The following is a 110,321-nucleotide window of genomic DNA, read 5'->3' as shown; positions in this document are numbered from 1 at the left end:
ACTAAACAGCAGATTGGTTGGGGGGTCTAATTTCAGCATTGGATGAACACAACCGCTCTATAAGCTGTTTTCGTGGTTAAGATTTTAAGATTTGCACCAGATTTTGAAGTGACCGGGTTGTGGCCGCAGCCGCATCATGAGGAAGTGTTTTCTGGAGTTGAGCGAGCAGAATGTTTGCATGTCGCACACAAGCAAATTCAAGAGAGAAGACACAACATGCACGTGAATTAAATATGAGTCTGAAATGAATTTGATGCCGAAACTGAGGCCTAAACCGGCTGATGATTGTTTATCCCTGAATTGGTAGAAGTGATACCAAGAGGACAAAACTGGCCACTGAGATGCCATGTTCACATAAGAGAAGAAGAAATTCCGTGAAGCAAAACATAACCTTTCACATCCTCTGGGAACTTTATTCTGCTTTCACTTTTGATTTTAGTTCTTGTTCCTGCTTGCCCTGTGGTTGTGTGGGGTTGTGAGCTTGTGTGTGGCATGGAATGTGTATGAGAGATGGATGACATGACTGCTCAACAACTCGACTGACGACATTCACCCCTCACCACTGACACAAAGAGAAACCTGGGGAGCAACAACACCACTGTCAGGACTCAGTAGTGAGCAGCATTGCACTTGCAGTACCTCCATTTGTCCACAAAGTGACACAATTGCCTTGCATTGCACGTGCATGTAGATCAGAATGAAACCACAAAGACCAACATCTCTTTATCTTAAATTCCAGTAAAAGTCAGTTTAAATGTGCAAATAGAGAAGTGAGGTTTGTCAGCAGCTAAATGAACATGTGAAAACTTCCTTTAATGAGAAATAAATTAAAATAAAGCAAATACTATAAGACGTTAAGATGGAGAGTAAGAGATATTTCCGCACTAAGTATTTAACGATTCTCGAATTTGAAAAACAACTTAATTTAAAATGAGGGCTATGAAATGTTTGACCCTCGAGTTGAATATTCTTTCATTTCGACATTGAGTTCAGTTTTTTTTCCCTCTTTTGCAGATTCTTAGTCACTTCCCGTTTTATTTTGTACTCATCGGTGTTTCTCAGTTCAGAACACGTCACTTCCTGCCACTGTCTGTTTTCCTGTACCTGTTTCCTCTCTGTCTTGTTAGTCCATGAATTTGATATTTTATAGTTTGCTGCGTTGACAGGATGAAACACTTCAGTATTTTCCAGAACTCCCTGTGTAGTGAGTGGGGGCTAGTGGTGGATTTTCAGGAGCAGTCTCCCCCCCCCCCCCCCGACTCAGATCGACCTCTTCTGTTAAATGGGCCTTTATAAATAGAGCAGTTATTTTTCCGTCGCTCTATCCAACTTGTCTGCGCATCAGACTGGAGACACCGAACAAACCCTTTAGATAATCCAGCATCCAATCACCGTCCGTGCTCAACCCAAACAGCCAATCAGAGCGCTGCAGATGACTTCATCATCATCATCATCATCATCATCTCAGAGAGCTCTAAATAACCGCAGCCAATCAAACACTAGACTGTGTGAAAGTGAAGGGTTCTCACTCTCTGATCAGCAGGGCTGTGATGAGCAGGGTGGACGTCCTGCTGAAGGGCCCTTGAGCCTCATGCTGAAGCTGCGCAGGCTCTCCTCCACATGACACGACCTCCGACCTGCGGGTGGAAGGGAACCAGCAGTTCTCCCTACATGGAATTAGAAGACAGCTGCACTACATGTCATGAACCCTGCCTCCTCCATGTTAGCGGATGGATCATGGTCGGAACTAAAAAGTCAAATCACACATTGATGTGAACTCGGAATAAGATGAAACTCAAAATAATAAAACCACACGGCACGTATTAAATGTATTATTTAGCCAAATCGTTTACAGGATTGAAAAAGCCAATCGAAGTTTTTCTTGGACACATTACTCACACAGTGGCCGTTCAGCATTCACATCACACCTCGAGCGGGGGGGTTTAACTGCAGATACAGCCCAAGGGCCAGAGGAACAGTCCATTAGCGGGCTGACATGTTCAGGATGGGTTAAGTGCCTTAGAATCAATTTATTATAGCAGAGGCAGTGCTGTTAGGGGGTCTAAGGGTGTTTGAGGGTCTTTAACAAACAGCAGGTAGCCGTCATGCGCTATAGCATCTTAATTAGAAATGTTTTTTTTACAGGACTCAACAATGAAGAGCTCAGAATATCCTGTGGTGTTACAGACTCGATGAGATGAGGTGATTGGTATCAATGGAGAGAATGATTTCTGTCTTTTCCCCTTGAAGAGGCTCTAATACTCCCTCATTGCTTTCTTCTGGTTCACAATATAGAAAATCAATTGGACACAGACAAATAAGACACATCGATGGAAAGGTCACGTCTCAGAGATGAAGTTTGAGATGCAGTTTAAAGCCCTCGTCTGTGTCAGCTGGAGAATCAACGAGAGCGAGGAACATCTCTCTGCTCTGTGTTCAGATGAGTTCATCGTTGGGGGATTGGGTTTCCAATTTCAGAGGAATGACAAGTGTGTCCAAAAATCCGGTGCGCTGGATTTGTGCTATTTTTAGAGGCGGAGTGTCCCGGGGCATTCCAGATCTGAGTGATCGTTGCCGGGTATCTCTGGGGAACGTGGTCCTTCAGAGGTGCTGGATTTGTGTGATGGTTCTGGAGACGTGACGGCGGATGGTCCCAGATCAGGTGCTGCAGATTTGAGCAGGTTTTATTTCGGGAGGCTCTGCTGCATTAGTTTGATACCGTTCTGTCTTTTTTCCAGAAGTACGATGCACATGCCAGGAATGTGTTCCGGTGGATTACTGTGACAACAGAAGCCTGCTGTGATTACTTCAGGCTATTGTGGTACATCAGCCATTTTAGCTCCAACACAAAGTGTCCTGGATTGGAAACGTCCAGACGGAGCCAACTGTGCTTGTTGGATTTGTGGCGATTCATATTTAGTAGGTCGGGTGCCTTTTATTTTAGCAACACAGATGAGGTGTGCTGGCCTTGTGGATTAAAAAACATGTGAAGTGTTCATTAGCCAAACTGGTAGAGTTAGATTTGGGTTATTTTCTATTGGGAGCAGTGGGAGATGACGAAGCAAATCTAAAGAAAGAAGAAAGAAATTTCCTCTTACTTTTGTTTTATGGATAAAACATGATGAAAAAATTGAGCGTTATAGAATAATTTACCGTTGTTGCAATGAAAATGTCTATAAGAGCAAAATAATATGTTTTTTTAGGATGTAAAACTATGTGTTTTTATTAAAAATAGGCTGGTTGCTTGAGTTATTATGGTTCCATAAAGACCCTTGAAAGTGTGACCTGACAGAACCCATCCTCTCCTGTTGACAACTGACGTGCTCCTGCTGTCAGTCACATCCCTCATGTCACAACCCATCACGTCCCTGCTGTTGTGTGTGTCGGTGTTGTGTGTGTGTGTCGCTGTTGTAACCTCCAGAACTCAACCGAGACATAAGCTGCTCTGACAACCGGAAGGACGAGACGCACAAATACGCACCTCATGGCGCCAAATGGTTAAATAATTGGATTCCCCGTATGTCTCAGCTGCCGACATTAACAGAATGAATGAGTCATTAAAATCAGATCATCAGATTAAGGTGTGTGTTGTGGTGTGTGTTTCAGTCGTGGTGCTCTTGTAATCACATTAGGTTCAGGGCATTAGTGTGCACACTGGTGCCACCATCGCTGTGACAGAAACATCTGGGGGAGTTGTGTGTGACCCAGCTGAGTGATGGATTCATGACCAGATAAATGAAGAGTGCTGTGGCCGACTAAGAATATATTCATCAGGATATAAAAGCTGTTTTTTTAATTACTTCTACGTCTTTTTAATTCATCTGCAACTCAGTGTTACTCTTAATCTGTTTGGACCTGATTCAAGTTACAGTCAAGTTACATAGAGCAGGACCAGACCTTCAGGGAGAGGAATAGAAATGTCAGAGGAAACATTCCCTCTATTCCCAGTCAGTGAACCATCAAACTAATGTTGAAGCTGCTGTTATTCTATTGTAAAAAAGTTGTGTACAATCTGCTGGGAGCTGTAAACTCACCCAGATGATGTTTCCTCCGAGGCTGACTGGTCGAGGCCTCTCATCCTGCGGCCTGCTGCCTCAGACTCACCCGGGTCAGGATGTCCAGCTGCCTGGACCAATCAGAGACATCTTGACCAGGAGGAACTTGAGGAACTGGAATGATTTCACCGAGGAGAACAGTGTTAAAGAGCAAGGAGCTTCATACAATAAACATGTACAGCACTGCCCCGAGGAAACATTGACCAAACTCCCTTTCTAAATGGGATTTTCCTAAATCTGATCTTAATTCAATCCAATTCACAACCATGTTAATGCCATTAGAGTGGAATTCAAAGGGAGAATTGTTGTGTCGGGTTTGGTGCTGTGCTTCAAACACTCGCATCAGATAAACCCTGCACTTAGATGGAGGCCACTGGGGAAAAGTCAGCTGTAGGCTTCTCCACATAGCTGGCTATATCTGGAGAACAGAGAGGGAGGACGAGAACGAGGGAGCGAGAGGGAGAGAATGTGAGTGAAGCTGCCAACAGAGGCAGTAAGTCCTCCAGAGTCAACACAGCTGAAGGGGCGAACCCTCCCTCCATCCTTCTTCACCCCTAAAATGTCCTCTATCTCTCTATGTATCTATGTATCTATCTATCTATCTATCTATCTATCTATCTATCTATCTGTCTATCTGTATATCTATCTATCCATATATCTTATCTTATCCATCCATCCATAATCAGTGAATATGCCACATCACAGCTCTGTGTAGGATAAAGAGAGATGAGTGTGGGGGGGGGGGGCTTTAGCCTTTGAAGGAAGACGTTTCCTCAACTTCTCCCTCTTGAGTAACAAACATTCAGAGCTAAACATATGTGGGTTAGTTTATAATACACTGCAGTTATTGGACATTCATAATGTGCAGTTTTCCTGAAACTCCTTTCCTGACATTTGCAGCAAGACTAGAGCTCAAATTCTTCTGGCATAGCTCAGACACACAATATTTTATTCATATACGTCCTTTAAATAAGACATAGTGTATGTGCCGCTCCATATATACATATACACTTTTTGTGTATTTTGAGTACTATAAGGTCAGGGCCAAATGGTTCCTGGCCAATAGCAGAATATCTTGAGGTGCCAAATCATGGCAATTGTTGTGTTCATCATTAGATAAGCAGCACAAGCAGCTCTTTAGTTTCTCTTCAACACTTTGCTCCATACGTTTCTTACCCCTGATCCACTACCCCCAGCATTCATGGGAGTTAATCATATTCTACATGTTCGAGGATGTGAGCACCATCGCTCTGTGGGAGACAAAACAAAACAAAGCCCAGTTGTGCGTGTTCCCTTTGGATGTATCTTCTTCTGACAAACAGGAAATAAGAACATGTATATCCTGATTGTTGTGGTGCTGGGACGTCAAAGGGTGGGCGGCCCCCTAACTGGTCCCAGGAGACTGTGGTTTGTATGAATCAATCTAAAAGAAAAACTCTAAAAATAGGCACAATAGGAAGAACATTCATTCCTATTGTACTGTGTGTTTTCTCTGGCCTGCTGTGGTTTTCTGTATCCTCCAGTCTGTGTCTTCCTCTCGTTCTGGTCTGAGGTCAGCGCTGCCTGGCATCTCACCATGTAAGGCTGCAGAGCTGAACGGCTGCTGGGTGGGGGAGGAGATAAAAAAAGAGAACAACTTTCTTGGTGGAATTTTTTTTCTGCTCATTATTTTTCAGTTTGAAATTAAAGTGTCTGAATCGTTGAGACACTTTCAGTCCAGCAGACACACACGTACTTCTCACTACTTCAGGGAGATTTCACACGACAGCACGGGGTATAATCACACACTTGAATTCTTTTCAACCTTACATGGTTAAGTTCCAGACAAAGCAATGCTCTTAGTTTCACGACTGTTCCCAGCTGGAGGGCCGTGACCGGTGCAGCTACAGTCTGATGTGATGTCTGCTCCTCGAAAACCCCAATTTCCTCAAAGGTCGGCGCAGTCCAGACCTGGTCAATGGCTTTTAAATTGCATGTCAGAGGTCACCAGAGTTCAAACTCTTCTCTCTTCTTCAGTGAAACATGGTGTGAGTCTGCGTTTCAGTCTGTATTAAATGATGAGCAAGCATTTACTCCATATATGGTCACTTATTATTGTTACCGCAATATTATACAATACAATTAAAACATGAACCTATATTTATTTTCACGGTGATCCATCAATCCGATCCTACCAGCTTTATCCACTATGATTCTCTGTCTAATAACATTCTGGTTGTTTTTAAAAGTGTTTTCATCTCTGTCACACTTCTTATGTTAATGAAACAGTGGCTCCATCTGTTTTCTTTCCCAAATAGTTTCCTCCTACTTGAGAAAAAGCAGCTCTCCCTGAGGGAGGCTCATCTTATCCTTTTGGAAAACACAGTGAATGCAGGTGATTGTTTAATATGAAAGTGTCCAGGCACTCAGAGGCTCGAGCAGCGAGCAGCAATAACAACAAGGTCTCCTCAGCTCAGTGACTAGCAGCCTGTTTACATGCAGATTCTCCTTATACGGCAGATGAAATGTTTTCTGGGCCAAAGAGGGGGGGGAAGTGTTATTTTTACTTTTTTCAGAATTTTTTGTGAGACCCACATCTCTTTTGATTCCTCCCAAGTGAACGCAGCTGCACAGCCCGAAGCCACATTCTGTCATTTACCCCCCCAAAATGAGTTTAAATCTATATTCTGGTGTTTTTATAACAAATCTACAAAAAGCTAACCCAATAAAAAAGACCCAATAAATGATCCTGTATCGTTTTGGTCTTGTTCAGAAGGCAGAAAGTCAGTTGCAAGACGATATAAGACAATTCTATTTTACAAGGTTATTTAGGAAAGTACTTTGTCATTGCTGCTTTGACAATATCTGGATCTCAAGGAATCAATCCTCAGGCCCTTCACCGCCGGCCTGGTCGCCGCCAAATATTTATATTTAGAGGTGGCATCAGCTGTTGGTAGGCACCACGCTGGTGCCAGGTGTCTGATCAGCCTGCCAGGATAATGAAGACAATAGAGTGGTGCAGCCGGGATGTTTGATTCCTCGCCAGACTGCAAAGCTCGCCGTTGATGTACCGACTCTTCCCACTTCACACGTCATCGATGTATTAAACAACGGACGAGGAATTCCAACATGGTGACCCATCCGTTCTACTGATGGTGCTCACCCACAGCAGCAGAGGATGGGGAGAGAAGAGTTGTGTTGTTGTGTGTCTGCATCCCTCTGTGAACACTTGTATCTTCTTTAAGTCAAACAACAATTCACTTTTTTTCACCCTTTGCACTTCAGTAACAAGCTGGTTTTCAAAGTGATAATGCTTAAACCTTGAAATGCAAGTATCAGGCTTCTGCTAAATCAAACATCTTATGGTAAACACAAAAAAAACTTAAAACTACATTACATTAAAAATGTCTTGTCAAGTCCAGCTGCAGCTCTGTGGCCCCCGAAGGAGGCGACCTGCGTGGGCCACGTCGAGCCACAGCTCCTGTTCCCATACTGACTTTCTTATGATTTGTGTTATTGGAGATATGCTAGAATATATTCTACATGGTTTAAGGACAGATGCAGTAAAACTCACACACATGATTTCAAGTGCTGTTCAAGACCTTTTATCAGCTGTGGAAACTTGGATGAACAATTTAATACCATTTACTACTTGTTAAAGGCTGGTACGACCTCGGTTTCTCTCTCTCTCTCTCTCTCTCTCTCTCTCTCCCCCCCCCTCTCTCTCTCTCTTTCTCCCTCTCTCTCTTTCTCTCCCTCTCTCTCTCATCATGTTTACAGCCTCGGAGTGTGTTGCATATCTGACATTTCTCTCTCAAACTCCAACCGGCTCTGTTCTCATCTGGAAGGTAAGAAGCAGCATCCTGCACTCCTTCAATTTCCTCTGTAGACATTCGATGGAGGGGGTGTGTGTGGGGGGGTTGATAATCCTAACAGATGATGTCTACATGCTAAAAATGCTTTGAATCAATCATTAGACTAGTAAACAAGTTATTGAAATATGTTAGTATGATCGTGACGCTTTGTTCTAATGAAGCCCACAAAGATCAGTGAGCCAGTTACAGAACTTTGGGTTAAATGGTCCCAGTAAGTGACTCTGCAGATGTTCCACAGTTACAGGGGGACATCTGTTATCTTACGGTGAGGGTAAGAGGAGGCCATGTTTAAGTAAAGATAAAGTGGAGCACTGTATAAATCTCCTTATAAAAAAGTCACTGTTCACATACAGTAAACACAGCTCTGAAGAGAGGGGGGTGGGGGGGGGATGGAAACAGGACTGAATCTCCCAGAGGGATAAACACTCATCTGAACTTTTTCCATTCCCATCCGAGGCACATGATTATATTTTAGAGGAGCCGAGGAGCCGAATCAACTCCATCTAAGCACTGATTTCATAGTTTAAGGTTACTGGAGGATATGCGAGTAAAAGATAACGGCCTTTGGTTTAAGATCTGTCTGTTGTCTTCTTGCATCAAACTGGCTGGATGTGTCATCGGAGGCTTCATACTGGTTTAGATGTTTCAGGGTTTTCAGTGGAAGGAGAGACACGTTGCCCAGTGAGTTAGAAAATGATTAAATACAAACACAAATTCTGAATTCGATGTATTGGAATACGCATACTCTGGATTGGCCGATCTGCAAAGTCCAGGTATAAGGTATAAACATGTACTCAGTATATTTGTGTTGATGGATATAGATGTTTTCTTTAGTTCATACTGGCACCTAAAAGATTGCACCAGTGGGCGAGTGATACTGGTCGTGCCCCAGTTAGAATAATAGGTCAACATCAGCAAACCCATGGATCTGTCTGACCTACATTTGACCACACATCCGTCACACGGTTATATACTGAAGCTTCGCTGTGAAGAAATTACTTTGAATTTTAATCAAATAACAACAACAGAAATATGAAAAGTGGTCTTAGTGTCTAGGAGATCAGAGCAACAAGTGTGTGTGTGTTTGTGTGTGTGTGTGTGTGTGTGTCTCTGTGTGTGTTTGTGTGTCTCCGTGTGTATGTGTTTGTGCCGCCTCATTTGCTACTCAAGACAACAGCTTACTGTGCTGACACACACTGATAAAACTCACACCCATGGAATGACTGGCATCTATAGCTCACACACACACACACACACACACACACACACACACACAAACACACATGTTTGTTCAAATGGAAACATTTCAGTCTTTACTTGTCAGATGAAACATGAAGTAACTTTCATATCCAGCGACACACCACGTCACTCCCGCTCTGTTGGTCACACTGAAGGTATTTAGCTGTTGGCAACAAGGGCCGACAACAGCTGATTGTGTTTATACAAGTACAACGTGGTCCTTTGAACAGAACCCAGGAGTTCACTCTGCTCCTACAGTCGTAAACATCTAAAAATAAAACCTGATTTACAGGCAAAGCTTAAGGCTTCACAGATATGGACGCCGAAGTTCAGTTTAACTCACTTGAATAAAAAAAGAAATTACAGACATAGACAAAAAAGGCCAAACAGTAACAATGAAATCATTTGAATTATATATATCTATATTCAGTGTCTCTATGATTCTTCTCCAAGCCAGGGGAGATAAAGTGCAGCAGTGAATCCTGCTCACTGTGTTCAAGGTGAACCATCTTTTACAAAAGCTTATTCAGGAACACATGTCTGGAATTGTTTTGAATGAGATGAAGGTTTTTCACTTGCCTTGTCTTTTTCTCCAGATTCCCGTCCTTTAGGTGAGAACCACCAGGCTTCAGAAATATTCTGGAGAGGAGGACTGTGATAGAAGAAAACAGCTGTTGATTAAACATGCTTAATTTCTCCTTAATGGATCAATAATTGTCATAATTACCCTGAAGGCAATTTACTTATTGTCTTGTGAGTGTTTATTTACAAGCGACGCCTTCATTATAGGCCTCGAGCTTTGAAAAGCATCAGGAGGGATATGTGCAGCAGAGACGGGATTCTTTAAACTACCTTGTTAATCTTCCAGATTGAATCAAGGCCTCTATGGGGGACTGGGGATCAATGCTGGGACGCTGGGAGGGTTGACATTCGCGTTCACACTTACTGTAAAACTTCAGCTTAATTAATCTTTTTGAATCATCGAGTTAATGTGCCAACAAGGACAATTCAAAGCTGAGTCTCAAGCAGCCCGTGTTTCATCTGAGGCTTCAGCCATCCGTCCAGAGAGATCCCATCACAAGAGGTCAGGGTTAAGTTCCTCTGTTCACACCTGACAGTCAAACGCATTCTGAACGTGTCTCCTCTGACCACTTGTGATCGGATCTCACCTCCCCTCCCTCCATACCCAACTAGCATGACATGATTTGTGCAGATGAGCGTGAGGATAACTGGAGAGGCCCGAGCACATGTCCGACATTAACCCTGAGGTGTCAAGGATTCAGGGGCCAAGAGCCGGACAGGGGCCTCACACAACACCAGGGATTAGGGAGATTACTTCTTTGGCATCCAGTATGAGCTGCTGAGAGGTGAGAGAGGAAAGTGCCTTAGAGCTCAAGAGCTGCAGATTCTCTAATGGCTGCAAGAAAATCTCTGCACAGCACTAGATAGTAGAATCCATTAATTTAGGGACTAGCAAAGAGTAAAGTTAGTAAGAGAACACTTCAAACACAAGGCTCAGTGTTTATATGCTGTTCTCTTTTGTATCCTGGGCTGTAATGAACAACTGACCCAGCAGGAGGCGCTAAAGCAGGACTTTTAATCTTGCCCTAAACAGACTAGTGCTGATCTACAGGGGCTGAGAAATGCTCTGTTTGTGGGAGTGAACATGTTAATGTCATCACAGCGACTTTGATCCCAGGACAGTCCCGATGAAAAGTCAGCATTTTTGCAGACTAATTATTAAAGTATGCTAGTATTGGAGTACATTACAAATACTTTGTAGAAACAAGTTGTCTTTCACATTGTTGTCATTACATTTGTGTTGCCGGCCGCTCCCACTAGATTGTGTTTCCACACTTCAGCAGGCCTCAGCCGACACCTCCGTGCAGCTCTCTAATCATCGCAGCGTGTACAGCGAAGCAGGAAAGGTCACAAAGGTCCCCCCCCCCCATGTGGGAGGGAGCTGGTGGGCAGAGACAAAGTGACACTGATTGTTTTAACTGTCAATGTTCTTCTTCCTCTCTCCTTATCAACAGCAGGGAGACAAGAAGAGAAGAGAAGAGAAGAGAAGCTCTCACCTCCTGACCTCACCAGCCCGTCCAGCCTCAGTAACCCTCCTCTCAGCGGGAACAGGCCCGGCAGCCTGACCCAATTCTCCCCTCTCTTCATCCAAGCCAGTCAAAATCTAACCAGCCCCCCCCCCCCCTATCACCATGGAGCGCGTGCAGCACATGACCAAGTCGGCCATCCGCCGAGCGTCTATGATCGAGGTGACCCCGCAGGTCAAGAGGAACCTGCAGGAGCTGTTCGTCAACTTCACCCTGATCCTCATCTGTCTGCTCCTCATCTACATCATCGTCCTGCTGAGCAGCTGAGAGACGGAGCCCCAGAGAGAGAGAGAGAGAGAGAGGGTTGACAAGGCTCTGGGTTCGGCTGATGCTCGGGTCACACTCATACACACACATCCGGTTTCTACCAAAAGCATTAATGTCCTCCCCCATTGTATCAGCCCAACTCTGTCTGAGCAGGGCCATAGAGATTATACGCCTCCAATTGAAAACAACAAGAGAAGACAGCCTGGACAATGTCTCCAGTAATAATATGTGTGTATGATGCTGAAATATCAATACAGCACTTTTGTCTAACGTCCACTTCCAATGATCCCTTGTTGCTTCCTCCTGTTCGACAGTAGAAAGACATGGAGGCAGAGATATTAACTTTCTCTGTTGTTAACAACGTTGATGATGCATGAACTATGATTCCCAGGATGCATTTCAGTGAAGACAAACATGACATCACACAGCAGAGGTCACACTGTTAAGAAAACATATTATTATATAACTTATTATACAACTCGCAGCTTGTTTTTAGATAGCATCAGTACCATGGGTGTCGTGGAAGTCGGAGCCATCTGCACAGCCGAACCAAAAAAACATGAAGCCTGACTTCTCAGAAACAAAGTTGACAGAGTCGGAACTTGTGGCCTTGTCATGAACCTATTGAATCATCCCGAGGCAGAGTTGTCTGTTGGAAAAAGACGATATCATTAAAAGAGAATTCGGAACTGGGACACAAATTATTATGAAATGCATCCCCTTTAATTAAAAGCTTTATAGAAGGCAGAGGGAAAGGGAACTGCTACTTGACCCATCTGTTGAATGTACATTGAGTAATTTATATTTTAAAAAAAAGATGATTCATTTTGAAGTTCTCCAGTAAATTGAGGAGAGTCATGCTTATTTAGAAATGTCAGCTTATATTACACTGAGAAATCACATTTGAGTTAAAGACTGAGTGCACCTTACCTACATGTATTTCTGATTCCAGGTCTGTTTATCCACGATGAAAACCTCACTCTGCATGGTGTGATGTCACTCAACGTTTCCTATTTATACCCTCACAGCTCGGTTTCTGCTATTGAAACTATTGCTGAGTGACAGTTTGGGGTTTGTAACAGCACGAGTGCCCTGATTGGTGCAATGAAGATGTAGAAAGTGTTCTGTGAAATCAGATTCCTGAATGTGAAGTGCTTTATGAAATCCATATGGGTCATTTTGATCTGTTTATGTGTGTTTGGAAGATTGTACCACCGGATTGTTAAATGACAAACTAGTGAATAAACTGCATGAAGACAAATGAAAAGGTTTGTCCCCTTTATTTACTGTAGATCCATGCAACACATGGCTATTTGCAAACTCACCTGTTAGTTTAGATGTGAGGAAATTCAAATAAATGAATATGCTCCAGAACTTACGTAGCAGGTCAAATGTCTTTCACTCTTCAACAATTCAACATTTAAATCCACTATCAGTCGATTAAATTATAAATTTTACTGATATTATCGCCATTTAGCCGGAGTTGTTTACTTTAGCTTCACTAATGTACTGTTTTGTATTCTTCAAATTCTTTATTAGTCACGACAGAGATTACAAGAACACAAACATGGAAAAAGTTGGGGTAAAATAAGCAAAGATTTCATCTTAATGTTGGGGTGATAAAATATGATTCTGAAAATATTTTATTTGTTTTCTTTTTTGTAGGATTTCGAATTATTGTTACAACTAATTATCTGGATGCAAACATGTAATTATATAAACTACTCATTCCCAAAGTGTGGTCCGCAGCCCCCTGGTGGGCTATACAGCAGGTGTCATTGTTTTAGCTGACCGTCACATTGACACCTGAACGCACCATTAGCGGGGGAGTCACAGGTGAGGGAGAACTTTGAGATGAGGTGGGTCGAGCAAGATGGAGCAGAGGGAAGCTGCTAATGGCGGAGGGGAATCAGGAAGTGAGAACCTGTCTCTGGCCCAGAGGACAACCCCCAAACCTGTGTGTTCAACTCTCGGTGAGACAGACTCTCTCTCTCTCTCTCTCTCTCTCTCTCTCTCTCACACACACACACTTAAGAAGTGCAACAGTAGGCTTTATCTCACAATCATAATTTTACTGTTTCCATAACATACAACAGAAATGATACAAATGTAAATAAATATTGTCATTGTTATAATTCTCATATATTGAATTAAAAAATGGCAAGACAGACCTCATTGGATGATAAGTCACAAGGGGGACATCCAGTCACTGTCAACTCAGTTCAAGACACAAACTGCAAAACAACTTTCCATCTTTCCATTTCAGTTTCACACAGAAACAAGCATTTTTTCCTTTCCCGCAATTTTCGTTAAAAACCGAGTTGAGAGTGCGATGAACTGATCCCTGGTCTGTATATCGTCACATAGAAAAAAAATCATCTCAACAGACATTTAATAAGTTGCAGTTCCTGTGGTTCACTGATGGTCATCGGATGTCAGTGCTGTGTAAAAAAATAAATCAAAACACTCCAGAAGCTTCTTCTGTCACATGTCGAGAAACAAGAGTTCTTATGGATGTCACATTTATCTTAAAAAGGTCATGACAATGAGGAGATGATGGACAGATCAACAAAACAGAGGGGAAAACAACATGAAACACAAAGAAACAAGAAGACGGGAACACTTATGTTGGAAAGCAAAAACAAACATAAACAGATAAACAAATAAATATATTTTATTTTTTGCTCTTTGTAACAAGGAAGCGAAACTAAACCTGAAGGACCACTCCAGTGTTTTAGACATGTGTACTGATCCATTCACCTCAGCTGAGGTACGAACAATCTCACGCAGAAACCAATCAATCAAAGGTTGAACATCTACGACTCCCTGACGCCTTCGCTGATGAGGACTCATGGGAAATGACTGAAAACTCGTGAGTCAATAAAATACAGTTGAAAAGCAGATATTGAAAATAATAAATCACCTATTTTAAACCACAAGAACAGTGGAAGTATGAAAAGGCCGAAATAACCACATTCAAAACACACACTAACTTTGGCATCACGCGGATTTCCTCATGCAGAAAAACATTGGAATGGTCCTTTAACTATCACAGTTAAAAAAAAGGGCGGTCACCCAGAATGTGCTTCTTACTCTCAGCTGGGGAGACAGTGCCCCCCTCGTGTGGGAGGCTCCAATGTCAAGTGCATTGAAACCTGTTTTTAGAAGGCAAGTGTGTGAAATCATCAGCACGGGGGAAATAAACTCAGGGCAGTAAAATCAGATGTGATCATAGGAAAATTGTAAAAAGAAATAGATTGAAATAAAGACGTCTGCGTTGGTGCAGCTCAAAATGTCAATTAAATAAATCTAATGGTCACAGTGTGCATGGAGGAGTGAACCAACTGCGGCTCAGTGTGGGGGTCGATCTCCGGAGAGGATCCTGCTCCCTCGTCTCCTTCCCGGGCTCCTCACATTTCAGGTCAGTATTTACAAAACAAACCATTTCATTTCAATGTAGCTTCAACGTCATGGTGCTGCATTCAAGTCAGCCGGACATTAGGACGCCCAAGTGCAGAGTGTTCCGATAGGATTTTTTCTGATATACATATGTATATACTGTAGAAGCTGTAATCAAGATATCGAGGTGCCTGTGTTTCCGAAATTACGTTTCGATGTTAGCGTGTTTCCCGCAGGAAGCAGAGGTCACGTCTACAGCTGGTTTCAGGAAGTGTTTTACGCTTCAGGTAAAATGTTCATCCTCACGCACGAGAGGGATTCGAGGGGAAAAGCATAAATTTAGATGCAAAGATTAACACAAAATATAAAGTGTTTAGAAAAACATGGACAAACTGGAGTCCAATGCAATTCAACACGAGTCCATAAGAAAGTGGTCATTTTGGTTCAGATCCAGGAATTTTTCTCTCACTTTCTTTACCGATATGGAACTGCACATATAGTAGCTGTGTGTATAATCCAGTCTGATCCATGAGCGCAAGTAAGTAAAGAACAAACACTTCCTGAACCTCAGTTGCTTCTGTTATGGAAGACGAGCATGATTGATGTTGTATAAGGTGACTGAACGGGTGAGAGGAGGTAGAACTCCCGAAACCTCAAAGACGTCTCGTCTGGTCACGTTTTGAAAAAGGTAATAAAAACAAGCGCCTCTTCTCGGGGCTGGTGACGACCATGCAGTCTGGAAACTGTACAGGTTACCGGACGGACTCCACGGACCCTCGGGTCATGAGAACTAATCTACACAAGAACTATGTAAACGTTTGAGTCCAGTTAAAAAACAGACGGTACACCAAAGAGAGATGGAGATTCAAGTGAGTGACAGCAGCATTATGATAGTGTTCCTGTTTTCACATGCTCTAAGGTCTGCCCCACAGGCAGAGACAGGCAGCAGGAAGACTTCTGTCCCCGACTTGTAATGAAATGATTGATTAAACCCTCCTTGGCTTTAAAAAGGTTGCTTGTCACTGACAGAACTGTTCCTGCGCATGTCCCCGCTCCACTGGCATCACAAGCAGACCGTAGAAAAACAGTGGCTTGTTAGATTATAAATACTATAATAATAAAAATTACGAGGGGCGCTTGATTCGGTTCATCTCGATGTTTCTCCTCTTGAGAGACTTGGAATGGTAAATCAAGCGCCCCTCAGCGAGCTCAACAGATCTGGAAATGACTTTCAACATTTACCATATGTACACAGTCAAAGCTCCGGGACAGGAAGCTAAAGTTGGTTGTTTGTGTTGTTGTTATTGTTGTTGCTGGTGTCGCTATCGTGGTGTACTACAACTAAACGTACCGCGGACGGGAAGACCAACCAGAAATCAGCAGCTCGCTCCATGAAAGACTAAAGGCAATTATCAAGGCAACAAATCTGCGTTTGTTAAATAGTAGGAATAAGGAAATACTGCAGAAACGAATTAACACGAAACTTGGACGGCTATTATAAGGGGTATATCTTGTTTGTTTTGCAGAATTCCAGATGCTATAATATAACAAATGTTGAGACAATTAACTTTAAACTACTATTTTTAGATTCCCTCTTCCCAATATCCACTTTACCCTGGATCTCCAGTGCTGCAGCTGCATGCTTCAAAAAAGAATATCGTTCAACTTTCAAAACCTGCAGTTACATTGCTGTCCAGCTTTAGCTCTCTGTCCCATTACTTTGCTTTGTTGAGTATTTTTTGACAGGCTTGGAGTTTTTTTTGCCGGTCAGAAAGTGAAGTACTGAGGCTCCTCTTCTTTTGCATCACATTCTTTGCTCTCCCCTGCCTGTGTCGGCCTCGGGTCCGGGGGCGTCGCAGCGTTGGCCTCAGGAAGGCTGAGGGAGGGAAGAGAAATGTGGAAAAACAAAATGTTAGAATGAGGAGGAGGGAGAGACAAACAGAGATTCACAAGGAGGCAGCAGGTAAATACAAAGTGTGTTTGAACAGAAAATAGAAGTGGCATTCCCTGGCATGCACCCGTGCCGCAGTGTGTCCAGGGAGGTCCGGGGAGTGGAGCTCAGTCCAGGAGTCCATGCAAGAAGTGGAAGTTTTACATTTATATCACACTGGTGAAGGAGGAGCTCCACCTGAGCACCAGCCACCTCAGAAACACGAGCAAACTTCTATCCCTTCTGTTTTATTCCCAGCATGGAGTCACAGGTTGTTATTCAGGTTGCACTGTGGGTTGGGACCCGTCAACCACATGGTGCATAAACACACAGAGTTCCAAGACATGGAGGGGACGTGAACTTCACACAGAGCCCAGCAGAGGGTTGTGAAGCCCAAGGAACCATGATGTGGACAGAGCAGAGTAGAATAGGATAGTAAGGCGTACAAGTAATAAGACGTGATGCAGTGACCTTTACCTTTGACCTGCGACCACCAAATTTGATTCAGCTCATCTGGGAGTTCAACTTGACTGTTGTATCAAATTTGAATAAAATGCATAAAGGAGTTCTCAATATATCGTGTTCACGAGAATGGGACACCGGAAAAACATGACGCTTCCTGCCACTAGGTGTCGCCGGTGGCATAAAAATCAGGATAAATAAAAACCTGAGGGCATAAGGTTTACCCTCTCTCAATTTAAACTGAAATGGCTTAAAGAGAAACACACCAAATCAGCCGTTCTTAACAAAAAAATGTAAACTAAGTCTGGTCCAGCTGCTTCGCCCTCCGGCGTCAGACCTCCCAGTGTTTTCTGGGTTGTGTTATCAGTGTGTGCAGCGAACTGCTCCGCCCTCCTCCATCACCTCCCTGCGTCCACAGCTCTTTGCTGGCAGAACAAAAGCACAACGGTGTTATCTGGCAAGTTTCACATCCGCAAGTCGCTGCAACTCTTGCCAAGCCAGGATTCAGGGGATGACGACAGGAAGCAGACAGAGATGATTTGCAGTATATTTCAAATGAGATTCTGTCTGCGATAGGAAATAAGACGTTAAGGCATAATGCATCAAAAAGGGATAATACATTCTTTTTTTTCTGCTGACTAATGGAGGAAAACTGCAGCCTTCTGTGAAAGGAACTGATCAATGCGGTGCTTAGTATCGACTGAGGCCTAAATTAAAACTCCATGAGGAACATTAAGGCCTTTAAATCCCAAACGGCACAAAGAATTTAGTTTTGTCTCACACTTCATCACTGGGAGAGATAAAAAACACGGCTAGATTTGAAAGAGACGGATAAAGTGCTGGAATGAGCCACATCTATTCTTTTATTTTTGGTGCCATGCAATTTCATTTTGTGTATTCGATATAATGACGACTCTAAAAACCAAACCTTGTTGCTTGGGTGGCAATCTTTACACAACAGCCAATCAGTTTGCATGAGAAAATGATGCAGCATGTGGTCCAGAGTCTCCTCTAGTTCCATTTACTTCAGGATCATAGCAGATTTACAACCTCACGACATTTATCTGTGACTGTTTATCTCTGTAATGGACGGTCGGCCCAGTGAGAAGCTGCTAACCACAGCTACTTTTAAATGTAGATGATGCAGGAGTGGGAAAAAATACATAAATGTGTGTAACATCAGAGGTGGGTTATACATATCAATCTCCGTTAGGGTTTGGGGGGAGAGGGGTGAGGAGAGAGGGGAGGCAAACTACAGGGTGAAGGGAGAGGCAGTGGAGGCAGCAAGCATCCAGTAAGTCACTCCCTGGGTGTGTGACGGTGAGCTGAGGGCAGCAGTGGATTTAAATCACGTTGGTTCTCACCTCCTAAGGCTTTGCTGCCCGGGGGGTTCCAGAGGATGAGGAGGAGCGAGATGACGTGGAGGATGAGGATAGGGAGGAGGAAGAGGAGGAAGAGGAGGGAGAGGAGGATGATGCTGAGGAAGAGGAGGAAGAGAGTTGAACAGTGGCGGGGCTTTCCTAAATCGGGGCAGGGACCGCCGGAGGGGGGAGAGCGGAGGCGCAACCCCTCCTCCTGGTCCCGCCTCCTCCACCTCCTCGTCCTGTCCTTCACGAGGCGCGGTGGGAGGGCTGGCGAGGCGGTGATCTGATTGGCTGCCTGTTTTTAACTATAGACACACATAGAGAGGCAGGGTTGGGGGGGGGCACTCGGTATCACAGGGATACTATTTCCATTCAGAATAAGATGTGCTGTGGCCTTTGAGGTGCAGACAGTTAGAAGTGATGGAAACTATAACAAAAAATAGCGAGGCGGCGATGATGACAACTCTAGTCCAGAGAAATGTGTGGAGGCAGAAATAGGCCTAGATGACTCGTCATTATCCCCCGAGAGGATCTATTGTTGTCACACAATCCCACACACTGGAGCTCTGAGGTGTGAGTGAGGGACGGGTGTGTTATCTAAGACCAATAACCCACGGTGAGAACCACAGGAGGAGGAGTGAGGCTGAAATCAAGTGTTTCTGGTTTCTGAGCCCCTCCAGGGATCAACAGCTGGTCAGAGATCTGTCCTTCATTGAAAAACCTGAGGTGAGATGGAGCTTGATGTTCAGCTCCTCAGGAGGAACATGGGGATTTTGTGCTTTGATGGCTCGTTGTGCTCAAACAACAGGATAAGTTAAAGTTAAGAACCATTAAAAACAAAACAAGAAGAAATTTAAAACTACCAGAGAACACAAGGTGAATCAAGCTCTCTTCTTACAGTGTGAGTCAGATACAGTGGGTCAATGACAAATACTTTACTGGCAGCTGTATACAGAGGTGGATAACAGAGTCCTAATGAGGATGTGTTTGCTTTCTTCAGTCATGAGGGAGAAGCAGGTTATCTATGAATGATGGGCAGCGATGAGTCATCTGTGCTTCTCCTCCAACACAAACTGGGTGTGTGGGTCTGAGAGAGTGCGTGTTAGATGTGTGTATATGTGGCTTTCAGAGCAGGCGGTGGAGAGAGTATTCACAACAGAACACCCACTGACACTGAGCTGAGTCGTATCTGTGACACTCAGAAAACACAGTGGGAGTCACAGTCGCCCACTTTTCATTTGGGATCCATTGGAGCCGCTCGCTGTGAGAGGGAAACGAGAGGCCTCACCTTGATCAGCGGGTTGATGACCCCGACGTTGGCACTGGAGTTGAACACCTTGTTGAAGCCCGTCTCTCTGTTGACCAGCTCCAACTGGTAGAACTTCTTATCATCCTGTAACAAGACGTCAGAAACAGGAACAAGAGTTGTGACCTCTGCCAAAGTGTCGGTAAAATGTATGAAGAAGAAAGAACACCATGTGAGATAAGTTGGATTTTAGTTTTTGTTTTACCAGGGGACTCACCACCAGCTTTTTCACCAGAGCTTCTCTCTCTGTGACCATCTCTCTGAGCTCTGCTATGACGTGCAGGTCCTCTGGGCGACTCTCTCTGTTCCTCATCTTGTCCTCCGTCCCCTCCAACCTGGACACGCACACATAGGGACAGCAGCAAAGATAGAGTGAGACTCAGATGTGAGAATGTGTAACGTTGCAGCCCAAGAGACTTTCTCACACGTGTCCTTGACTCACAGTATTTGCAGAGCGGTGATCTTGTCTTTCAGCACCTCCTGGGCCTTGTTGAAGTCGGCCAGCATGATCTGTGTTTCTCTGTGATGCAGGATGTTCATCTCCCCCAGCTCCCTCTCGTGTCTCTTTGCAAAGTCTTGTTCGTGGGCCCTGCGGAGCGGACGGACAAAACTCGTGAATAGTGTCCCAATAAACAGCTCGACTGTGGCGTCCTGCCAGACCTTCAGAATATAACGGAATATGTTTTTCTACCATTTCTTCGTCTTCCTGACACACACCCAATCTTGTATGTGCCTTTAGGGGCTTTACACACACATCATGGACATTACTCTCTGATACATTTAGTTTCCTGGTAGGGAGCCGTGAGATTGACGCCCCGTTTTACTAAATTAAAGACGACGACAACAAGCTGCGAGCAAATCTCAGCTCAGAGCGGAGAGTAGCGGGGATGTGTGCGTCCTCTTCGAAAACCAAATGGTGTCCATGACTAATGGTTTAATGCAAAACTCTTAATTTAATCAGAGTGGAAGGAAGTAGTGAAGAGTCTGTTGCATTCACATCCTGCACAGAGGCCATGACCCGAAGGATGCAGCCCCTGAATTGGGTCCCAGTCATGTGTGTTTTCCTTACAGTGACAGTCTAATGAATGATACAGCTGAGTTGCATTGTGGGTAGGGCAGGATCTGTGTTCCTGGGGCTTAACACATACTAGGGATTAGAGGTCAAAATATTTCTGATGCTATTTTGAGACAGTAAACTGCAGTATCCCCCCTTTGTGAAGTACAACTACACAACTATAGGCAGAGGTTGAATTAAATGTGTCTGTGATGATCAATGATTTTCAAAGGATGAACACTTCCCCAGATGCAGCTTTGAATCGTCAGATGTTCAGATGGTTATTCCCACATGATGTGAGTCATGTGAGGATTAGGTTTCTGCAAACTGGGTCACTTACTGCTGAGTCACAGTTTAGTTCTGCTACATCGATAATAGTAACCACATGAATGGGAATGTCTCCCACACGATGAATATTTATTGAGCGTGACTCACCTGATCTGATGGTTGGCCTCGCTGCGGACCCTCAGGACCTCCTTGCCCTTCAGCTCCAGCTCCCTGGTCAGGGTGTCGATGGTCTCGTTCAGGGAGTGGATCTCGTGGTCCAGGTCGGTGATGCGGTTGCTTCGGCAGCACACCTCGGACTGGAGGTCGGACATGCGGACCAGGAGCTCTTGTTCCTGGAGAAAAAAGACATGGAGAGAAAACGACTGAGAAAACAATCAGTCGCACGTGACAAAGGTATAGCAGAGGAGAACGAAGAGACGATGAGAGTTACCTGCTGGTGGCTGTGCTCCATGGCCTTCTCCAGCTCCCGCTTGGCCACGCTGTTTTCTTTGAGGTGGATCTGCTTGAGGTGCTCGATGGCCGTAGCGTGGAGGTGGTTCAGCTCTGCTCGGAGAGACGCTGCCAGGCGGAGACAAAGGGTGTAACATTGAGGGACACAGTGTCTCCACATATAGAGACGTGCTCACTGAGAGAAGACGTGATGGTCGATCATTAAAGATCTACTACATCATACCTTTTCCAACAGAAGGGGGGCTTTTATTATCCCTTCTAAACTTCTTGAATTAGAGATTTCATTTCAAGGTTGGCTTAACATCGGAGGCAACTGTAGAACTTGTCATATATTTTCATACACACATACATAAAGCTGAGTTCCCTTATCTTATATCACAAAGCTGATATGTCATTTCTTCCTCTGTAATACTTCAAGTTATTAAACACAGGAGTCGTTAATTTCTACTTCCAATGAGATGAGCTTATTGTTTATTATATGTCTTTTAATGCAACCTGCTGATTTGATCTAATTTTTTATGGATGCTCGTGTTTTCCTCCATTATTTTAACAGTCGAGACATTAAGCACCACCAAAGGAATAAAGGTGAGGGTCAGAAGAACCATCGTGGTTTCAGGATACATCAAATTCTAATGTTTCCAGGTTAATATGCTTATCTGAACTGAGGTAGCTTCAGTTGTAAAACAATAGTGTGTTTGTGTGGATGCAGCCTCAAGGAGAGAAGTTGTTATTATGTTTTGAATGTGCGTCATCGTCTACCCAGCTTGGCTTTCCCCTCGTCCTCCAGTTCGAATCGCAGCGTCTGCAGCTCCTGGTCGGACTGCTGTCTCAGGATGTCAAACGTCCTCCTGTGGGCCTCCTTCAGAGCGTGCACCTCCTCCCTCTGCTCCTGCTTCAGACGCTCCTCCAGCGCCTGGAGGAGAAGAAGAGGAGATTAAAGAGGAGGAATAACACCTGACATCAAATATCTGCTTTTCCCATTTGCAGAAGGACAGTGTCCACTCTGAAACCTGATTGGTGGAGCCTGCGAGGACGCTCTGACACATAATCATTTCAGCACTGCAGGAAAATTAAACCCCGAAGACAAAACAATGCGCCAACATTAAACACTGCAGCTGTGTCCCAATTCCATACTAATTCCAAGCAGTTTTTGAGCATGTGAGGAGGGAGAAAATTAAGAATACTTAAAACAGTCAATGCCGAGTTAATCTGCCTGCTCATTGAGTGCACTGCTGATGGGACTGCTTTGCATAAAGAAAGAGGAGGTGCAGACCCTTTTAAAAGACTGCTCCTCTAAGATCCTGGCAAGACTTTAGAATAAGAATTAAGTTTATTCAGTAGCTGAGCGGCACTGAGTTCCTGCAGTAGTTTACATACAGGTGAATAATATGACCTTTGACCTCAATCAGCAGGAGCTTAAACGACATTGAAAGGTGTCTGACTCGTCCTCTTAAAGACACGGCGCAGTAAATATGATGAGCGTCTGCAAATGTAAATATGAGACATTATGATCTCATCCTCCTGCGTTCGTTTCACTGTCATTTAACCAGGAAATTAGAGACGTTAAAGTAGATGAAGCGGATGAAACGTTTAACAATGACTGATTTGATTGCTTTATGAGTCATTTACCTCCAATTAAATCTGCAGCAGGAATAAGAGCCGTTAAATTCAAACTAGGCACATTAAAACAACGGAAACTCTTTTCTCCTTTAAAAGCTACTCGCTGTGTCTTGTGTCCATACTGTTGTCTCTCACAGACGCTCGTGACTAATACTGTGTCGCGTAAACACAAAGAAATAATTAGTTTGCTATAGAATAAATTGGGGGAGGAGAAACCTTTTCTAAAGTGTATGAGGCTGTGATTTCCTTTAAGTGGGAAAAGATATCTAGAAAATGTCCGGACTTCAGTGCCTGTGACTGCAGCTCGTGTGTGTGTGTGTGTGTGTGTGTGTGTCTCACCCTGATCTGGTGCTGCCGGGCCTCCTCCATGGTGCTGAGGGCGCAGCAGTGAGCCTCCTGTAATCGATGCTCTCTCCTCTGATGCTCCCTCTGCATCTCTGCAAACACACAAACAGAGACGTGAGCGCGGGACGCCACAGTCCATCAGGAGCCGGCGTGTTATTCTGTTCTGCTGAATGGCCTGGTGTCAGCCTGGTGAGCTTTTCACCGCGGAACAGACCATGAAAAGGAAAGTGGATTGATCTTTCAACCCACTGTGTCATTCTTTTGTAGTGCCTCTTCCATCACGCTGGGACTGGAGCACATGCTCTCTGCACATCCCCATATAGTTTCACCAATAACAGTCCAGTATTGTAGCAGAACATCCCTTCTCCCCTGAATCACCAGGAGAAAATGACCCTTGTTTTATAGGAGCATCAATTCTTCACAATAAAAGTCACCTCATGGTTCCACAGTCCTGAAAACTAATAATACGAAGCAGCAGCAGCAGCAAATGCCCTTTGTAGGATTTTAAATACCACACGGGAAAGTTGGACTGCTGTAAAAACACTGAATGGCTGCAAGAGTCCCTGAACAGCACAACATTTCCCACAGTCATAGATATCATTCCCCTAAAGATGCCTTTGGATCGTCCGCCAGGTCAAAGGTCATTCCAATCCAAAAGGGCAGCTTACCTTTGAGCTGTTGGCTCAGCAGCTCTCTCTCCTGGTTGAACTGAGACTGCAGCTGCTGGAGAGCCGACTGCGACTGAGACAGCTGCAGCTCCAGGGACTGTTTCAGTAGAGAGATCTGGACAGGGGAAGAGTGAGAGGGGGGGGAGGTTGTAATTACTGAGCGGCACCGGGCTTGTTTCAGAGTGGAATGGACTGATGGGATGATTCTGATTTGGGATCTACTAATTGTGTTTCTTTGTGTTTCCAAAAATTGCTTTTGAAAGGACTTTAACCTTAGACACCAAAAACCCAATCAGTTAATCCTTGTGTCCAACCAGACGTCTGTACCCAGTTCCCAGAAGCCCCCTCAAGACATTCTTGAGACATCGTGTTCACAAGTAGGGGATGGACAAATGGACGACCTGAAAACTTAATAGTAACAGCATAAAAACTGTAACTGCATATTGGGAATCATGCGTTTTCTGTGCAGCAACATCACATGAACCTTCTCCCTCAGAGTCATTTGATAAAAATATGCATCTCCAGAAAATGAGCAGCACACTCGTCACGCCGCTATCACTCGATTAGATCAACAAGAAGAACATCATTCTTTGTGTTTCCTCCTGCGTCAGTCTCTCACTTTGTTTTCTGGCGTCTGAGAGAGAGTCTAGATTTCTCTGTGACAGCTACTCACTGGTGGAGATACCGGCATATGGATATCAGCCAAACACTGGAGGTGGAGGTTTCACAGCCCATGACAATGAGCTGACAGCCTCCCAGACAGCGAGCGACATGGAGCCGACTCGCCTCAGCCTCATTACAGAGCAGAGATATCAGAACTATCAGGGGTCTGAGAGGCTGTGAATGGCCGAGCTCTCTCACACAGAGAGACTCCGGTCTCCCACACGTCACTCCTCCTCAGGCTGCTGCAGCTAAATCCCCCCCCCCCCCCCCCCCCAGGATTTAGTGCTGGAGCAGTACTACATTAACAACTGTAAGGTAAGATGGATTTAAAATGAGAGGAGGGAGAGTTTGTGGGGTTAGGGATTTAAGGAGACCGGCAGCTGACCTGTACACTTGATCCTCCCTTTTTCTGTGTGCGCGACCTGTCTGCTGTGATTAGTCATCTTTACATTTACAGAAATATAAGTAGAAATGCAAGATTAAGTAAAGCTGCGAGCCGTGTTGAACAGCCCCTTGCCCTTCTGTCAATGGCTGCTTGACTCAGCTGAGTGCTGTCGCTACCACTGGACACATAAGATGTCATATTTTGCTTGTGTGCGTGGTACCCCTTTGTACCTGTTGCCAGTAGGTGGCGCTATGACTGTAACTGAATATAAGTATGTGGATGTCTTCAGGCCAGGACTTAATGCGGTAGAAGTATCTTAGTAAAACTGTAGTGCATGTGTGTGATCTCAATGCCAATTAACACCCTACACGCACGCACACACACACACACACACACACACACACACACACACACACACACACACACACACACACACACACACACGCAGCAGCAGCCTGGGGTGGGGACCTTGTAATGAAACTATTTTAATGAAAAAGAAGTCATTATAGATAATGATGTTCCATCTACACACACTGAGAACAACACACTCCATGTATTTTCCACTTCAGCTGCACATATAATTGTCGTGTCCATCACATGGTCTGATGGTTGTTTCTGTCCGATAGAGGCGGACACAAGAGGCTGACAGTTTAATAGGAAATTCTTTGCAATTTCCCATTGGAAATATTAAAGTATGAGGCGAAATTACCCTTTTTTAAAACTCAAACTGAGCAACTACTGTTTTAAATAAACAACAAACACAGATACAGATCTCTGCTACTTGCCAACATCAGTCAACTGATAGATTAACAGTAAAGTACTAATGAGCGTGTAAAACAGCAAACATCCATCTCAGAATCAGACGGCTCCTTTAACTTTGCAGAGCCCTGTCGTCGTGAGCTACTTTTGTCACGGCTCGGGAGAGAAGTGGGCGGGTGCATCTGAAAAGTTACCACGCTGGCATCGGTGGACGCTGGCGCCGGCTTGTCAGAAAGCGTTTATCGGAGGCCACCGGCGACTTGGCAAAATCAGAACGAGCCTCTTTGAGGGTTCAGTTGTGACTCAGCTCTGGATTACCCAGGGGGCACTCTGCTCGGCACTGTCAGCCGCGTGAGCGTGAGTGGACGAGCGCCCGGGCTCTCAGCACGCCGCCGAGTGGCTCTCACTGTTGATACAACAGATCTTAACTTCCTGATCTGAGCGGCTGAAACAGGAAGCTTCTCTTCATATCCTTAACACCACTGGTCACAGAAGTAGAACAACACGCATCAAGAACACATTCATCAGCCTCTAAAAGCAGATGATGTACGTGCACATGTGACAGATAGTGCACCTGCCTGCACCAGGTGTTGGCTGTGGAAGCAGACTGTGCTCGATGCAGCGTGGCGTGCATGTGGTCTGTACCTTCTGCTGTAGCTTTTGGATTTAGAGTTTTAAAAACCCTGTCAACAGAAAAGTAGAACACAGAACAGGCTGGCTAACACCAGTCAGCTACAGCAGCTCCCCGAGCTTCTCTCTGTTCTCTTTGTTTCAGGCAGCTTGTTCTCTTGGGCGTTCTGTATTTGTTATTTAATCTGAAAGTTTCCCTGAAGTAGGTAAAAAATCTCCATGGCTTAACAAACTTGTCAGTAAAGAAAAGTTCACGCCATTTGTTCAAGAGACGTTTTGAGTAAGTGTCGGCAAAACATTCCTCTGGTGTGCACTAGAGGAATGTTTTAGAGGAAAGAGGTCGGTGCAAACTGAGCTCAGACGCTTCTGTAGCTTCCTCCATTGTGGCTCCGGCACCGTCAGGAGGAGCTCCTATTGGTCAACGCTATGGGTCAAGTTGTCCGTCCAATCACAGAGGTTCTCCAGGAATTCATAGGATGTACTTCTTTGAATTACTGAGCAGTGACTGGTGTTGACATCTTTCTGACATTGAAGCAGTTGCCAGTAGCAGCTCAGTTAACGTATGTGATGCTGCAAGAAGAAAACTGATCCATGCCTCCCATATATTTGAATATATATATTTTTCCATTAATATTTACACTTCTGAACCTGCACCGGTTTCCTTTTCAAATTGTAAATCCTGATGTTGTCTGAGTCGTGCGAACAATCATTTATGAGCAGAATATCTTTTTAGGAAGTGTGTGTGTGTGTGTGTGTGTGTGTGTGTGTGTGTGTGTGTGTGTGTGTGTGTGTGTGTGTGTGTGTGTGTGTGTGTGTGTGTGTGTGTGTGTGTGTGTGTGTGTGTGTGTGTGTGTGTGTGTGTGTGTGTGTGTGTGTGTGTGTGTGTCTCACCTGTTCCAGCAGGTCCTCCACCTTCCTCTGCCAGCCCTCTCTTGCCGCCATCATCTCCAGCTCTTTCTGCTGGGAGAGCTGCGTCAGCGCCGCCTGCTTGTCGGCCTCGTACTCCTCGGTCAGCTCCTCCTTCAACATGCGCACCTCCTCCCTGCAGAGTCAGATCACAGACACAGTTTTGGTGGAACGATCATTTATCCTGTCAGCGTCCTCGTTCTGCTGCACTTCATCCTGCTAAAAGGATATCGGTGAACATCGCACGCCTCAATTAACTTTCCTCCACCCTCTGTCATCCCTCCTTATTAATATCCATGAGTGTGTTCTGGCAAAACAAAGTCGGCTTGTTACGCTGATACCAAGTGGGATTGTGAGGGAGAGGGGGCGAGAGATGACAGAGATGAACCAGAAAACAAATGGAAGGAGCAAAACACGATGGAGCGAGACGGATAGGTAGTCAGTGTGAGATATGTGAGGACAGAGAGGGGATGTTTCTTGTCTTTTTTTCCATTTACCGCAGTGCATCTCTCCATCTCTGGTCCAAGTCGTCTCCCATCTTGTCCATCTTCTGTTTCTCCTCCGTCCTGATGGACATCACTCGGGCCTCGTGCTGCTGTTTCTGAGTCTCGATCTCCTCCTGCAGACACACACATGCACACAGACGTTTAGCCAGAATGCTCCACTGGTTCGTCTCTTCACAGACTCGTCCAGTTAAGGAATTGATTAAAATTTAGTTTGGAATATGGGAGTCAAAGTGTGAATCTGAGGCTATGACCCAAAGTAAGTGAGTGTTGCTGAAAGCGTCCTGAGCCCTTAACAATAACAGAAGCAGAAAATCCACCCAAATTCTCCTCCCTGGGCAGATGCAGCGCTTCAACAGCCGAGAGGTGGGTGACTCATCATACCCTCCTCCACGTCTATTTATAATGCCACAGCTACGGGCCATTTGGAATTTGCAGGTTTTAAAGGCAGAGGCTCGATTCACAGGGTCACCTGTTTGCAGCTGCTCCAAGAGGCTCCGGGGTTTATCTGCTGACGAGCTCATTAAGAAAGAAGAAGACCTGTTGCTCTCGTGTTTTGGCTTCTGGGCGGAAAGTTTGAGCAGTTTAATCCAGAAGAAAACTGTTTGCAACTTTGCTTTCTGCAATTTTACTTTTGAAAAGTTAATCAGTGATCAGGTTTTCATCAAGAGCCATGAATTCTTCTCTGTGATAATCTTAAACAATGTTAAAGAAGGTGAACATCTGGATAGTTTGCATCCAGGATAATTCAGCTTCATTTCTGGAAGGCGCGAGGAGCTGAAGACGCGTCGTCCATCTTTATTTACACTCCACGATCTCAACACACACACATATAAATGCATGCACCTGACAATTAGCGCTGTGTTATCATCACAAGTGGCACAAAGGAACAACGTGTCTCCACACCGACTCTGCTCTCGCTTCTCTCTGCAATCCTTTTAGAGCATAATGAGGCATTCAAGGGTTCATATCCCGCCGAACAATGGCTGGTCTAGATTGGCTGTGAAGCGGCGCTCGGGCTGCGGGTGAAAGATACAATCCGGTGTCTTTTTATAGACGAGCTGGTGGGAAAAGCAAAGAGCGCCATTTAGCAGGTTTCTGTAATTATCAGCTCCTCATTCAGCCGCTCGGTCGGCTGCGTCTTTCATCGGTTTCCAGCAGTTGTGTCTCACTCATTTATTTGACTTTTGAACGTCATCTGAGTTATTTTCATTGTCGGCTGTGGATACTTAGTATTTTAAAGCCACGGTGATGATTTCAATTATCTCCATTGGCTTTTTTAAAAAGTAATGTGGCTTTTTTTTTACTAGGCTCTAATAGACAAACATTATTCTGAAGAGTCATAATAAACAAAGATTCAGACTCACTCTCTCCCTGTGTCTCACACCAGCTCTTCAATCGCAGGACCACTAAACTCATAATAGCCTCATCATCATTAACTCACAGCTGGCCTTCAGAGCTGCCTGCTTTCCTCTCCTCCCCTGGTTTATCATCCATTCATCCATCCATATTCTCTTCTAGCCATCCATCCATCCCCCTTCTCTCTTTCTCATCTCCTCTCTTTCCCTACATCCCTCCTGACAACAATTATGCATAAGACTATCAATAAGGCACAATTAATCTATTCGATCCATCCCTTCACCCATCAACCCATCAATCCATCCATCAATATCCTCTTTACTCTTCTCTTTTCTCTTTCTCCTTTCCTCTGTTTGCCTCTGTCCCTTCCTGACATCATTAACACTGAGCACATTACAGTTGAATTTGATTGGACGACAGGTTAATGCTCGACTGCAGTGACTGACAAACTTGCTGTCACATTGAATGACTAAGCAAGGATTAACAGAGTCTCTGATTGGCTGTGTGTACACCCCCCCGATCACCTGAATGACTAGTCGGACAGCATCTACTACTATTTATTGACTTTTCTCAGGCTCACACCACTTCTTCTCCTCACCTGAAGGTCAGTGAGCAGGTTACTGGTCTCCCGGACTCGGGCTCTGGTCGCGTCCAGTTCTATCCTGAGTTTCTCCTGAGTCTCCTTCAGACAGCTGATCTGCGTCTGAGCCGAGCCCAGGCTCTGCTGCCCCTCCCTCACCAGCTCCTGGAGGTGGGACACCTGAAGGGGATCACCAGAGGGTTAGAGCGTGCAATGATATGGGTCACGTTCTCAAGAGGAGCCCACTCAACTCCTCGTACCTCCTGGTTGGCCATGTTGAGTTTGGCAGAGAGCTCCTCCTTCAGGTTGTCCAGTTGCTGCTGGAGACGGTCCCGCTGCTCCTCCAGCGACAGACGCTTGATCTCAAACTCCTGACTCATTTTCTGCAGGAGCAAAGGGAGGAAGGGTGGATGAGCAGAAGAGGAAGGACAGAAAGGATCGATTAGAAATTTGGCAATGTTTAAAAATGTTATACTCCTATACCTGCCCTGACAAAGAACCCATTCATGTACCTGCAAGTAAGTGTGTTTGTATGAACGCATGATGACCTGTTAGCAGGAACAGGAATACAGTTCCAAAGGCGTTTATAGTGAAATACCCTGAAAGTATAATCTTTAGAAAACTGGAGGAGAGCGTCAGGAAGCCACTAAACAGTAAATCCCATTTGTGCCTTAATATAGTGTGGTGGCAGCTGGTGGGTGTGAAGCATGGCCGCTGAATGAGGGAGGGACACGTGGGTTGTCATTTCAACTTAAAAGGCCATCGAGTGAAAACCAACCAGTTCCTATAATCCTCACACCACAGCTATAAAGCCTTTCTGGGCCACTCGGAATTCATCTCGTGAAATTCTCCTTCTCTCCCTATATTTAGACTATTTCTCGCTTTTCTATTCATCCCTTGCATAGAAAACTTGAGTGGTTATTTCTTATGAAATAAAAAGTCATTGTGCTCTGTTGCAGCAGTTTAGTCACACTCCATACACAGCGCAGAATCTACAAACACAAGTTTATTATTTGCTATTTATGTTATTGTAACAGAATAGAATAGAATAACCACCCTTCAGTTGTACGCCTCCACCAACCAGTGCAGTTTCAGTTTACACACGTTTTCTTCCAGATTCATATAAGGTCACGTGACCTTTGACCACTAAACTCAAACCAGTTCATCTTTAATTCAAAGTGAAATTTTGTATCAAATTTGAAAAATATTTCGTTAAAGCACGCTTGAGATATCGTGTTCACAATAATGAAACATTACAAAAGGATTTATAAAATGTAATATTTTCTTTTATAAAAGGCCCAGTTCTGTCGTCCTCTCTGTTTCACCCAAGTTGTCGTCGTGCATCATCTTTCATTTCGCTCCAAATAAAAACAGACTTTTATCCAAAGATGAAGCACAGCACTGCTCCGGCTTACATAATGTCTCCTTTCTTCACCCCCCCACCCCTCTGTAATTCCTTCTCTCCATTTCTCTTCCTTTCTTTCAGGGGATCTATAAACACACACCCACATGCTCACACACACACACACACACACACACACACACACACTGCGCTGTCACTTGGCTTTGAGGCAGGGTTTAATGTCAGTGAAAATCAGTCAATTAGCAGTCAGCTTCAAACAGCATTAAAAGAGGAGAAATAAGGAGATAGACACAGAGAGAAAAAATATTTAAAACTCAAGAACTGAAATGGAAAATATGTCTTTACTTTAGCTGAGATTTTAAGGGAATAATCTGGAGTTTTGTGGACAAAGAGGTGAATTACATAAAGTGCAGGTTTAACATTGCGAGATTTGTGTATTTTGACATTTCCCCTGATTAATTCATGGATCTTGATGAACAAAATTTGTTAAATTTGACAGAATTCAAGGCGACTGTTGAGCGGAGGTATACACTCTATTCTAGTTTTTAAATATTGAATTAGTTTTCAAATATTGCCAAATGATTTAAGTTGTTTCTTCCACTACTTGACTACCCATCATGCTCGGCTCACGGCCCACACCGGCCGAACAATGGCGGCACGCTGTGGCAACAAGCCGCCTCCTCCTTCCTGCTTTAAACCATTTGTTTTCGGTAATGTGACGTCGTTGTAGCTTGTGAACGAATCCCGGGGGAATTAATTTAACCTGCCTAATTTGATTACGTTCTTCTTGCTCCCTCGGCAACGAGGACATTTGTATTCGCTCCGCGCAGCAACTTTGAACTCAGAGACGGAGGACGGAGAAGTTGGAGGAAACTAAAAACCCTTGAGGATGAAAGGGGGGGGGTGGGGGGGGGGGGGGGGGGGACATTTGATGAGAAAATGAAGGGCGCAGAGAAAAATACGGGGAGATAGCGATGTTGTTTTCATGTCTTAAGTCTTAATGTTGACCTAATTAAATGTGTGCAGTCACTGGAGGGGGGGGGGTGGCGCTCGTTTCTTGGAGATACATATTTTTTTTAAAGCCCAGGACACTTGCTCCGAGGAGGGAAGTTAATTGAGAGAGAGATAAAAGCCCTGAGAGCAACATCCAGCTGTGCTTTGTCGGAATTAATGGTTTTGTCTAAGAAATTTGTCGCTTCACTTGTGGCCTCTTTCCGTGTTTTATCACCAATGGGGTCCATATATATATATAAATATAAAAGGTTAATCAATGACTAAGACAAATAAACAATCTCTGTCTTCCTCTGCTCCCGTTTTTTTTAGAAAACTGAAAAACCACAAGAGAACAGCTCGAGCTGAGCTTGTGTTTTTTTTCGCAGCAGAGGGTTTGACTCATTCACAGCAGTGACTCATATATAAAACAAAGAAAACACAGTGTTTGATTCTATGAGAGCAAATCTCTATGTGTGATACACAACATCAGATCAGATCATGACTCTTATTTCTACAGTTGAAAAATATCCAAACGCAAATTACAAAGAACTTATTTGAAACAAAATGAAACCCGAAAATGTTGGTACTCACCGCCATGAGGACACTCTTCTCCTCCTCCTTCTCCTGCTGGGCCTCCTCCCTCATGGACTGGTGCTTCTCCTCCATCTCCTCCAGCGCCCGGACCTGCGCCTCCCTGTAGCGGTGCGTCTCCTCCTCGTAGTGCGCCCTGAGTCTGGAGAGCTCCTTCTCGAAGCCCTGGTGCTCCTCGCGCAGAGACTGAGGCGGGGAGAAGAAGATTTAGGGCGCTTGTGGTTTTTGAGTCGAACTAGAATTGTGTGTTATAAAAATAAAGCACCTGCTCCAGAGCGACCACTTGTTGTTTGTGCTGTTCGTTTGTGGCCTGGCTCTGGTTGAGCAGCGCCTCCCTCTCCTCGTCCAGCCGGCTGATCTTCTCCTTCAGCCGACTCTGCTCCTGGTCCAGGTTCCTGATGGTGGCCTCGTGGGACATCTGGGTGGCCTGCAGCGAGCCGATCTGACCTGGGAACAGTCACATCAAACTCATTCGGCACATTTGTGCATCGTTGTGACTTCACAGCCGAGACGACAGAACAAACAGAATCCCGGCTTTGTGTTAAGCTGCTCATACGTTCCTCTGAGGAAGAGACGCCGCTTGATAAACAGCGAGAAAACTGGTACATGACAAACAAGAGAAAAGAATGTGAGCAGATGTTTCACAAAGAGGCACGAGGAGAGTTTACATGACAAGTGTTCATCTTGTGAATGGATTAGGAAATGTTTAATCCACAGCTTTCTAAGGGAACAAAACTATTTTCCAAACAAGAAGCGGTAACGCAGGATGTGGAGGGTAATATATAAGAATAGGCAACGGTGGAAATTCCCTTTTTAAAAGGAAACTGCTGCTTCTCAACCCCCTTTATAGCGTCACAATGTTGTTGTTGATTGTCTATGAGGAATAAATCATTGAACACATATAAAAAAGCATCTGTGACCATTAAGCTCCACAGTAAATGAGTCTCTCACTGGCTTTGTGGAGGATTTCAGTGGCCTGCTGTTGCACTCGCTCCCTGCTGCCGTCGAGTTCATACTCAGTGTCCTTCAGCTGCATCACCCAGATCTCTCCGTCCTGGATGGCTTCTTCCAGCTGCTTGTGCAGGTTCTGCCACACAACACACACACAACACACACACAACACACACACATAAACACTTCCTCAACACAAATCCGAACAATCCAACATTATGTGTGGTTTAAAACCCAGTCATATCTCTCGCCCGCCACAGCCTGGAGTCACAGAAACCTTTCCAGCTCGTCCCGCTCTACAGATTTGCCTGCAGGACCATCAGCGCACACTACATTAGGTTTCCCACTTAAGAGATTCTTGAAAACAGTTTCACTTTTAGCCCGGAGCTTTTACTTTTATCTGTTTTCAGCAACAGTTTTTCCTCCAATTTAGCCCAATTTCCAGCCCACATGTTACCAACAGGAGACTCTCGTGCACTTCCTGTTTATTGGGGAGATCGGTTCTGAGTGATAATCAGATTTACCAAAACAATCAACGAGATCCACTCATGCATGAACACACACAGTTCTGTCAGAGGACATTACATTGACTTCATGGAAACTGACTCTAACCTTAACTTAAGTTATTAATTGCCTTACCTTACCCAACCTTAACCTAGACCAAATCTTTACCTAAAACTTTAACCTTAAAACATGTATTCACCTGAAAATAAATGATTTATGATTTAAGTAAACAGATTTAGGTCTCAACAACATGAGTAATACCTGGAACACACACACACACACACACACACCTTGATTGTCCCATCAGCGTTGGCCAGGGACGTCTGCAGCCTGTTGGTCTTGTCTCGGTTCTCTCTCGCCTCCTCCTGAGCTTTCTGCAGCTCACTCCTCAGCTTGGACAGCGAGCGCTGCAGCGCCGCGTCCTGAGCCTGGAACTCTTTACGCAGCTCCACCTGGACACGAGCAGAAGATGAACAGTAATATCAATATAACTCTACTGCATGGTTTAGTTTATCATCATGGAAAACACATTTTGGAAGTTTGTGTAAGACAAAGGGCAAGTTTGATATTGAAAATAAAGAAAAGGAGACTAAAATACAACTCTATTAAACGTGGCTGCTTGTTTCTTTGCACAGTGAGTCTGTGGTTTCACCTCCGTCCTCTTCCAGGCCAGCAGGTTCTCAGTGGTGAGCTGGTGTGTCCTCCTCATGGCCTCCAGCTCCCGTTCGTAATACTCCTGAGCCTTCGCCAGCTTGGCCTCGTACTCCTCCACCAGACGGACCTTGTCCTTTGTAATCTCCTCCACCCTCTCCATCAACGCCTCCACCTACAGCGCCAGACGGATTTCAATGTCAGATGCCAAAACACAAACTGGCTTCTGTGGATATTTAATAACTTTTTTATGTTTCAAAGGATTAGTCTTTGGGAAGGCTGTTATATTTTGGACAGTAAACAGTTGATAGGAAATAAAAAATGGGAAGAAAATAAGAGGATGACATGCAACAAAGGTCCATGGTCCGATTTTAACCACTTCAACTTTACGTTATATATATATATATAAGCCAAGTGAGCCACCAACACAACCAAACATTGTTCAGTTTTCATGCCAGAAACTGAAGATTTAAAAAGCCTCTGACACAGCAGCTAATCCAACAAGTAACTTGTGGTATTAACTTCAATCCAAAGGTTTTGTCCTTCCAAAAAAGACACATCTATCTTCCTTTTCTCTCTCACTCTCAGCCCACCTCTTGTCTATGGAGCTCGGCCAGTTTCTCCTGGCTTCTGTGGAGGTGGCGCTCTGGTTCTGCTGGTTGTTGAGGATTTCCTCCACCTCCTGGCGGTGGGTGGTCCTCAGCTCCTCCATCGCTCGCCGCTTATCAGCCTCAAACTGGGCCTGAGCCTGGCTGAACGCCCCGCAGCTTCTCCTCAAAATCCCGACGCATCTCCTCCACCTATGAAACCACGAAACATTTTATCTATGTTTTCCGTTGGAATCGTTGAGTGTGTAGTTTGCCAACCTAATCTCTACCTGTGCCAAGCTAAACGCTCTCAGTATCTCTTCAGAATCCCTCTGTCATAATTAAGAAAAGAGCAAATGATTGAATTCCTTCATATAATTTGTGGTTTCAAAGCTTCGCCTGCGAACGGAAGCAACAAAGCAACTTGACCGTGTTTGCGACAGACAGGTTGGAAAAAACAAGACATAAAAATGTGTTGCGTGAGATGTGATGACGTGCGACGCCAGCAGACTTCTGCTAAAGAGGCCGTCTCTTTAGTCAAACCGGGACGAGACAGTGTGAGGGGCGAGACGGGGGACATGTCCCACAGCGGACGCAGACCAATCCAGACGCAGATGGTGTGAGGATGAGCCGAGTGCGTGTATGATGCTGTGTCATGACGGGGTGTGATGCATGGCATGACAAAACAGGACGTATGTAAGCACATCAGATTCAAATTAACACTTTTTAATAGATTGTATATAAAGATGGTCGAAGTCATCTTGATTGCCCCCTGGTGGCTGGCTGCAGTATAGATCGTAAACTCCGCCTCCTCTATGTTAGTGTGGATGGGACACGGATTAAACCAGTCAGCTCATAATTAAAATTTTGCACAACGGGAGGAAATGGAGACGTGTCATCCATCTTTAAATACAGTCTAGGTCTACAAAGTGTACAATGAGAGACAAAAAGAAGCGAACAAATCCTGCAACACCCTTCACGCCGCTGGGAAAACATGGCATGAATAAAGTAAGTAAACTACAGCTATTCTAGTGATATGTGCTTTATATGAGTGGGATGCCACTGCTGGCTTTTGAGGAGAAATCTCGTGGACAAGCGCAAAACCTCGGAGGAGCAAGTGCTGCATACGAGAAAACTAAACAATGCAAACAAGCAGTAACCACACACTGGAGTCACGGCTCCATTTAGTCGACCTTGTGGTAGAAGCCTGATATTTTTGTTTTACGCATTGCTAGAGTGAGTCTAGTGTTAAATATTTCATGGACTGGGCCTAGGAATCCCAATGAATCTCCAGTCTCCTGTGTGTGTGTGTGTGTGTGTGCCTGTGTGTGCATGTGTGTGGTGAAGCCTTACCTCTCTGCTCATGGAAACCACTCTCTGTGTGTGCTGGGCCTCGGTGCAGAGCTGGGAGTCCTCCATCCTCTGTCTGTACATCTCAAACTCTGCTAAAGCCTGACAGCGACAAAACATCCCACGACAACGGCATTACATTATTTCACACACTATATCAACACACTGCAATGTTGTGCGTTTACGTCAGTGTGCGATGTATCATGAGATTATTGGAAGCAGCTCAGCTCGGATTGTAAGTCCCCTTCAGTAAAAGGGCGGCTGATGATGTGAAGATAACGACATCTGTAAAGCTCTACAGATGTTTCCACAACTCAGTGACACAAGTGAACCCCCCCCCCCCCCCCCCCGTCCCATGGTGCCCAGCAGCAGTGAGCGACCTGTCTCTTCATGTGCTCGTGCAGATCCACGGATTCCTCCAGACTGGCCAGCCGCCGCCGCAGGTCCGCCTCGTCCACCATCTTGCTCTTGTACTGCATGATTTTGTCTCTGGTCTCTGTCACGATGTGTTGGACCTGAGCAGGAGAACACAAAACAGACAACACCTTTAACGCCCCAGGAACTATTGTATTGGACCAGATGTATTAGGGCCTTGAAGAAGCCGAAAAATAAATTAGATCTAGAGAATATAGTCATAATATCACAACTTGGTTCTCGTAATCAAGTCGTAAAATTAATGAGATTAAAGTTGTAATATGAAGAGAATAATTAAAGTTGTTATCCCTTGTCAATATGCCCCGATTACACCGTGGTAATCTAAATCGAAATAGAATGTCCATTGGTTTTGCTTCATCACTTTATTATGGAGGATTTACAGAGTGTAGGTGGGAACACCAACCAACTAACAAAACATAGAAATAAATAAAAGTAGGAGCCAGAAAAACACGGCTGCCTCCAAGAAATGTGTCTTGGCAGCGGCGAAAAGTCCCACTCGCAAAATGTAACAGTTGAAAGCAACACAAATGAATTAACCAATCAGAACACGGAATGGAAAAGCTGCTCTCTGAGAGCGATAGGAAGACACAGACACATTTCAAACGGTCTCACATCAGCTTCGGTCTCCGTGCGATGAAATGGCGAGTTTTAATCTGGAGTCCAATTTGTTTTACATCAGCGAAATCAGTGGAGAAAAAATCAACTGGACAGAGAATAAAAAGCATTCTGAGCTCTGGAGTAACGGTGGGTGGTGGGTGTGTTGTTGGCTGTTACCCATCAACATCAATGATGATATACAACAGGCAGTGAAGTGGAGAATCTGGAGAAGCTTTTCTAAAACAAAAGATGCTGCGGCTGCATGTTTTTTACAGCAGCGAAGATTTATTGCATATTGGTATAAAACACCTTTAGGGGATTTTGGAGTGGAGTGCTCTCTATGTATGTAATGCAAATGCAAATCAGGCATCGAAGCTGTTCTGAAAAAACAAGCTGTTTTTCCATAGTTTTCCTTTTGCATATGAAGACCGCAGCAGGTGAAGGTGCTCTCCTGCTGTATTCTCACATGGGCCTCACTTGGACATTTTTATACTGGGTTGCAGTTTCCTCTTTGCGCTGCCTTAATGGAAACGCCTGATTTATTTTCTCAGCAAATGTGTTTGCAAGATTTTTGGGATCTGTGTTGGCTGTGTGTGCACAATGCAAGCGTGGACCTCGCTCCCTGCAGGCGGGTGGAGGACAGCTGAATCACCCACTGGTGCACCATTCTGAGTCACTGGAAAATTATACATGCAAAGGAAAGACTCCTTCAGGAGAATGGATATCCCAACGGAAACCAATGATGTATCAGTGGTCATGATAACTGATTTCTGGAGTAGTGGGGACGACCTTTGACCTTTTCAAAGATGATTAGAAAGTGACCTATTCTCTTGTGCTGTAAACATTCACGAGCGTCTGAAGCGTGGTGACCTACGTACCTCGTCCTCTGTGGGCGTCTTTCAGAGACTCGATTTCCTCCTCGTGCTCGTCGTTCTTGGTGTTCAGAGCGTAAATAACCTGGAGACGGGAAGAAGAGGAGACAACAGAGTGAAGAAGGGAGAGAGAGCGAGAGAGAGAGAGAGAGAGAAGGCTCTGATTAACTGTTTCTATATCAGATCAATAGTTCCCCAAATGAAGCTCAGCGCCGCAACAAAATGAATCCTAGTATCTTCAGGAGAGGAGAGAAGCAGGTTTGATTGAAGAGAAGTGTTATCCACAGACAGAAGAAGATGATTTGTACCAATTTTCCTGAGGCTTTTCCGTTTGTCTCATTTTTCTTTAACGTTCGAACTGTCAAAGAAGCCAAGATATATCTGGATCAGGCAAACCTAACAAATAGAGCCAGGATAACAAGAAAATTATATGTAAACTCACATCAAATACAGTCGTTTATGATGTATTTATGCTTTTCAAGCTAAGTTTAGTTTTATTATTTGACCTGGTGACACGTCTTGATTGACAGCGACCTATCCGGGATATTTTGGCTTCATTTCTGGATAGTGGTCCATCTTTATATCTATCTATGACCACAGTGAGGATGGAGGCAGAACGTGAAAGCCCAGCAGCTCACATTGAATATGAATTATGAAGAATATTAATAAAATGTCTGCATTGCACTGCACTGTCGTCTCTAGATGCTCTGGTGTTTTTTCTTCTCATTTCTTCTGTCTACGGTTTCTCTAAAGTGTTTTGTTCTACATATCATGTCTCAGTCAGCGCAAAAAAAACAACTTTCCATCTCAGTTTGTCTCATGTAGTATCACCCGGTGAGGACCTCCCCCCCACCCCCCCCCCCCCCCCCCCCCCACCCCCCTGCCCCGGGGCTGCGGCACACACAAAGAAGCTAATAACATCTTGTCAGTCATGGCTGCTCCATCCACCAGGATTAGGAGTTGGCTTTAGAAGTGCTGGAGGTAAATGATATGCAAAAAAAAAGCTTCAGCAAATTGAGGCCCCTGGTGAGCAGCTAATATTCAGTCATGGTCAGCTTCATTACAGCCCCGCCAGCGCCAGAGCTAGAGGAGCCACAGTTTGTTGGCAGGAAACTAACTTTAAACCACGAATAACATTCACCACTTTCACCAACTTGTCTCTGCACCAAGTGTGTTGTTAATGTTGCACAAATAAAACATACCGAGACTTGTAAGGACTGTTTTTGGAGCGGCGAAGAAGAAGAAGCGATTTCAAGTTGTGTAGCGTTTGTAAAACTTAATGCACTGTTTAAATCCTCAAGGGTCTTTTCACAATTGACCTTGATTCGAAAGCCAGATGATGATAAATGAAAAATGAGTTAATACTTGAAATGGGAAGATTTGAGATAATCATCACAATCATGTGTTTATTGACCTCAGCATCACGGCTGGTGCCTCCACAGAGAATCAGGTAGACCCCTGTTCTCTGTGAGCCTTTGATTCACGGCAGTCAGCCAGCTATAGAAATGTTCCTTCAATTATACATGATTATTTTAATAATGCTGCTGTGCCTGCTGCTCTTCATCTCTCTCTCTCACTCTGCTCCCCCCCCTTTTATCTCTTCCTCTTTTTGTTCTTCCTCTCCTCCTCTCCTCCCCCTTCCCTCTTCCTCTCTCCATCTCGAAGGGAATTAAGATCCTTTGCGTTGCTATTTGAGTCTCGAACACTGACGCTTGCTTCCCACAAATTAGCTGCATATATTTTTGCATTATCCAAACATGGCTCTGTTGCAAATTAAATTATGCAATAACGTATATATCCATTAAAGGACTGGAATAATAAGTGTTTCTAAAAATATCTGTACATCAAAACCCCACAGATACATGTTCTTTCACAGTTGTGCCGCAATAATTAGGAAAATAATCAATTACTGTAAATGGTGGAGAAAACAAAAATAAATGGTTCAGGTCATTTATCAGGCGAACATGATAAATAATGTGCAGAGATGGATCAGTGTGGACACCTGCAGATCCCTGGCTCTTCCAAACGACATACCTAGTACACACTTACCTCCAGGTTACCAGGACACTGTATATGGGTCAGTTAAGTCTGTTGCTGGTTGTATAATTAGTTTTCTTTCTTTTTCTACTTAACAGATTTCCACGGAACCTCCAATTTTGGACGAGGACCTGGACCACGAAAGGTGCAGATCCAGTTTTTTTTTCTAGATAATTCTAAAACAAACAAAAATCTGGAACTTGCACATTTCAATCTCGGGATTTTATGGTTTTGAGATATTACCTGTACCTTTTATCCGTCCTGACAACATTGACCTACTTGAATTCTTCCCTTGACATTACAATACTCAGGTTTAAACCTTAAATCCACATTTCTATGCACATTGTGTTCTAAAAGGCAGCCGTCATGACACATGATTTGTTTCCTCCTCCGACAGATGAGAACAAGCTGTGAGATGCGTCGCCTCCACGGAGCTGAACGTGTTGTTACAGACTTTATTGACATCTGTCAAGCGGACAGGTGAGAGCTGACAAGCCGTGACCGGCTGATTAATACTCTCAGTGAAGAAGTGAGAATTGTGTGTGCTGTAAACAGGTTAACACAAATATATGTATTTGTAATACAGCAGGTATAATTTGAATATGTGCGTCGTGCCACAGGATTTGTTTTTCATGTAATTTTCCTCTGGGCTCATCCCCCCCCCCCCCCAACCCCACCAGCAGAAACATGAAAGAGAAGCAGAGCGTGTGAACGGTCTTCCCTGGATGTGACTTGCTTCACAATGAAATGAAAGAAAACAGAGAGAGTGACAGCCAATAGCTTCATCCTCCCTTCTCCTACAGGCTGGGGGGGGGGGGGGGGGGGGGGGGGTTTCACAGGCTCTGATCAAACCCAGCCTGAAGGCGACACAGCAGCCTGCAGCGACACACTCACACTCGGAGCTGGAGAACAGCAGCTAGATCTCCTGAATGGTCTCTGTGCATCACTGTCCCTGTTTCCTCTACACCTGATGTGAGAGGAAACTACCTCCTGCCCCCTGCTGAACATACCATCTCCACAAACTGGTTAAAGATGCTTGGACATGCAGATAAAAGCTTCCTCTCCTGGTTGTGTGGTCCAAAATAGAAGAAGCTAAAAAAGCCCAAATACGAACGCTGCAGAGGAAACAGTTAAAAATAAAAACCTTTCAGGTGGATGACGATGGTCTTTTAATGGAGGTGCCCTTTTTCGTTTTTCCTATAATATTCATGTTCCTTATAATTTATATTTAATGTGAACTGCTGGGCTGTAAAATCACAGCTTTCTCTTTCTGCCTCGATCATCACTGTGGACATTGGACGACAGGTCACCTGTTCCTCCCTCTAGCCACAAAAGAACCGAAAATCCCTGGATATGAACCATCGTGCACCAAGGACGTTAAGGTATCGAGGTTCCACGCATGGATCTCAACCAACCGGACACATTTACATCTGGAAACATAAACTCTACGTAATACAGAGGTTTAATCAAATTAAACTAATTTTAATCCAAATAACAGATTTACAGTCCGAAGTCTTTTCATCCCCTTGATGTCAAATACAGAGCGAATGAGGAAAATGACAGAGGAAACACAGGAGGGAGGATTCTGAGGCCCCAGGCGGTCTTCTCCACTCGATCTCTATTGACGGAGCCGCAGACTAAAGGCCGTGAATGCCTGTAGAACAACCGCAGCATTCTCCTCCGACAAAACTCTAATGCTCTGCTCTCATCATTTTCACAGGATTAGCATCATATTCGCTAATTAAAGGATTAATGAAAGCCTCGTTCTCGGTGGTGCTGTGGTTTGAACAGGATCCCTCAGCGGCTCGGCTTTCATTGCACTGTTTTCCTTCGGCATGCAGAGGCAACACGGTCCCTGTTACCGATCAGAGGGAGCACACTGATGTGTGAGGACTGTTTTCTGTGTCCTCGCTGTCGTGGTGTAAAAGCTCTTTGCGCCTGTTCCTCATTTTGTTGTCGAGGCTCCAAGGACACACGCTGCTCCCCGAGCATCACGACACCACATCAGAGCAGGAAGAGTGTGATGGCACACCGAGCCTCTCTGGGAGAAGGAAATAGTGTTTCCTGTGATTCAGGAACAGACTGAGAGGAAACATCCTCGGGCCCCCAGGTCAACATGAGACTCATCTCAGCTGTGGTCATCTACTGATGGAACTCGTGTTTAAAACATGAGACGAGATTCCTCCATCAAACAGATCGATCGACGGGGTAGTTCAACAACATTTGATCCAATAGAGATTCATAAATGTTTATCTCTTCCTGTAGATGCCAGTATTTGTACCGCGGCATGCCTTTAATTGACCGCTGACCTATAATATGGGAAATTAATTGATTTCGGGGCTCGTCAGTGTTTGAACAAGGCAAAAGAATCTGGACATCCTTCTTCCTGGTGGCTGTTCTGTTCTGTGAGTGGTTGATACAGCTATTGCTCCCTGAAAATGATGCAAGAGGAGGAAAGGCCAAACTCACGATGTCTTATTTAAATCTTTGCGGTTCCAGTCCACTCAACCGATTCCATGTGACGAGAGTCTGAGTCAGAACTGAGCATCTCCCCCCCCCCCCGACTGAACCAGCACCAGCACAACAACTGATCCTGGACCATCCACTGATACCTCTCAGGGTTTGTTTGTCACTCGCATGCAGCAGAGAAAGAAAGCAATGAGATTCAACCAATGCAAAGAATAATCTTCAGCATATCCTACTGGTTTATGAATAGAATCGGTCAGCCAGTTTCTTTTGGGAGTGGTGGTTAGCCAATTCCGTCCAGTTGGTTGTGAGGCTGAGATAATGAGCGAATTCATCAATCAGTCAACTGTAATTACTGCTTCAATATTCAAGCAAAAGAAAATCAAACACCCTCTGAACAGGGAGGATTTGCTTCTTTGCTTCCTTCAAATGACAGAGAACTGGAGGGTTGTGATCTGAACACATCACAGTGGTTCTGGGAAATTGAGATATGAAGCGTTTCATTGATTAATTCTCTGTTCATGGATTTTTTGGGACGTCTGACTGTCCATTGTACTCTCGTGAACGTGATATCTCGAGATTGCTTTGAGGGATTTTCTTTAGATTTGGTGCAAACGTTCACATGGACTGAAAAATGACCTGAGGAGCTTTTAGTGGTCAAAGGTCAAAGGTCAAGGTCACAATGAACACACACAGGACTTTTGTATTAGGCCGTAGCTCAAGAATTAAAAGGCTATTGAGAGAAAATGTCATACAAGTTAACAATAGGATAAAATAATGAAAAGGTGACATTTGTATGCAACAGGTCAAAGGTCAACTTCCCTGTGACATCACCATGCTCTGCAGAAAACACTATTTGAGCCCCTATTCAACGCCTTAACTCAGGAACAGATTCTATTTTACTTTCCTGCTCTACCTGAAAGCATCGCTGCAGAATGAATGAAAACAATGCAGTAGCTTCATGCTGCAGAAATCAAAAGAAAGGCTCCTGCACCTCACACATCAAACACGTGACTTCTGATTCACTCATTTGAAGTTTAAAACGTTTCCACAGACGAGCAACACATGCGCCACATTAAGCACGACTCGTGAACAGAGAGCAGGAGCCTGCGGACGCCGGGACACGAGCAGAGGCGAGGGGCCATAGCTCTGCCACAACACTTTCAATTTTTTAAAAGCTAAAGACATCTGGATACAGGAGACAAGGAAGTGCTCCGGGCTTTCAAGGAGGCTGGAGAGTACAGAAGCAGAAGTGCAGGAAAAATACAATCTAATCCCTGAAATAACTCGACAGATAAATTTTACATGCGGGTTTGAGACTATGGATCTCAGACATCTTACTACAGTGAGAAAAGATGGAATACTAATAACAGTTATTTGCATTATTTGCAATTATTATACAGCTAAAAACCCAAATATATTCAGATATACCAAGAAAAGCTTGAACCAGGTCATGTTAAATTAAACAAGAATAACCATACTGCAGTTGTAGGCCTCCACCAACCAGTGCAGTCTCTCTGTGTATATCTCTATATATTTAATGGTGCAGGGGTATAAAAGAATCCTTAACTTTCACTTTACTCTTGTTCAGGATGACCTCCACTATCTGAACGTCAAGTTTCAAGACATTCTACTGTAGAATTAATGAGAAAATTAAAGATAAAATGTCTCAACTTTCATTATGGTATTCATAGTTTGCTCATATTAAATATGATTCAAACCCGATTCATATAAGGTCACTGTGACAGTTGACCTTTGACCTCCAGGTGCCAAAATCTTATCAGTTCATCTTTGACTCCAAGTGAACGTTTTCCCCAAATTTGAAGACTTTCCCTGAAGCTGATCTGAAGATATCACGTTCAACAATAACATAACCATACTTTGTGAATCATACCCATAATGAAATAGATTATGTTTCTGTTAATCCACTGAAAGATTAACAGAGACTTTCTCACAGCAGAAGTCGCAGGTTGATATTATTCACTGTGTAATCTCCTCATTCTCTACAGAGCTGGCAGCTCATTAGCAATGTGGCTATAAAGACTTATGTTTACATCAGGATATCGATTCCTTCTTTTCTCCATTTCCACTGAAAGGGGGGGGGGGGGGTATAATGTAGCAGGTGGGTGTGAATCTGGACGAACATTCTCATGAGGGATATCAACGGGTTCAGTTTGTTGTTTGTGGGCTGTAACTCCGCTCTCCTGCCAACCTCGTTTTAATCAACCCCCGAAACGCCGCCCTCTCTAATCCTGGATGTCCACGCTCCTGTGCAGCTTATCCACACTGTGTAATTCTGCACTGGGATGGTATCACCATGTCTGTTATGTAAAATCTCCTGCCCTCTCCTCCTGTCTTTGTACCCCCCCCCCCCCCCTTCCCCTTGCACAAGCATGCTCCTATAAGCTGCTTTATTTATCCACCTTCACACTATAAGACATTAATAACGCACCTGAAACCTCAGGCTACTACACAACTGCACGCTCCGGAGGGTTTCAGGTGGACAACAGAGAAGCAGCCGAGCCCCTGCATCCCTCTGACATTACATAACTTCCCTCAGCCCCTGGGTGGCGAGCAGGGCAGAAACACACACACACAAACACACACACACACACACACAGGTTTAAGAGCGGTGTGGCCGAGGGTACATTCACAGCTACACAATCCTCCAGGCGTTTGGAGAGCTCTCAGCTATGGGGGCCATGAAATCCAGCACAGTCACAGCTCTGCATGGGAAGAGGAGAAACCTGTAGAGAGGAGGAAGATCACAGGGGGAGACTACGGTGGCCCTGAGGGGACAATCACAAGGGACAATTAGGAAATACAACTATGGGGTTTTCTTGTTGGCTGTTGTGTTTTCCTATTGGCTGTTGTGTTTTCTCACTTTCCTTATTCAAGTAATATTGTATTATTTACAGTTGTATATTCTTATTCACTGTTGTCTTTTCTTATTAATGCAAATGCTTTCTTATTTCCAATTGTGTTTCCATCTATGCAATTGTCATTACTTTTGCCATAGTGTTTTCTTATTGGCTGTTGCATTTTCTTATAAGCAGAGTTGTCTTATTTTTTTAGTTTTCTTCGGTCTCTCTCTCTCTCTCTTCGAGGATCACAACTCCTTCTGGGCAAGTCCTTAAAAACTGCTGATGAATAACCACCACAGCCTCTGAGTCTCAGGGGAGAACCTCTGACCTGTGCAGCGTGCAGGGATGAAGAACTGTGAACCAGCAGCACTCAGCATCAGCACCAAACATGGAGATCTGCAGGACAGCACCAGCAGCTCCATCCTTTCCTCACCAGCATGTTTACATATGATCCCGCATTAGCATCGTCTCTACAGGATGTACATCCACATCACTACACACCCCCCATGCACATGCACGCACCTTGGTGAGCTGTGCTATCTTCTTGCTCATCTTCAGATGCAGGTCTTGAGTGTATTCCAGCGCCAGGCTCCCGTCGTAGAACATGCTGGGGGTGGGAGAGAGGCTGTATTTGGTGCTGCTGCCGGAGGTGGAGGTGCTGTACGGGGGCTGCCAGCCCGCCGCCCCCGTCGCCATTTTTCCCGGGAATTAAGAAAACCCCGATCGCGGACGCTCTCTCCTCCAACACAGCCGCAGCTACGCGGCAGAAGCTGCCATTGTTGTGTTTGTGCTTCGTCTTCACTGGCGGAGGGAGACGAGCAGCGGCGGCGCGCGACACACCGTCCGTCCCGGGCGCGAGTGCTCGGGATGGATGGCGGAGGTGATGAGAGGAGCGGAGACGCGCGCCAGATGCTCAAGCGCGTCCCCCCCCCCCTGCTACGAGGCGCGCACCCGGGTTCAGTTGGTTTAACGCAGCGCATACGTGCACGCTGGTGTGTTTAATTACAGCACAGAGTGGGAAAATGCAGCTTTTGTATATCATTTTTCACACAAGCTGCAGGATGATGCCTTCACGGCTGTCGCAGATATAGGATGCATACTACTACTACCACTACTACCACTACTACCACCACTACTACCACTACTACCACTACTACCACTACTCCCACTTCTACCACCACTACTACTACTACATCATAATACACATTAAATCACATGCATGCTTTCATATTTTTCGCGATAACCAGTGAGGGAATGTAACTATTCCAGTAATGTAATCAAGTACCTGTACAGTAAATATGCCACTTTATCCTACTTCACTTAAAGAAATACTTTGACTCCACTACATGTATTTCACAGGTCACTTACTTGTTAGTTTGCCAATCAAGATATTCAAAACAAAAAAGTTATGCATATTATCTTATTTTCTTCATTTTACTCTATTCTTACATGTTAGTTAGTTTATTTTACGATAATTATAATCTTATATTGTAAAATATATATCTAAAAGGGGTACTTCTTCATAGGATTAATATTTTGTATTTGTAGTAATATTTGTTGATTGTATTTTTGTACTTCACGACTTATATTTCTACGCTGTCATTTTTACTTAAATAAACAAAAAACTGCATGAATTTATAAACAATAGTGTATTATAATAGTGTATATGATATCAATCAATCAATCAATTTTTTATGTCTACCTCTTCTATTGTCAAAATAAAATATATTAAACTTCACTGCATTACATCACTCTCAAGCTGAAGCTGTAACTGGTCCTGCAGTGACACCTACTAGTAGTTTTTTGAACTGCAGAAGAAATGATTGAAGGATATGTTGATTCAATATATTTGTTAAAATGTGTTAAAAAATAAATAAATGAATTAAAAAAAAATTACAAACTAATACTTCTATTTTCTATTTAAACTATAATTTATACATTTGTATTTGTCATGGAGGGAGATTACACAAACATTTATGTAAAAAATCAGAACAGATATTATATATATTGTAATCCTAGGGAGATTAAAAAGTTACAATTAATTATACACGTTTTTCTAGGTGGTCGCATCGCATGTGACGTCACGCTCTGGATGAACTTGAACGCAACAGGCGCGTAGCTCTTACGTAAGCAACATGGCGCCTGTCAACAACAGAAAAGTTGCTAATGTCGCGATTTCCAAGAGAAATGACCGAAAAAACGTGAAACTCCGTCGTTTTTTTACAGCTGGAAACGTGACAAAGTGGACGAGCTACCTGGAGAAATGTTCTCGGATGAAATTGAACGCTCCTCGGTGGAGTTTGTAGCCAAAAGAAGTAAATTTAGCAATATGACCTAAAAGCTAATTTGTTTTTAATGTGTTGCTACTGCTAGAACTGGACAAAGTTAACTCTCGGGTTTTCTCTGTGGCCTCTAATGAAACAACAAGTTCAACAACAACCAACTTATAAGACATTTTTCTGTGTTTGGGCTTCATGCGAAGGAGTCACTATTGTTTTTTCAAGAAATTCATGGAGTTTACGAAGAGGACTGTTTGATTAAAACCGCTTGTGGGAGTCTTCATCTTCATCATAACCACCACCAGCATCCTCATCATCATCCTCATCAGCATCTTCATCACTAGCAGCATCACTATCATCGTCACTACCATCTGACATCCGTCTCCTCGCCAAGGAGAAGCAGTTCCAGCATTAAAGAGGTTAGTGTCATGCAGTAAGAGATAAAGTATTTAATTCGATTATTTGTATCGCAACTTTCAATGATTTAAAAGACTTTACAGCAGAAATACTGTAACTCCACCATGATGTAGCTGCATTTGCGCTTCATGTCCAGTAGATGGCAGTGTTTCTTTACTAATACCTCTCTTGGCCTGCACTTTACTGAATCATGATCCTAGTTTATTCCTTTAAATAATAAAGTGTGTAGTCAACCCCAGGAGCCCAGTGGACACATACGTTTGCAAAGATGGATACAAAATGAATGACCCAACTGCAATTGGGTCGTAGTGGTGAATGTACGTCCACCATTTTGCATATTTAGGGATTACATTTTTTTGTACGTGTGGCCAAATTTACATTTATTTCAGAAAGATAAAAAGATTTAAAAAAGGATGACACTTGTGGGGGAATTTATGGTTTCAGAAAAGTGAATGTGCAAGTTGTCGTTAAGCAGAATACCTTGTTAAGATGGAGGCAAGATGACACAAACAGGAAATTGCACATCTGTCGACTCGAGTGTGCACTATCTGATTAATAACAGGAAGCCAGTCTTTGAGAGGAAACTGACAGACAGTCATCTAGACACAGTATTGCACCTAGAAGCTGCAGGTTTTGGGTGATAGGGGAAGCACCCATTGGGTCACCAGTGCACAAACAGGGATAACAAACTCCACATAGCAAAAAGCCTGTCTGAACCAATTTGCCCATCCTAGTATTTGGAATGCATCCCTCAGAAAAAACGCAGACGAGTACATTTCCCCCGCTGCACAGGCACATGTGGCTTTTGTATTCCACAATAATGTTCATCGCAGTATTCAGACACACAATGGGCGATGTTTCCATCTTTTTTGTGACAGATTCTGCAGCTTCAAAGTGTAAAACATGGCAGACAGACAGTGCTGCAAATACTCAGTGAATTCATCATCATTACCCTGAATAAAGAGCAGGTAAAACCTCCATTAGCCTGCGGGCATGCATCACACCATCAAAAGCCTGAGAGGTGAAGAGACACTGATGGAATGTTAAAGAGATGGAGAGAAGGGGGTGAACTGGGTAAGGGGGGGGGGGATTTGAAAAAAAAGAAAAGCTTGTTTTGGTTACATTCTGCTGAAGCGGTGGTGGTGGGGGGATGTTTTGAGAGAAAAAGTGAGGGAGGAAGAGTGTGAAGGGGAGGAGGAGAGAGAGAGAGTTCGCATCGCAGTACACCCCGTGCGTAAATGTGACCATCCTCGCCGTGGGTCCCCTCCATCCCTGCGTCCCTGCGTCCCCTGCAGCCTCCAGCGGCTCCTCTCTCCTCCTTTTCGCCCGGATCACCGGCTCGGTGGTCACTTTCGATTTTGACCGTGGAGTCCCGGGTGTCTCGCCTCGGCGCCCTCCTCACGGGGTTAGGGGGAGCGCCGGGGGCCACGTCCCGCTTCCTGCCGGGCTTCGTGTCAGCCCCCGCGGAGAGCAATGGCACGGAGCGCCGGGAGAGACGCGGCTCGACCCGCTCCCGCATGCCCGTGATGCGGGGTCTCATCGCGCCTCAGAACACCTTCTTGGACACCATCGCGACGCGTTTCGATGGGACCCGTGAGTGCATTTCTTATCTGCGAGTCTACCCTAATCCCTGAATGTTTTGGGGCACATGAGTGGATGCGTTGATTAGTTTAAACTCTGAAAGTCCTAATCCAACGACCTACAAAGAGCTTAATAAGGATTGAGGGCACATGGAGAGACGGACCTGCCACTGGCGCACTGATACTCTGACTTCTGAATGAATGAGGATGAATGAAAGCAGGCTCCCAAACATAAGGAATCATGAAGCACCTTATGTCTAGTGGCCACTACACAGCCTGATCTGATGCTTGGGCTACTTTTGTCCCTGCATGCACTAAAATACAGATTGTTTAAAGTCAATCAAGTAGTTTAGGTTCATCCAATATTATTCATTTATAATATTATAGCAATAGATGGATAGTAGACAACATATTTTGGACCAAATAATTTTTTTAAAGAAATCTGAGGCAAAGATGTGGTTTCCTGTCTGTGTCTATTTTGATAATATCCTCAGTTGCTATAATGTACAGTGTGAATTAATGCAGTGTCATAATTACCATTCTAATAAGGCTTTGGGCTGCAGCTTTGCAACCGAGAGCCGTCCTTCAATTTGATAACGCTGTGCTCCGATTCGCTGTGGATTCAGTTTGCCGCAGATTCAATTAGAGATATACTTCACACACCAGTCACGGGTGTGGATTAACCTGTCAGGTGAACCCACGGTGAAAAATTAAGATCTGCTGGGCCCCTGTTAACCCCATCTTCTCCCCTTGATTTACTGTGGTAATTTGATTTTCTGCATGGATTTTGGAATCTGCAAAATATGAGCACAAAAGACGGCTCTGATTTTGACTCTTAAAGACCAGGCCTTATGATCATATCTTGCCATGTTGTATTGTTAATCAGGTTTAAAAACCAGCTCTATATGACGAGAACATTTCAAACCATTACATCAGCACAAAGCTGTTCATTAAGTAAATGTGGAGCCTGAACTCCTTTCAGATCAGATATTGATATTTACTTATGCACGGTTCTGAAGAAGACACAAATCTGAGTCTCGCAGACCAGGTCCTTATTGAACAGACTCTTAATCTAACGTTTGGATGTTGATCACCTGTTTTCACCCAGAAGTCATTGCAGAACCCCTCACATCAGTCTGCGCATTAAGAAATCACTGTCGATCAATGTGCAAACTGCAGTTGTTAAAGCTTAGCCCGGTTACATAACACAGTTCTGAAGGCACACACTCACAGGCAGGACCGAGCAGCAGATGTGTGGTTGAAGGACGAGCGGAATCTGTCTATTTTCCTGAAACACATTAGTAAATTACAGTCAAATAATTGTGCTTAGGTCATAGTTGGATTCCTGCTGCAGTGTTTTCAGAGATACGATCAGTCATGAGATGTTATTGTGGCATCTGTAGGTATGTGACATTTGGTTTGTCCCCTGAGGACAAAGCTATATGAGGTAGCTTTGATTCAATTAGGATTTTATTTTTTCGATTTGTGTCAACAGCGATCAGTTCTCCCCTAATGGAAGTGTATCTGATCGCTTCCTGCAGTTTCCCTGCAGCCACGGTGTTCAGGCCGGCAGATGGAGATCCATAAGACTCAGGACTTCCCTGGCTGAGCAGAGATTTGTACTCACCTCTCTAAACCCCAATTTACCTGAGAACTACATTCAATTCAAATGGCTACATGAACAAAAGGGTGTGAATCTATGTTCAACAGGGACAGTGTCCACTCCTGGGCTGATCCTACAAACTGTGACCATGAAAAGGATGAAGTGAATCCTTGCAAGAGACCAAAATCCTCAGATGATGCTTTATTTCCACTTTCTGCAAGCTCACCTCCAGCTCTCATTAAACAGGGATCAGAGGGCTCTCTCTGGGGAACTGCTCCCACACTATATACTATTCCCATGACACCCCTTCCATAAAACAACCCCAGGAGCGTTAGTCCACAGAACACGCACTGGACGGCCCTCTTGGAGAGGAATAAAACCCTGAGTGTTGAAGATACTCTTTTTATACATGTGAATCACAGTGTCCTCTTGCCAGCTTACAGGCACATAAAACCTTTTCAGGCAGCTGGAAAGGCTGAGGGCAAAGAAACTAAAGGTCAGTCACTTAAGGTTTAAAAACAACAGCATGTGTGCTTCCAGGGTCTTCAGCTCAGTTCATGCTCGCTGCTCCTGTCAGAACTGATGTTGGATGGAGATTGCAAAGTTGGTGAAGACGAGGCATTCTACAGGAAACTAAGGAAAATCCAATGGTTCCTTTAACTGGCCCTTATGCATCTGTCTCCCCCTCTCTAGTGGTCTGACAGCATGGTCTCCCCAACCTTCCCTCTCTTTCTCCTCCATTGCCTGAATGACCACGGAGGCTGATACCTCTCCACTGATTCACGAGTTCCCTGAGCCGATCAAACCTGCTTCTTTTGGTTCTCAGCCTGCGTCACAGCAGGATCTGATGGCCGTCCTTCGAGCAGCCCCAGAAATGAGGCTTTGAACATGAGCCACCCAGAGCTAAAGGTTTCCAGACTTTGCCAACACACGAGCCTCTGTCAGGGGGTCCCCTATTCCCCACACCCTAAACATTTAGCTGAAGTCTTTCCAGAAGCTTCCAGCACCATCAACTCTGAGTTTCTCTGTTTCTGGGTATAAACAGATGAAGGATGTACGTCTGGTGAGCAGCAGTTTCTCACACTTGGACAACCTTCACGTTGAGCACTTCATTCATGATTACACTCTTGTTCCTAACCTCTGGCAGGCCAGTGGTAAAACATCACAGTAGGGGCATTTTAATGAGGCGCTTCTATGACCAAACAACCGTATGACTCCACGCAGCTGTCCTAGGGGCGCTGTCATGAACACGTTGAGAAGCAGGAGCTGAACAAAGCGTTTGTTAGTGTTGGTTCAGAGAAGAAGACAAACAGGAGTGTTGGGGACCTTCGAAAAAACACACCAAGCGTCTTTGTGGCACTCACGTACATCACCAGTACATCACCACGCTCATGACTTGAAGCAGTGCCAGGAAAAACAGTGCGGCGGATTTTCATTGTGAGGGATAGTGTTTCTCAGAGGCAGCTGAGCAGAACAGGATTTCCAGGTCAGAAGCTGGGATCTTCCATCTTTCCCATACATCATTAATGCGGCACGATAACCACGGAGACTCCAGGGAGTTCCTCGCTTCTTTTTTTTTCTCTGCTTCTTACATTTCAGAGTAGAGCTTTAGAGCCTTTGTAACACAGAGATATCTCCATCCCTCTCCCCCACCTCAGGGAAACTGTGCTTGGTTTGTATAATGTTCTGATTGGACCATTAACTGGTGGTTTGGAATGGACATTAAGCTTTCTTACCTTCTGATTTCCTGTTTTGTGCAATAATTCTGGGTAATGAAGTCCTTAAATCCATGCTTGATACTGCACGGACCCGGGCTCCAAATGCTAAGATATTCTATTTGGGATATTTTTGCTTCATTTCTGGGTAGTGGGAGGAAGAGGAGACGTGTTGTCCATATTTATATATATGGTGTTCAACACAAATGTGTTTGACAGTCTCCCGCCATGTGCAGGAAGCTCAAAATATCACAGAAACCTTCTAATCGTTTATCAAAATCACATATTGGTGATGTTCTGCTGAAACTAAGATTTGTTTGTCTTTTATTCACTAATTGATTGTTTAGGCTGTTAAATCTCCAACAATAATGACAAAATTCTGATGAATAATTATCCACAGACATTTAAAATGACAGATGACACCAAAGGGATGTATAGTCTTCAGGGATGTAGAGAATCAGCCTTATCTTCTGCAAACATTTCTCAGAAGAACATATATTAATGTCATACATTAGTTATGATTCGATCTCCGTGCACCCGTAAAAGAAAAGTGAGTGACTGGGACAGAGGGGCTGAGTTACGTGTTCTCCTCAGAGGAGTTTGGGCACAAAGCCGGAGGCTATAAAGTTTTGAAGCTGATGCGGAGTGAAAATGTGCTTTCAGCTAAAGTTTAGGAAACACATTTCACAAATTATTGTTGTCTTGCAGTCCGTGTTCATCTCTTTCATTTATTTCCCATAGCTCCAGTCTTACTCACTATTTGTCAGAAAGTATTGTCAATGGATGCTATTTTTTGACGTAAAAAAACATGAAGAACTACTCATCCGAAATAATCCGAACATGATTGAGGCTAATGGCTAATGTTCAAAACGTGCACAGATTTGATTTCAATTTGGTCTCAGTAAATCCTTCAGTGTTTTCACTGAGGTCAGGTCCATCTCATTACAAGAGAAAAATTGATTAATTGGATTTACCCTCGGTCAGATTTTTTTTTCTGTAGCAGAACATGAGAGCACCTCATGTAAGAAAGTCATCAAGATCTTATCAGCACCAACTTCAGCAATAAAATGATGAAACTCACATAAATACATTATCTCGCTGTTACGACCGACTCAAGGGCAGATGCACAAAAATCTCTGCAAACTTTCAGTTAGATGCAATAATTATGCAGGAGGGGAATGTTTTCATCTCTTCTCTGTGCATGATAAATCCATCAGAGCTGAATCATTATTATAGTTATAATTATTATTATTATTTGATCAGGTATAACAATCAAGAATTGGCGTTTTGGTCCTTGTTCACTCACACGGTGAGTTATCTCTGAGTCTGGTGATTTGAGAGTCCGGTAGAATGATAGTTTGAAAGTCTGTACATCTATCTTAATATCTATTGTATCTTATAGTCACATATACTTGTATATACTTGTACATAAATACCAATACCTTTTTTGTTTATGCGTCAAGTATGGTAACATTTATGGTGTAAGCCTCCTGAAACTGAATATAAATCCAAGCTCTGTGTGTGTGTGTGTGTGTGTGTGTGTGTGTGTGTGTGTGTGTGTGTGTGTGTGTGTGTGTGTGTGTGTGTGTGTGTGTGTGTGTGTGTGTGTGTGTGTGTGTGTGTGTGTGTGTGTGTGTGTGTGTGTGTGTGTTAGTGAGTGCATTGTGCCCTGTGCAAGGCGGTGGATGTATTGTGGCGGGTTGTCGCTGTCCCTGTCATCAGGACCAGGTTTATCGGGGTTCCCTGAGCAGCTCAGGGGCTGAGTCTGAGTGGTTTTGTAGTTCTCGCCTGTGTTTTGCACCTGGGTTGAAGTGTGGATGTGATGGGCCTCTCCTGGTGCCTGGACAATGTGCAGGAGATGAATACAGCACAGGGAGTAATGCAGAGCGCCAGAACATTACAGCAATAGGCCAGGGCGGAAGGGAAAGGATGTAGGACGTGGAAGTGTTCCTCTGTAACCAGATCACGTCTGAGGGGGAGAATGTTCATGTGAGTTAGAGTCGGACCACGTTACACACTCACGGAATTCTAACCAACACACATCCAGATGCAAGGATGGGACTTTCTGCTTCTCCATCCCAAATATCTTCACACTGTTAAATGTGCAACACAGCTCAGTAATGATATGGTTTTTCTGCCTCCGACATTTACATTATCATTATTAATGCATCTGCTCAGCATGTTTCCCTGATCAGTATAAACGAGTTGAATTTAAGTGGACACATATGTGATGCACCTGCATGAGCACACATCCCTGCACAGTTCAACGAGGATGAAAATGCCTTCATCGCATTAGTTTGAGCCTCAAGGTTACACACAATATATTTTAATGAGAGATATAAATATAATTGTGTTTGTTTGTGATGGCTCCATTAAGTGGTCTGGCTTTTGCAACCACCACCACAGTATCTAACTCTCAGTTATTATTTTGATCCATCCTCTTGTTTTCTGCTGCCTCAGATGAAACCGGTGAATTCCACTGAGCCTTCCACAGTTTGATTTACTTTAAAGATGTTTGGAGCTTTTACACTGGACATGCTTTATTAATACACATATTATTCAATTTCGTTGTCCCCCGTTCATCTTCATGCAATCTCTCTCTCCCTGTGTCTTTACTAATTCATCCGTCTCTCACTCTGTCCATCCCTCTCTTTCAATATTTCGCTTGCCGGCTCTCTCGTCTTATATTGCCTTCATTCTTCAAATTGAGTGCTCCGGCCTCGCGGAGTCATTTACGTATGGATTTTAATGATCTCAGTGGAACGAGCGTCTCAGCTGTGTGAGCCACCTTTCATATCTAACTCACTTTCATTATGAATTATTCAAGTTTTAGCCCATAACTGATGCCTTCAAAACCATTATTCAGAGCTCCGGCTTCTATAAGAGCCCTGCAACCGACACTCGTGCTTGTTTTGGGGTTTTATATTTCAGTTTGAGATATTATTGGTTAATATCTCTCCCCCTTTATTTGTATTTATTTCATATTGTGTACACAGCACCAGCTTCGACTTAATTAAACCTGCCAGGGAAGCTTGGTGACATAGTGACGATATGTGCTCTCGGGCCCCTGTTAATAATAATAACCTGAGCAAAACAAATTCCAGCGGTATGAATTTATAACATCAATTCCTGTTTCATAAGTGATTGCAAATCATACGATGGCAGATAACTCTTTTTGGGCGCTGTCATGTCTTCCATCTTCCAGAAAAGTTCCTGACACTGCGGAAAGATAAGAAGGCTGAAAACTCTGCAATCCTCCAAAGTAAAATTATTCACGTGGTATTTTTGAATTCGATTTCTTGAGCACTTAAAGCATCACTGTCCACAGAAAGCAAAATAAGTCCTTGAGGAGGGAATCAAAAAGTGATTTTACAGAGTGTGGCCCTGCTTGGTATGGCTGTCGTGTGTGAGAGTGGCTCGGCGGCTAATGCACTGGTCATAAATACATCACATTTCATCCTTTCATTTCTGTTGTGTGGCTTCATGACTTCATGACTGAACAAAAACAAGACGCAGCATTGTGTTGCTTTGAGGTGCAGATGTATCAGATGCATGTGCATATCAGACACACAGCGTATCTGAGCGGATACAAAATGAGAATCCCAAATCCCCCCAGTGAGATAACCAGTAGGTTAGTTGTTGTATTTGTTTCTATGCTGCACTGAAATAAAATTGTATAACCAATTCAAATGGCCCAAGGCTGTGAAAATACAGAAATGACTTACATAATTAAAATCTGGGATGTTGACACTTAGTGGTAAGGTTTATTTGTGCAGCTCAATCCCTACAATGTGTGAGAAAGCAGCTGCTGCTACTTGAAGTGAGAGAGAGAGAGAGAGAGAGAGGGAGGGAGGAGGGGAGACGCATCGGACAAACACAGTAAAGGTGATATTATTTGACGAGAACAACAGGCGGTAGACGGAGGTTAAGGAGATTTTTTTAAAGTTTATTGAAAAGCAGCAGGTGTGTTAATTACTCTTCAGACTGAGAGTAAATGCTGTGGGGGAAAAGAAGAGCGTGCATGTTGTCATATTGTCTTTGATTTACCGTGACCCCTTGGTGAAATCGTAGGTGATGACCCTGCAGTTGAGGAAAGTGTGAAGGTGCACGGGGAACAAAACTGTCAGCAGAGCTTAAAGGCACAGTGCATGGTGCTTCCTGCAGGCTGAGGTTTGATAGTGAATGATTAGAAATGAACCGAAAGAACCTCAAACCTCTGCTTTGGTGTTATGTTCAGCGCCATCTGTATATTGAAATCAGAAGCAACCACATTTGGTTATATGTCCATCGTTATATACAGTCTGTGATATGTACAGCTACAACTCCAATGAGGGCTTGAGGGAGCACATGTAAAAGTCTGGGAGTTCTAACGCACTCAAACGAAAACCAACCTGCAGAATGTCTTCAGAATGAAGCAAATAACAATGGATTGTCAAAGTAAAGAATTGGAAGTACTAGCGAGTACAATTGTGCTAAAAAGAACAAAACAGACATCACTTAAAATGGATTCTTTTCCTGCTTGATTTTGTTCAGATGTTATTAAACCGGTTTTTCGCTGCTTTGAGGCCTGTGGTCGTCTAACTGCTCCTCTTCTTCATTAAAACTGCCTCTGTGTCTCGGTTTCCCTCGACTGTGTCTTCTGCTCTACTACCTTCCCATCTCTTCTCCCCTCAGACAGTAACTTCGTGCTGGGAAACGCCCAGGTCCAGTCCCTCTATCCCATCGTCTACTGCTCCGACGGTTTCTGTGAGCTGACTGGCTTCGCCCGCGGCGAGCTGATGCAGAAGAGCTGCATGTGTCACTTCCTGTACGGCAGCGAGACCAGCGACCGCCTCCCCCCGCAGATGCAGAAAGCTCTGGACGAGAGGCGAGAGTTCAAGACCGAGATCGTTCTGTACAAGAAGGGCGGTGAGGCCGATGTGCTGGAGGATATTGTCCATTTGAATCATGTTCATTACTGTTGGTGGAGTCCGACAAAACAACTGTATTATCTCCCTGGTGGAATTCAAGGTTATTTGAATATTCTCTAATCTCACTTCTCCGAACAGGCTCGAAGTTCTGGTGTCTGCTGGACATCGTGCCCATAAAGAACGAGAAGAGCGAGGTGGTTCTGTTCCTGGTCTCACACAAAGACATCACGGAAAACAAGGACCAGGACCATGGCAACGAGTCCGACACTGGTGAGAGGAAGTTTGAACGAGGAAAAAACTAAACGCATCATCCAATTCCACAATGGCTCACACGAAAGTGATCTAATAGAGGCTTCACAGCTGGGGAACAAACAAGCTGCAGACATGATTTGGGGTTTTATGGAGGGGGTGGGAGGAAATCACCCTGTAATGTTCCTGTTCTCCCTTTTCCCCTCTAATCAGCTGCTCCAAACTTACTGCTCAGCAGAAATCTACAGTTCAGATTTGGTTTATTTCCATGTTCTAACAATACTAGTGTCATTTAAATAGGTTGTGTTTTCTGTGGATATGGTCGTCATCGTGTTGTCTGCAGGATTATGCAAAAACCAGAGTAATCCAAGGAAGAAACCATTAGAGCAGATTCTGATAAAGATCTATGATGTTTATCGTACTTTCTCTAAGATAAGATAAACTAATCCTTAAACAGTCCCACAGTGAGGAAATGTTGTAGACATGCAATAACAAGGTGGGGAAATATGAAAATATGAATAAGAGGTCTATACAATGTAAACAGAATATAAACACTTTGAGCAGAATGAACACAGTGTAATGGATTAGCCTTAGCGGAGATGTGAGCTTTCCAAGTGCCCTCCTAGCTTTTTATATTATGTGCTGTTAACTTTCTTTTGTGATACTTTCATCGAGTTGTAAACATATCTGAGGTTAACATGGGCCTAGTGGACACCTCAATCATGAATGAGTACACCATCAGAAGCCTGTTTTTCAAATCAAGGTGATTTGAGGGTCTCATGAACATGAACGTTGACTTTCTGAAAACCTTTTCTTCCACTGATTTCCTGTAAAGTTGAGGGTCTCAATGATGTTTTCAGAGCTCGTAGTACTTTCACTGTGTTAACGTGACTCACAGGAGCAGTACACACACACCACGGCTTCAACAATCTAATGCTTGTATTACGCACAAGCCGTGTAATGTGTTGTTTGGCAGAATCAATTTGGATTATGGTCGGATTTTTGCTGCTGTCAGCGTCAGCAACAACATAAAGTGAGATTTGAATGTGGAAATTAACCCGAAGGACAAACCTGATTGCAGCACATATGGTAGCATTAGACCCTAGAGCCTCATTTAAATCCAGAGCGACTTTCATGTAATTATTAACATCTACAAGTTAACTTGGAGCAATGAAACTCGTGGTCAAAGCAGCCGCCCTCACACAGTCTCGAATTTTGTTCTTGTACGACTTCAGTTTCTTCCACGTGTCTACTTCATGTATCTCTGATTATCTCAGATTTTTGTGTGTCGTCCCTTTCAGATGAGGAAACGGGCCTGGAGATCCACCAGGTCAGCCGCCCTCCAGGCTTCAGCAGTGAGCGGCGCCGCAGTCGCGCTGTCCTCTACCAGCTGTCAGGACACCTACAGAAACAGGACAAGACCAAGAGCAAGCTCAAGATCAACAATGTGAGACACGTTTGGTATCTCCTGTCCTAATTAGATGTTGACCTACTCAGTTTCTACTCGTACAGAGAAGAAACAGAATCAGCAACTATGAAATCTGCAGAGCAAACACATTCATATTCATTCACGATCAACCTTTTGTCAGATTCCTTGTAGGCTTCGTAGAAAAGCAAACATATTAGTGAAGGTAGTGTCGCAGGATTTTAATAAACCTCGCAGCCTCCAGTTAATTTAATCACTGAATTTACTTCTGAAGGCCTGCGATGCACAGTGTCAGCAGATTACTCATACATCTTGTATTTGCAGGAAAGGGGGTAATTAGTTTGTTGGGCGCTCTTCAAGGGCCTCGTTTCTACAAATTTATATTCTTATTAAACACAGCAAGTTGAAAACATTCAAAACAAATCAAGCAAGGGAGAGGAGGAAGAAGATCCCGGGGCAGCACGATCACAATGGACCTTAGCGTAAGAAAAGTGGTATAAAATGAGAATCTAGTGAGAGAACAGCTGATAATGTATCATAGTCAAAAGATTAAAATGTCAAGATGTAACAGTGCTTCGTTAAAATGTCTAAAAACAACAAAACCTATGTTTTATATCATGTTCCAACTTCCCTACACACAATGTAATGCTAATGATCGGTAGTTTTCCTTTGATGCAACACTTCAAGTTCTATAAGAAACCAATGAATAATCCTGCACTGGAAGAACTGGTGATAAAATATTTATAATGACAAGTTGAGGTCCTTCCAAATTAAGGGCTCCCAGTGGTAATTGCACGGATGCTGATATGGTTAATGTGAGTTCAGTATTAATGTTTGTGTTCGTGTGTGTCTGTGTGTGTGTGTGTGTGTCCGTACACCCAGAGTGTTCTTGGAGCCAACGCAAACCCGGTTCCCGAGTACAAGGTGGCCGACGTCCAGAGGTCCCGACTCATCCTGCTCCACTACGGTGCGTTCAAGGCCGGCTGGGATTGGCTGATCCTGCTGGCCACTTTCTATGTGGCCGTCACCGTCCCCTACAACGTGTGCTTCACCGCGGTGGAGGCGCGGGGGGACGGCGGCTCGGCGGCCCGACACCCACCCAGCGTGAGCGACATCTTGGTGGAGATCCTCTTTATCATCGGTGAGGCTGCTTCCACACGCTTGGCTTTGTTTTCTAACTTTAAAATTATTGATCCCCAACCATTAAAGCGAATACCTACCATTTAATCAAATCTTTACATATATATAATAGCAATAGCCTATATATGCCCATGAAATATCTCCTCATCTCTAAATTGGCCCCTCCATCCAACTCCCCTCCGAGCTTTATGCTAATTCAACCTCCCTCTCAAACAATCTCCACTTATCCTTCCATCTCAACCTGCTCTATCCCCTCTGGCAAACAGCTCCACTAATCCCAATCAAAGACGGCTTGTTAGACGGGATATTCTTTTCTTTTCTTCAGCTCGGATCTGTCTGTCACAGTTCTACACTTTTACCTCCAGTAAACCCTTGGGATGTCTTCCCACAGCCCAGTGATCCTGCCGAAGTTTATAGAACCTAATTCTGATTGAAGTTTTGTTCTCCGTGTGTCAGATATCGTGCTGAATTTCCGAACCACCTTTGTGAGCACGTCCGGCCAGGTGGTGTATGATTCCCGCTCCATCTGCATTCACTACGTCACCTCCTGGCTGTTTGTGGATCTGATCGCCGCCTTGCCCTTCGACCTGCTCTACGCCTTCAACATCAGTGTGGTGAGCCTCACACACACTCACACACACACAACACCTCTGTGTGTCCTTAGGTGGCATTTCTACATTAATGTTTGATGTGATGCAGAGGTAGAAGCTCAATGGGCCTTGCCGGTGGTTATAAACTTTCTTTTATCAATAACTCTCTCCTGCATCTCTCCGCCATTGATTTAATACGACCATGAAGCAGCCTTCAAATAGAATCGCACACTGAACACACACACACACACACAAACACACACAACAATACATTATTCTATGAAGATTTGTCTCAATGTTTTGACTGTGGTCAATTGTCATTACTTTGAGTCATCATAAAGCTGGGCTCAGACTGCAGCAATGTCAGGCTGATGAAACCCCAACCTGGCCCCCACGAGAATCAGAGGAGGAATCATGTTTCCATTTAAACTAAAGAGAGATACCAGCTAGCATGTCTCTGGTGTCACAACAAGAAACTCATTATTAGTCAACTGGTAATTAAGCTGATAAATGAGTGCGCTGTCGACAAATTACAGGTGGAGGCGATAGTGGCCAGATGATGTGGAGAGTGGAGCCTAATCACTGTGATCACTGTGCTGCAGAGGGGAGGAACCCGGAAGATCGCACTTGTTAAAGCAATGATGTTTGATCACGTACAAAAAACTACAGCTCCCATCATGTTTAACATTATTTTGCTTCCTCACAAGTGTTTGGATCAATCCCCCCAAGATTCCTCATAATATTTCAAACGTTTTAAATCTATTCTTCCCCAACCATCAATATTATTATCGCCCTTATCGACACATATGAGAGAAATACTTGACATATTGTTGCGTTGTGTTCCAAGGCTCGAGTTTTAAAGATAATAGGCAACACTTCTTCATGAAAATATGCTCCCACCAGGGAAATAGAACATTTTAAATTTGTTAACAGGAACCACTGTGTCTGTCAGCACCTCTGAATATGGAGTACCAATTGAGAAAAGCTGTTTTTTAACACGCGTGCGTTTTGTGCTGAATTAAATTCCCTGATTGGATGCATATCCACATATCCAGAGAATTAGACCCTGTCTGAGTGTGATGTAATTCATCACCATTTGTGCCAGAACCACAGCTCTCCTCCATTTAACAGAGGTGGTAACACAATGGATTGCATCATCAGTTAATACAGAGATAAGGGAGGAAATCAATAAGCAGAAGATGAGGGATAAAGTCATTTTCAGGTTGTGGACGATAATGGCAGCGATTGTCTCTGAATATCTTCCCTAAGTTCATCTGGAGTTAAATATGACAGATTGTAGTCGTCCCATTTGAGCTGAGGCTGTGGAGAAGCTTCTTCTCTATCATGGCTTCCAATCAAGAATAAATTAAAATTCTCCTGGTTCACAAGTCATTTCTAATTACACCCCTCCCCTGCCTTTAGAGAGAAACCGTTTAAGATTAAATAAGAGATTGATTTCCTATTTATATCACCGGAACTCATCCAATCCAAATTCTTAAAGAAATCTGTTCTTGTCCATCACTCCTCTCCCAGAACTTTGGCGTTCACCTGCTGAAGACGGTGCGCCTCCTGCGTCTCTTGCGCCTCCTGCAGAAGCTGGACCGCTACTCCCAGTACAGCGCTGTGGTCCTGACGCTGCTCATGTCCACGTTCGCCCTGCTCGCTCACTGGATGGCCTGCGTCTGGTACTTCATCGGACGCAGCGAGATTGAGAGCAACAGCCTCGCCTCCTGGGATATAGGTTTGTGTGTCTGTGTGTGGTGTTATTAGCAATTTTATGTTTTGAGGTGACAGTTAAATGGGTGCTTTTCCTATGTGCATGACGCCTCATCTAAAATGTTGTGAAATTGACGCTGCACTGCAAAGGTAAAACGTTTTCACATCGCAAATTAACCTTCCTCCATTTCCTAACGCTCAGTTTTTGTGATTAGATCCTGATTAGAACGTGATTAGCCTCAACACTCAATATCCACACATGTCTGAGAGGATGCAAATGGCAGCTAACTCCCCAGCTGCTGCAACCCTGTTTGGAACAGTTGCACGTGTTTATAATTTCCAGCTCGGTAGATGTTGTACACAGACTGACAACGCAATTACAGCCCCAGAGGTGGTTAGTTTTGGCCGAGCGGATCACAACATGTGCGTCTGCACCTGTATCTACTTGTGGTAAAGCATTATCTGATTGCAAAAAGGCATTTTTATGTTAATGGGGTAAAAATGCTTAAAAAACTCCCATCACAATGGCAGAATGGAAAATAGGGATTAATGTAAGAAAATCATTTCCTAACCTCAAAGTCAAACTGTCTCTTAACACAATTTCCAGCGTAACAGCTCATTAAGATTGTTAAGTGATGGCTTCTGCACAAACCTCTGTAGCAGAACAATGTTTGGGCCTGAGCTGCATCACAAAAACACCCAAAACAACAAATCATCTGTGTCATTTTGAAATGTGAATCGATCCAGAGCTCCTGTGCGCTCAGCCTGTGATGTCTGTGTGTGTTCTTTTACTGAGAAAACACTTCTAATCCTGGTGATCCGTCTCCCCCTCCTACCGTGCTCACCGGTGCCAAACAACAACAATAGTGTGAGGTGCATGTGGCGACGGCGTTTAAGTGATTTTAATCTATGAGACTAGAAACATTCACTCAGATATGTTCATGGGGGAAAGGGAAGGCTTTCAAAACGGCTTTGTTCTACTCGGCTGGAGAAACATTATGTATTTACTGTGAGTTTAACATCACACACACATTCAGCAGCATTACCTGGGACTCTGGGGATATTGTACCAAACTGAACCATTACAAACCAATAAGCAGAAAGCTAGTGGCATAGGGCTCCAGTGTTTGTCCAGTGTGGAAGCTGTATTGGTCATTATCAGGAGCACACTGACTCTGAAATTGGCTCGGAGATTGGCGCCAATGTGTCTGTGAATTTTGATCTGATGGTCAAATCACCATCTGGACATCATTTAAAAAAAAATTCACATTTATCACTCTGGACTAAAATGAACAGATTTCTCGAAATACTGCCAGTGACAAGGAGAACATAATTCTCATGAAACCTGAATTTTAAAAAAAAGATTTGTTTTACCTGTTTATACCGTTCTCTCATGTGCAAAAGACTCATAAATATATAAATACTAATCTTTGTCCATGGCAAAGAGCTCTGGGTCAAAATAATGTTAAAAAGATCAGAGTAAACCAGAGAGAAACCCTGCAAGCTGTTTAAAATATAAATCAAAAGACAGAGAGGAGGACAAATTCAGAAGCTAAACAAATGACTTTGACCCCGTGCATGAATATAAATGTAAACTGACATTATCTGAATTGTGAGCGTGCAGTGTGTCTGGCCTCGCCTCCAAAATACACAACCACCAACACAGAAGTAATTACTCTGCCCTTCCAGCCTTGTTACCGCAGCTAATGAAGCCTGCTAGTAAAGGTCATCATACGAGCATGGATGCAGTCTCATTAAACTGACAAACTATTCTGGACTGTCCCCTGATCTCCCCCCCCCCCACCAGGCTGGCTCCATGAACTTGCCAAACGCTTGGGAACGCCATACTTCCTGGCCCCGCTGACCTCCCTGTTTGGGGCCTCCGATTCGCCGCAGGCCGCCATGATGGCAGGACTGACGAACCACAGCCAGTGGAACGGCTCCGGGTTGGAGCAGCTGAGCGGGGGGGGTTTGCTGGGTTCGGGCCAGTGGAACAGCAGCAGGGCCAGGGCGAGGACGCCCAACGGCTCGGGGACGACGCTCAGCGGAGGCCCGTCCGTCAGGAGCTCCTACGTGACCTCGCTGTACTTTGCTCTGAGCAGCCTGACCAGCGTGGGCTTCGGCAACGTGTCCGCCAACACGGACTCCGAGAAGATCTTCTCCATCTGCACCATGCTGATCGGAGGTGAGCAAAACACAACACGCAACAGTCAACAAGAGATTGTTATCAGGATCTTTTACACAAATTGGGAAACTGTGAAGCTGTGGGTCATTAAAGAATACAAGGATTTTGAGGGTCATGAATTTTTAATCAAAGGATCTGAGCGCAGGGGCAGAAAAGCATAAATCACTTGTTTTAGCATTTTAGATTTCTCTCAAGGCAAAACACAGCTGTCTGCAATACCAAGTTACAATCACCTATCAAGGGCTTTACTACTGGGAAATAGTTATTTCTCTTAGTTTTGAGTCGTTATTAAGTTATTAAACAGTTTAAATCTCGACCGATCATAACCTTTAACTTTCGTCCTTGTCCCTCTGTCTCCGTCTCCTCTGCAGCACTGATGCACGCCGTGGTGTTTGGTAACGTGACCGCCATCATTCAGAGGATGTACTCGCGCCGCTCCCTCTACCAGACCCGCACCAAGGACCTGAAGGACTTCATCCGCGTGCACAGGCTGCCCAAGGCTCTTGAGCAACGCATGATGGAGTGTTTCCAGACGACCTGGTCTGTTAACAACGGTATCGACGTCAGCGAGGTAGGATCATTAATATTATCTAGCTCTGAATGCCAAAGAAGCTTCTTTCTGAGAATGCTGGACTTTCTGAAATGGTTGTGTGACCTCTGAGGATTGTTTGACCTTGACACTAACGATGGGATCAAGTGGTTCTAAAACCGAAAGTGCCAGTCGACTGATTTGTCCTCCAGGCAAACTGAAGAAACGGCTCAAAGTCATAGAGAGGATTTAGGTTCTGTTTTGGTTTCCATCATGCTGTGGCAGCCATCTTAATTTCAAGGATTAATGGCATCATTGTCACAAAAATCACTCTGTGTGTTTGGCTACAACAGATAATCCTTTCTAAATTATTAACATGCAGTTGGAAAGGCACTAATGTTTTGGGGTAAATGTGTTTTTCCCTTTCAGGAGTCGTTTAGCAGATAATGTCCCAGAGAGCTGTTTGATTTGCTCTTATGTGAGTGAAACTTACGATAGACTTTAAACACTGAGAGGAACTGTTTGCTATGTGGGAAGGTGAAAGGTTTTATTTCGTCCTGTTGCCTTCACCTTCCCACACACTCACAGTCAAACATGATACAGAAGGAAAAGAAAAGCTTAAAGATTAAAGACACATGATTTGCAGTCATAGTCAAACAAATGTTCTCTCCACAGCTGCTGAAGGACTTCCCGGATGAGCTGCGGGCCGACATCGCCATGCACCTGAACAATGAGCTACTGCAGCTGCCGCTCTTCGAGTCGGCCAGCAGGGGGTGCCTGCGCTCCCTCTCCCTCATCATCAAGACCTCCTTCTGCGCCCCCGGGGAGTTCCTCATCCGCCAGGGAGACGCCCTCCAGGCCATCTACTTCGTGTGCTCGGGCTCCATGGAGGTGCTCAAGGACAGCACCGTGCTGGCCATTCTAGGTAACTTACAAACACTTCAGCAAAACAATTGGATGGTTTCAAACTGTGCCTAATGAGCTGCATGAAAATAAACGATACAGCAATCAGTCAATATTAATGAAAAAGTCAAAGCTAACTGTGTTTTCTTCTTTTTTTCATTGAAATTATTACGTTTAATCATAACATCGTTTAGTACTTTGTTGCTTAAAACGATAATATATCGACCATTAGTATTATTCTGTAAAGATGCACATATTAAATTGTAAAATCATCATAAAATATAATATAATAGATATCGGACACAAATCTAAATGACACAGCTGCCGCAGCTGAAGTTCAGCACCATGGACAGCACCATTTTCTGTAATTGGTTAATATGGGAGTCTCCATCAATCCCTTGTCCACCCCCTTTTATTTCTGCTTGTCCAGTCAGGTTTAAGAAGCAGGTAAGTACATCAATGGGCTATGCTTCGAGTTGGCGGGGGGGTGGCTTTGAGTCAAGCTTCCTGTTGGGCAAACATGGAGTTAGGACTTCTCTCGAGAAGCCACAAAGTGCTTCATAAAGGAATATCTTAAGAACAACAATTTAAAATCAGCTTTACAATTACCAACCAATTTGCGCAGTGGAGAGAATCAAGGTTGCGATACCTCTTCTCTTCGGTCTATCTTGGAGTCTGGTCGGGGCTTTAAGAGCACAAGATGAGGAAGGGCTTTTACCACTAACAAGTTATTGGATTGGCAGCGTTTAATAGCCAGCCAGCTTCTGTGGAGACGAACATAATGAAGGAGAGCAGCCCTGCGCTGATAAAATCTGCAATCATTCCCATATTACGCTGTCCCTGTGGGCAACGCTCCGCACGCCGCTGGGTGAAAGATTGTGCGTGACCCGGGAAGTGATGGAACCGTTTGGGGAGCAGCCAGAAGCCCTTGAGAAATCCATAAACGACATTAATGCACAGTTTAAGGAATGAATTTATGTATTTATTCGGCTACTTGGCAGCAGTGGAACAAACTGTAAACAGCTCTGATCTATTATCACCTTATAAAGTTGTTGTTATAGTGACAGCACTAGCCAGCAGTTACACATTTACTCATCCGGCATATAAAAGGCAACATTAACATAGATGTGGAGTTGTGTTTCTCATGCATGTTAATCCTGTGGTCAGGCTTATTTTTAGCTCCTGAAGGAAATATCAGGCTCTGCAGCTGCTGAGACAAGCTGGCAAGCCGAACTGCGGTAGACTTATTACCAATTAAAAACCTCAGCATTAGTTATCCCAGTTACCTACAAATACCAGAAAACCAATTATAAATATCGAGACACATAGTTCCACTCAGCTGAAACTCTGCAACTCAGAAATTCACATAATACAAGCTAAACAAAGTACAACATGTCTCCAGTAGTTGAGCTGATTAAACAGCTCCAACCAGAGGCCTGTCATTCCTCCAGAATCAGATTCTCTCAGGAGCCGAGTCTGACAACACTTCCATTCTGCACAACACGGATGAAACGGAATCGATAAACACAAACAGACTCACAAACAGGCGCTGGAATCAGATCAGGCCCATATATTGCAGAGGGAGCAAATTGGCAATACAGTTTCTCATGTTAATGATCTAACTGGTAAATAATGAAGTGACGGCTGCCCACAGAGGAAAGAGGCAGAACTGATTAGCATAGCATACCTGCTGCTTATGTGCTGTACCTGCACGTGCATGTGCACAAAACACACACAAACTTTCCCCTACAAATAATGCAAGGACACACGTGAACGCACAAACCCACATTCTTTCCTTCTCTCTCTCTCTCTCACACACACACTTGTGCACTCAAATTATTTTGGCTTTGCCCCTTTGGATCTGCAGCTGTGGAGCTCATCCACTCAAATCATAGGAAGAGTACAAAGAATATATTGCTGCAATATTCTAAATTACTTTTATGGTGGAAAACACCAAACTACTTAAAATAACAAAGGCCTTTTCCACTGAAGTTAATGATTTTTTGCCGTGTCACCGTTTTCCAGGCCGGGGCGACCTGATTGGCTCCGACTGTTTGACGCAGGAGGAAGTGATTAAGACCAACGCGTGTGTGAAAGCGTTGACCTACTGTGACCTGCAGTACATCAGCCTCAAAGGCCTCCGCGAGGTGCTCTGCCTGTATTCTGACTACGCCCAAAAGTTCATCACCGAGATCCAACACGACCTGACATACAACCTCCGGGAAGGACACAACACGGAGGTACGCTGGTGGAAACACTATCACGCAACTGGAACTCTTTGGTTTTAAATGTTACACATAGTTTCTGTATTTCATCAAACATGTGAATAAGCCTAATGTCCATCCATCGCTGCTTTGAAACCTTGATCTTTGCATTGTGTCTGGTGCCATCTGTGGATCTCTCACTCCATCTATCCTTCACTCAAAACCCTGAGATATTTTTTTCTTTCCCTTGGGGCAGCAATGATGAATCTTTAAAGTCACTGCCTTGAAATACAGTTTTATCAAATGTCCTTAAAGAAGATTCTGGCTAAAACCCATAATTAGACTCCTTCTGTTTTCCACAATCGTCTCAGCTGTGTGGTGACCTCCTCCGGCCGGCATTTAACGCAGCGTCGGCGTGAAGGCTTTGCAATTGAAAACAAAAAAGATTAGCCATCTGGACTGGGAGTGAGGAGGAAGCCGGCTTCTGCTCGAGATGCAGCCAACAGATAGACCTTGAGCTAAACATGGAGGATTGCAGTGCCAGTGATTTACAGATGGAACTCAGCTGCTGCGTTCACATGAATAACCAGCGCACACTGTAAATAACCACGTCACATTTTCTGTTTGAGTAAGCCTGGTAATCAGAGCAGAGATCCAAGGGAAACGTCAGGAGAACAAACACTGTGTGATCATAATCCAACGACAGAACATTAACACCTGGCCATGTTATCATTAGATGAACATCATACACTTAGATACTATGGATACTAACAAATAAGTGCTGCTTACTTAAACTGCATTGGACTCAGTTATTATATAATAGCTCCAAATCTAATGGAAGAAACTATGTTAAGTAGAGAATACAAATCAATCAAAGTCACAAAAGGAGGAACATGTATTCCATCTCTTTGCAGCATTTTATGTGCTGATTATTTCCCTAAAAAGACATGTTGACATTTATATCAGAAACTAGCACAAAGAAAAGTAAATCTGAAAGTCTCATCTGTCACCATCACAAGGATTTAGCTGACACCAGCCTGAAAACACACACACAAAACAAACACACACACTCACACATTTAAACACGTGCAGCAGGAGCAGTAGTGCGTCCTCCACCGAGCGTGGCGCTAAAAATAGTGCTGTCAGATGGGAGGAGGAGGGGCGGGGTCATCCCTGCCTGGATAAATATAGAGGAACAAACAGATGGAGACGAGTCGCAAAAAACATCAGGACGAAAAGGAAGCTGAGGAAGAGGAGAGAGGAAGAGGAGGGAGGAAGAGGAGGGAGGGAGGAAGAGGAGGGAGGATGAGGAAGGAGGAAGAACCACACTGATGTTTGCATTCATGTGCCGACTCACACAGACAGAGATATGCTGCATCACACCTTCATATCATAACACAGCATATTTTTCTTTGCTGAATGATGCAGAGACACACACACACACCTACGCACGCACACACACACACACACACACACACACACACACACACGGCTCATATGAATGTGCAACATCCCTCACATGCTGCCCCCGTACTTCACTTTCTTTACACCCACAAAGACACAGACTGGTTGATGCCCTTATTGTGACATGCTGCAGTGCATATCAAGGGTGGCACGTGCTGCTCTCTCTCTCTCTCACACACACACACACACACACACACAAAAACACACGAACACACACTGAAACTCCAAACAGACCCTTCTCCGCTCCGACCCCTCCAGGCAAACTTCTGCTAAAATTAAACCGCTGTGATCTAAAAATACCAGCCGGACACGTGAGCCAAAGACTGGATGGGGAAGACAACAAACCGAGGGGGGGTGGAGAAGGGGAAGGATGGTGGTGACAGGGGAGGAGGAGGAGAAGAAGAGGAAGAGAGGGGAATGAAATGAAGGGAGGAGATGGGATTTGTTTGCCAGTTTTTTAATCAATGTTCAATTTCATTCCTGTGAAGATGAAGGGAAATATTAGTCTGTTAGCTTTCCCCAGCAGTAAGAAGATGCTGACTGCAGGAACTTTATTCTGAAAGGGCGATCTGCTTGATAGTGTCTTGTCAGGATTAATGAGCATCTTTAAAGGTCGTCCATTATTTAAATGTATTCTGAGATTAAAAAATAAAGCCTCAGAGTGCCGCGTGTCTCCACTCGCTTGGTTCTGAATGAGAACGCTCTTTCTGCAGCGCAGCCGATAAACTGAATGGAGGTCGGTGCCATTGCAGCCTTTGTGAATTGCAAGCACTCGTCTACGGCTCAGCAGCGCCACCACCTGGTTGAAGAGCTCCACCTCAACCCTCTCCTCCTGTTTCTGAGCTCATTAATTCACAAGCTGTGTCCCAGTTCCATCCCAGCTACTTAATTCAGGTTGTGAGTCTGTCGGGTGTTTCCTCTTGAAAAGTGACAATAACAGCCTGAATGTGTGAGAGCAGCTTTTTAGCTCCAATGTCTGGGTTGTCAAAACAGAGCTTTCCATGATAAGATGAAATGAGAGCATATCTCTGATCCCCATGCTGACTGTTTAAGACCGTCTTCATTGTGGATTTTCCTTCTTCAGGCAGACTGTGAGAGCAACGGAGGATTCGTGAAGAAGCTTCCCTCCATCAAGGAGGACGAGGAGGGCTCCGGGTCCGAGGGGGAGCGATCCCCCCTCACCAGGATCCCCTCCCTCGGGAGCCTGGGCCGGGGGCTGCGCTCCCCACTGCGCTCCCCTCTGCTGCCGCCGAGACCGTTCAGGCCGTCGGGCGATCACGCTCGGCCCGCCAGCCTGCAGATCCCCGTGCTGAGCTTCAGCTGCCTGCGGCCGGACCTCAGCCCGCGGTAGGGAACCACTCACTTGCTCAGAGTTCATTCAGAGGGGATTCGACTTATCAGTTCTTGAATTGTTACCTTTTTGTCTCGTGTGAAACTCAGCGTCTCCCTCCTCCTGCGTGTCCTCAGGTTCGTGGACGGGATCGAGACAGAAAACCGCAGCGCCACAGCTCCGAAGTTTGATTTCTCTCCCAGTGTATCTCCGGGTTTCTTACCCAGCCCTGATACAGCTTCTCCAGGTGAACACACACAAACCACCGGACCACATTGTCACGGATTTAGTGACATGTAATTGAATGAAGAAGCTCTTATTCACTCAGCATGTGTGTGTCCACAGGGGCCCTTGATGATGGGGACACCATGCAGACTATTGCTAAGCTCAAACACGAGGTAAGGCCCTAAAAATGTGTTACAGAGCAAAACAGTGAAAACCAAAGTACAATTTGAAAACTGAAAAAACTTAAAGGGTTTAACGAATAATGCAGAGTTACTGTAATTGACAAAATTGGAAGTTTGAGAAACCTTCTCCTCACATTTTCCAGATGAGCGTCCTCTCCCGTCAGGTGACAGCTGTGAGTCAGGAGCTGCAGGAAATGACACGTCTTCTCAAGCCGCTCTTCCACAACCCCGCCGTGCTGCTGACACACAACACTGTGACTCCGCCTCCCAGCATGTCTTCGCTCAGCTGCTCCCCGGCCCCGCCCCTTCTCACCCAGAACACACGTGTGCACGGGTCAGACGAACGGAGCCGTCCGGGCGTCCTGATGCCGGAGCCGTCCTCTCCTCAGCTCAGCATGACGCCGCTCCGAGGAGATCCGTGTTCACCTCCCCGACATTCTCCTCCTCTTCCTCATCACACCTACACGCCTCCCCACGTCTCCCATTGCTCCGCTCCTCCGTCACTCAACAGCTCTCCCCATGAGCATGCAGCCTCGCTTCATCTTTACTCCTCCTCCTCCATCCCTTCTCTTTTCTCAAGCCACCCATCATCCATCAACCCCCTCTTGATGCACTTATCAGGACCTGGGAGCGACCCACAATCACATCTCCAGCTCGTGTCCCAGTCCGAGTCCCAGCTCAAGTTCCATCCCCAGTCCCAGTTCATGTCCCAGTCTTCCCTCTCCCAGCCTCACCTCCAGCCCCTTCTCCAACCCTCGCACCCCCGAGAACCAATCCTGAACCTGCAAGAGATGGAGTGGGGGGGGAGCCCGGCTCAGATCAGCTTCGTGGACGAAGGACAGCCCACAGCGTGAGCCGAGGAGAACGAGGCACTGACACTTGCACGGGACTGACAGACGGGGACCAGCATGCACCACACGGCTTACTGCATGACAAACGTTTGCCTAAAGTTTGGCCTGTGAGCTACGATGTAAATACATTGATTTGAGAGGATTCTCAACTATGATCATGTGAACCAGGTGGAAGCAGATCCGATAATAAAAGAGCTTGTTTTACAGTTGCACTTTGGTTAGTTTGGTCTTTCACCAGTCAATCAAGAACCAATAAGGAACCAGAAAAAAAAGAAAGAAAAAGTTCAGTTCATTTTCTTAAAGTGAGATAGATGGATAGTGAGGCAGATGGCGCCCTGCTGGTGCCCTTGTGTTTGTGATGCTCATTGAAGACCCCCCATCCCCCCAGGACCCTGCAGGTGTGAAGCACTCTCCCTGGAGCTTCTGAAGCACAGAGGGACCGGCATCAGTGTCTGGATCTCCTTTCACTAATCCACCAGGTCCTGCTCTCCACCCGGGTGGAGTCACATCGACTCAGGTAGGAGTCGACTCAGTCATTGAAACACTCGTTCCTGCAGATCAGGTGCTTCTCAGCCTCTATTGGATGATTTTCTAAATGACTTTGGCTTCTTCTCCGCTCCCTGTGTGCAACAACAAATTACTGGGCGTGTATCATTAAGAAAACAATGTCCAAAACATGATGGCTCACTTTCAATGTTTGTATTTAAGGTCTAAATCAAGCTGAAGTCAATGCGATGCATCTCTAGCTGCAGTTCCTTTAATGACTACTAGAGGGCAGTGTTGTCAATGCTACAAGTCTAATTCTATTCAAACGCCACAGACAAACTGAGAATCTGTTCATGTTTTAAATAAATAATTGGACCGCGAGTTACATGTGTTTATCATATGCGCCACAAGGGGGCAGCATTTCCCCACTGAAAATAGAACAACAGCCACGACTTCACTCTTCTCTCAAAGGTTCAGAGGTTATCTACAGTTCGAAATGTCAGAATATAGCAGATTTTATATAACCCGAGTATAAAAATATGGCATCTAAAGACCAGAGCTGTAAAATTAAAGAATACCTGCAGTTAATTTGATTTAATTTAGGAATAAAAATGCTTCCAGCTTCTCAAATGTCAGAATTAGACATTTTAACATACTCATACAAACATCAATACAGGTAATAAAAGCTTGTTTGTTTTCACTGTGGCCTTGTGAAAGTCCTCCAGCATACCCCCCCCCACACACACACACACACACAGACACACACACATCTCTTACTCATGGTGAGCGACTTGTGGTGAGCTGTCAAAGATGCTTAAGATGATGTAGGACAGACAAGTGTTGACAGTTTGCGCACACACACACACACACACACACACACACACACACACACACACACACACACACACACACACACACACACACACACACACACACCACAGAGGAGGAGCGACAGGAAGGCAGACAGGCTGAGTAGTAATGATAGGTGACTATTCTTCCATCTAGAATAAATCCAGGAATGCTGACCACTGTGAGATCCAGAGCCGCCACTTTAACGGACACATAAATAAACATACAGAACTTGTACAGTAAGTGATGGATGGAGAGAAAGTATATGAAGTAAATAACCTCCTTGGACACAACAAACTTTGATTGAAAAAAATGCTCTTTTAAAGCATTTTTTTATTAATCTTCTGCTCATAAAACACTGAAAAGAACATTACAAAAAAACAAAATATAAACTTTACATTAAAAAGACCAACAAGCTTCTGATAAACTCATTTCAGTCAATCAGTTTTGCTTCTATGGGCAAAATAAACTTATGATACATACTTATATATATTTCCTTATCTCTCAGCCATTTGATAATCAAGATTTAAAAACGTAAGACATGTAACTAATGGAATGAAGGCTGATCTAAGGTCTAACTGCAAAGTCCAAACTTTAAAAGCAGTAAAACACTTATCCAATGAAGTGGAGTTAAACACTTTTATGAACCTCCATTAGTTATTGAAGAAAGGTGTGTGTTAAGTTATAGGCACACACTTGTTTCCACAGAAGGAGGAGAGAATAAATAATGTAAAAATTAAGTTATTGTCCTTTTTGACTCACAGTAAAGAAAATCATGTGTTTATTTGTGGCTGCAAAGCCGTGCGCTGGAGGGGCCTGTTCCCATCTGGCCCCGGGTGGAGATTCCTCTGCCTCACTCCTCCCCACCCGGGTGTAACGTTTCATATCAACGTGACAATGCCACATTGTGGGTCATGGTTAGCAGTCGTAGTGAAGCAGGAAGTATTCACACGCACGGGGGAGGTTTGGCCTGGAATGTTCACAAAAATTCCCAAAAGCCAAATACTTTTCAGGTTCAGTCCTTTAACTTGAGGTTGTTGTTTTCATTTTCACCACTAGGCGGCAGACAAAGAGCTTCTCACTTATGTCCCATTTTTGAAAATCATATTCACCTTTGAACGTTTCTCTTCAGCATAGTTGTTCCTTCACTTCCTGTTCTATCACATTTATCTCAATCTTCTTTTAACACGATGATCATCGATCACCTTCTCCTAACCTCTGTCTTCTCGTCCTCCTCACAGCATCTGGGACATCAATTCTCCCTTTTTCTAAATTTGTCATCACATTATTCATTTGTCTTTCCAGAAAAAAGATGGAAGCTCTTTTTTCCCCACGTTCTTTTTACCTGAGGGCTTCATATCTGGGATTGTTTGAATAAATTATAACTTAACGTGTGTCATTCTGTCTCCAGGTTTCCCTCCCAAAGCCCATCTACCTCCTCCCTCTTCCTCCCTCTTCCTCCCTCCCTCCCTACATGTGTCATTTTACTGCTCTTTACTCAGCAGGCAGCAGCAGTCCCTCCTCATCTCTCCTCGTCTTGACAGCTCCCCTGCCTGCTCTCCTCGCCTGGCCTGTGCTTTCATTACTTTGTTGTCCTGTTCTACGAAGGGACACGTTGGAAAACCCTTATTCTCTCAGGCTGGATTCCCTCGTTTTCGCCAATGGATGGAGTTTATTCCCCAGCAAGTTCAGCGACGTCCTGAAAAGTGAGTGAGCGTTTACTTCAAAGTTGATCGGAGGATTTAAAACTTGGGAAACATTGATAAAATGTTAAAATAAATGAGTTAAAATGTAAAAGAAAAAGGTAAAAAGAACAAATATCCACACGTGTCTGACAATGAGTTTTGATTATAGCTATAAAATATCTCACGATAGCATTCGATAAATAAAAATAGTAGCTTTACTTGATTTAAACTGGTTGGTTTTATTATACAATTTAAAATAACCATAACCAGATGTAATCGTGTTCATAAAAAATATACTTTTTAGTCATTTCCAGCCTCTCTTTATTAAGTGTGATGTGAAACGTAGTTTTAATTGTCGATTGTTTTGGTTTTTGAAATTGAACTTGATGATTAATTGACTTAATTAAGGTCGTTTATCAAAAAAATCTATCGTGATTCAAACTTTAATATTGTAATATATCAATTTTATATATTTTTAAATGGATATCAGTTTGGTCGCGCTCATCCTCATGCACTTGACAGCTTCATGCTTTTTGCTCGTGACAAATCTGTCTCATCTTTTCTTCTTCACAGCTTTTAACCTGTAACTTCAAATAAAAATCCAATTTTCTCACCAAAGCTTTTAAATCTGTCTCCAAACACAGAAACATACTGTTAATGACAACTATTTTGAGGACAACTAAAAATATTGTGTTGATTAAAGCTATAAATATATAGAAACAAACATGGAATAAACATAGAAAATTAGTAATTGAATCTTTGGAGATCTTTTATAGTTACTTATGAATATTTAATTTTGATTAGTGTTTGTTTTTGACTTTTAGAAAAACGTCTTGTGGCAGGTGTTGCTTGTTTAACTGTAGAAGCTGCTGTTTGGTTTGTTAAGTGCTGTAGAAATACAGTTTATTTTTATTATTAAATTAGGCAAAAAACGAATGGAGTTTGGTTGAGTTTAACTTTATTCAGGCCAGACCCAATTTAAAATTCCTACAATATAATAAGTGAAACAAATACATATCCATTATTTTCTATTTCTTCTTGTTTAAAACATCAAAATAAAACAACAGAATAAATGAAAAGTGAGCAGTTGACTGTTTGGAGGTTCTTCATATTCACTTTTGATTACTGTGTGTTCTGGACTTTGAGGAGAACTTCCTGTAGCGTGTGTTTCTCGCCTCAGGCTGTGTTTACATGCTCATGGAGAGAAGTGGTCCAGAGAATGAAGGAGTTCGGTGGATCCCTGCTCCCACTGCAAGTCACTCACGCCAAACTCAATTCAAAATACCTTCAATTTAACATTGGCCTTCTTTAAAGGGACGTAACCCGCCCACCGTGTTTAATAACCTGCAGTTAAACGGATCCTTTCCACAGGCGGCTCATTGGTCAAACACAGCTGCAGCTATTACATTAATAATGAGCCAGGGTGCGTTTGATTTACTGACCCATTGAGCGTTAACAATGGGTGACTGAGCCATTATTTAATCATGTTAGCTGCACCTGTGTTTGTCAGGTGAACAGGCCGCGCTGCTAACATCACTGTCAGCAGGGATCCAGCTGTAACAGTTCACTTTCAGCCACAATAAAGTAAGTTATCATGGATTCATGTCTCCAGAATTTACTCGAATATCCTCAAAATATTGCCAGTATTTAATCTGTGAGTGTATTTGCTCGGCATTAATAACAATGAATGATAAATAATAGTTTTTACATGGATTTGAATGGAGTTCGTTGCCAGAAGCTGAAGGAGCAACGTCTGTGAAAACAAGTTTCATAATTTAAGATGTTCCAGCCATACAAATTAAATGATGTAAGACTTTCAGGAACAAAATGTGACTTCATGATGTTGTGTTAAAGCTTAATGTGATGTGGCACAACAACAACAGAGGAATGACCTCTATGACCCTGATGTGGCTTTGTTGTAGCTAAATATACGATGACAAATAAATATTGATAAGCGTCAGTAATTAATTTTACTCGTACATTCTGTGTGGTTTGAATTAAATGTACTTATTTTACAGTGGGGGGAAAAAACTACAAAACATTTTTACAGTTTTATTAGCTTCTAAAAGAATGATTTTGTTACTTTGAAAATCTGATATGATGATAGATATTTAACATTTTATGCTTAATATTGCTGAGTGGCCCTATGCGTTTATTTTGGTTTCCTCTATATGGTCAAGTAAACAGTTTAAAATGTCGTAAATAACTTAAGATCCTTTTACTCTGAGCTGTGAGGGAATGCATGTTTTATTAATTATTGGAGTGAAAATGTTTCTATTGAAGTCAGAATTTGTTTCAGCGTCTGGGATCTAATCAGTTTGTATTCCATCACTATCTATCTGTTGGGAGGTGTTACTGGGTTTACCCTGATGTTAGCCATTTAGTTTGGGCTCTCGTAGTAAAGTAGGAAGTTTTGGTTTCGGCTTCACGACCACATCAGTCGATCCTTCAACCAATCGGACGTTTCACCTGCTTCACCCACTCATCGACCCATTGAACCACCATTTCTTTACCCAACCAGCCTTCAGCTCCTCTCCTGATTATGGGTGGGATTCCCTGGAATCTCTCAAGGGCACTCGGGTGTCATCAACCCCCCCCACTCGAGTGACCCCACACGGAGAGGATCCACAGTAAACCCAATTATACTTAAGCACTCTTAAGCGATTCAAGAGACCCCCCCCCCTAAATTAGACCCTGCCTAAATTAATTTGCAGCCGCCTGCAGTTGTCTGTGCGTTTCTGTGCGATTCCTCAGTGGGAGGCTACTGGGAGCGACTGTACATTTGGCCTCCATGTGTGCTGGTAAAGTGAACAGGAGTCTGTCGCTGGGAGTGTGCTGCTTGAAGTGGTTAGAGTGTGTGTGTGTGTGTGTGTGTGTGTGTGTGTGTGTGTGTGTGTGTGTGTGTGTGTGTGTGTGTGTGTGTGTGTGTGTGTGTGTGTGTGTGTGTGTGTGTGTGTGTGTGTGTGTGTGTGTGTGTGTGTGTGTGTGTGTGTGTGTGAGCAACAGACACTTTTAATAAACCGAGGCCCAAGTGCAGCAAACACCTCCTTCCACCGAATTACTGATGTGAAATATTGACAATCCAGCTTTTTAAAACCATTATTCTCCTGAATCCTGGACAGTTTTTCATTTTCCAGACTCAGACATAATAAAATAGGAGAAATAACTTTATTTGTTGACCTGACTGTGACCCACAGACATTACATCCTCATGATGGCTCACGTGTAGGAAATGAAGCAATTTGTCGATCAACTCATTTTGATTAAATTTAACTAAAGTGGTTCTTGCTTGTATCATCATGATCGTAGACGGAACATCTTCGCTGTTTAATTTGTGTTATTTCGTTCCTGACATTCAGTAGAGGACACAATTAGAGACTTGACAGATTTATTTTTTACTGTAAAAAATTAAATACATTACAAAGATGCACATCTTTTCCGCATCATTAAATAAACACCTAAATAACGCGAAAATAAAACAAACTTCTTCAGATAAAAGCAAAACTTTCCTGTATTCAAAGTTTATCTGAACATGCACAGAATCTTCTGTTTCCCTCAAACACCACAATCATCTTTTTTATTCCCTCGCCACATTTTTGTGTCTCCTCATTAATGATTTAAATATCTGGTTAGAGATTATGAAGGAGGGACGGGGGCTGATTATTAACCATTGCCCAAATATTCTAAAAATGTGTTTATTGAAAACAGGGCGAGCACTTATAGATGGAACCAGAGAGAGAGAGAGGAGCTCTCTATGTTAAGGATTCGTGTTGTGTTAAAATGTGTGACAAAACCGTGTTGTGTCATTGGCATCGTTGCCTCGTTTGTTGTGTGTTGATTTGAGAAAATCAAGCGTTTAGTTATTTTCCTCCCCCGAGGGAGAAACTGATTTCCACCAGGGGAAAGAGGAAATCGCCTCAGGGGCTTGTGGGTTTTTTAGTGGACTGGAGAAAACTCAGTATTGATTCAATCTTCCATAATAATAGATTGATAAGGAAATTAGAAAAGACGCGTGTGGGACAGGCAGCTGGGTCCAGTGGGACAGAAGGACGGACAGGGACGTCTTTTACAGCCATGTCCCCAGACCTGAAACTAGAGAATGAGACCGTAAAGTCGTTATGAACATGTTTACTGATCTGACTCTGTGATCAGGACCAGTGTGTGGTCAGACCCAGTTTCATGGAACCAGCATCTAGTAGCTTTGTGTTGGCTTCACAGTTGTGTCAGTTGATTTAATTAATCTTTTCAAATTAGAAATTGCGACACGTCTCGAGGAAAGGAAATTAGAAATGTCTGTGTCCAACCCAGTCAGGACAGACTGGTTCCACTTTACTGAGGCTACAGCCCCCCTTTGCTTCCAGTGTTTGTGCTAAGCTACGCTAAACCCCCCTCTAGTCTCTGATATATTTCCAAATGTGAGGTTCCACTAACTTGTCACTGTTCAGTATCGATGGAGCCTCGGAGGCAAAGTTTGAAATTCAAGCTCAGTTACGTAAGTTTAAGAGAGAAACTTTCGGCTCCACGCTGCAACTTATTTACTTATTTTTTTCCGTGTTTGTGTTGGACTGGCTTTTTTATTATTTATTTTTTTATTGGCAGCAATTAATTTTGCGTGTGTGTGTGTGTTTTTATTATTATCATGTGTCGCTTTCGGGTTCAGATTTGTGTGTCTGTGTGGATTTACAGTCATACCAGAGGAAACCGCACAGTTTGTGTGTGAAGCACGACAACACAAAGCAGAGCGAGCTTTTCCAGAGAAATGGTGCAGAGTTTATGAAGCAGCGCGTGATGCTGCAGATCTCCACTGTTCATGCACATTTCTATTCTTTCCACGCTTCGCTGACTTTTGAATGCAAAACAAATGTTGTTTTAAACTAAAGTTCTTTGACAGTACAACAAAGCAAAGAGAATTTATCGTTTTTTCACAACGACCTCAAAGCTCAACAAGTAACAAGTTCAATCTTTTATTTATATAACACAAAAGAAACACATTTATCTGTCTTACTGTTGTCCGGTTGTGTTGGTTGTTGCGTTGTGTCCCGTCATGTCCCGTCATGTCACAGTGTTATGAAATTCCAGGTAATATTGTAACTTTTGGCTTTTGTGCGGTCATGTCTGTCGTCTCCTGGTCGTCAGTCATGTTCAAAGTCACGTCCTTTTGTGTTGTTTGGACAAAAGCTTGGATCATGTCCCTCTCTTCACCCCCCGTCATCACGATTGGTCCACGACAGCAGCATCCCACTCACACCACAGGCTTCACCATGGAAGTGAGATGATTAATCACTGTATCATGTAGCTGCATGTGCTGGTGTCTTTGTTTAAGAGCTGACCCTTATATCACCTTTATCACAAAAAACTTTATATCTAGAAGAAATATTTGATATTTATGACCTAACCACATGTGGATGTATAATAATTGTAACTTTGTACTGAGGAATCAACCCAGACTTGATTAATTTAGTTTATATATGTCAAAACCCAACAATAAAGCAATTTAATGAACGATAACATAAATACATCAAATAGAAAATAGTGAAATGTAGCTTGTAGATTAAATAAAAGGGATTAAAAGAATGCTAAACTAAAAGGGTCGATTTTAAGTTCCACCGTTCCAGAGGCCAGGACCATGAACACTGGAGTCCAAATCCCCAGAATTCTGTGTGGTCGCCCAAGGAACAAGTCCAAGGCCAGTGCCCAGGGACCTGAGAGATCCAGAGGGATCCAGAGGGATCCAGAGGGGTCCAGAGGGGTCCAGAGGGGTCCAGAGGGGTCCAGAGGGGACAGACATTAAACACACGTCTTGAAGGTTCTTGGGCTTCAAGTGAAAATGATCAGTTCATCATCATCAAACCGTTCTTACTCAATAGTTGTGTTCCCTGCAGTTCTCTTCCCACACCTTCACGTCTGTCATCGTCATGCGTTGTTTGCTTCTGCCTCCAAACACTGGATAATCCACTCGTCTGTATTTGGTCTGCCAGTGAAAGCCACTTGTTGACCTGCGATCGGTTCCAGATGAGTCCGACCCTCTGTTGTGGTTCACCCGCTCCTCTCTTGTGACAAAGACTTGGGTTTCGGATCGAGGAGAAAAATGAAACAGAATAGCAACAGTGTGTAATGACTCCAAACAAAGATGGTCGATCTCCAGCTTGTAGATCAACTCGAGTGGAGTTCTCCAAAGGGAGATGTGTACTCGTACAGTAACTCATTCTTTCTGCTCTCCAACTAAAACCTTGAATAAAAGACACATCATCATCTTCTTGTTTTTCAGTAATTTACAGACTTAAACAGTTCCATTCCTGCTCATGTTAGTATTTAACAACAAAAACTTAACTGCGACCAACTTTGATGGTTTTAGGTCAACTCCACTTTTATCTCCTCATTTCTGTTTTAATTTAAAAACATCTCTCAAAGTTCTAAAATGATTTACGTTATGAGGAATGATTGCGTAAAACCATATGGTACAAAATCTAAAATAATAAAGTAGAATTGATCGCCTCATGTATTAAATCTTATAGATCACGTCAGCTCCTTGTTAAAGCGTGTTCCTCTGTTCCCCTCCAGCTCCACACTCTGTGCTGGGCGCTCCACCTGAAGCCTTCGTTGGGATGGAGCAGCGTGGAGGGGGCACGGAGAACCCCGTCCTCCAGGACAGGGCCAGCCCGGAGGAGCGGGGGGAGAGCCCGGCCTCCAGCGGCCCCCCGCCGTGCAAGCTGAGCCGCCTGGAGGTCAACGGCAGCCCAGCGAACCCACAAGGCCGGCAGAACGGCACGCCGCTGAGACCCCTGGGAGGTGAGGCATGGAGACGAGCTGCAGGGACACAGAGACTCACGCCGGCTTTATCCAGTATTTAACTAAATCTGGAGTCCATATTAAGACATTAGATATTTAATTCAACCTTATTAAGCCCTTCGCTGGTCAAAACATCCACCAACACCCAGTAACATCTGGCTCTTGTCGCAGTGGGAATGGATACAATCAGTGTTTACTCACGAGTCAGATGTCTGTTCTGTAAACTCTGGGTTTTATCGGCTCCGATCGACGGAGACAGAAGCTTTGGCAGAACCGACGCTGCACCTCTCGGACACATTTTGAGCCATGAACATTTATGTACTTATTGTTTTACATTCTGGGAACAAGATTCACTGGGGAAAACATAAAGAGGAGTAAAATCTATAATAGGAAGGGATTCAAACGCCTATTTCAGAAGGTTTACCCGCCTTTTATATATATATATAAAAGTATAGAGTTAAGTGGAAGAGCAAAACCTGAATGTTCAGAGGCCTGGATTCAGTTAGATATTGAAAATGTTCGTCAGATGTTCGTCCATTTTGACACATGACTGTTACTCTTTCTTTTTACATTTTTTTTCACACGTTATCCCAGAAGCCTCTGAGAGCTTTCAATCTGTTCTTCATTTATGTCTGTTCAAAAAATACATACCCAGAGTTTCCCAGAGCACAAGGTGAGACTGTAATTAACAGCCTGAGGAATATTTATCAGAAATCCTCTGTTTTAAGAGACAAGCAGCAGAGAATGTTTGGAATGATGAGCTGGGGGGGGGGGGCGTCTAGGTGGAGCAGCAGAAGACAGGAAGTGACGTATAAGCGCGAAACACTGTTTTCACTTCCTCTTTGTAAAGTCGACTTTAGGATCCCGATGTCCCTCCTGATTTAAAGTCTTTAAACCTCAAATCTCAAATGACAACATGGTTATTTTTAGCGTGCACACACTGCAGTGAATGTAACTTGTTAATACACAACCCCCCTGCACACAGGTAACACACACACTGTGTGGGTATGGCATGCAGAGTCTTAAATACCCAACATAGGAAACACTCATGCACAAATGCCCATTATTCTCTCATGCAGTTGAAAACATCATCATGCATCATCACACAAACATTGTAATAGAACACAAACACACACACACACACACACACACAAACACACACACTGTGCTGAGCAGCCTGCCTCCGCCCTTCCACTGAGCTGATCCTGGGTCTGGTGCTGCTGTGGTTTGGCTCCAGCTGATGTGACACTAAGCAGGATTGATGGTTTGATAATTAGCAGTTCCTGTGGGACCCGGCAGGGACTGACTGGGTGGGTGTGAAGGGTCCGGGCGTTGAGGAGCTCTTGGTACTTTCCCAACAAGTCTCGTCTACACCAGCGTCTTGATGGGATCCAGTTCCACCGCCGGAGTTCCCTCCCCAGTACGAGATGATATAGATATTATATCCAGCAGCGCTTTAAGAGCGGTTCTGGATACAAGGCTTATTCCTTGTGGGTTTTAATGTGTGGTGAAAACACAAATACAGTTGTACAAATCTCACACTGGCGGCGGCCCAGTTTAACCAGTCTTCTTAAACCGCAACGCAGCTACACTGACACTGCGTCGGTTAAAACTCGGTTCCTGTAGAAATCCCTGACACGGAGAATCTGTTCTCAGCATGAAAACATAAATGACAGAAAGGAAACTTAAAGATTCCTCCAGAAAAGTTCCTCTCCAACCTCTTGAACATGATTCGTCACGTCTGTCTTTAGAGAATTAAGTTCACTTGGACTCAAAGAGGAACTCATTAGATTTACATGGTGAAGGGTCAAAGGTCACAGTGACTGGAAAGTGTATAACAGATCTGCACTGGTTGGCGGAGGCATACAACGACAGGGAGGTAACTCCAACTTCATGCAGTCCATCTACAAATAAAGTTATTTGACTTTATTTAAACTTATAGTGTCACGACCTCACAGTGTAACATGAACCACCTGACTTCCTGCCCACAACACAGACCTGGAAACAGCAGAGACCCAATGCAGCTGAGTCTTCTTCTCCCGTGCGTCTCTATAAACCTGTTCTTCTCTTCCAGGTTTGATGATCCCGGTGTACTGCGTGGTCGAGCACGCAGAGACGGGATTGGCCGGTGACGGCGAGGGACGCAGTGACCGCCACGCCGAGTTCGTGTTGGTTCGTAAAGACGTCCTGTTCACGCAGCTGGTGGAGACGGCACTAGTGGCCCTCGGATACTCCAACAGCTCGGCCGTACAGGCACGTGGTGAGTAATGTGTATATATCCAAATCCGGAAATATGAGATTTGAATTCCATCTCCTAGTTATTCTGTTGGGCTTTGCCACGTGGGTTCAATGGGTTCTCCAGAGTTTAGGTGATACCAGGGAAAGGTATTTTAAAGATGAGCCAACATCTATCTGCAGATTCACTATCACTCACCTGGGCAGCATGGAGACTAAACCCAGAGTTTTGTATCCGTGCATCTCAGGCCGACACCAAAACTCTTTTTCTCATCATTTTGAGATCCAAACAAGAGGGAAGACAACATCCAGTCAACCACCAAACAGCCGCCTACACACACACACACACACACACACACACACACAAACACACACACACACACACACACATATACAGAGAAGGGCAGTTTGACATTCCTGGTGTCCCCATAAACACAGGGCGCTGTAACCGAGTGGCCGACGCCCTGCGACCCCCCCGCCCCCCCCCGCCCCCCCCGCCTCTCCCAAATAGCTAGGTTTTGTTCTGAGAAATAAGCCTTTTCTTTTCAAATAAATATTTTTTGGCTGGAGTCGTGCATTTTTTCCCCCAGTGTGGTCACAACCAAAATTATACAGAGTCTCGGCTATTTTCTTCCTCGATTTGAATTGCATCTCATAACTCTGGCTGGACGAGTATTTTTAAGCTCTTAACTGGCACAGGGGGATTTTTTTTTTTTCTTCTTCAATTAACTCGCACATTAAGGCTAATTAAAAAGAAGGCTTTTCTTATTTGGTGTGTATGGTTGCTGAGACTCGCTGAGCTTCAAAAATATATAAGAAATTGTAATTTAAGGCCATGTTTAGGGAAACAGTCACTTAAAAATAACCATTTACTGCGTTGGAAGGTTTGTAAAGTGGATCCAAGAAACCAACCAGATCCTTTTCAGTAAACACACTGAGTTTTATCTCTTAAACAAATGATTCTAAGCATTTTTTAATACACAACCACAGTTTATAGCACCTGACGACACCTGTGAATCTCCTGAATCTCTCCCTGCAATCACTTAAACTGAACATGAAACAATTGTTTAATATCCAAACAGGAGCTCCGGTTGCATTTAGTACGAGAAATCTAAGAAAAATGTCAATTTCTAAAGTTAATTTAGAAAAATCCCTGTAGAGCCGTGTCAGTTATATTCTTACTTCACCTTGACAGTTTGCCTGGCGCTGGCAAATGTCTCCTGTCTCCTCCAAAGCTCTAATGAGATCAGTTGTTTGTCACCAGTTTGACTTATTTCAGTTCCAATTCAAAGAGCTGAACTGTTTATTTGTGAGATAAACCAGCTTCCTCCCACCATCCAAAAACATGCAGTTATATGATTTCTCACATTCACACCTTAGGGTCCATTTACAGTCCCTGATCAATCTGTCCTCGATCGATGTCTTTGGACACGAGGACAACAAGCAAACTCCACTCAGAAAAAAGTTCATTAATGCATTTCAGGGCAGGAAGAGTTTAAGACGTCGATAACAAGTTGATGACATGAGAAAAAGAAAAGAAAACCATCATTTTGAAAGCAAAGGCAGCTGCAGGAGGAAACGTCACAGTGTTTATTCAGCGCGCGGACATCAAACCGCCGAGTCATCCCCAACCCGCTCTCATCTTCCACCATGAGCCGATTCTACATTTCTCCTCTGATTAATCAGCCGGAGAGTCCAAAGAGAGCGAGCCTTTGTTCTTGTGCCCCTATCACCATATCACCCCCATCACGAACACACACACACACACACACACACACACACACACACACACACACAGGACGCAGGCTGCCAGGCAGGCCAGGGCCAGGCAGCGTCTGGGTTTCATTTAGCAGGTCCTAACGCGATTAAGCTTGTTTGGATTTGCACTTGTAGTCACGGTCGTATCAAGGCCAAGGGAATGTTCAGCCCGAGCTCCAAGATCAGGAGAGTTTCACAGACGCTCCCCACAGCACCCGATATACATTGATAACTTGTTTTAATTGTGTGTCTGTATGTGTGTGTGTGTGTGTTCTCCAGGCATCATTAAAGTGGGCCGGTGGAAGCCGATGCCCATCCACTATCTAACAGACGCACCAGAGGCAACAGTGGCCGACATGCTGCTGGATGTTTACCACATGGTCACACTGAGGATCCTCCTGCACAGGTCAGCTGTGTGTGTGTGTGTCTGTGTGTGTGTAGAGTAATATGAGGATTCATTAAAAAGATTTTGACTCTATTAAATAAACGATCTTTTCCTCTGTGCAGCTTTGCCCGACTGGAGGAGCTGCCCTCGGAGCAGTGGACCCACGCCACGGTGAGGAACGCCCTCAAAGAGCTGCTCAGAGAGAGCAACCAGAGCGCTCTGGCCAAGGAGTGCCCCCTCTCCCAGGTAACTGCTCACTGGCACTACGGCACAGATCATGGAAACAGCTCAGGGTGTCTTCTAGCTCCTGTCCACTGGTCAGACTGGGTTTCACCTGCAGTGATGAGCCTCTGCACGGTCTGACCTCCAGTTATATTACAGAGCTGCTTCCACCTCCTGCTCTGAGAGGTAATCTGATATCTTCCAGCAACACTTACTAGTAATTCCTAAGTTAGTGCTGGTGACTGGAGGTGAGCAGGCTTCTTCCATCAGGGCCCTGAGGCTCTGGAGAACCTTGCCTCTGCAGATTAGACCTGACAGAACTTTATATGTTTATAATCAATATGCACAATATGTATTTTTTATAGAAAAGCCTTTTTAAAGCCTGATTTGACCTGGTTTGTTGAGATCTCCTGTTCTAACAAAGTGCACCTGTCGTTCATTTATAATATATATAATTTAATTTGGGTTTATTTTCGAAGCAGGTTCTTAGTCCATCAAATGCAAATAATAAATGCTTATTTCAAACAGTCAAATAATATTTTTTATATTGATTGTATTTGAGAAGCAGCATCACATCAGAGAAATGAGGTGAAATCAGAAGTTGTGTGTTTATATTCTGTCAATCAGTTAATTGATTTTGATTATTGACTTGAGAATATCCTGGATATGATTATTGCTTATTACTTTATTTGTATTATTCCATAAGTGCAAAAGGAGAGAGATGGTTTTCCTTTCCTGAAGCTAAATAGTTAGGTGTGTGTATTCTGTTGCAAACACACACACACACACACACACACACACACACACACACACACACACACACACAGCTTTTCTATAAACATATGTGGTTTCATCATCAGTTACCCACACATTTGCAATGTGTAATCTTTCTCTCTCTCTCTCACACACACACACACACACACACACACACACACACACACACACACAAATATTGATACCCTCCCATGGGAAAGGACGCAAATACACACACCTCAATTACCCCTCTGACACACACCCTGCAGTCATTAGAGCAGAGAGTGTGTCATTTGGACGTGTGATTTATGCTCAGGATTTAGTCATGATGTAATTAGTGATTAGGGGAAGCGTGTGGGTGGTTGTGTGTTCTCACTCTGACTCATGTGAGTTTTAATCCTCTGCGTTTCCCATGTGGAGCGTTCGATGCTCACTTGGTTTGTGCGTCTCCTGAACAAGTGACCACAGGGCATGCTGGGAAACGGGCAGAGGAGCCACTTCCAACACTGCAGCACATCTCCAGCTCCAGATCCTCTTCAGGTTCTTCTCAATCCTCACTCTCTCCTATCTGTCTCTCTCTCTCTCTCTCCGTCAGAGTATGATCTCAGCGATCGTGAACAGTTCCTACTACGCCAACGTCTCCACCTCCAAGTGCCAGGAGTTCGGACGCTGGTATAAGAAGTTCAAACGCATCAAAGGTAACTCCCGTGATCAAAAGATCTGGTGCTTTTAATAAATAAAAAGAACGGGAGATTAAATACCTGGTTAAGTTTAGGTTCCTACGACAGAGGCCCTAGGAACCAAACTTAAACTTGACCTCAGCTGAGCATAAATCTATAAAGTCTATTGTCTCTTAGGTTTTGGTTTATATCCGATCACGACTTCTCACAGTAATATGATTCTTTGTGTGCACGTGTCAACACACTGGGTCTTTTTTCAGTGTGTAGGTTTGTGGTGTTCAGTAAGCGTCCTGCTCCTGACACTGGCTTTGCCTCATGTTGCTTTAACAACCCAGAGACTGTCACAGCTCTTTTCAAACCGTCACCGAGTGCTAATCACAACTCGGGTTAATATGGCTCACCTGCCTCGCTGCCTTTTGTTTTTCTGATTTTGTCGTTTCAAACGCAAACAAAGTTTTTCCATTCTTCTGTCGCCCCCCCCCGTCAGCCTGTATGTGTCCAATCTGCAGCATGAGATGTCTGCCGGTGACAGCTCTCAGTAGGAAGGAGCTGTCACATGGTTCACATTAATGTCACCCTTAATACACATGACAAAACTAAATGCTCTCAACTCCTAATGGAAAACAGCAGCAGCCACCCCCAACACACACACACACACACACACACACACACACACACACAACCCAGGAATAAGAGCTCGTCTTACACTTACTCCACACACACACACACACACTCAGGGAAGGTAAAAATCTGAAGCCCTGCCAAACCTCACTCCAACTTTTATTCCCTTAATAACCGAAAATGTGACTCTCAACCAAACCCAGTAGAAGCTTAATAGGAAGCAGATTTATGTGGGGAAGAGCGAGGAGGCCGTTAAAATCCAGAACAGAGACGCCTGAGTTCAGTGCAGCGACGAAGAGGAAACATTCTTCACTTATTTGATAAACCGATCTGCAGAACTCTGTGAAAAGAGACGCTGTGGTGATAAGATCATCCCTCGGACGTCTTCACCAAACGATTGGGATTCTCTAAAGCCAGTGGTTCCCAAACCAGGGCCCGGGACCCCCCAGGCGGCCGCGAGGCTCCATTTCTGCAAACCTGCACCCGCAAAACAAATCCTTGCGGCTGTCTGGGAATCATTTAAACAGATTTACATGTTTAAAAATACTGGACAAATATTTTGTTCTCACCTGTTGTCACAAGAGGATTTCCAGAAATCTAATAAAAGGTTAAAAAATTTGAAATAAAAGTCTGAATGGAGCAGATAAAATAACATGTAAAAAATATGAATTTGTGGCATAGAGGGAAATCTTAGCTCTAACAAATGAGAGTGTAACTATATGTGATTATATTTGCACAGAATGGGATTTTACACATATTTCTGAAGGAGTAACTCAAGTCTCATGTGTCCTCTCAGGTGAATACTTTGAGAAGATGTGGTCAGCACAGGACAAGTCGGACATTAAAGGTACCTTCAACTTTTTTTCACTATATTTTCCTACCAGCCCTGTGTTGATGACGTTTCTTTGGAAAGACGAGATTAAAGATCTTTTTTCTGCAGTGGATAGATACTTCATGTCTAATTGTTTCTGTTGTGTGTGAAGGCATCTGAGCCCTTCTGCGTTATTCATATGTAAAAGACAACCTCTGTAATCTAATAATAACAATCTGTGTGTGTGTGTGTGTGTTGACGCAGTGGAGAGGGATTTTGACCTGAGCATCATCAGCCAGCGTCCTCCCTCCCTCTTACCCTCCTCCGCCCATTTGAGCACCACCAGTGGCCCGGGAGCTCATCCCATCAATACTGCCCATGGCGAAGCTCAGCCCCCCACCCAGCCTCACTGTCTGCCCCATCCTGCCGGTCAACACCACCCCGGTTCTCAGATGCGTCCCCAAGCTCCACCGCTCATGGGCCACAGCGGCCTCATGTCCCCCCACCTCGTCCGTCAACAGCTCGCCATGGCCCACCTCATCAACCAGCAGCTGGCCGTCAGCCGCCTGCTGGCCCACCAGCACCCTCAGGGAGTCAACCAGCAGTTTCTCAACCACCCGCCCATCCCGAGGGCCTGCAAGGGCCCCGGGGCCGGGACTGAGTCCGGACTCAACTGCTCAGGGGCCGACGTGTCCCCGGACATCTACCAGCATGTCAGGAATGAGCTGAAGAGGGCCAGCATCTCCCAAGCAGTGTTTGCTCGGGTAGCCTTTAACCGCACACAGGTAAACGGAACTCAGAGGATGTCACCGTTCACCAGAGATAACACACTGATGAGCATCACTTAGAACATAACTGTGTGTTTGTGTGTGTGTGTGTGTGTGTGTGTCTGTGTGTCTGTGTGTCTGTGTGTGTGCGCTCTGCAGGGCTTGCTGTCGGAGATCCTTCGTAAGGAGGAGGATCCTCGCTCTGCGTCTCAGTCGCTGCTCGTCAACCTGAAGGCCATGCAGAACTTCCTCAACCTGCCCGAGGGCGAGCGGGACCGCATCTACCAGGAGGAGAGAGAGAGGAGCACCAACACCAACCACACCCACGCCACCAACCACATCCCCACCAGCAACCCACACAGACTCACACAGGTACACACATGGTTTTGACGTAACAATGTGGAATGAATACGATATTATCCACTTTGGTTTTATTTAACCAGGATCTAAAACCACTTGTGTGTAACTGTGTGTAGTCAAAGTGCAGCGTGTCCATCGCTGAGCTGCCGCTGAAGCTCGACTCGCTGGTGAACATCTCGTCTGGGATCTATGACGAGATCCAGCAGGAGATGAAGAGGGCCAAGGTCTCCCAGGCTCTGTTCGCCAAGGTGGCCGCCAATAAAAGTCAGGTCGGTAAAAACCAAACGTCTGTTTTCAAAAGATGCACGTCTTGATTTTCAAAACTTAAGTTACATAGGAGATGTCCTATTATGTGGTGAAAAGTGTCAGAGTAAAGCTACTCAAGATGAGGAGGTTTCAGCCTGATCTTCATCACAACATTTCATATATTTGTTTATTTGTACAGGGTCTTAATAACAAGTTAAATAGTGTTTTAAATGTTCACACACACAAACATCCTGTCATACATGTACACAGCTCCTCGCTGAGTCCATGATGTTTGAAGGAGCTGATGAGGGTGTAACAGGGACGTGTGTGACTGCGTGTGTGGGCGTGCGGAGTATCTGATTACCCGCCGTGGCATACCATCATGTCTCCATCCTCATAAACAACGTGGATGATCGAGGGCGAGATCAAAGCAGGGTGTGCATTGAAGTGGGGGGGGGGGGGGAAAGTCTTCAAACCAGTTTGAAACGTTATCCACCAAATCTCAGCCAACGTGTTCCCAACATGGAGAGAGGAAGTTTGAGAGAAAGTGTGCGAGAGTCGCTGACATGATAGAATGTGGAAATGGAGCGAGGGATGAGGGAGGAACAGAAGGATGCGAGGAGGAGGAAGAGAGGGACAAGATGATGGGAGGGATGATCACATTATTACCATTAATTTCCAGGCTGAAGGCTGCGCATAAACAACAGCTGGTGGCAGATCCTGGGTCAGCCTAGCAGATATAATCCAATCTTCACACACACACAGACTCTCACTGTTCCCCTCAGACTTGTTCCTCCTGGTTTTTCTTATCTTCTTCCTCTCTCCAGGAACAACTTTTCTTCAGCCCTGTCATATTCTGTACAAATTGAAAAGCATGTTTATCTAAAAATTGGCTGTAAACAATCATGTTTGCCAGTCATCTCTTACAGTTCGAGCTGCAAACACTCGGGTCGGGCCGTTCCTTTGTTCCAGACCAACAAAAACTGCCACGTCATGTAATATCATCATAGAAGTTTCCAGAGGATATGACTTTTTTCCCCCAAAATGACCACAGACCTTGAAATAGTCTGTTTATTATGATTACAAAAAGATAAATGACTTTAAGTGTATTTATTTGGGGAAATGCATTTGTCATGGCAGCCATATCATAAGAGATAACGTCAAAAAGTACAGGAAATAGAAAATTACAGAAAACTAGGCCACTGAAATCGAATCAGTTCATCTTTGAAGTGACAACTCATCAAAATTGAAGAAATTCCCAAAATAGCAAATAAAGGTCACGGTGACTTTGATCTTTGACATTTGACAACCACATGTCTTAATCCTTGAGTCCAACTTAACGTTTGTGCAAAATCTCAAGAAATTCCCAACATGTGTCGTTCAGATCTCATGTCTACAAGAACAGAGACACAATAGAAAAACATGCATCTGGCAACCATGACAAAAAGTCTGAAAATAACAACAAAACAAACTTGTTGAGTTCAGCGACACTAATGTATTTTGTCACACTCCTGCAGAGGAGCCCAGCCCACATGGATTCATAAACCACCAGAGCTCCTGCTGTGATGCTGAAACGTTTTTATAGACCATATAGGTCATAATCTCTTTCATGTTACATTAAATCTGTCCCATAAAAATCTGCTACAAAAAAAGTTCCCTCACAATTGGAAGTAATCATCCGCTCAGAGGGACTCAACAGAAAGTGTTGTACTAAAAAAGTCAAGCCGATAAATCTTCATATAATGAGAAACCAAACATGTAGAGGAGTTAAATCACCGACCAATCACAGCCTGTTCTCCTCAGGGAGATCATTACTGACCTGGTTCAGCACAACATGCTAGTTCACTGGAGTGGAGCTCACACATCTTTGACTCCCGGCTCAATTCGGCTTCGCTTGTTTTTCATGAAACAACGTGTTTGCAATTTTGGTTTCTACCAAACATGAAGAAACAGTCTTTATTTATACTCGAGGAACAATTTCCAGAGAATTTCGAGTGTCATGATTTTTTTTATTAAGCGGTAACTTGTTTTCAGAAAAGAGGAATCAGTCGTACAAAATAGAAAGATTGTTTTGCCTCCGCGCCGTCAACAAGCAAAGGTCCCGGAGACAACATGTCTTCTGGTTGTCTGTCCATCCGTCCTCATTCGTTTTGAACTTGATCTCTCAGGGACACCTTGAGGGAATTTGTTCTAATGTTGACCAGTTGTGACTTGGGCTTGAAGATGAACTGATTAGATTTCAATGGTCAAAAATCGAAACTCCCAGTGACCCTCACACGAGTCTTCTAGTGGAAGTACACAGCAGATCTAGAAATGGACAAATGTAGAACTACAGTAACTAGAAATGCAGCATGCAGTGATAAGTTATCTGAGTAATCCAGGGATGTCTATGCAAACTGATCTTTCTACTGAGCCACGGTCAGGGAGTCTATTTTAAAGGTAGCTCATCTATGCCAATGGTTACTGGTTGGGGACCTTATGGTTGTGCCATATCCTCACGTTGACATATGGACAAAGGTCCTGGAAACAAGAAAAGCTCTGTCATGGTGTGAGTTAGTAGAACTTGCTGCTCAGGCTGACCCCAGTCTCTGGTTCCAGGGTTGGCTCTGCGAGCTGCTCCGGTGGAAGGAGAGCCCGAGCCCCGATAACCGCACGCTGTGGGAGAACCTGTGCACCATCCGGAGGTTCCTGGCCTTATCGCCGACCGACCGGGACCAGGTCTACGAGGAGGAGTCGAGGCAGCAGCACAGCGAGAGGCTCCAGACCGTCCTCCACATCCCGGACCAGCAGGTACACACAGGAGAGCGTCGCATTTACCAGCAGGCTGGTTTTTCTTCCCAGTACAAATGGTCTTCACGGATCATTGTCATAGTTTGTATTCGCAAAACATCAGGGCACATCTGTGTTTATTTAGTCAAAAACTCAAAGATCAACTTTTCTAAAAATACCCAACCACTCTCAACCGCAGTACAAGCAAAGGACGCAAATCAAAACTGTTTTTACACGAGCGAGACAAATGTGAGAACCAGCGTGTGATCGCTCGGAGAAGTTCCCTCTGACTGGTCCCACCACCTGCTCCTCTCAGCGGCCTCCTCTTTGTCATCTTTGTGTCCCATAAGTCATTGGAAATAGAAGTGGTAAATGACCAGCCCACACATTTCCTGTTAAACACTCCTCCATCCCACCCTCCCCTCGCAGACCATCATGCTCTGCCGTCTGGGCCTAACCTCAATATTATTCAGAACACAGCCTGTAATTATTGAAGCAGAGAAAAAGGAATTGCCATTATCTTTATTTAGGTCCTTTAATTTTGATGGGCCACAGATTTATGGTGTTGGATTCCTGTGTTTGGGTGTGCTGGCCCGCCCCGCCCTGTTAATAGGCTCGAGCAGTGTGGTCGCCTGTGTGATGGATCGGGGGGGGGGGCATGTTCGACATTTCCTTTCTCTCAGAGTGCAGAGGAGCAGTGAGAGAGCGCTGGTTCACTTATAAAAAAGTCTGGAAATGAGCAGTGTTTATAAAAGGGGATATATATATATGAATATGTATATAATTGTATGGATACCTCATATAATAATTACAAATACATGCATAGTACATATTTAAATATATGATATAAAGCATTTTAAATGTGTATTAGACATATGTTGTACTCAATGTATGTTTTCCTGAGATATGTACACAAACATGGCCTACACTAATTGTATATCATGCACTGTAACTTATTACCATACACTGTTAATATTGCAGTTATGATATTTAGAAGTCACATGATGTGATAATAGATACAATATTTGATCCTTACACTTTCCTGTTTGTGGCACAATGGCTACGAAACACAGCGGTTGAAGAAAGAAAGATGGCTGCTGTGTCTTTATATTTATTTTCCACTTCAAACTCATTTGCATGATTTGTTTTTTGTTTGATGTATATGTTCGATGCCGTGAGTTCGGCCCCTATCTCTGCACGAATTCATCACAACACCGTCGTAGAGCTTTGTTTCCATACGTCCAATCAAATCCGGTTTAAAGCGGTCAGTGTTGCATCATTTGGACAGACACTCGAACATTAGAGCTAAAGTCCCTCGCCTGCTTTCTGCATGACTGCATGCTCTTCATCAGCCTTTGGAATTTGCATGGAGATGAAGACATTTGAGTAAAAGCTCTAGAAAAATAGTAAGTTGTCCTTTCATTTGTTTTTATCAATCTACTGTTCCCATTGTGATCAGTGAAATTGGACGTGATTATTTGATTTATTTTTTTAACAGGCACTCCACAGACAGCCCCTTCCCCCCCTCACATCCCTGTCTCCTGTCCATGAAGACCCGCAGCCCGTCCCCATGCCGGTGTTGCACGTCTCAGAAGACGGGTCCCAGCGTGGGATGAGCCCCGGGGGACTAAAGAAAGCCCGATCACGGACACGCATCTCCCTGGAGGCCCTGGGGATCCTGCAGAGCTTCATCGGTGACGTGGGCCTCTACCCCGACCAGGAGGCCATCCACACCCTGTCCGCCCAGCTGGACCTACCCAAACACACCATCGTCAAGTTCTTCCAGAACCAGCGCTACAACGTCAAGCACCACAACCCGGCCCGGGAGTCCGTCCCCGAGGAGGACGACAGGGACAGCTTGAGTCCCAGCGAGGGAGGCGCCGGAGCGGGAGAGAGCCGAGGGGAGGAGGGCTTCTCTGCCTCTGAGGAGTCCAGTGAGGATGGGAGAGGATCAGTGGAGGTGTTCAGAACAGAGGGAGGAGACAAAGGAGAGGAGAGAGAGGTGGGGATGGAGAAGGAGGAAGGGGACGATGGGAAAGCCTCGGGTCCGGCGACGTCCTCCCTGTCCCCTTACAGCAGCCTGGACAGCCCCCCCTCTGCAGAGCAGCAGAGATAACAGCAGAGAGACGAGCAGAGACACAACTGTGAAGAGCACACACAGACAATCTGTGAACACACACAGACAATCTGTGAACACACACATCCGTCACGTTTACCTGAGCTGATAATCAGAGCTCGATAATATCTGAACAACTGTGGGAACTGGGAACTGGTCACAAGGTACAAACACTACCTTCAGACTCCACCAGTCTAGATGCTGTGTGCCGATGGTATTTCTGGATCCTTTTTAAAAGCCATGTTTCCGCCTCTGTTTTCAGTTTTCCAGTGAGGATGGAAAAAGCATTAGATCATCACTACATTTTCCAGAGTACACATGGTGACACTGAAATCTCAGAGGCCCTCTGTAGTTCATACACTTCTCCTGCAGCTCTCTCTATAACTAAATGCACACTGTGTATTTAGCTTTAAACGACTTAAAGATACGGTTAATACAGATTACTGCAGGAGAAGTTTCCATAATTAGTTTTTTTCTTTAAGGGCGACAAAGTTAAAGTTGATTTCTTTATTATTTGAAGAGGTTCAGGGAGAACACAGAGGGTTATTGTTTACAGAGGAAGATTATTCACCATATCAACCAGACTCCATTAGGAAACATCTGAATTAGACATCTTCTCACTAGGAGAACTGCATCAGGAACCATAAACACTGTATGTGCTTCAATCTCTGACTGTTTCAGGATCATTCAAGTAAAAGTTTCACCTTAATGGGACATAAACACTTTGATTTGTTTCTGCACGTCCTGTATAACAGGAGAATCCTCTGAAACTGGTCTTATATTAGAAACAATTAATACTACGAATCCAACTAAGTATAAATGAGCCTTTAGTGGTGGAATCACTAAAGGCTCATATCTTACAGACTTATGTGAAGGTCTGTGAACTTTGGAAAATGCTGGAAAATAACACGAGAACATCCACAAGTATTTCTGTTTGACTTATATTTTTAGTAATATATAATTTATCGTCTGTGTCCTTTTAAGCAGCTCCTACATCAACTGAGCTGAGTGGGACACTTGAGCCTTTACTGAGAAATCTGTCCCTTCCCTTCCTCACTTTCATATTTATTACCAACTTTGTGTTATTAAAGTCAAAGTATTATTGTTGTTTCCATAGTTTTGCTATGATTCTGTTTGATATGACTTTGTAAATGTGACAGGAGAAGAAGTTTGAGCTCAATGTTACACGGTTTACGTTTAAAACTTACTTTTTTTTTTTTTTTCAACAGTTTCCTGTACAATATAATGTAAATGTTGACAATCCACCTGCAAGAGGGAATCTGTGGTGGTGTGTGTGGGAAGCAGCCACTGTCACACTGTTGTATTCTGTGCCACAAAGGAAGAGGGAATGAAAATGGAGGATTCAGTTTGACAATCACCTCTGTCCTGGATGAGGGGGGGGGGGGTCTCATTTGTTCCACTTTGATGGTGATCCATTGTTTGTTTGATTCAGGACGTGAACATTTGATAAAAACTTTTCCAAAATATTTTCTGTGTGGAGACTTTGACCTTTTTGCCATTTTGTTTTTTAAATCTTCAGAAAGCCAGTAACCTTGTGTCTCACATGTGCAGCCAGAGGAAGTGATCGACCTATGAAGTCACACCTTCTACTGTTTCCTGTTTTACTTGTCACGGGGGGGACAAAATTCAGAATTCTGTCAGTCATATAAATCTATAAACGCCCCTTTATTTCAACCAAGCTGCTCCAAAGTTTCAACACTCATAAATGTCAGTTTCCTGAAGGGGCGTCATTCTTTTTTCCATCAAGATCCTTGAATTATTCCCAGAGAAAATATTCCAAAAGTCTTAAAATCTTAAAGTGACACCTGTTCTTCTTTGACCAACATCACATCCTTCCAACAAGTTGTGTGCGTGCTCGTTTGTACTTGTTATTAAAGAAACAAACAGGGATGAAAACAGAACGTCCTCGAAGTGAGATCAGATCCCAAGTGATCACTTCAGGACGTATTTCATTAGCAGGTGTGAACCGGCCCTAAATGCTCCTCAAGTAAATCCTTGTGACTCCTCTGCTGATCCCTGGTCCTCACTCACCTCAGCTCCAACCACACAGACCATAAAGAGAACAAATGCAAAGTTCACAGTCTTCACCAAGCGAACCACAGACATATGAATATAAAAAGAGCAGCTGTTAAAATGCAAACACCAAGTGCAGAGTACAATTAGATGGGTGGGGGTCTTTTTAAAACCCTTATTGAAAAGACACAGTGACTCCAGAGCACTAAGACAATAATAAGACACAAATAAATAAATGATTAACGCTGCTCAAAGATGTCACTGTAGGAAAATATGCAAATTTTTGAAAACTAAACTTTCTATTTACCGGAGAATCCTGATAAAGTTGATCATTTCCAACCCACCCAGTGCAGTGTGATTCACTCACATCCATTACACACTGGAGACAGTAATTGGATCTGCTGCTAATCGTGCAGAGATCTGTTTCGATTTGTCCTCTTCGCTCTGGGAATCATTAGAAAGCGATTCATTTACGAGTCGTGCTAACTGCGCCTCGTTCTCTCGCTCGCCCGGGCCCCTGATAACAATTTGAGTGATCCCGATGTAACTGCTGCCATGTGGGGGGGGGGGGGGGCTCCACGCACCAACCGCCCCTGTGCTACACTGCTCTGGTCTGAGTGAACACGTCAAAAACAAAGTTTGCATCAGACACAAACTGAGACTTTATTTCAATTTGAACCCAGGGTGTCGGAGGGAACCATGCTGATTAAAGTTCTCTTTCTCAAAATCGAAATTACCGCTAACGTGTGTTTTTCATTTGTGTGTTTAAGATGTGATGAAAACTAATTGGAGTTAACTCGCATCTAATATTACAACTGCATCACTGAGTGTCGGCACGGTCCACCGGACTCCTGCTCACACAGCTGGCTATTAGAGCCGAATGGCAGGCTGATACAGGGCCATTAGAGGTGTGTGTGTGTGTGTGTCTGTGTGTGTGTGTGTGTGTGTTGTGGGAGAGGGACGCAGGTGCTCCATGGGCCGATATTACCCAGGATGCTCTGGGTAGGGGCATGGGGGTTAAGGGGGGTAGAAGGCTCTCTGCGGAGCTCGCAAACACACCTGTGGTCTCCTGCTAGCGCGCTGACACAATCACACACACACACACACACACACACTGTTCCCCACACAGCCTCCACGCTGCAGCACGTTAATACACACTCTGATAAACAGGCTAATACTCGCGGCGGCAGCACTTTACGCGCCATTGAACGCAACACAGTAATCAGTGAAGCCAACACGTGGCTCAGTGTTTGTGTGTGTGTGTGTGTGTGTGTTTTACATTGCATGTACACAACGAGCAGACGTTGCACACTGTTCAAAGTTTGTGTGTGGAGCAGAAAGGGCGAAGCTCAGCATTTTTATCTATATAAATAGAAAAGACTCACATTTGCATCTTTGTGTGTGTGTGTGTGTGTGTGTGTGCGTAATTGTGGTTGTGTCTATGTGAGGACCAGCTTTATTTATAGACGTTATGTAATGTGGAGGTTTTGGGAAAGTACGTTAGTGTGATGATTTGTTTCATGTATTTTGTCTTTAGACATTCCAGTTGTTTTTGTCTTCAGAAGGATCTGATGATGCGAACAGGTGACACAACTCCCATCGTAGAAAATAAAAGAACCAACCAAATGTTTAACAAATGAAATACTCAAGAAGAAAACCATGACCTTTTGCCGGTCGGTGCAGAAGTTCTTCAAACTGTTATCTTGAGATACGTCATGGAGCGACTTTGGTACAGAACATAAACTCCTGGACCAAGCAGTGGCGGGTTTAGGATTTTTCTGAACCGGGGGCCACAGGGGGGCCGGTTATATGTCCCACATCCATGCACTATGAGCTTTACAGCCTTTATACAAAGTCACATAATATAGTTTGAAAGTTGCTCATGTGTACTTCAAAAAGTTTAGCTCTTAACAAATTGTTAAATTTATTGTTGGTAAGTTTCTTTAGACCACTGACAGGACAGGTCTGTAGCTCCGATGGCTAAGGTTCGTGTTCAGAGCTTGAAACTGTGTCATGCTCTTTCTTCTTCTGGTTTTATTTTCATGTTTTTTGTTTAAAACCCCCACAGTTAAGATGTCATTGCCTCAGCAGCTTCATATAGTTAATACTTCATAAATGAGAAACAAACTAAATTAAGTTAAAACACAGACAATATCAGTGAATGTGTTTATTCTGTACTATGCTGCTAGATATTAGAGGTGTTGTCACATATTATGATCAGCTTCACATGGTAACACTAAACATCACAACTCTTTGGGCCATGACACACACACACACACACACACACATACACACACAAACACACATGGGGGAAAACACCCCTCGAACACGCAAAGATGAAAGGAGTCAGAAAACAACCACATCACATCTCCTTCAAAAACAAACATTTAATTATGGCGGCTCCGCTGCACCAGTGGCGGTCCAGCGGGTTTTGATGTGCGCCTCTAAATAGCGTTACATCGAAACCAGTAAGATTTTTTACACCCCCCCCCCCCCCAAAAAAAAGACACTCACAGCAAAGGAAAATGAAAAACAATTAAATTCTAATAGCTCTTTAACTTCTACACATCTGGAATTTGATCGTTTGTTTTTCAGCTCACTTCGAGCAGTAAAGTGCTATATTTGCTGTAATGTAAAATAAAGTGCCATCAAATAAATTTAAAGTTAAATTAGAGAGAACAGTCTGTGTCTGAGGGGGGGGGGGTATTTTTGGGTCACTCATTGATGCCTGTGGTTGGGTGAAGCTCAATATCTTGAGAGAAACTTTTCATTTCATCTTAAACTTGTGTGTGAATCATGACAGACTCGTATTAATCAGACTTCACTGAGTGTGAGAGGGACACTATGAAGGTTTGTGTCCTGTTTCCTTGAGCGGGACTATTTCACTGTTCTCTTAAAAATTTAAAATTGAATAAATGGGCGATAAACACTTGAGTTTTGATGCTACAGCCCAAGCCTCCCCGGGTTTCGACCCTGGCGCTGGCAGACCGACTAAAGCAGGAGTGAGAGGAAATGATCTATTTATCCTTTCTGTGGTTACATAAGGCTGCGGCGGCTCAATTCACGCTCTGTAAATAATTGTGTCATTGCACAGCGAGCGCGCTTCACCTCCCTGGATCTCACACCATGTCCAACATTTCTAACTTTGGTGACGGCCAAATGAAAAGCAAATCGAGCCAGAAGCAACTGAAACTGATGAAACTGTCACATCAAAGTAAAACGTTATCAACTCAATGAGCACGCAGGTAATCTTTTATAAAATCTAGTTTGAATTTAGTAACTTTATCATATGGAAATGTCGTAATTTAAAGTATATAAGTAGCCTATGTATAATTCTTGAAATTTGAGAGGCTCTTTGTTTTTCTCGTCTATCACAGACTATTAAAAGCTTTTACACCACACGTTTCTATAAAGGTTTAATTATATATCATTGTAACTGGAAAACACACAAACATTTAGCATAGATCGAAATATGTCAGTGTTTTGTGTAACTTGTTAATATAAAAATTATGTAAAATATAAAATAAATACATTTGTATGAACAGTAGCTGTATAGTTGTGGCCTCACATGTGCCTGAGGAAATGTATACAGATTTATTTAAGTCTTTTGGGTGGGATTATTTTATTTTTATTTATTTATTACACATTTTCTTGCTCATTGGAGTATTTATATGAGGAGAATGACAGTAAAGCCCACAGCTACTAATTTGCGTTTTTCAAACCATTGAGCGACGTTAAGAAATGGAACTGAACGAGTCAGTAGAAGCTCTTGAGTCAATTCCAACACCTGATGCTTTGTATCCATGACCCAGTGGAGAACAACAGTGTCACGGCCGCAGCAGATTCCTTGACCTCCTTACTCAGTCTCCTCTGAGCTCATGTTGTAACCTCGGCACAGTCCTCAGCCGGTGGAGTTGCCGGAGAAGCACAGCTGGCCCCGGGGCTGTGGGCTCCTGACACCAGCTGCAGACTCTTGTGCACAAGGAGCCACCAGGTGTCTGGGATTTCACGCTGCTTCCCTCCTCCACTGGTTTTCTCGCCGCAGCCTGTTGAACCATTACTGGGTTGGATTAACACCGGCTGTTCCTCCCGGTGCCACCACGGGCCCACGGCTCAGCACGCTCCGCTGGCCACTGACTTGTGTCTCCATCGCACGAGGAACAACAACAGGCTGCGTCTGGAGGAGAGTTCACTTTCAGCCTCTGTTTGGAACCTTTTGCTTCCTTCCCTCCTTCCTGAAATGTAGGAGAGAAGGAAGGAAGAAAGGAAGGAAACATGGAAGAGAAAGAAGGAAGGAAACATGGGAGACTTTCCTAACTTTCTTCCTTCCTTTCTTCAATTTCCTTCCCTTAAAATTGCCCTCAAGGGACAAATAACGTTTATTTCAATTGAATTGAATTCCTTCCCTCTTCCTCTTTACTTCTCTCCTTTTTAATTCCTTCATTCCTACGTCTGCCTTCCTTCCTTCCTTCCTTCCTTCCTTCTCCTCTACAATTTCTTACTTCCTTCTCGCCTGAAACTCCTTCTTTCCTCCCTCCTGTCTCCTAAATGTCTTTCCGTCCTCGCTACCTTCCTACCTTCCTTCCCTCCTTCTCTCCTAAATTTCCTTCCTTCCTTCCTTCCATCCTTCCTTCCTTCCTTCCTTCCTTCTCTTCTACAATCTCTTACTTCCTTCTATCTTGAAATTCCTTCCTTCCTTCCTTCCTTCCTTCCTTCCTTCCTTCTCTAATACAATTACTCACTTCCTTTTCTCCTTCCTTCCTTCCTTCCTTTCTTCCTTCCTTCCTTCCTTCCTCCCCTTTAATACAATTACTCACTTCCTTCTCTCCTTCCTTCCTTCCTTCCTTCCTTTTTCCCTTCCTTCCTTCCTTCCTTCCTTCCTTCCTTCCTTCCTTCCTTCCTTCTCTTCTACAATTTCTCACTTCCTTCTCACCCAACATTCTTTCCTTCATCCCTTCTCTACTAAATGTCTGTCCGTTTTTCCTTCCTTCCTTAATTTAATCATCAGTGTGTGAAACTTAACAGGGATGTAAGCAAAGAAATAAAGTGTTCTCACACACACACACACACACACACACACACACAAAAGATCCTTTCACACACGCCAGCACACCCTGTGTGTAAGTGCGTTACAGTCAAACAAACATATATAAGCATGTTCATAAACACACACATACACAGTCTTCAGACCAGACGTCCCCGTCTTTGCCGCGCAGACAACTGCAAACGATTACAACAGTTAGTGGTTCGGTGTTGCCAGCCAGCCACGCTGCCGGTCCATAATGTGATCGAACACAAATGTCATAACAGCCGAGCTTGAGACAAACAAGATGCAGGATGGAGCTGATGCCTCGGAGTCAGGTCTGCACTGAAGTGGAGGAAGGAGAGAGCAGCTCGAGCAGGCAGAGTCAACAATGGAGCTGAAGAACTGAGGGAGGCTGCACATGTATTTAATCATGTGTCTGTTAAACAAACCCATATTTGCTTGTCTTTCTCTTAAGGCACTTGCTGCATATGGCTGTGTTCCTGTGCATCTGTGTAATCAGTGGGGTGTTTATCAAATACAGCCTCTGCATCCATGTTCACATGTTATAGAAGCTTCACTTTATGTCCTTTTCTTCTCTTCCCCTCAAGAGTTTCTCCTCCATCCACCAGTCGTTTCCTCCACTCCTCTCAGTTACCTTCCCCAGCAGCATGAGTGGGCATGACATGAGTGTGTGTGTGTAGATAGAAGTCCAAATATCTGCTGTGAAAAAGACGTGTGGCTGAGCTGCGACTGCATTTGAGTGAGAAAACACCAATCTCTCCTCAGACCATTACTTTCACCGTTGCATCTTCAGCTGATAATCTGTGCAACACGTTCAATATTTCATTAAAAAACCTGCCAAATTATTAAAACCGGGTGTCAATATTTAATGCGCATCTGTGTTTGTGTAGCATGACAATTTAATTTCATGTTGCAGTCCACGGGGTGTTTGTGTGCCTCGGATACAAAGACGCTAGTTGTGTTGCTACTAATATTAAGTTTTCATTGGATTTGTGGTTGACTGGTTAATCCAGATTGAAGTGAATAACGTGAATATTGAAATTTAACATCAGCTCCATTCCCCAATCGCTCGCTGTTCAGTTGAGTTGAAGCCTGACACTTAAATTTCATTATACGTATATATTCTTCTTAAACACGAGTCCAAGGGGTCGTGCTCTTGTAGCCCACAGCTCTGACCTCTATCACTCCAATGAGTCCACTTACAAATATACCATTAAAACTGTTTTCATTAAAAAAAACGATGATAAGATGAAGAACGTGTGTTCCCTCCTTACAGGGGGATCGACGACAGTCCAACTACATCTGTCTCCCTCTGTCTGTCCTCTTCCATCGCTCCAGTCGTCTGTCTTCCTGGCAGGCAGCAGTCTATCCTACACCGGGACCGAAGCCTCCTCGGCAGACAGCGGCCCTAATTTCATTAATTATAAACCAATATGCTGCTGGCAGCCCCTCTGGAGAGGACTTTACCCAGCGCTGGCATCTGCTCAGCCCAAACACAGCGAGGGATGAAGGGATGGAGGGAGGAGAAAACAAGGACATCTCTGACTCCCGCCATGGGTGAAGCCTGGTGCTGTGCAGGGGGACGGATGGGGAGTGGAGGAGGTGGAATACAAAAGTTCATGTTTCCGACATGTAAGCTTAAAGCTGCGTGTTTAACGTCATGAGAGACTTTTCATGTTTATCGCAAATTTATAGTTAGTTTGAATGAAATCTCCTCTAAAGTCACCATCAGACCAACAAAGGAAGTAGAAAGAGGTGAAGAGGAAACAAAGAAGCTGAAGCTGTTAATTCATCCACACACAAAGTGCAAAAGCATGTCGCCAAAGTGAAGCTGTTTACTTCCTCGTCATTCATAAATTATACACACAAACACACACATTCTCACACACACACAGTTTGCACACGATCGCTGAGGAAATGTTTTTGACATCAATGACAAATAAAAAAACAAAGGTTTAATAATCATTGAAAATGTTGTTACTTTAATTTAACACAATTCAGCAATAGTGGAATTAAACATTTAAAAGATCCAACAAGTAAAAAAACATAAAATAATGTGCGTTAAAGGCCAAATTAAAAAAAAATCTGGAAAGGGAAAAACCCAGCGATGGAAAAATTACACACACACACACACACAAACACACACACTCAAACACACACTCCTATTCATGCCCACTAACCTTTATTCACGTAGGCTGCCTGTAATTTCAGCTATTTGTCATTTGTTTACTCACATCTGTTTACTGTATTCTGACTTGTAATTATTTTTAACCTGTTCTCTTTGCAGCGTGGCTCGATGGTGTAACCGGCCGGGCCCCGACTCCGAGCATGCTGGGAAAAGGTGAGCCACTTCCTGTATCGCAGAGCGGCTCTAATGTGATTTTCAGCTCTAATTGGAGTTAAGTCACTTTGTGTTGTAATGATGTTTGGCTCACGGAGCAGCAGACGCCGTCCATCAGCCAAATGAAATATTAATCTGACCTACCGCTGGATTACATGCGGGCGTGTGTGTCTGTGTTTGTGTGTGTGTCAGGAGACCTCCGTAGCGCACAGTGTGTCCATTGCCGCCAAACAAACACACACACACAAAGAGCAGCAGACAAACACACACACATATATTTGACCTACATTCACTATACACAAACAACAGGGTGTCAGGAGGGGCAGGGCAACAAATGTGCATGTGTGTGTGTGTTTGTGTGTGTGTGTATTGCGGTGGAAACTCTGCAGGTGCACTGGGCTGTGAATCTAATGCAGAATTAGTGTTATCTTCCTGCCCAATAATTCATGACGCCGCTTTCAAAAACGATAGCAGAGCTACTCGCCCCGTCGTCCCCTCGGTCTTTGTCACTCTCCCCGGTGGATCATGTTTTATTCAAAGTGTCACATGGAGCAGAAACTAGTAAATAAGTACAGCTACAATTGGCAATCCGCTGGTTCGATTCCCAAAGGACTCTTAGACCTAATTTGAGTGAGAGACGGTATATAAAGGGAAGTGAGGTCATCGCGACTTTGAGTATACGTAACCTTTGTGAGAAGTTCTTTATGTAGGTTCGTATCACATATCTTCAGTCTAATTCTATATATACTCTATATTATATAGTATACATCTATATAAATCTTAACTTCAATTTGACCTCATCTTGCTGCTGTGTTGGCGAGGTTTGTTTGAGGGTGTGTCAGTACTTTGTGACATTTTAAACTTTTATCCGATCAAATTAATGCCTCCCATGCCCCAGAATGCAGTACATTCTTTCGCCTGATGGGGGCTGCGGACACACATGCGGGTGTACATTAGAGCCTGTATTCTAACAGACTGGATACAAAATGGCCGATCCTCTTCCTCCTTCTATCCTTAAAATGAAGCCAAATTTATCCAGGATACTTAGACGCCATCTTGAACATTTGGACCCAGAGTCTGCACAGTAGCGATAAACAGGCTCGACCAATCGTGCGCTGTCTTAGCTATCAATCAGTTTAGTAAGAACTACCTGTGTGTACTTTTTTTGATTTTGGTCCCATCTGCTAACATTGAGGAGGCGGGACTTCTGACATATACGGTAAAAGGAAGCCAGGGAACCAATATAATATTTCCACTTTAATGCTGCAGTTCCTTCCTCTGCCACACGGGGCGATGGTCATTTTCGTCTGCTTGTCAATAATGAGTTTTATAGAACATTCTGGTGTCAACCAGGAACAACCGGGAACCACACCCCTGAAAATAACCATCACAAGTCACGCTCTGAGATTATGTAATCCAGGCATCACAGTTTTATACTATATTCCATAAAGGAGGTGAACTCCAGGGAACCAACAGCGAGGGCGAGCTGGCCTCTCTGTTAGTTCCCTGGCCCGAGCCCAGCTGAGTGTGTTTGCTTTATTATAGGTCAGCGTGTACACACCCACTAACTACAGCCAGGGCCCCAGCGTATAAAACCCTAAATAATATGTCTACATTTAGAGAAATCAACGGGTGTCGCTGTGGAATGCAACAATATTGTGGTGAAGCATTTGCACAAAAGAACAAACAACCGCTGGAGAAGGAGCCAGAGAAGGGACAATATGCTGAAGTCACGCTGATACGGGACAATGGGACTCAATGGGTTGGATTTTATGGGAATAACAAATAATAATCGAGACGTCTGTGAGATTATATGTCAGTGTTGGACATTTTTACAGTTGTTGTCACCTGAAATGTCGTCTTCACAGAGCCTCGCCACTCGGCAGCCATCTTTGGAAAAATCCAGGCAGCTATTTGGGGCTAAGAAAACAATCTTCTATCTAAACTGAGCCACAAATGAACTTTCAGTGGTCACCGGGACATAAAAGCTGCACGTATAGAATCACCAGACGTATAAAATCTGCTTTAAATGGAACTCAGAATAAGAAATAAAATGTTTTGCCGCAAAACCTCTTTCCCGTCTCTTGAACTGATGGTGTGCTTATTGAAACAGTAACAAAGTTCTAATAGCGTTCTGATGCGTACTGTCTTTTCCTGCTGCTTATATATTATATAGAGTTGGATGCGTCCCAGATTTTTCTATCCAGGATTCGTCAGGTGGTTTATTTCGGAGAACTGGATCCGGACTTTCTCTGTGGTTTCCCTTCCTCACATGCACAACCCAGCGGGAGATTCTCAGCTCAGACACGTTCACAACAGCAACAACTTCTCTGCAGGATTCAGGTGAAGGTTTTTTTTTCTTTCATTTTTGCATCTGTCTAGAAGTATTTAGCTCAATAGCTTCCATCCTTCTTTTCTTTTTTGACATTCTGACACAGAAATAAAAGCACGGAGAGAACAATGAGATTATTGACATCTTAAAATCATTTAATAGCTTCGACTTCAGGGTCCTGCTATTGTGTGCGCTGATGAAGATTGATCGAGTAATGAGCAACAGTCAAAACGTCTGTTGTTGAAGAAATGAAGGCCTAATTATTTCTTTGATGACTACTTTTTTACTTTGACTTCCTACATTTTCACTCAATTATCTGTAGTTTGTACAGGCTTGTTACTTTTGTTTTAAAACAGAGAGAGAAAGACAATTGCAGACAACAAAGAAGAAGAAGAAGAAGAAGAAGAAGAAGAAGAAGAAGAAGAAGAAGAAGAAGAAGAATATACTTTATTCCACTTCACATTTACTCTTGGACAAATACTTTCTTGCTTCTAACCCCTGTATGTATTGTTTTTTATTTGATTTGAAGTAGAATTTTTATTTAAATCGTCATTGAACTATATTAATGTGATATAAGGTTAATACAGATGCAGTCGGTAGAAGTGACCCTCAGAGGAGTACTTTCTACTTTTCTACTTTAAGTACATTTAAGAGCCTGTCCCTTTATACTTGGGTTAAGAGGTTGAATCAATGCATATACTTTTACTTGAGTATCTGTACTTTTTGCCACCTTTTCACAACTGCATGTTCTCACATCCACACTCCACATGTCTCCGTGGATCATCGTCTCGGGTGAAGTCCTGTGATTGTAAGGTAAACAGAGAGAGAGGGAGGTCTGTAGTCACCTGAGTGTTCCCAGACATGAAGTGTTTACGACCTCGTCTTTCTCTTTCTCTCCCTCCCTCGCTTGCAAAAACACAGAAACGTCCACCGGCCGCGCTGCTGCTGCTTCATCTGGGTTCACACGAGCTATTTTGTCGAACCATCACATCTTACTCCGCCAGCGCCTCCCCCCCACCCCCCACCCCCCGCCCAGCTAAACCCACTGCCATTTAGAATAACAGATGAATAAAAAGACGAGGCG

The 110,321-nt window shown here is 44.0% G+C and overlaps 3 protein-coding genes, 1 long non-coding RNA gene and 1 pseudogene across 4 annotated transcripts; 3 read left to right on the top strand and 2 right to left on the bottom strand.

Annotated features, from left to right (window-relative positions):
• Nucleotides 1–1,638: 1,638 nt before the first annotated feature.
• LOC128431225 (uncharacterized) lies at nucleotides 1,639–5,651 on the bottom strand. Its single transcript, XR_008334121.1, has 3 exons — nucleotides 5,232–5,651; nucleotides 4,035–4,169; nucleotides 1,639–3,067 (listed from the first exon to the last, which is right to left on the bottom strand). It is a non-coding gene; the product is annotated as an uncharacterized LOC128431225 (long non-coding RNA).
• Nucleotides 5,652–7,726: 2,075 nt separating this feature from the next.
• On the top strand, nucleotides 7,727–12,790 carry pln (phospholamban). Its single transcript, XM_053417484.1, has 2 exons — nucleotides 7,727–7,882; nucleotides 11,185–12,790. The coding sequence occupies exon 2, from the start codon at nucleotides 11,362–11,364 to the stop codon at nucleotides 11,521–11,523; it is 162 nt and encodes a 53-aa protein (XP_053273459.1). The 5' UTR covers nucleotides 7,727–7,882; nucleotides 11,185–11,361; the 3' UTR covers nucleotides 11,524–12,790.
• Nucleotides 12,791–16,689: 3,899 nt separating this feature from the next.
• On the bottom strand, nucleotides 16,690–47,151 carry LOC128430765 (protein FAM184A-like; annotated as a pseudogene).
• A 3,500-nt stretch (nucleotides 47,152–50,651) lies between these two features.
• LOC128431262 (potassium voltage-gated channel subfamily H member 3) lies at nucleotides 50,652–74,161 on the top strand. The gene is made up of 15 exons (XM_053417532.1): nucleotides 50,652–50,744; nucleotides 58,724–58,957; nucleotides 59,098–59,229; nucleotides 60,510–60,655; nucleotides 61,517–61,775; nucleotides 62,231–62,388; nucleotides 63,898–64,105; nucleotides 65,887–66,264; nucleotides 66,636–66,835; nucleotides 67,469–67,718; nucleotides 69,722–69,936; nucleotides 72,449–72,711; nucleotides 72,832–72,941; nucleotides 73,040–73,092; nucleotides 73,245–74,161. Exons 1-15 carry the CDS (start codon nucleotides 50,669–50,671, stop codon nucleotides 73,953–73,955), a joined length of 3,393 nt encoding a protein of 1,130 aa, XP_053273507.1. The 5' UTR covers nucleotides 50,652–50,668; the 3' UTR covers nucleotides 73,956–74,161.
• A 2,650-nt stretch (nucleotides 74,162–76,811) lies between these two features.
• Nucleotides 76,812–98,970, top strand: LOC128430994 (DNA-binding protein SATB2). The gene is made up of 12 exons (XM_053417170.1): nucleotides 76,812–76,993; nucleotides 83,533–83,760; nucleotides 85,835–86,020; nucleotides 88,033–88,159; nucleotides 88,261–88,384; nucleotides 89,709–89,811; nucleotides 91,211–91,261; nucleotides 91,490–92,010; nucleotides 92,152–92,364; nucleotides 92,469–92,621; nucleotides 95,197–95,388; nucleotides 96,866–98,970. The coding sequence occupies exons 2-12, from the start codon at nucleotides 83,577–83,579 to the stop codon at nucleotides 97,481–97,483; spliced, it is 2,472 nt and encodes an 823-aa protein (XP_053273145.1). The 5' UTR covers nucleotides 76,812–76,993; nucleotides 83,533–83,576; the 3' UTR covers nucleotides 97,484–98,970.
• Nucleotides 98,971–110,321: the final 11,351 nt, after the last annotated feature.

Source organism: Pleuronectes platessa, chromosome 24, assembly GCF_947347685.1.
Source record: "Pleuronectes platessa chromosome 24, fPlePla1.1, whole genome shotgun sequence".
NCBI classification, from domain to species: Eukaryota; Metazoa; Chordata; class Actinopteri; order Pleuronectiformes; family Pleuronectidae; genus Pleuronectes; species Pleuronectes platessa.
Note: the sequence above shows the minus strand (reverse complement) of the source record. Positions and strands in the feature narration are given on the sequence as shown.

Excerpts from the sequence above, each read along its gene's own strand:
- pln (XM_053417484.1), top strand. The coding sequence starts at position 11,362 with ATGGAGCGCGTGCAGCACATGACCAAGTCGGCCATCCGCCGAGCGTCT.
- LOC128431262 (XM_053417532.1), top strand. The coding sequence starts at position 50,669 with ATGCCCGTGATGCGGGGTCTCATCGCGCCTCAGAACACCTTCTTGGAC. Across the intron at positions 50,745-58,723 it reads GACGCGTTTCGATGGGACCC|ACAGTAACTTCGTGCTGGGA; the intron begins GTGAGTGCATTT and ends TTCTCCCCTCAG. Across the intron at positions 66,836-67,468 it reads ACGGTATCGACGTCAGCGAG|CTGCTGAAGGACTTCCCGGA; the intron begins GTAGGATCATTA and ends TTCTCTCCACAG.
- LOC128430994 (XM_053417170.1), top strand. The coding sequence starts at position 83,577 with ATGGAGCAGCGTGGAGGGGGCACGGAGAACCCCGTCCTCCAGGACAGG. Across the intron at positions 88,160-88,260 it reads CTGAGGATCCTCCTGCACAG|CTTTGCCCGACTGGAGGAGC; the intron begins GTCAGCTGTGTG and ends TCCTCTGTGCAG. Across the intron at positions 88,385-89,708 it reads AGGAGTGCCCCCTCTCCCAG|AGTATGATCTCAGCGATCGT; the intron begins GTAACTGCTCAC and ends TCTCTCCGTCAG.